The following is a 122,638-nucleotide window of genomic DNA, read 5'->3' on the forward strand; positions in this document are numbered from 1 at the left end:
GTGCTATGGTGTGTGTGATCTGTGGCACTGGCGGGTTTGTGTGATGATGATGATGATGAGTCTGATGAGTTTACCAGTTAGTGTGTATTAAGTCAGATATACAGTAGGTTTATCAGACTCATGTGTACTAGTGTACACTGCAGCGCAGTTCTGTCAATATTATGAGCGTGACATGCAAACAGGACGGGGCTGCTTTTAAAAGGCAATACACAAACGTCTACGACACGGCACAGGGTTACAGATTGAAGCCTTCTTTAGTTGTATTGTTTTCTCTCTTTGTCTTTGCCTTTCTTTCCTCTTCATCCTCCCCCTCTCTGCTCCAGGAAACGGGGACACAGTAAACTTCCAGCTTATGTTTGTCTCACTTCCAGGTGGAAGTAGGCTCAGTGTTTGTAGCCCATGCGTATAAGATGCTGGGAAAATGGACTTAGTGACCCAGTCCCCCCCCGTACCCCCCTCCCCCTTCTCCCTTTGAGTTCACACCTCCTCACTTGAGTCCTACACCACCAACATGTCATAAATCTATTACACGCACGCACGCTCCGCGCACACACACGCGAGCACGCGCACCCCCACACACACACAATGGGAGGCCGCACTGTTGCGCTGCTGACTCACACACACCTGCCCCAAGACGTGACGCAAGTCAGAAACGAACACCAGAAGGTTTCATTAGATGCCCTTTCAGAAAAGCATAAACGAGTGCATTCTCTGGATCAGTGGATACCAGTATAGTGACGTGACTGTGTGATTCTGAATCATGGCGAGGGGGGGGGGGGGGGGGGGGTGATATGGTTGATTGGGGGAGAACACACAAGAGCACATTTCTAGATAAGTGTTTCTCAATCCCCGCCCACGTCAAAGTTAAATTCCAATGCTCATATCTCTACCTCTACCATATACCACACCTACTAGGGTAAAACACAAGTATTATACAGTATGTGGCTATAGTCAAAGTTTAAATAAACAATTTGCCCAAACGTTATAGGGTGTGCTGAAGATTGAGTGAAATTATATTGACACCACACAGTCAAATACCCAGTACTAAATGTAACTTCTGTAACTCTGAGGGTCTACAAATATAACCAAATGAACAGTTAAATGAACACATGAGGATTGTAATGTGCATTATAAATTTGTGAGCCAACGGCGGAGCCGCGGAACAGAGATTAAAGACATTTAGTGCGATGCAACGCTTCTCATTTTCTTGTTACTCTTCACACCGTGTCCTCTAATGGAAAAAAATGAACCTCAGACAGAACCTCGGTCGTAGTTAAATGTCCTTTCAGATCGCTATAATGGTATTTGATCCAGGTGTCAAATGTAGGCCTAGTGGTCGCTACCACAATAGACTTGTTCCGATACCATTTATTGGAAAAGCTACCTAAAAGTCTGGCATCTTTAGGCCCAGTGTTGTTTTTGGCAGCAAATTTCCATGTTAGTTTTAGTCATATAGTCTTAATTTAGTTTTAGTCACATTTTAGTCACCTGGAATGTTTTAGTGTTAGTCTAGATTTAGTCTACTAAATATCATACGATTACATCTAGTTGATTTAGTCGACTAAAATCTATTTTGGCAGGCCTTGATGCCCGTAATGAGTGTTTTTACATGCTATTTTCAGCATGCAACCAAGTGTAAAATGACTTGTACTGGATCTCTTGTCCACTAGTCCCTTCCTAACATTTTAGTCTAGTGTTTATTTGTCGACGAAATTGTCAGTAAATTTAGTCTTAGTTTTAATCACCGTAGCTTAGTTTTCATTTAGTTTCCATTTAGTTTCTGTCAGTGAAAAAAGGTAGTCGACGATCAGTTTTTTTTAACGGAAACACATTTCACTGAGGAAGAGGAAGTGAGCAAGTCATTGCAAAATAAGTAAACAAAGTGTAGGTGTTTTCACTGTTTTTTTATTAAAAACATCTTCAACAATAGACAGCAACTGTATGGGGGGGGGGGGGTGGTAGGGGTTAGCATCCTTGAAAATACAAAATATTTACATTATAAACTTGACTATGAGGGTGAAGACGAGTCATGAGCCAGCAGACTGTTTGTTCCTCACTCTCTCAGACACCTTGGGATACACATCTTTACACACATGCACCGCACACACACGCACACGCACACACACACACACACACACACACACAGTTAGCTGGAGTGTAAACTGGAAGACTCCGACTCCGTGGTGGTGGACGCGCCGGCCCGTCTCCTGGTGGGCAGAACCTTCAGGCTGGAGGCGCGACTCAGCGCCAGCGCTCGGCGGGCCGAGGTCTTAAAGCCCGCCCCCAGGAAGGCGTACAGCAGCGGGTTCAGGCAGCAGTGGGCGTAGGCCATGGGCTCCGTCACGGCCAGCCACACCTCCAGCACCGACTCCAGGCCGCAGTGCCGGGGCAGCACCTCCAGGCGCATCAGGGCGTCCACGGAGATGCCCGCTCCGTAGGGGAGCCAGCACAGGAAGAAGCAGAGGACCAGGGCCACGGTGGTCCGGACGGCCCGGCGCTTCTGCCTCTGGCCGCCCAGCGGGCCCCGCGTCAGCCTGGAGACGATGACGCAGTAGCACACCAGCATGACCAGCCCGGGGATCACCAGGCCCACCAGCACCAGCTGGAGATGGAACACCGCCACCCAGACGGGCCCGTTGGTCTCCGGGTAGAGGCGCTGGCACACGGTCGTCCCCTCCCCCGCCGTCTGGGTCCGGGCGAAGAGCAGGTCGGGTACCGCCAGCAGCCCGGCCGGCAGCCAGGCGCCTGGAGGGAGGGGCAGAGAAAAGAGACGTGAGATATGGTACAGAGTTCAATAACACATTGCTGAAAGGATGCATCAAAGAACTGACCAGTAGCTGCCTCAGAGAGACACACACACACACACACACACACACACACACAGAGGCCGACACTCACCCACATAGACCAGCTTGTGGGCCAGGAGCTGCCTCAGGGCGCTGGTCTTGGTTCCGGTGGCTCGGACCACGGCCAGGTACCGGTCCAGGCTGATGAAGGCCAGGATGAGCACGCTGCAGTACAGGTTGACCGTGTAGAGGACGTGCACGCACACGCACGCCACCGAGCCGAAGCTCCAGTCGGCCAGCGCCGCGTCCACGGCCCAGAACGGCAGCGCCAGCACAAACAGGAGGTCGGCGGCCGAGAGGTGCAGGCGGTACCGGTCGGTGAGGCTGCATTTGGACCTGTGCGCACACACAGAAGCAAAGATTTGAGTTAAAATGTTTGCTTTAAATATATATTAAAAGATTTTTGCAATTAAAAAATAAATACATAGCAGATCTACAAGCTCATATCGTGGCATGAAGTGATGCACTATGACCTTGTAGATCTGCTATTTTTGAATAGCCAAAGAATTCTAAAATGACGGTCTGATGCTTTCCCGGTTTTAAACTTTAAAAACATGCCGTCACAATTTGATAATTGTTTGATAATACCTATAATGTCATTATAGGTAAGAATTCTCCAAAGTTTTATATATAAATAGCTAAATAGTTGATCTATATATCTGAAAATAACAGATTTTCAAAATAAATACCCAACTCGCTTGAAATATTTTGGATAAGGGATCCGACGAACTTCAATTATTGCATTATGAAGACTTCTGTCATGGTGGGGGGGGGGGGGGGGGGGGGGGCAGTGGGCTCAGGGGTAGAGTGGCCGCCTGGGAACCGTGAGGCTCCTGGTTCGATCCCGGGCTCCCCCAGAGTCAGTGTCAAAGTGTCCTTAATTGAGCTGAAGAATCCGAACCCCTAATTGCTCCCGATGTGCAGGTTGGTGTGCCTTGCATGGTTTCCACCGCCATCGGTGTGTAAACAGGTGAATGTAATGCACAATCTCTGTAAAGCGCTTTGGATAAAAGCACCATATAAATGCACCATTTACCATGTCTCTCTCTGTACCGTCCTGGTAAATGGTGCATCTATATAGCGCCTTTATCCAAGGCGCTTTACATAGATTGTGCATTACATACACCGATTGCGGCGGAAGCCATGCAAGGCATACCAACCAGCACATCGGGAGCAATTTGGGGTTCAGTGTCTTGCCCATGAAGGACACTTCGACATGTAGACAGGAGGAGGAGCCGGGATTCGAACCGCCGACCCACGGATCATTGCATGGACGACCTGCTCTACCTCCTGAGCCACAGTCAGTCGCCACATAATAATCATCTTGTCCAACTCGCCATCAGTGGCCTGTATGATACCATCCATTTCTCAACCTCACACACTAGGACTAGGTATAGGTTTACTTGTGGGAAAAAGAAAGTATAACAAATCCAGAAAACGACAGAACGGATGGAGTCAATCAAACAAGCAGCAGATATCATCCTGACCTGCGCTGGCAGCCCAGCACCATGACCACCAGGCCGTTGCCCGTGATGCCCAGGGTGAAGATGAGGGCGTAGACCACGGGCAGGAACACCTGCTGCAGGTCCCGGGTCACCAGCTGCTCCGTCTCACACGGCTCGTCCAGGTCCAGGTACCCCGAGCCGGAGCCCGAGCCCGTGTCGTTGAACTCCTCCTCGAAATAGTAGTGCTGGAGAGAGAGAGAGAGAGAGAGAGAGAGAGAGTGAGACAAACATGATGGGGGGCAGATGTACTGTAAGTGAAGGTATAGCAAGTAGGCTGTATATAGTGTTGATTTCGTCGACTAAAACTAAGACAAAAAATGTTCTAAATGGAAACTAAATGAAAACTAAGCTAGTATGATGACTAAAACTAGGACTAAATATACTGACAATTTCGTCAACAAATAAAAACTAGACTAAAATTAGGATTAAAGTTAGGATTAAGGGACTAGTGGACAAGAGTTCCACTATAAGTCATTTTACACTTGGTTGCATCCTGAAAATAGCCAAAATACATTTTAGTCGACTAAACCAACTGTCGACTAAAACTAGACTAAAACATTCCCAGGTGACTAAAATGTGACTGAAACTAAATGAAAACTATTGAAGAGACTATGACTAAAACTAAAATAAAAAAACAACACTGGTAGGCTATGCATGAGGCCACGGAGCCCCATTTGATACGATATTAGTTTTTTTACTCCAATCCAGTTTAACTGACAGAGTGTACAAATTGGACCAGCAATCCATTTGCACACCTGTTTCAGGGTCCATTTGGTTTCCAAATCCTCCCCATAGCTACATCGGTCATGTAGCTATGGGGGACCCCTGGGGGTCCCCGAACCCCACACTGAGAACCAGTGTGGTCGTTGACGGACAGAGAGGAAAGGGACATCACATCACAATGGGGTCCCGAGCACAATCGTGTGAATTGGCTCGGTTCAAATAAAGGATATGTTGATATGTCGGTCAGATAACTATAGCCTATAGTTACACAATAAAATACATTTTAAATAATATACTTGTATACACTATATTATTTAATAACATAATATGCATACAGAAATAAGTTTTAAAAATATTATGTAATGAAAATAAAACATCTAAACACTATCTATCTATCCCTCCATCTATCTATCTATCTATCTCTCCATCTCTCCATCTCTCCATCTATCTATCTATCTATCTATCTATCTTTGTGCTGCCATGCACCGTTTGTTAGTAACTGTTAAAATCTCTTGCACACCAATATCAGAATAACAACAATAATGTCATTATATGCATGAAGCTCTTACCTCATAATAGGACATGATGGAGAGGTTCCCTGGTGCGGTAAATACAATATATCCCCCAGCTGAGGATTGAAATGAAAGATCTATCCGGCGGGGTCTTATAGACTCGGACACGCTCCTCCCCTGAACACTCAACACATCTGTGATCCTGCTGAAACCTTTTTCCTGTTTTCGAGGTGTCAGGTGCTGGTAGTGCTTCTATCGCAGGATACTGAGCTCTGTGTACGTGCGTGCGCGTGTGTGCGTGCGTTTCTTGTGTGTGTGTGTGCGCGCGAGCGCGCATTGCTTGTATTGTGTTAGTGGCTCCAGGTTTGTGAGAATGAGGATGTATCGGCAGAGAGAAACAGGGCTGATGAGAATGAAAAAAAAACAAACAATGGTTGTTTACTGTAGGGCCCCCTAGCATACGGTGGTGCTACAGTATATGAAAAGCAAAAAAGCAGATGATGTTTTGCATGTCAATATGTTGTGTTGCAGCAGCAGTGCATGGCTCTCTGTGAAGCAACAGTATTACTATTATTAGTATTAATATAGTATAGTATGTATACTATATACTGCCACATGCAGCAATGCGGCATTGGACGACTCTCAGTGGAGTGCGAGAACACTTATCCCTCTCGTGTTATCATCCTCCAACGTGACGACGTGTGCTAGCATGTATGTATGTGAGAGAGAGAGAGAGAGAGACAGAGAGAGAGAGACAGAGAGGGGGACCGAGGGAGAGAGAGAGACAGAGAGAGAGAGGGAGACAGTGTGTGATATTCTGCAAGTGAATGTGAGGTGATGGTTATCTCTTCGCTCTAAACTCTCTGTTCTGGTAAATAGCAGCCATGGCGGCTAGTCGTCTCCCATCAGTGCTTTCACTAGTGTACATGAACCGTCATGTGAGCGCGGCTCGGTGTTCTTGTGACGTTGCCGTCATCAATCAGCAATCAACAATCTCCCTCTTTCTCTCAGATCTGTGAGCTCTGTACTGCATGGCCGCTTCACACCTCAAAACAACCTGTTCATGCTACTAACACTGCCCTGTATTCACAGTCCCAAAACAACCTGTTCATGCTACCAACACTGCCCTGTATTCACAGTCCCAAAACAACCTGTTCATGCTACCAACACTGCCCTGTATTCACAGTCCCAAAACAACCTGTTCATGCTACTAACACTGCCCTGTATTCACAGTCCCAAAACAACCTGTTCATGCTACTAACACTGCCCTGTATTCACAGTCCCAAAACAACCTGTTCATGCTACCAACACTGCCCTGTATTCACAGTCCCAAAACAACCTGTTCATGCTACCAACACTGCCCTGTATTCACAGTCCCAAAACAACCTGTTCATGCTACCAACACTGCCCTGTATTCACAGTCCCAAAACAACCTGTTCATGCTACGAACACTGCCCTGTATTCACACCCCAAAACAACCTGTTCATGCTACTAACACTGCCCTGTATTCACAGTCCCAAAACAACCTGTTCATGCTACCAACACTGCCCTGTATTCACAGTCCCAAAACAACCTGTTCATGCTACTAACACTGCCCTGTATTCACAGTCCCAAAACAACCTGTTCATGCTACCAACACTGCCCTGTATTCACAGTCCTAAAACAACCTGTTCATGCTACTAACACTGCCCTGTATTCACAGTCCCAAAACAACCTGTTCATGCTACTAACACTGCCCTGTATTCACAGTCCCAAAACAACCTGTTCATGCTACCAACACTGCCCTGTATTCACAGTCCCAAAACAACCTGTTCATGCTACCAACACTGCCCTGTATTCACAGTCCCAAAACAACCTGTTCATGCTACCAACACTGCCCTGTATTCACAGTCCCAAAACAACCTGTTCATGCTACCAACACTGCCCTGTATTCACAGTCCCAAAACAACCTGTTCATGCTACCAACACTGCCCTGTATTCAGTCCCAAAACAACCTGTTCATGCTACTAACACTGCCCTGTATTCACAGTCCCAAAACAACCTGTTCATGCTACTAACACTGCCCTGTATTCACAGTCCCAAAACAACCTGTTCATGCTACTAACACTGCCCTGTATTCACAGTCCCAAAACAACCTGTTCATGCTACTAACACTGCCCTGTATTCACAGTCCCAAAACAACCTGTTCATGCTACCAACACTGCCCTGTATTCACAGTCCCAAAACAACCTGTTCATGCTACCAACACTGCCCTGTATTCACAGTCCCAAAACAACCTGTTCATGCTACCAACACTGCCCTGTATTCACAGTCCCAAAACAACCTGTTCATGCTACCAACACTGCCCTGTATTCACAGTCCCAAAACAACCTGTTCATTCTACGAACACTGCCCATACTGCTGTTTAGTCCTGACCCCTGTTCGAGTCACTGCACTGTACTCTCAATGTGCTTGTCTAGAGAGAGTTGGGGGGATGGAGGAGTCAGGAGTGGATGAGCAAGCTGACTGTATCTGTACATGTCTGTATTGTCTATTTGTGTAACGGCACATTACCAAATGTAACGAGTTAACAAAAAAATACGATAAAAAACTCTGGGAAATGCCCAGGTTAACAAACTGTAAGGTAAAAATGTCCCATACTGTTCATGGGTGGGCCGTTCATAATACAATTCAGGTAAGGGCCGTATAAAATTCGTCCCAGGGCCGCATTTGGCCACACTTTGGACCACCCTGCAGAGTTAAATCAATCATCGCCTTTGAGCATTTGCAAACCTGCTGGATTTTAAACCTGCCACCGATAGTGAGACATGTGTGGTGATGTGTGGTGATTTTAAACCTGGCAACGATAGTAGTGAGAGATGTGTGGTGATGCTGTGAAAGTTGAGTGAAAATAGCTGAAAATAGCTATTTTCAGCAAGTGCAAAATCAGTCATTAAATCTACCGCTAAAAACACTGCTGCTCAACCACCCATTCCTCTGACCAATGCCTCAACCACCCATTCCTCCAACAATACACTAATCCAATTGGCAAACACCCCCCCCCCCCCCCCCCCCCCAAACCTCCTGTAATTCAATATTCAAGACTCAACCGTTTATTTTTCGTCCTTCCTTGACTATTTCCATTGTTGTATTGTTAAGCAGTCCTACATTGCCAACACATTCGTAGACACATCATCTCTTAGCTGCTTCCAAGAGATTCCTGCAGTCTTGGCTACACAGAAGTGTATATTTGTACGTATCTAAATGTTATGATGAATTGAAAATGGTGGACCCACTTTAAACAAGAGTAATGCTTTATGGTGTCGTCCACAGTTAACAGTTTTTGTATTGAGTTGTGCCTGAAATGTACTGTAATTCTGCAAACTGTTAATATTTATTAACAGTGGGTGACGGAATCTATCTATCTATCTATCTATCTATCAATCAATCATTCTTGGCTTGTCGTTGCTGCCGCACCCAGTATGAAACACAGGTGATGGGCCGGGTACTGGGTAATCAAAGGCACGGCACCCACTTATCTTCCAGACATGATCCACCCCCATACCCCTTCACTTAGAACAGCTAACAGCTCTCTCTCTCTCTCTCTCTGACTCACACACACACACACACACACACACACACACACACACACACACACACACACACACACACACGCACACACACAAGAATGAATAAATACAACACCACAAAATGTCAGATACATCATCACAGTCAGATACAGAATAACTATATACTGTGTTCTGCCTGCATGTCAGATACAGTAGACATCTGCTATGTTTGAACAGTCGACGTTTAAAATATGGATAAAGTTAGTTTCAAACGGGCAGCGAGGTCTATAACTGTCACTTCTAATAAATAATAGTCTAATAATAATAATAATAATAATAATAATAATATTAATAATAATACCACCTAGGATTTCAGATTCTCGTTTTATAAAATATAAATAAAGATATGAACTGGAATGCCTGCATGTACTGCATGTGCCCGCTGTCAGTGGAGTACAACTGTACAACGCGCACGCACGCGCACACACACACACACACACACACACACACACACACACACACACACACACACACACACACACACACACACACACACACACACACACACACACACACACAGGGACAACTGTTAATATTTGAACACTGGCAGTATATCTATCAAAGGAGATAAGTTTAGCTAAAAACAAACACATCAGCTTTTCCACTGCTGCTCTTGTGATCACACACACACACACACACACACACACACACAAAGTTGCACTGTACTGGTGGGTTCTTGTTCCATCTAACTGCTATACATATTGCTCCACCCCTTACACATTATGCTTATCTGACACTTTTTTAAATTTTTATTACCATTTTTAAACATTTTTAAAATAGTTCAAATAGCTGATCTGCAAGCTCGCAATGTGTCGATGTAGATTGGCTGGTTGAACCATTTTGAAATGTTTTAAAGAAAATGGCAAATACGTTTAGGAATAAGGGGTGGAGCAAGACAGGGCCCAGTATCTCTGTGCCAACAATAGCAGATCTACACCAGCTCACAACGTGTCACGTTGCAAGGCGTTGTGAGCTTGTAGATCGGCTATTTTGGAAAACGTTCCTCCATAATAGGGAAGCTCATGGGGTTCAAGTGGTTAAAAGTCATATAAAAGGTTTTTTTTTAATTATTAGTTATTTACAGGGTGATAAATACAAATATAATAACAGGATATTTACAGGTTTGATCTAGTAGCAGCAGGTGATTGGATCAGAAGCATTCATTTCTCAACATTGTCAAATAATTAATAATTATATATTGTCTGCCGTGGTAAAGTAGGCTGGTCAAAATAGCTGATCTACAAGCTCACAAGGTGCCACCCACTTCATATATCATGACTACTGTGAGTTTGTAGATCGGCTTGAAGATTGATTACTGTGATCTTGTAGATCAGCAAGTTTGACTACTGTGAGTTTGTAGATCGGCTATTTATATTATATTCCAAAGACTCTGGACATGACAAACCAGTGATGATTTAAGCCATGTTATCTGCTATGGTGTTGATCCACTGACAGTGGAAACGTAACAGCTCGATTTGGCACCTGCCCACAGAGCCAAAACTACTAGTAACTGGTGTGCAGGTCTACAGGTAAACGCGTGCACGCACACGCACACACACACACAAGCGAGAGAGAGAGAGAGAGAGAGAGAAAGAGGCTGGTCCCTGGGAAGATTAAAGATTGCAGGAACAGAAAACAGTTGCGGTTTATAAGAATATCTATTTTTGTATGAATACTTTCCAGTACCTGAACATGTCGCACTCAGACTCAGTGCCCTCACGTCACTGCAGAAAAACAACAGCTGATTACTTAAAACGTGTTCACACAGACACTTATTTCAGAGCCAGGGCGTCCTTTTCCACGCGTCTAATCACGAAGCACATGTTGGCCTTCTCAGACCGTCCTTGACTTTATTTCAGTGTCCAGCTTGTAGATTAACTTTCCACTGCGGGCACAGTGACGTGTCCAACGCTATAGTCTACGAGGGTATGAGAGTATAAAAGACCAGTGCTCAACACAGTGTCTTCAGTATCTCCACTCTGCATCCAGGATGAAGACTGCCGGAGCTTTGCTGGTTCTGCTGTTCACGTGTCTCTCTGAGGTCCGAGCTCGGGGAGACTCAGGGGGGTCGGCCAGTGAGAGAGGCAACGGCGGCGCAGCACCAGCCACCCTCGTACAACCCGACCTCTGGACCGAACTGGAGAAGTTGAGAAGCATGGTGCTGAACCTGGGAGCCACTATGGTGGACGTGAGAGCCGAGACCAGAGAGGGCCTCAGCAACGTGGAGGGAGAGGTGAACAAGCAGAGGGCCATGGTGTACAACCTGGGAACCAGCGTGGTGGAACAGAGACAGAGCCTCAGCAACGTGGAGGGAGAGGTCAAGGAGCAGAGGGACTCCGTCAGTGATCTTCGGGTGGAGCTGGGCATCACCAAGCACGAGATGGACCGGATGGCCAAGGAGAATGCAGGTCAGGATGTTTAATAAAATGTGATCTACAAGCTCGTAGCGCGGCACTCTGTGCCGCTCTATGAGCCACGCTATGAGCTTGTAGATCTGCTATAATGGAGCTTGAAGAATGTGTGAACATAAGGATCAGCTGATGTGTGTGTTTTCAAACAGTTTCGCTGTGTTTTTAATCTCTTCAGAAATGGCTGCCAAACTGAGCGCCGGTGAGAAAGAGCGGGAAGACCTTCAGGACAGGCTGAGCAGCAGTGAGACTGAAGTCCAGGTCCTAGAGACCAGGCTGAGCAGCAGTGAGACCGAAGTCCAGGTCCTAGAGACCAGGCTGAGCAGCAGTGAGACTGAAGTCCAGGTCCTAGAGACCAGGCTGAGCAGCAGTGAGACTGAAGTCCAGGTCCTAGAGACCAGACTGGGTACCACTGATGACCAGGTCCAGGTCCTAGAGACCAGACTGAGCAGCAGTGAGACTGAAGTCCAGGTCCTAGAGACCAGGCTGAGCAGCAGCGAGACTGAAGTCCAGGTCCTAGAGACCAGGCTGAGCAGCAGTGAGACCGAAGTCCAGGTTCTAGAGACCAGGCTGAGCAGCAGTGAGACCAGTGTGGAGGCCTTGAAGAAGGAAAGTGAAGGTAATTAGAACACCATGATGTTCAGTGGATGCAAGCAGAGGACAGTGATGAAAAAAATGACTTACTTTAATGTTAATACATTTTAATCAGGGCCTTTCTCGGCCCCACCCTTCTCCCATTGTTTATATTGTGTTTCATGCTCCAAAAATGGAGCATGAAAAAGTTGTGAAGGCACTGGCTGTGTTTAAAACTAATATGTAAATCATTTTGTTGTAATTCTCTGCTCTTCAGAAATGGCTGCCAAACTGAGTGCCGGAGAGAAAGAGCTGAAAGACCTTCAGGCAAGACTGAGCAGCAGTGAGACCGAAGTCCAGGTTCTAGAAACCAGACTGAATACCACTGATGACCAGGTCCAGGTTCTAGAGACCAGACTGGGTACCACTGATGACCAGGTCCAGGTTCTAGAGACCAGACTGGGTACCACTGATGACCAGGTCCAGGTTCTAGAGACCAGACTGAATACCACTGATGACCAGGTCCAGGTTCTAGAGACCAGATTGTGTACCACCGATGACCAGGTCCAGGTTCTAGAGACCAGACTGGGTACCACCGATGACCAGGTCCAGGTTCTAGAGACCAGACTGAATACCACTGATGACCAGGTCCAGGTTCTAGAGACCAGACTGGGTACCACCGATGACCAGGTCCAGGTTCTAGAGACCAGACTGGGTACCACTGATGACCAGGCCCAGGTTCTAGAGACCAGACTGGGTACCACCGATGACCAGGTCCAGGTTCTAGAGACCAGACTGAATACCACTGATGACCAGGTCCAGGTTCTAGAGACCAGACTGAATACCACTGATGACCAGGTCCAGGTTCTAGAGACCAGACTGGGTACCACCGATGACCAGGTCCAGGTTCTAGAGACCAGTCTGGGTACCACCGATGACCAGGTCCAGGTTCTAGAGACCAGACTGGGTACCACCGATGACCAGGTCCAGGTTCTAGAGACCAGACTGAATACCACCGATGACCAGGTCCAGGTTCTAGAGACCAGACTGGGTACCACTGATGACCAGGCCCAGGTTCTAGAGACCAGACTGAATACCACTGATGTCCAGGTCCAGGTTCTAGAGACCAGACTGAATACCACTGATGTCCAGGTCCAGGTTCTAGAGACCAGACTGAGCAGCAGTGAGACCAGTGTGGAGGCCTTGAAGAAGGAAAGTGAAGGTAATTAAGAACACCATGATGTTTAGTGAATGCAGGTCAGGAGAGGACAGTGTTGAAACAATGACTTAATTAAGTGTTCATTAATTTTAATTACTTTATTTGATGCTTGGAGAATAGTTAGTTGTAATGTTATTGATTGCATAGTTGATCTACTCAAATGAAACTACAGGTGGATTCATGTATTCATTTAGTATTTAATATTTATGGTGATTTCAGCCCAGCTTGCTCAGCTGTCCACCGTAGAGAACAGGCTCAACGACACTGACAACAAGGTGCAGGAACTGTGGAGTAAGTATGTTTATTACGGGACTTTGATATAGGGCTGATTAGTTTATTGCTTTTATAATATTATAAACACGTATATAATGTTCCTGTGTTGACAGACAAGCCACAGATTGCTTTCTCTGTTGGTTTGGGTGGATCAATTGGACCAGTTAGTTCTACCACCACTCTGGTCTATAAGACGGTCTTCACTAACATCGGCAACTCCTACAATCCATCCACAGGTAGGTGTGATTAAGGCTTGTTAATTAACTTTATTAATCTATTGCATAATTAGCTCTCACCAACCAATTACATAATGTTACTGTCGGATGGAAACCTTGTATGTCCAAAAACTGTTACTTTTCAGGAAATGGGGAAAGAAAAGCTGTTTTCCAATTAGATCCATTAGATCATTAGATCCAATGTAGTTATTATTTAGTGACAAGCTGTTAATTATTTATAAAACCCCTCATTATAGGCAAACAAGAAAAACAAAAAATAGCCAGTCTAAAACACGTGATGTGACATATTGTGAGCTTGTAGATCGGCTATTTTGTTACTTTTGTTACTACAATATCTGACATGGTTTTCACTTATTTTACTTTTTACAGGTTTTTTACAATGTAAATTTTTCACCAAGTGACCATGATTTTCGTGTGTGTGTGTGTGTGTGTGTGTGTGTGTGTGTGTGTGTGTGTGTGTGTGTGTGTGTGTGTGTGTGTGTGCACGCGTGCATGTGCACTGTGCATGTGCACTGTGCATGCATGTCTGTTCTCTACATATAGGAATATTCACATGTCCTGTTAAAGGTGCTTATCACTTCAGGTTCACTGCAGCTCAGCTCAGTTCATCATATTATGTAAAAATCTTTCTTGTAAAAAATGGTCAGCTACTCATCAATGGCCAGGGATACAACAATCATGGAAGGATGGAATCCATTTCTAATGGAATAATCCTAGAGCTGGAGGAGGGAGACACCGTTTACATGAGACTACCTTCTGGGGAAAGGCTCTATGACTCCGTAGGCAACCACAACACATGGAGTGGTGTTCTGGTCTATTCTATGTAACACTGATACTGGTACCATCACTTTATAGAGTGTATATGTAACAGTGATACTGGTACCATTACTTTATAGAGTGTACATGTAACAGTGATATACTGGTACTATATAATCGGTGAATAAACACATATTCAAAAGCTCATATTGTCTGTTTATTGTATGTTTACTACTATTATTATTATGTTTAAGACTATAATAATGAACCGATAATTTAGGCCTGAGGCCGATTCTAAAAACGCCTCCTAAAATCTGAGGACCTCGTAGGGCAGTGATGATTTCATCGACTAAAACCAAGACGAAAAATGTTCGTCGACTACCCTTTTGTCACTGACAAAAAACTAAATGGAAACTGAATGAAAACTAAGCTATATGATGACTAAAACTATAAGACTATAACACTGACAATTTCGTCAGCAAATACAAACTAGACTAAAATGTCAGGAAGGGACTAGTGGAAAAGAGATCCAGTAAAAGTCATTTTACACTTGGTGAAAACAGCAGATCTGCAAGCTCACAACGCGCCGCGCCAGATCTGGTATAGATCTGCTACACCGGGTGTACACCGCATTGATAAATGAGGGCATATGCCTATTTGCTCAGACACAATGACGTAACATTCTCCATTCATTGTCAACGGGAATGTAACGTTTGTGGACGGTAACCAAAAGCTGGATGTAGGAGGGGGCTAGCGCCTCTCAAAAAACAAAACTAAAAAAGACAGACAGACAGACAGCAAAGTTCCTAGAAGCACATTGGCGTCGGACGTTGCTTAATCAGGAAATATCCCCAAAGATGTGTTTTCCCCATACAGTATGTCTGGCAAAGCCATATATGGTCATTACGTTCTAACCTCATATATGATGTCACAACCAGGTGGTCAAACTGGGTTACTTATGCTGTAAAATTGGATTTGCACCCCCCAGCGTCCGGTAATAACTCAATTCTCAGTGATTAGTTCAATCCACCTCTCTGTTTCATCTCTGCCTAACGTGAGTTTAACGGTGAAACCATGAGGACGAATCCCCTGCTACCGCTCTGGGACCGCAGGGTCCCGTCCTCGTCTCCGGGCGCCTCGCTACCGCTCTGGTCTCCTCCGGGTGCCAAGCCCTTACTCTGCCATCTCAGAACCATGCCACGGTTCTTCTCCAAGAGGTACGTCCTCCCCCTCCTCTGTGCCTTCATCACCCTGAGCCTTGTGGTCTTCTTCCTGTTGGGCAGCTTCAAGCACCATCGCTTGGACATGGGCCTGGACGAGACGTTCATCCCCTTCATGGGTGGCCCCTTGTCCACCGATGGATACGGGGCACGCCACAAACACGGAGACGAGGAGATGTCGCGGGACGGGACACGTGCACACCATGAGCTTGCACTGCGGAAAGCCAGAGGGAAGCCCGAGGTGGCAGGGGTCGATGACGGAGAGCTCCCGGAACAGGACATCAAGGACAAACGGGACAAGATCAGAGAGATGATGAAGCATGCGTGGGACAGCTACAGGCAGCACAGCTTTGGTCACAATGAACTGAAGCCCCTGTCAAAGAAAGAACATTCCTCCAGCGTCTTTGGTCATTCCCAGCTCGGTGCGACCATAGTGGACTCTCTAGACACCCTGTACATCATGGGCCTTCACAAGGAGTTCAAGGATGGACAGGAGTGGATTGAACAGAACCTGGACTTTGACGTCGACGCCAAGGTCTCTGTGTTTGAGGCCAACATCCGTTTCATAGGAGGACTGCTGTCTGCTTACTACCTCTCTGGACAGGAGATATTCAAACTAAAGGCGGTGCAATTGGCTGATAGGTTGCTTCCTGCCTTCAACACGCCTACAGGCATTCCCTGGTCCATGGTCAACCTAAGAAGTGGTGAGGGTGGTACGCACTGGTCATCAAACAGCGTTTTGGCCGAGTTCGGGACCCTCCACGTCGAGTTTGTTCACCTCACAAACCTAACTGGGAACCCTGTCTACTATCAGAAAGTGATGCACATCCGTAAGCTGCTAGCCAAGATGAACCGCCCCAACGGACTGTATCCAAATTACCTCAATCCTCACACAGGCAGCTGGGGACTGCAGCACTCATCGGCGGGATGTCTCGGGGACAGCTTCTACGAGTACCTGCTGAAGGCATGGCTCGTGTCTGACAAGACCGACACGGAGGCACGCGAGACCTACGATGACGCCGTCGAGGCTATAGAACGTCATCTGATCCGTAGGTCCGACGGCGGTCTGACATTCATCGGGGAGTGGAGGAATGGCTACCTATGGAGGAAAATGGGCCACCTGACCTGCTTTGCCGGCGGCATGTTTGCACTCGGAGCCAACGGCTCGCCAGACGGCAAGGCGGAACACTACCTCCGGCTGGGAGCCGAGATTGCGCGCACCTGCCACGAGTCCTACGACAGGACGGCGTCGAAGCTGGGTCCCGAGGCCTTCGGGTTCGACGGCGGTCTGGAGGCGGCGCCCGTGGACAGACATTACGAGCTGCGTCCGGAGGCCGTCGAGACCTACTGGTACATGTGGAGGCTCACCCACGACCCCAAGTACCGTCGGTGGGGCTGGGAGGCGGCACAGGCCATAGAGAAGCACTGCCGGGTGAGCGGGGGTTTCTCCGGCGTGGCGGACGTCACGGCGCTCCGTCCCGCCCACGACGACGTGCAGCAGAGCTTCTTTCTGTCCGAGACGCTCAAGTATCTGTACCTGTTGTTCTCCAGCGACGACCTGATGCCGCTGGAGAGCTGGGTGTTCAACACGGAGGCTCACCCTCTGCCCGTCCTCCGCCATGGCATGCAGTCAGCCGGCCGGCCCATCGCCGCTCACTGACCTGCACACACACACACACACACACACACACACAGACGGACCGGGAGACCTGGGAGTGGGACCTCCTCCTTCCTTAGACCACATCAAGGAAACAAAGGGAATCTGGTCCGCTCAACTGTCCAGACTACACTGGACGAGTGTAGTCTACTAGTCTGTAGTCGGATTTTGTGCATTTATAGTACGATAACAGAGATTCAACTGGATACTGCAAACACTAGATCAAATATTGCAATGACACGTGGGCTATATGTTTTATTTATTATTTATTTATTTATTATATAATATATATTTTTTGTGTTCTTGATGCTTTCTTTGCTTTTATTTTAACTTGGATGATTTTTTTGTTAAATAAATATATTTGAGCCTCTCTCCCTCAAGAGGCCTTGCCTTTTGCCAGGCCATAGTTGATTTTAGTTTAATTCAACCTTTATATTAAAATAATCACACCCGTGTGAAGCGAGGGGCGCTCTTATCATCGTACATCATCATGACGTAAAATAGACACTAAGCCGATTTGCTCAGACATACGAGGTCAAATTCTCCATTCATTTTCAATGGGAATTTAAAATTGGTCTTGCATAAAGAAAAACAAAGGCAGGTGAAGTATAACGTGTGACCCATCAGGCACATCATGTCTCTTATAAACTTATACCACCATCATGTCATCTTATAAACTCACACCACCATCATGTCATCTTATAAACTCACACCACGCTACCACCATCATGTCATCTTATAAACTCACACCACGCTACCACCATCATGTCATCTTATAAACTTATACCACCATCATGTCATCTTATAAACTTATACCACCATCATGTCATCTTATAAACTTATACCACCATCATGTCATCTTATAAACTTATACCACCATCATGTCATCTTATAAACTTATACCACCATCATGTCATCTTATAAACTTATACCACCATCATGTCATCTTATAAACTTATACCACCATCATGTCATCTTATAAACTTATACCACCATCATGTCATCTTATAAACTTATACCACCATCATGTCATCTTATAAACTTATACCACCATCATGTCATCTTATAAACTTATACCACCATCATGTCATCTTATAAACTTATACCACCATCATGTCATCTTATAAACTTATACCACCATCATGTCATCTTATAAACTTATACCACCATCATGTCATCTGATAAACTTACACCACCATCATGTCATCTTATAAACTTATACCACCATCATGTCATCTTATAAACTTATACCACCATCATGTCATCTTATAAACTTATACCACCATCATGTCATCTGATAAACTTACACCACGCTACCACCATCATGTCACCTTCCCATCTCAGCCTACAGTATATGGAGTCTTGCCATATCCTCTGACTGCATCATTGTCATTTAAGTCTGCATTTGCACGGACTGAAAAACATACAGGAGAAATAGCTATCTTTCTGCATAAACTGTAACCCAACCTTGTATCTTTTCTCTGAATAGAATGATTCTATTTATAGTGACTCATAGGAATAGACTATGTGACAACCAGGTATAGTCTGGTGACCACCGGAGAGACGGGTGACTCAAGTAGACGGCACCCGGATGAGCAGTATGGGTTAGCGCCACAGCCTGTGTCCTCCGTGAGGAGGAAGCCCAACAAACCTTGGTGAGGCCTTTAGGAGGGGCCATTATAATCCACCACTCCTGAATGGAGTGCCTGGTGCTTTTTAGTTATAATCATTTTTACGATTATTAAAACACACACACACACACACACACACACACACACACACACACACCATGCCCGAGTCTATATTTCTATATTTTCTGTGTGTCTTTGGGTGATCTCTATTTCCAAGGTAGAGATGAAACCCATCAAAACCCCTGCATGCTCACTTGACTATTTCCATAGCTCTATTGTTCAGGTGAAGTAAAAAAACTAAAAACTGTATGTAAATAAACGCCCAGGATCTGATGGTCTATCAGCTGTATATGAAGGCACACTTGTCATTTCAATCAAGGGATTAATAAAGGTAGTTTAAGTAAATCATTTTACTATGGAGTGATTGCATAAAAATGTTAGATTTCACATCGATGAATACAGATTATAAGATACTGGCCAAATTAGTAATGAGTAGCTACAGCCTTTATGATAAAAGGCAGTGTTTGTTATGTGGGATAATCTTTGTATATTTAGAGACCCAACGTCAGGCAATGAGGATTTTTACATCATAGGACTTGACCCAAAGAAATGCATTAGATTTATCGCGATTACCTTTGGATGCTGATGAAAGGAGTTGGCATTCCATATAGTTTTATTAATATGGTAAAATCTTTGCATGCAATATTTAAATCTTGTTCCGCAGCAAAAAGAATGCCAGCCTCAATGCAGTAGATCTGGATCCAAAGTTATAAAATAAAATACTGTTAAAAATATAGCCAATTGAATCCAGGAGCAATTTGGGTTGCAGATGAAATTTCCTGCAATAAAGAAATGGTAGAAGTCGGAATGGCATTTCGAAACTACCAACTATTATGTAGTGATTTTATTTAAAAAAAACAATATATTAAATAAAATTTGATTGGAGCACATTATCTAGTAAAATATCTGTGATAAATGAAGTAGTAAATGGGGGCATGACTCAGTATGAAATGCGTGTCAAAACAAAGCTTTTCTTATCTCCCAATAGACATGTTTTGAGATGGTGCAACAGAATTACCACACCTAAATGTCCTGTAATTGAAACCATCCTAAAACTCTTTGAATGAGATATATCTAGAAAAGTATGAGCCAGCATGGAAGGAATTGGCTTCGATGTTGAAATAATAAAATCATGCAGGGCTAGTATATTCAAAGAGAGAATTGAGAAAGAAAACATGATTTATTTTGGTGGATTGTGTGTTGTTTTGGCAACACTCTGGAAAACAAGGTCAAGTTCAAACAATCCCTGGTAATGTTTTAACCAGACAAGCCTTAACCCATGCATACCTGATGAGGATTCTACAAAATGTCTTCTAAATCCGGACAGTTTTCTGAAAAACCCATGTTTATATGTCAGTCATTCTCAAACATTTTCCTGTCAAGGACCTCCAAAAATATATGTAATTGGCTGCAGACCGCCCCCATCTGAAAATATGTTGTTCCAGGGACCGCACCAGTTAAAAACATTCGCTCTGAAATTATATATATATATATATATATATATATATATTCATTTTTTTTTAATTAAATAAAGAAATATCTATCGGTCTGTTTCTGTACAGTAATTATTTTAATCTTTTTGTAAATTAATAATAGAATATGTATCCTGATGCATTTTGTTCTGTAAGAATAAATAAATCATTGTTCAGCACAGCAGTCTTGGTGGCAAAAACTTTGCAGCTTCCAGGAACTTTACCATCAATAATGTAATGTGGCGCCACCTGGTGGCTGTGTAGGTAGACAAAACAAGATTTTACACAGAATTAAAAGGAAACTACAAATCGTTTATATTACTCCAAAGATAGATTGCACAAGATTTTCTTGGGACGTACCAACCCGACCACCCCCCCCCCCCCCCATTTCTCAGTATTAATGCTTTGATATTGTGAACCATATGAGGTGATATGAGACACAAGATGAATGTTGTACACTGAAGGTTTTTATTGAAAAAAATATATATATATATTTAAAATAAGTGACCACCATCTCACAAGCAATCCAGGCGTTCAATCGTACTTCTCTTGCTCAACGCCTTATGGAATAACTCTTTGAAACGGTCCCCGGCCGTCGCCTTAATGCGCCTCCGTTTGGGCGGGGACCTTGCCACCGGGACCGGTCCAGCATAGGTTACAGAAGCGGGGAAAACCTCAAAGCAAAGGTATTCACCACTAGTAGAACTTTCCGTCCCGCTGCACTCGGGTTGGCTACCGATGCCCATCGGATCGAGGCATGGCTGCTTGGCGAGGGTCCCGTCTTTGGCGGACTGCCTTCTCCTTTCTGTGCTACTCCCCCTGTGAGTAGTAGGGCTGGCACCATTACAAATTCAAGTTGCCGATTAATTATCACACAAATAACTGCGATTAACGGTTTAATTGTTTGTTTGTTTGCATTGAACAATGGAACGTTACAATTTAAGGCTTCATAATCCTAAAGAGAAGACACACCAGGCTCAATTTTCAGCAGGTGCAGCACACGTTTGGAGGAGGAGGGAGACTTGTTCAAGGGGTTTTAATTGAATGCTTTTAGCTATTGAAAAACAGATCTACAAGCTCATAGCGCGGCATTGAGTGCCACGCTACGAGCTTGTAGATCTGCCGTTTCTGGAAAAATCGTGAAAATGTTGCACAAATCTTTTAATAGATATTCTTTCAGAGCGAATGTTTTTAACTCAAATCTTTGCTTCTGGGAGGAGGGGGGGGTCCCTGGAACAACATATTTCCAGATGGGGGTCGGAGGCGAAATACATAGGATTTTTGGGGTCCTTGGCATGAAATAGTTTGAGAACCACTGACATAGAAACATAGGTTTTTCAGAAAACTGTCAGGATTTAGAAGACATTTTGTAGAATAGTAATCAGGTCCAAGTAACGTTTCGGTCTTGCGTCCTTCAGGCCTGAAACGTTGCCTTGACTCTTAACCCATTCTGACCTGAGATCAGATTCATACGAGGTTTCCACTGGACACACACTGGTCTGATTAAGCCATTCTGACCTGAGATCAGAGTCTAAAAATGTCAGTCGTTCTTCGATTTTTCAAAAATAGCAGACCTACAAGCTCGTAGCGCGCCACTCGGTGGCGCGCTATGAGCTTGTAGATCTGCTATTTTTAAATAGCTAAAGCATAACATAGTGCTAAAGCACATAGTGCTAAAGCATAACACCAAAATGGGTTCCCGCCCCGGAATGGGTTAACCCATTGATGCCTGAGGCCGAATCTGGGAACGCCTTCTAGGGCCTGACCTAAGGTTTCAGAGAACCTTCAAACCTTCAAACACATTCATTTTTTATATTTTCTTTTAAAAAAAAAGTACAGCGGAAATAGTTGACCTACAAGTTTAAATTACAACACATCACAAAGTGACGTGTTGCAGAAATGTGGCATTTCTGCAATCTTTTGAAAAATGCATGTTTTTCAACATGGAAATGATTGACGATTATGCAAAAAAAGAAAATTGTGATTATCTCAAACGATTAGACGTGACAGGCTTACCTGTGAGGGCCGGGATCACCTCGAAAGCTGGCATCGCTGTGAAGGCCGCTGTCATCTACGCGTGGCTGCTTGGTGAGGTCTTGGGCAGCACCGGACTTCTTTTTCTTGCCCTTCTTTGCGGTCCTACTTCCCGTGGTGTGGACGGGGTCACCGTGAAGGTCACGGTCATCTACATGTGGCTGCTTGGCGAGGTCACCTCGAAAGCTGGCATCGCTGTGAAGGCCGCTGTCATCTACGCGTGGCTGCTTGGTAAGGTCTTGGGCAGCGCCGGACTTCTTTTTCTTGCCCTTCTTTGCGGTCCTACTTCCCGTGGTGTGGACGGGGTCACCGTGAAGGTCACGGTCATCTACATGTGGCTGCTTGGCGAGGTCACCTCGAAAGCTGGCATCGCTGTGAAGGCCGCTGTCATCTACACGTGGCTGCTTGGTGAGGTCTTGGGCAGCGCCAGACTTATTTTTCTTGCCCTTCTTTGCGGTCCTACTCCCCGTGGTGTGGACGGGGTCACAGTGAAAGCTGGGGTCGCTGTGAACGCTTGCGTCGCTGTGAAGGCCGCTGTCATCTACGCGTGGCTGCTTGGCGAGGTCTTGGGCAGCGCCAGACTTATTGCCCTTCTTTGCGGTCCTACTCCCCGTGGTGTGGACGGGGTCGCTGTGAACGCTTGCGTCGCTGTGAAGGCCGCTGTCACCTACGCGTGGCTTGGAGGAGCTCCTGTCTTTGGCAGACTGTTTTTTTCCTGCTCTTCCTTGTGGTCCCACTCCGGCTTTGAGGCACGGGGTCACTGCAAAAGCTGGTGTCACTGTGAAGGCCACTGTCCACTAAGCATGGTTGCTTGGCGAGGGTCCCGTCTTGGGCAGACCCAGACTGCGTTCTCCTGCTCTTCCATCCGGTCCGACTCGCCCCCCTGTGAGGGACGGGATCACCGTGAAGGCTGGTGTCGCTGTGAAGGCCGCTGTCAACTACCCGTGGTTTGTCGGAGCTCCCGTCTCTGGCGACGTGCTTTCTCCTGCTCTTCCTTTCTGTACCACTCCTCCTCCCGTGAGGGACGGGATCACCGTGAAGGCTGGTGCCGCTGTCATCTACGCGTGGTTGCTTGGTGAGGCTCCAGTCGTTGGCGGACTGCTTTCTCCTGCCCTTTCTCACAGTCTTCCTTGCCCTTTCGACCACCCTACACCGCTTAAGGTTTCTAGAATGAAAGAGTGACAGTTGGTACTAGTATTGCAGTTCCGTTCCAAGAATACTATTTTTGCTTTATCCATTGCACCCACGTTTGTGATATTAATGAATATCCCCTACAACATAATGTTTATATTTATTTTCAATCTAATGTATGGCATGCAAAAGAAAAAGAAAAGGGAAACGCACATTAAAAAAATAAACACTTGCACCCACATTCGTCAGTGTGCCAATGACAAACTAGCTGCTATTTCGCACTGAAAGACAGACTGAAACGGAGAAATCAAGTGTACGTTCGGTAAGGTTACCTCTGTAGGAAAATGTGTGACCTGGGGCAATGTGACGTGGAAGCGGTTCTTTGGTCTCCCTCGTCAGTCGGCCGTTCGAATCTCTCACGGACACGCTCTAGGACGTGGTGGTCCCAAGGAGTCCTGCAAAGAATGAACAAAGATGTTGCTGATGAAGCAGGAATCTACCAACAGTAAAACAAATTCCATCCAAACGCACGCCTTAGTGCACATTTACAATTTCATGCCGTGTCCTCGTCGTCTCGTGCTGCGCCGTTTCTGCATGACCCACTGGTCGCATGTCAACGAAGTAGGATCTGGTGAACAAATCAAAACCCAATTCATTAACACCATGTCAAAATAGCTTTTGCCAGAAACTAAACTTGTACTGTAGAACTGACAATGTTTTTTTCCAGCATGCTATTATATGCTAACATAATACAGGACTAAACAGTGCTCACCAAAATCTAAGAGTTTGTTTTTGAGTGGCCTTTTCTTCTTGGCCGTTTGGTACAACTTTCGGCACGCAGCACACATGCCCAGATTTCCTAGCAGTGGACCCTTCTGCATCATATGTGGGAAGGAAGGGCCAGCCACTGTGCTGTCATTATCAAATGACTGTTCAGAGGGACACCGCAGCTTTGACCACTCAGTCGATTCTTGGTCGGCCACTTGTAGCAGCTCTTCTCCAGCGTCACCCACCACCACCACCACCACAGCTGTTGTTGCTTCTTCATCGATGGCGTCAAGCATGGTGGTGGTCCCCTTGTCTGGGACGCGTTCGCCCCTTCTCTGCACGTCACGTCTCACGCACATTGCAGTGTCTTTATTGCGGTTCTTCTGTTTGGAGGCGTGTGTGGAAGGCATGTGGCGTTTTTCCCACTCCGCACAATACTCTAGTGTCACCTTTTGAGAGAGAGAGAGCACATTGTACACACTGAGTGTGGGATGCTGGAAACAGGAATTTTCCTGTTGAAAAGTGCAAACATCAACAAGGCTCTTCTAAACAAGTCAAAAGTCTTGCACATCACATTTAATGGGTTTTTAAACTGATCACCTGAAAAATCACTTACACTACATATATGTGTATTATTATTATTTTCATTGCGAATATTACACAGAACAAAACAAAATGCAGTCAGACATCAAGCAGTGTGGAGGATTGTGTGTTCCATTCACTTGTTAGAACCGAAAAATAAAGTCATCTTATTTCAGTGGCCGAGCTTTCCAGATAGTGCCAGCACCTTGGCTTGAATGACTCGTTCGTACCCACTTGCCCTGTGCTACGAAACCTCATGTATAGATTTATGTGCAGGTTAACAGACTCTGAGAACAGCATCATTGCTAATTTCTTATTTATAGTTGGTTTACTTTTGTGTTTTATGTGCTCCGCCCTATGGACCCCCCCTGTGAGTGTCTTGAATAAAGTTTGAATTGGAAAAATATATACCGGTAGTTTCGGAGGCGGTGTGTAAATGCGATTGACACAACAACGTCCCAAATGTTCCACTGGATCATCAGAATCTAACTCCCCACCGATGCTGCAGTCACTGAAGAGAGTACAGACCCCCGTGTCTTTTCACTGTTACTGCGGAAATAGCCCTGGTCCAATGCTTACAGCGAGAGACACTCGCTGTAAGCATTGGACCAGGGCTACTGCGAAAACAAACAGACCTCCAACATGAGAATGAGTGAAGAACACCAACCAACCAGTGTTGTTTTCACTGACAATTTACAAAAACTAAATGGAAACTACATGAAAACTAAGCAATGATGAGTCTAAAACTAAATACACTGACGGACAAATAAAAACTAGACTAAAATGTTAGGCCGATCTACAAGCTCACGACGTGTTGTGGGCTTGTAGATGGGCTATTTTCAGAAAGTGAAAAAAAAAACAGTCATTACGACGGCATCAAGGCCCACCAAAATACATTTAGTCGACTAAAACTAGACTCGCATTAAAACATTCCATGTGACTAAAGTGTGACTGAAAATAAATGAAAACTATTCAAGAAAGAGACTAAAACTCAAATCTGCTGCCAAAAACAACACTGCAACCAACCTTGCAGTCGCAGAAGTCTTCAGCTGTGTGCGATGTCCAGTCAGTGTCATGTAATGCTATCAACACCTGCCTGCGGCCGGTCACCGAGGCTGTGGCATGCATGGATCGACTACCTGTGGATTTGAGTGTATATTAATGCAACTTTTTCTGATAATCAAGTTGTCGATTGATTGACTGATCATGTGGGGAAGAAGGGCCTTCCTATCCCTCCCTTTATTACTCTATGCTTCCTACCTAATCGATCAAGTTCAGGGCTGACAGACAACCCCCCTATATCCAATTTACAATCAGTGTTAATTAACTGCATCTCCCACACACACAACAGCTTCCCCACACACACACACACACACACACACACACACACAGGCGCACACACACGCACACACACACACACACACACACACACACACACACACCGTGACACACGCACGCACACACACACAGTATATTTTTGCTCATAGATATCTATACAAGGGAGAAATGGTCCTTATAACCAAGTCAAGAAAATTATTTATTCATTTATTTTATAATTTATTTTAATCTACTTGCTTTATTTTAAAGCAAGTACCTTGGGGAGAATTACAGTGTTTGAAAGCTATCATCCAAGAAGCTAGGTCTTGCATTTCAGGCAATCATGATGGATATAAAACCAACGTATTTTTTTATCAGCAATACCTTTTTTAAATGTTCATTATATTGAAGTCTAGGTTGTTAAAGTGCCACTTCACCGCTTTCAACCTATCTTCATATAATTGGTCCGACTCGTCCTCACTAATGTTCATGATAAAATACCACAATTTGGGAGGGCCGTGGGCCGTTCAGTTCGTTGGGTATCGTTAGGCAGACTTTTTTTAAACAAGATTAAAAAAGAAATATATATATATATATATATATATATATATATATATATTCTTTTTATATATCGATTTTTATTATCGTGAAAACGATGGCTTCCATTTTCGCAACTTTTCAGGAATAGAAAGCCTGCTGTTTCTATTAGCTTGGATTCCCCATTGATGATGTCACTGGTTTCTGAACTGCCCACAGCCCTCCTATGAGACACAGACTTAGTAGCAAAAAAAGGATCTTAACATGATTATTAGTGAGGACTTATTATGAAGATAGGTAGAAAAGTGGTCCTTTAAATCGACCCTCAGCATAGCTGCGAACAATGTTTTTTCCTCTCAATATACAGTATTCTGTCTTGTTGATTTTTTTTCCAAACATCTCTGTCCCTTATCATTAAACAAATAAGAGATAAGTATTTCTCTCCACAGGGATCCAAAAGAATGCCTATAATATAGGCCTTTATATTATAGTACATTTCATGAAATCAGTTCAGTCTCTCCCTCTATCCATAATATGTCCACTGGATTGGACAAACAAATGCCAAATGTATAATTTAGGCATAGTTCACAGGATTGGAAACAAGTGCCTCCGTGGTACAGCAGCTCCACAGACGAACCATATAAATGTACAAGCTGTATGCTATGTAGTGTCTGTGTCTATGTGCAGTAGCATCTGTCTGAACAACATGTGGTCAAGCAATAGGAGATTATCTAAGTACTATTACAAGAAACCAACATACATCTGCATAGAATAACTAGCATCTATTTTGGTCACAAAGCGACAAAAGGTGAATCATGGAGTGAGGAGTAGGCGACCGGTGGCTATATGGTAGAGTCCGATCTGAAGTCAACTTTTTTATTAATATTTTAATTTATTATTTTATCCCACGATTTTGTCCTGGCCGCTATACTCTCCCTCTGACAACCTCAGTTACTTATTGGAGGACTTTGACCACAGCTAGGGCTTTGTGAGTGAACTTAGTGCATACAACTGTATCTACTGTACACATCCTGAATCTCAAAGGTAATCGGAGCAAAGGTTAAATGCAGAGACATTCTTTCTCAGCAGAGAAAGGGCAGAGAATGCAGAAGGAATGACATGACAGCAGGCAAGTAGTGAAAAAAGCTCTCCAGCACATGGAACTGACTTGAAAAGGGAACGAATAACCACAGAAGAGAGAGAGATAGACGGTAATACAAGTAGACGGGCCAGAATGTGGAAAGCATTTTTACAAGTGTGTTTCCTGCTGAGCACAGTCAAGGAGCTGAACGGGGAAAATAAGAGCCAGTCCGCTGTGCAAAACAACGGTTTTGAGGGCAACGTTGTAGACACGCCCACCACTCCAGAACCCTCCAGTAAGTTCTTGGGCCGTCTGTTGGTGGTTCCTATGGACGGGAGTCACTGGATGGACTTAAAAGCCGTTGCCCAGGAGATGGGTCGTCGTGGACACAGCGTAACCGTGGTGATGCCCGAGGTGTCGCTGCGGCTGGGTCCCGGTGAACACTACACCACCTTGACGTACCCTGTCCCGTATGGGCAGGCGGAGGTCGATGCCCTCTTCGGTGGGATTATTGAAACAATGACCAAATCTTTCGTGGAGAAGATAGGTCATATCAGACACATGATGAACTTCATCTACACCACTGGAGAAAGCGTGCTGCTTAACACAAGTCTCATCTCACATCTGTCCCAGCAGGTGAGTGGGTACAGCAGGCTGTGTGTTGGTCTACTATACAGTATGTAATGTATGGTTGGCACATGCTTTAGACCAGGGCAGAGTAATCTAGTAAGAGAGTGGCGACACGCTTTGATCTCGCCGCAAAGCGGGGTGCTTATGGGCTATAGTTCCAAACATTGGAACTATCCCATTGAGACAAAGCGGGGTGCCTTATGGGCTATAGTTCCAAACATTGGAACTATCCCATTGAGACAAAGCGGGGTGCTATGGGCTATAGTTCCAAACATTGGAACTATCCCATTGAGACAAAGCGGGGTGCCTTATGGGCTATAGTTCCAAACATTGGAACTATCCCATTGAGACAAAGCGGGGTGCTATGGGCTATAGTTCCAAACATTGGAACTATCCCATTGAGACAAAGCGGGGTGCTATGGGCTATAGTTCCAAACATTGGAACTATCCCATTGAGACAAAGCGGGGTGCTATGGGCTATAGTTCCAAACATTGGAACTATCCCATTGAGTTAGAATGAGCACTTCAACGCTAGTGTCGCCACTCTCTTACTAGATTACTCTGGACCAGGGGTGAGCACACTTTTTAGACTTGAGAAATACTTTTAAAATGACCGACTCAATAAGATCTACCAACCTTTAAAAAATATAATAAAAATAAATATGGAAATAGAGGGGAACATAGAATTGGCGTTTTGTTTTTTATAAAGATTAAAATGTTATAACTTATAATGCTACTGATGTTTGCGCGCAACACTATAGAAGCCATGAAGTCAGTGATCTGACAGGCCCTTCTTGATGTCAATCAATCAAGTACAGATGTCAAAGATACTTTCATATTTATTTTGTGTTATTTCTCTTAGGGCATGTCATGTGGTCTGCACAGCCTTTGTCATCTGCCTTTTTCTTTTGGGCAGACTTGGGGCTCCATTTTCGTCACTGCTAAAGCCCTTATACCTAAACTTCATGTTTTGCTAAACATTTTTGAATAGTTAAAATGGCCAGTCTGCAAGCTCACAACGTGTCAATGTATATTATTGGCTAGTTGAACTATTCAAAAATGTTTTTCAAGTTTAGGGATAAGGGGTTTAGCGGTGAGAAAAATAGAGACCTTGGTCTACAACACACTACAGTCATGTATGGTTTGGCACGTGCTTTAGACCCCTGTAGTGTGCCACAGCGAGGTGAATTTACTGTCACAGAACAGTGATTGTCTCCTAAATGTTTGCTTCCAATGAACATTATTAGATGTCAACTATCAACATCAGTGTATGAAACTACCTTGGAACTGTTCCTGACATATAGCCCCAAACACCACCACCCCTTTAGTCCAGTAATAATATTTGACCTCAAACTAATTGCAAAAAACCAAAAAAAAACTCAGCTGATTTTGTATCTTCAATATATCCTGAATAACAGCAAATAAGTTGTCTGGAATTATCTGAGGGGAAAGTTTTGAAAATGTATATATATATACATCCTATATAAGGCAAATATTTTCTAGGTTTCCTTTTGCTTTTCATGATGCTGAATCCATTCCAAGCATTAGTTTTGCATAAAAACACTCATTGGGCTAAATTTGGCCATAGCCACTTTGATGCTGTATGGATTTCCTGTACTACTTATCTGCAGGACTTTGATGCTGTTCTAACGAGCCCTATGCTGCCAACAGGTGCTCTGCTAGCCAGAAAGTTTGGTGAGTGCTTCTGTGGTGACACACGATTGAGTTGGTTTACCTGTACTTCAACCGTCTCTCCCTAAGAATTTACTTTCCATAATCAACTACTTTAGGTCTGCCCACCATCAATTTGGCGAGAGGGGTTCCGTGTAGCCTGGATATGAAAGCTGCAGCCTGCCCCGCCCCTCCCTCATATGTCCCTCGGTTCTTCAGTCGGCTCACAGATAAAATGAACTTCAAGGAGAGAGTTATCAACACTCTGGTGAGTAGCCTATACTTTACACTACCAGTAAGATGCTCTGAGGGCTGTACAGTGTACAGTGTCTTGAGTGTACATTGTTTGATGAGGTCAGATCAACATATGGACTGTCAGAACAGGTCAGCTCCATATATGAAGATCTAAGGGTTTGAGGTCAGATGTGATGAGTTGCTGGCCGGCTGATAATCCAGTCTTCTCCATGTATGGTTATCCAGGGTGATCTTCATATATGGAGATGGCCATATATGGTGGCGTGATGTCACGAGGCGTGACCATATATGGAGACGTGGGGTGACTGACGGACGGACAGGAGATGCAGGCTTTCATAGTAAATGCGACCTACAGTCGCAATAACCTTTCAATTTAAATTGAAAGGTGGCCAGGCCACATCCGTTTTAAAACATAAACCTTAAAAAAGAGTGTGAGGTTGACCGTTGCAACGGATTGTTTTTCGCAGTTTTTTCCACCGAAAAACGCACCAGTGCAAGAACTAAACACAGCACGGTTGTGTGTCCTTAAAGCCTGATGAAAAGTCAACTGTCAAAATGAACTAAAATACAGGGAATTAAAAAGGTTTCTGGGGGGGACCCCCAAATAGTTTTATAATGATCTGTAAATGTGATTCTTCCAAATAGAGAAATGTATGATTTTTAAACAGAAATGTATGATTTTGGTCCCACAGATTGCTTTAATGGAGCCATTGATGTGTCGAATGATGCACTGGCAGTTTGACCACTTAGCTGTTGAGTTCCTGGGAGAAGATATTAGTTCTGCTGAGGTCATGAAAGACGCTGCTATCTGGCTGATGAGGTAACATTTATGCTCTGTCTGCAGGAGTCTAGACTCAGTCTAGAACATGGTTGGTCTGTGATGAGCTCCGTCATAGTCTATGACATCAGTTGTCTATGAGTCGGGACCCATTTGTGGGTCGCAGACAATCTTTTTTGGGTCCCTTCATTTTTTGTTTCCTACTTTTTGTTTTTGAGGGGTGCTATCGCTAGCCCCTCTATGTCCAGCTTTGAGCAAACATTGAAGACAAAAGTGTGTAAACACAAACATTGAAAAGTGAGGACGTGAATTGTGATTGGCCAGAATGAGATGATGTATGATGATAAGAGCGCCCCTCACTTCACACGGGTGTGAATTATAATTAACAGTTCTTAACATTTAAGAAAAACATTCCCTAAACTGCTAGTTTTCATTAATTAATACCAAATTAAATTACATTTTTTTTGAAGTAATTTCTTAAAAACAAAAAATACAAATCTAAGAAAATTCCATAAATTAGAAAACAAATGTTTAAGAAGTAGTGAAAATAGGCGATCTACGGGGGAATGTATAGTTTATCTTTTGGGTCACGGGCTAAAACGTTTGAAAGTAAACGTAAACGACTGACTGTCATAGGCTTTCTTTTTGGTGTCCACTGCATACAGGACTGACTTCACACTGGACAACCCACGGCCTCTCATGCCCAACATGGTGCTGGTGGGAGGGATGAACTGTGACCTGAGGAACCCTCTACCTGAGGTGAGGACCTATGTTTGTGTCTCACAAAGGGAGATTAAAACCCATTTAGACCTGAGGACGATTCTACAAATGCCTTCTAAATCCTGACAGTTTTCTGAAAAACCTCATGTTTCTGTGTCAGTCGTTCTCAAACATTTTCATGTCAAGGACCCACAAGATTATATGTTGTTAAAAATTGTTAAAACATGGGCATGTTTTCACGATTTTTCAAAATCTATACAAGCTCGTAGCACGGCACTCGGTGCCACGCTACGAGCTTGCTGATCTGCTATTTTCCAATTGCTAAAGTGTAACATAACAGAAGCAAATAGAGAGAGAGTTGAAGAGTAAGGACAAAGTGAGTGAATGATTAGAGACAGTAGAGAAATGTTACTGTCCACCTCCTCCTACTGGATGTGTTTGGTGGTGCAGGACCTGCAGCCTTGGGTGTCGGGGGCTGATGGCTTCGTGGTGTTCACCCTGGGGTCCATGGTGTCATCTGTGCCGGAGGACATAGCTGCTATCTTTCTGGACGCCTTCAGACAAATTCCACAGAAGGTAGAGACACTTCTTTACATTGTATAAACATAGAAAAGTAACGGGAAAGCCCAAGAGATTATTCCAATGTATCAGGCATTATTGTAATTGTCCTCTGTATATATTACAGGTTATATGGCGATACACTGGCCCAGTTCCTGACAACGTCCCAGAAAATGTCAAGATGATGAAATGGGTGCCACAGAATGACCTACTAGGTACTGTGACACCACTGTCACTCTTGATAGTACCGTCAAATGCAAAACTCCCAGACTTCAACCTGACTAAAGTAATGAGCGTAGCTACAGTAGCTGCCATGCAGAACAACAGTACTTAATAATCCACAATATTTATTTCATGACAATGATGTTTCATCTAGTAGTCTGTCGGTTCATATGTGGTGTTTACTATACTGTTCATTGTGTGTGTGTGTGTGTGTGTGTGTGTGTGTGTGTGTGTGTGTGTGTGCGTGCGTTAGCACACCCTGGAGTACGGGCTTTCATCACTCACGCTGGCTCACATGGTCTCTATGAGGGAGTGTGTCATGCCGTTCCCATGGTGATGTTGCCGGTCACCGGAGAACAGCCAGACAACGCTCAGCGGCTGGCGAGCAGGGGAGTGGGCGTGGTTTTAGACTTTCATACCATCTCTGCGGAAAAACTCCTTCAAGGACTAAGTGACGTCATCAACGGCACCAGGTGAGGGATCTAAAGGTCCCTGAAGAAAAACAAAAACACTGTTACCCCCATGGTTGAGAAAATGCTATGTAAAGAACCATCTAAAATCATGCGAGACATGGCCAAAACCTTGAGAACCCCTGCCTGGAAATGGGGAGAGAGAGATGGGGAGTACGTGACACACAGCAAAGGTCGTCGGGATCAGGAGTCGAACCCGCGACACGCTGTCAGGCTGGATTAGCAGCCTAGGTGCCCCGCATTTGACCACCAAGATTTGGTGGTCAAATGCGGAAGTAGACGGTTCTTCCGGGTGCTTCAAAACGCCACTGAGCAACTTCCACTGACATGAATAGAGTATATATCCTTCTTTATACTCTATGACATTTAGTCCAGGATGTAAGTGAGCCCAGTGTCCATGACATCAGAGGGCTCACTGAAAATAGGAGATCTACAAGTTCTACAAGCGTCGCATCGTGACGCAGTACTGTGTGACCTTGTAGATCTGCTATTTAGAAATTAATCTTGAACTAAATATTTTCAAATGTGGGTCCGCAGGCAAATACATATATATTCACATGGGGGTGTCCTCCTTGACATGAAAGAGTTTTTGAACCAGTAAACCTAAACCCATGCATTCATGTGCCCTTCTACAGGTACAAGGAAAACATAATGAAGCTCTCGGCCCTCCATAAGGACCGTCCGATGAACCCCTCGGAGCTGTCCGTGTTCTGGACAGAGTACGTGATGCGGCACAAAGGAGCGGATCACCTCCGACCCGCGGCCCACCATCTCAACTGGTTCCAGTATCACAGCCTGGACGTCATCACAGTACTGAGTGTCGTGGCGGTAGTGGTTCTCATGGTGACCGTGTCCTGCATGAGACGGTGCCTTAGTAGTAGTGGTAGCCTCTTCAGGAAAAGGAAACGAGATTAGTCTTCAGGGCAGGATGAGAGAAACTATAGCTTCTATAGTACTCAAAGGACCATAGTGTAATTTTGACTCCTCGCCATTAGAAAAGGATAGGAGCTCGACTGGCCTTCGGTCGACCTCTAGCGCCACGAGAGAAAACAGTGTAACGCAGAAACCTGTGGCCTGTAGAATGATGTTACCATACAGTACCTACTGGTGCATCAAGCACCGTCATCAAGCAGTGACACGCTTGATGACGTTGCATAGAGTGGGCCAAATGGGGGCTGAAATTAGGCTGAATAATGTCTTTTGTATTAACTGTACAATATGATTGAGGGTGGGATAATAAGCCTAGATTATAGACAGAAGTGATGAAGAGTGCAGGTGTGTAGGTAGCCCGTGATGAGCTGACGCACACAACGACGTTGCTGATTCACCAAGTTAAGGCAGAAAATTGGTTTTCTTTACAAAAATAAAGGTAACTTCCCAATGATCTGTAGGAAAAGGGTTGTTGACGCTGTTTTTATGTCAATTCTGGACTATGCCGGTGATATGCTGCCCTTACCACTCTTCTACACCTAGATACAGTTTATCACTCAGCATTTAGGTTTATGCTCTCTGAGGAGAAACAGGCACTGATAGAGTAGGTTGGTCTTCCCTCTCTGAGAGCAGAACCAGGCACTGGCACCAGTTTATTTTTAAAGCCATTGATGGGAAGCTACCACCACCCTTCATCACGTTGCTGTTAAACTGGAGAAGAAATACTCGTCAGACCCGTTCAAGTGAATGGCTTACACTAGAGGTCCCATCTGTGCAGTCTGAACTGGGAAAATAGCTGCTTTCTACTTCGATGCCCCTACTACATGGAACACTCTACAGCAAACACTGAAAATTGGTACCCCAATATCATATGGTCCATTTAATAACCTGCTTCTGAACCTCCCTACCTCAATATGTAACTGTTTTTAACTCGTGTTTTGTTTCACTGTCTGTAAATTATGTCTCTATGCCTTATGTGAAGATTTGATTTGTGTTTTATATCCGTCTTAAATTGTTTTATATATGTGATCTCGTCAGCATTGCAAATGAGGGAGAACCTCAATGCTCTGTTCGAGAATAAATAAAGGTTTCAATCAATCAATGTTGAATCTGTGTTAAAACTGTTCCCCAACGTGTGAGTGATCCCACGTGATCAGTCCCGTAATGCCAGGCTATGTAATCACCCTATGGAAGCGCTCTCTCTCTCTCTCTCTCGACTAAAATGTATTTTGGCTGGCCTTGATACCGTCGTAATGGCTGATTTTGACACTTGCTGAAAATAGCCGATCTACAAGCACACAACGCATCGCAGTGCGACGCGTTGTGATCGCTTGTAGATCGGCTATTTTCAGCATGCAACCAAGTGTAAAAGCTCCACAGACTTCGAACCATATAAATGTAAAAGCTGTGTGCTATGTAGTGTAGCATCTGTCTGAACAACATGCTATCTAAATATCGTTTTAGCATCTAAGTACCATACATTGACCAACATACATCTGCATAGAATAACTAGCATCCATTTTGGTCACAAAGCGACAAAAGGTGAGCATGGAGTGAGGAGTAGGCAACCGGTGGCTATGGTAGAGTCACCTTTTTTATATAATTATTTTATCCCACGATTTTGTCCTGGCCGCTACTCTCCCTCTGACAACCTCAGTCACTTATTGGAGGACTTTGACCACAGCTAGGGCTTTGTGAGTGAACTTAGTGCATACATGTATACCTACTGTACACAGACATGTACGTGTACAGAGTACTTCCTCCTGAATCTCAAAGGTAATCGGAGCAAAGGATAATTGCAGAGACATTCTTTCTCAGGGAATGCAGAAGGAATGACATGACAGCAGGCAAGTAGTGAGAAAAGCTCTCCAGCACATGGAACTGACTTGAAAAGAGAACGAATAACCACAGAAGAGAGAGAGAGACGGTAATACAAGTAGACGGGCCAGAATGTGGAAAGCATTTTTACAAGTGTGTTTCCTGCTGAGCACAGTCAAGGAGCTGAACGGGGAAAATAAGAGCCAGTCCGCTGTGCAAAACAACGGTTTTGAGGGCAACACGCCCACCACTCCAGAACCCTCCAGTAAGTTCTTGGGCCGTCTGTTGGTGATTGCTGTGGACGGGAGTCACTGGGTGGACTTAAAAGCCGTTGCCCAGGAACTGGGTCGTCGTGGACACAGCGTAACCGTGGTGATGCCAGAGGTGTCGCTGCGGCTGGGTCCCGGTGAACACTACACCACCTTGACGTACCCTGTCCCGTATGGGCAGGCGGAGCTCCATGCCCTTTTCGATGGGATTATTGAAACAATGACCAAATCTTTCGTGGAGAAGATAGGTCATATCAGACAGATGATGAGCTTCATCCAGACCAATGCAGGAAGCCTGCTGCTTAACACAAGTCTCATCTCACATCTGTCCCAGCAGGTGAGTGGGTACAGGCCTGTACTGTATACTGTAGGTCTACTACAGTCATTTATTTATGGTTGGCACATGCCTTAGAGTCGACCCCTAGCTGGCCTGTAGTGTGCCGTAGCGAGGTGGTGACTGTCACTGAGGCAAAATGTTTGCTTCCACTGAACATTATTACATGATGATGACAACTATCAACATCAGTGTATGAAACTACCTTGGAACTGTTCCTGACATAATAGCCCCAAACACCACCACCCCTTCTCATTCTGCAGGACTTCGACGCTGTTCTAACGAGCCCTATATTGCCAACAGGGGCTCTGATAGCCCGAAAGCTTGGTGAGTGCTTCTGTGGCGAGATGGTTTACCTCACCTGTACTTCAAATTGTACTTCAATTTACTTTCCATAATCAACTATTTTAGGTCTGCCCACCATCAATTTGGCGAGAGGGGTTCCGTGTAACCTGGATATGAAGGCTGCAGCCTGCCCCGCCCCTCCCTCATATGTCCCTCGGTTCTTCAGTCGGCTCACAGATAAAATGAACTTCAAGGAGAGAGTTATCAACACTCTGGTGGGTGTACTTTAACCCTACGTACATGATAACCTACATGCACATTCACACACTCAATTTAAATTCCATGAAAGGTGGCCAGGCCACATATCAGCTTTTAAACATAAACCTTAAAAACAGCACAGCCCGACACACTATTTTAGGATTGTGGGGTTGACAACGGATTATTTCACCGCCGTTTCATCGCCGTTTTTCAGAAAAACTGGGGGAGGACACCCAAACAGTTTTTCATTATGATCTGTAAATGTGATTCTTCCAAATACGATTAATACGATATGATTTTGGTCCCACAGATTGCTTTAATGGAGCCATTGATGTGTCGATTGATGCACTGGCAGTTTGACCACTTAGCTGTTGAGTTCCTGGGAGAAGATATTAGTTCTGCTGAGGTCATGAAAGACGCTGCTATCTGGCTGATGAGGTAACATGTATGCTCTGTCTGCAGGAGTCTAGACGTCTAGAACATGCTTGGTCTGTGTGTGTCTTGTCTGACCGAAACGGTCAGCGCCAAATGTCTTGTGCATACTTGATAGGCCACAGAAGTACCTCCACAAATGTTATTTCACATTGGTTTTATACTTTGAAATACATATTATTAAACAATTACAAACGGATACAATTTACTGAGGAAGCCAATCCGTCTCTCAGATCAGGTTAAAACCTCGAGTCATAAAGTATACGTCACACGACTGATGTCATAGAGTCTATTTGTGGGTCGCAGAGAATCTTTTTTGGGTCCCTTCATTTTTTGTTTCCTACATTTTGTTTTTGAGGGGCGCTAGTATGTCCGGCTTTGAGCATTTGTGTAAACACAAACTTTGAAAAGTGAGGACGCGAATTGTGATTGATTGGCCAGAATGAGATGACATATTATGATAAGGGCTCCCCTCACTTCACACGGGTGTGAATTCTAATTTCAAGCATTAAGAAAAACATTTCCTAAAATGCTAAAGTTTTCATTAATTAATACCAAATTAAATGATTTAAAAAAAGTAATTTCTTGAATAAATAAAAGACATCTAAGAAATTCCATAAATTCTAAAACAAATGTTTAAGATGTAGTGAAAATAGGTGATCTACGGGGGAATGTATAGTTTCTCTTTTGGGTCACGGGCTAAAACGTCTGACGTCATAGGCTTTTTTTTGTGATCCACTGCATACAGGACTGACTTCACACTGGACAACCCACGGCCTCTCATGCCCAACATGGTGCTGGTGGGAGGGATGAACTGTGACCTGAGGAACCCTCTACCTGAGGTGAGGACCTATGTTTGTGTCTCACAAAGGGAGATTAAAACCCATTTAGACCTGAGGACGATTCTACAAATGCCTTCTAAATCCTGACAGTTTTCTGAAAAACCTCATGTTTCTGTGTCAGTTGTTCTCAAACATTTTCATGTCAAGGACCCACAAGATTATATGTTGTTAAAAATTGTTAAAAAATTTGCATGTTTTCACGATTTTTCAAAATCTATACAAGCTCGTAGCACGGCACTCGGTGCCACGCTACGAGCTTGCTGATCTGCTATTTTCCAATTGCTAAAGTGTAACATAATGCCTAAAACACCAAAAGGGGTTCCCGCCCTGAAGCAAATAGAGAGAGAGTTGAAGAGTAAGGTCAGGACAAAGTGAGTGAATGATTAGAGACAGACAGACAGTAGAGAAATGTTACTGTCCACTTCCTCCTCCTACTGGATGTGTTTGGTGGTGCAGGACCTGCAGCCTTGGGTGTCGGGGGCTGATGGCTTCGTGGTGTTCACCCTGGGGTCCATGGTGTCATCTGTGCCGGAGGACATGGCTGCTATCTTTCTGGACGCCTTCAGACAAATTCCACAGAAGGTAGAGACACTTCTTTACATTGTATAAACATAGAAAAGACGTCATGGTGTAACGGGTAAAAAGCCCAAGAGATAATTCCAATGTATCAGGCATTATTGTAATTGTCCTCTGTATACTGTATATTACAGGTTATATGGCGATACACTGGCCCAGTTCCTGACAACGTCCCAGAAAATGTCAAGATGATGAAATGGGTGCCACAGAATGACCTACTAGGTACTGTGACACCACTGTCACTCTTGATAGTACAGTCAAATGCAAAACTCCCAGACTTCAACCTGACTAAAGTAAAGAGCATAGCTACAGTAGCTGCCATGCAGAGCAACAGTACTTAATAATCCACAATATTTATTTCATGACAATGATGTTTCATCTAGTAGTCTGTCGGTTCATATGTGGTGTTTACTATACTGTTCATTGTGTGTGTGTGTGTGTGTGTGTGTGTGTGTGTGTGTGTGTGTGTGCGTTAGCACACCCTGGAGTACGGGCTTTCATCACTCACGCTGGCTCACATGGTCTCTATGAGGGAGTGTGTCATGCCGTTCCCATGGTGATGTTGCCGGTCACCGGAGAACAGCCAGACAACGCTCAGCGGCTGGCGAGCAGGGGAGTGGGCGTGGTTTTAGACTTTCATACCATCTCTGCGGAAAAACTCCTCCGAGGACTAAGTGACGTCATCAACAGCACCAGGTGAGGGATCTAAAGGTCCCTGAAGAAAAACAAAAACACTGTTAGCCCCATGGTTGAGAAAATGCTATGTAAAGAACCATCTAAAATCATGCGAGACATGGCCAAAACCTTGAGAACCCCTGCCTGGAAATGGGGAGAGAGAGATGGGGAGTACGTGACACACAGCAAAGGTCGTCGGGATCAGGAGTCGAACCCGCGACACGCTGTCAGGCTGGAATAGCAGCCAGTAGGTGCCCCGCATTTGACCACCAAGATTTGGTGGTCAAATGCGGAAGTAGACGGTTCTTCCGGGTGCTTCAAAACGCCACTGAGCAACTTCCACTGACATGAATAGAGTATATATCCTTCTTTATACTCTATGGCTGTCTTACTGAGACAACATTTAGTCCAGGATGTAAGTGAGCCCAGTGTCCATGACATCAGAGGGCTCACTGAAAATAGGAGATCTACAAGTTCTACAAGCGTCGCATCGTGACACAGTACTGTGTGACCTTGTAGATCTGCTATTTAGAAATTCATCTTGAACTAAATATTTTCAAATGTGGGTCCGCAGGCAAATACACATACATTCCCATGGGGGTGTCCTCCTTGACATGAAAGAGTTTTTGAACCAGTAAACCTAAACCCATGCATTCATGTGCCTTTCTTCTACAGGTACAAGGAAAACATAATGAAGCTCTCGGCCCTCCATAAGGACCGTCCGATGAACCCCTCTGAGCTGTCCGTGTTCTGGACAGAGTACGTGATGCGGCACAAAGGAGCGGATCACCTCCGACCCGCGGCCCACCATCTCAACTGGTTCCAGTATCACAGCCTGGACGTCGTCACAGTACTGAGTGTCGTGGCGGTAGTGGTTCTCATGGTGACCGTGTCCTGCATGAGACGGTGCCTTAGTAGTAGTATTAGCCTCTTCAGGAAAAGGAAACGAGATTAGTCTTCGGGGCAGGATGAGAGAAACTATACCTTCTCTACTACTCAAAGGACCATACTAGTGTAATTTAGACTCCTCGCCATTAGACTCTCTGGCGCCACGACAGAAAACAGCCCGTGATGAGCTGACGCACACATCGACGTTGCTGATTCTGGCAGTGGGATCTGGAGTGCATACTTTTGTAGATCTCAGTACATTTTATTCACTGCTATTCATGTTGAATCCATGTTAAAACCGTTCCCCAACATGTGAGTGATCCCACGTGATAGCCAGGCTATGTCATCACACATTGGAAGCAACACACCTTCTCTCTCGCCTTCTTTCAGACCTCAAATCAACCACTCTTACGCCAGGGCTCCACTGGGCGCGTTTGGGCGCGTTGCGTCTCCGACGTGTGCGTCAAAAAACGCACCGGTTCAATTTTAATGGTGACGCACGCACGCGGCACGCACGCGCAACGCGGGCAGTGGAGCCACCCTTCATTGATTAAAAAGGGAACATTCTGTGACGGTGAAGCTGACGCGACGCAGACGCGCCCAGTGGAGCCCTGGCGTTAGAGAATAAGTTGTATTTTTGTGACAAGTTGTGACAAGATATCAACGTCAAAATGACGTACATTCCAGACGGAAAAATAAACAAAACCCGTAGGTACATGATGGGTGTTTATATAATGACGAAGTTGCATGGCAGGATTTAAACTAAAGGAATGCAGTGTCACAACCAGTTTGATAATCCATCCAGACAGTCAGCCGCAATTCAAGTGAGAGGAAGAGAGAGGTGTTTTGGTGCTGCTTTTGTAAATGATTCTTTTACTCCCTTTAAAAAAGTATACAAAGCAGCCCAGAAACACCACTTGCCGTCAACACACAGCCATTCAAGAGAGAGCCCCAAGTCAAGAGTACCAACTACCAACCTCCATGCAGGCAATGCCACAGCCACCTCATTCTCTTTGTTCAAAACATCTGCCGTTCTAGTCTACTCCATGCATTAAAGGAGAATTCCATGCTAGAAGGTTTTCTTACCTTTCTTTGTAGTTGTTACGTCCCCACCAAAGAGGTCCAGGTGTTATTTTGTGCAAAAGCTCCTTATTGGCCATTTCCCCTACCATAAGCCCTCAATGAATTGCATTTAATTGAATGGGGGCTATGGGGTGTTGTGCTAATTCGCTTATTTCCATCGCTCAAACTTTATATTTTTTTGTATATATCCTCTCTTCATAATGTAAATAATATCCCAAGCGGCACACTTTACTACTTATTTCGATGGAAATAAGCGAATTAGCACAACACCCCATAGCCCCCATTCAATTCAATGCAATTCATTCAGGGCTTATGGTAGGGGAAATAGCCAATAAGGAGCCTTTGCACAAAATAACACCTGGACCTCTTTGGTGGGGACGTAACAACTACAAAGAAAGGTAAGAAAGCCTTTTAGCATGGAATTCTCCTTTAAGCATGAGTGGCTGCCATGGGTCCAAAGTTGGTCCACCTGTGGCCCCCAAATCACACATTTTGGCCCCGTTTACACTGGCAGACAAATTTAGCCTGAATCAGATCTGTGCCACATCCAGATTGAAATCCGATTGGTTTAAATGAGTTTAACATGTCACATGACTCATTTAAACAAATCAGATTCCAATCTGGATGTGGGGCTCAGATCTGATTCAGGCTGGATTTGTACTGCCAGTGTAAATGGGGCCAAAGTACACCAGTGTGACCTTCCCTGTCATTAATACCAATTGCACCTTAAACTAACACTAATAAATGTGTCAATTCGGATGAAAACTGTCGTTGCATTATTTGTTATATTTGGAAAACTACTATACATGTTATCTGATGTCTTGGCCCATTGTGTGCAGTTGCCTGTAGTTTTGCAACTGTAGGTGGCAGAGTCTTGCTTCAACTGTGTGCATCAGTCAGAGCAGGAAAGGCATACATGTCATGTCATCTCGTCTCATGTCCAGTTCCTCTAGTTCCAGCCTAAAAATAGGTGACACAAAGTGAGACGTGGAATGAGGAGTGCTAGTAGAGGTGAGGTGGCGAGTTTTCACCTCCCAGGTCACTTATTGGAAGACTCTGAACACAGAACGTCCGACAATAAAAGGGGGCAATGCGCAAGGAATTATGCGACAAAGAAGTTGTGACAAAGCTCTCCAGCACTTGGCACTGACCTGAAAGAGAGGCACAGACCAGAGAGAGACAGCGATACCAATAGAGGAAGCAGAATGTGGAAAGCAGTCGTACGAGTGTGTTTCCTGCTGAGCGTGGCCATGGAGCTGACGGGAGTCGAAGGGGGAAAGAAAGGCCCGTCTGCTTTGAAAAACAACAGCTCTGCGGACAAACCTGGCAACCAGCCCATCACTCCGGCATCCGCCAGGCCTTACGTGGGTAATCTGTTGGTGATTCCTATGGACGGGAGTCACTGGGTGGACCTGAAAGCCGTGTGCCAGGAAATGGGTCGTCGGGGACACAAGGTCACCGTGTTGATACCGGCGGTGTCGCTGCGGCTGGGCCCCGGCGAACACTACACCTCCGTGGTGTACCCCGTCCCTTACGGGCAGGCGGAGGTCGACGCCCTTTTGGGGGGAAACGCGGAGGCCATGAACAAACCTTTCATGGAGAAGATGGAACGTATTACACACATGTCCCAGGTCATCCACGAGACGGCAAAAAGCCTGCTGTTTAACACAACGCTCATGACACATTTAGCAGAGCAGGTGAGTGAGAAGGCCTACTGTATGTAGGTGTACAGAGTCATGCGTGAATGGAACAATACGTTCAGACCAGTGGTTTACAACCAGTGGTCCGAGGACCACCAGTGGTCCTTGAGGGGGTTCCAGGTGGTCCAGCTACATGATGGAGAGTTGGTAACCAAATGCACCCTCATTAGATCCTTAGCTCTCGAGAATAAATTAACTCAAGCGTTAAATTATTGTTAACTCAAGAGTTAAATTATTGTTCTAAAACGGGTAGTCCCAATACTTCATTCTGATTGGCTGGTTACCGTCACGTGACCGGTGTAAATTTCACCGATAACCCACTCCTTCAATCACTTTGTATCAAACTGCAGCCTTGTAGCTGAACTGGGGAAGGGGAGCGCTTCATTGCCTTACAAACACATGCCGTGCGGGCGTCTAAGCACCGCCCGGCTCATATGACTGTGAATGTGTGGCTCCAGGCAGCCCCGTAAATACATCAAGCGCTATTCTCCCGTCACATATAGCTACTTGCGGAGCAAAACAAGGAAGTGTTGTGGCTCTGGCTTGCTCGCTCTGGTGGCGCAAAGCGTAGATACTTTTGTGAATGTAATAGTTTTATTAGGTTAATATTGCTATAATGTTTGTAACCGTTTTAGAAAAGCAATAAGCCACTCGAGGCCCCAGCTTACCGGGTATTTTACACTGGCTGCGGGGTAGAAGCCCCTCGGCTGCGCCTCGGGACTGCCTACGCCCCCAGCCAGTGTAAAATACCCGGTAACCTGAGACCTCTCGTGGCTTATTGCTTAATTAAACAAGTGTTTGTTCAAACCATGTGACTTCCATTGTAAAAGCATTGAGGCGGCCATGAAACACAGAGTTTGATATGTGTCCTGTCAAATGCACCCCATCACACACACACACACACACACACACACACACACACACACACACACAACCATCTCCTCCTCCTTCTACAGGGCTTTGATGCTGTTCTAACGAACCCTATGCTGCCAACAGGTACTCTGATAGCCAGGAAGTTGGGTGAGTTTTTCTTCTGTGGGGACACACACACTTGAGATGGTTTAGCCGTGTACCTCAACCCTTTCTCGCTAACAATTTATTTTCCACAATGCATTACTTTAGGTCTGCCCACCATCAATCTACTGAGAGGGATGCCGTGTGGCATGGAGATGAAGTCCTCGGCCAGCCCCTCTCCTCCCTCGTACGTTCCTCGCTTCTATACCGGATTCACAGATAAAATGAACTTCAAGCAGAGATTTCTCAACACTTTGGTGAGCATACTTCACTCGGAAACATGCGAGTGTATGAAAGCATTGCACACAATGACCTACGTTGGGCATTCAAGTGCACGCTCAAACCATTCAGATTTCAGGAAAGGTGACCTAGCTGGCCACAACATCTTTTAGATTTAACATATTTTAGATTTAGAGTTAGGCCTCATCAAGGATTCATTTAGATTAGAGGCATAGGTCGTTTCTCATTTTGTTGGGTACACTCTGACTCTGGTGTAACAGATTGTTTTTGAAAACAACATGTGTTGTACTTTGTTGTACATTGTGAGAGTTACACGCCATTGACCAACGTGATGCTATTTGTCATCAGCGAATTGATGCTTTTGCTTTTCACCATCGTTAGTAAACTGCATACCGTAAAGCTCAAGAGCTGAGCGTGTCACTTTACTAGAACTAGGTGACATTCTGTTGATGGTCGTACCGTCATACCATTATACTCCATGCCCAGTCACTTGGATCAATCACTCTTCCCAAGTTAACATTCACTAAGTTTAACTAAATGTTAACTAAAAGAAGAACGCATTAAACGATTTAAACTAAAAGAATCATGAACAGAACAAAGATTACCCACCCAGGACGGGTCACCTGGTCATCCGGCTGGTCATCAGGTCACCTGGCCATCCGGCTGGTCATCGGGTCACCTGGCCATCCGGCTGGTCATCGGGTCACCTGGTCATCCGGCTGGTCATCAGGTCACCTGGCCATCCGGCTGGTCATCAGGTCACCTGGCCATCCAGCTGGTCATCAGGTCACCTGGCCATCCGGCTGGTCATCAGGTCACCTGGTCATCAGGTCACCTGGTCATCCGGCTGGTCATCAGGTCACCTGGTCATCAGGTCACCTGGTCATCCGGCTGGTCATCAGGTCACCTGGTCATCCGGCTGGTCATCAGGTCACCTGGTCATCCGGCTGGTCATCAGGTCACCTGGCCATCCGGCTGGTCATCAGGTCACCTGGTCATCAGGTCACCTGGTCATCCGGCTGGTCATCAGGTCACCTGGTCATCAGGTCACCTGGTCATCCGGCTGGTCATCAGGTCACCTGGTCATCCGGCTGGTCATCAGGTCACCTGGTCATCAGGTCACCTGGTCATCCGGCTGGTCATCAGGTCACCTGGTCATCCGGCTGGTCATCAGGTCACCTGGTCATCCAGCTGGTCATCAGGTCACCTGGTCATCCGGCTGGTCATCAGGTCACCTGGTCATCAGGTCACCTGGTCATCCGGCTGGTCATCAGGTCACCTGGTCATCCGGCTGGTCATCAGGTCACCTGGTCATCAGGTCACCTGGTCATCCAGCTGGTCATCAGGTCACCTGGTCATCCGGCTGGTCATCAGGTCACCTGGTCATCAGGTCACCTGGTCATCCAGCTGGTCATCAGGTCACCTGGTCATCCGGCTGGTCATCAGGTCACCTGGTCATCAGGTCACCTGGTCATCCGGCTGGTCATCAGGTCACCTGGTCATCAGGTCACCTGGTCATCCGGCTGGTCATCAGGTCACCTGGCCATCCAGCTGGTCATCGGCCTCTATAGAGCGTCGCAGTCCCGCCCCCTATACCAGGGCCCAGGAAATGATTCTCCGTTCATTTTCCTCATAGACATTTCAGAAAGTATTTATTTAAAGACGTTTACGCTGCGGACAAAGCCAACACTTCGTCGTGACAATCAGGTCACCTGGTCATCAGGTCACCTGGTCATCCGGCTGGTCATCAGGTCACCTGGTCATCCGGCTGGTCATCAGGTCACCTGGTCATCCGGCTGGTCATCAGGTCACCTGGCCATCCAGCTGGTCATCAGGTCACCTGGCCATCCGGCTGGTCATCAGGTCACCTGGTCATCAGGTCACCTGGTCATCCAGCTGGTCATCGGCCTCTATAGAGCGTCGCAGTCCCGCCCCCTATACCAGGGCCCAGGAAATGATTCTCCGTTCATTTTCCTCATAGACATTTCAGAAAGTATTTATTTAAAGACGTTTACGCTGCGGACAAAGCCAACACTTCGTCGTGACAAATCATGACAACAAACACAATTTTTCGGGCCAAACAAAGAATTAGAAAGTAGAAAAGAAACGGCAGGTTACAACACTTCTTTTGTTGTTTTTCTTCTATGTAATTATTTGTTTTGTCCAAAATATTGTGTGCGTTGTCATGATTTGTCACGACTCGAGTTGGCTTCGTACGACGCTTAAAAGGTCTTTAAAGAAATACTTTCTGAAATGTCTATGAGGAAAATGAACGGAGAACCATTTCCTGGGCCATGGTAGGGGGCTTCTGTAGAAAAGGAGAGGTCAGAGAGGGAATAGGTTGAGGAATAGGGTGGGGTGGAGGGGAGGGAGGGGTGACGAAAGTGAGAACAGAGGGTTAGATAGGTCTTTATAGATGGGTGGAGGTGACTGGTGACCTGGTTGGAGGTGGCTTGATAAGAGGTGGAGGTGGATAGGAGGTGTGGTCCTGATCCTGAACTTCAGCTATATGACCTCCATTTTAACAATTAAATGTAATCCTATCTGACAGCTTAAAAAAGAAAAAAATATCAAATATTTGTATACAGATTATTTGCTGTGATACCAGTGATTTTAATGTAAATTCATGTTTTTGGTCCAACAGATGAGCTTCCTGGAGCCTTTGTTGTGTAAAGCGATGTACTGGAACTTTGACCATTTAGCCACTGAGTTCCTGGGAGAACAAATTACTATAGCTGACCTTCTGAGAGACTCTGCTATCTGGCTCATTAGGTAACGTGTTTAATAATAGTGATAATGGATACAGATTATTCTCTCTCTCTCTCTCTCTCTCACGCACACACAAACACACATGAAATATGTTTGTGTGATCCACTGCATACAGGACTGACTTCACACTGGACCACCCACGGCCTCTCATGCCCAACGTGGTGCTGGTGGGAGGGATGAACTGTGACCTGAGGAACCCTCTACCTGAGGTGAGGACCTATGTTTGTGTGTCTTACTGTCTTCTCACACATGAAAAATGGAAGATATACGGTAGAATATAAATACACTGAAAGAGGGGACAACAAATATAGAAAGACGGTTGACGACGTGGAAGTGAATGATTAACCCATTCTGACCTGAGATCAGATTCATACGAGGTTTCCACTGGACACACACTGGTCTGATGAACCCATTCTGACCTGAGATCAGATTCTAAAAATGTCAGTCGTTCTTCGATTTTTCAAAAATAGCAGACCTACAAGCTCGTAGCGCGCCACTCGGTGGCGCGCTATGAGCTTGTACATCTGCTATTTTTCAATAGCTAAAGCATAACATGATGCCAACACCGAAATGGGTTCCCGGTCAGAATGGGTTAGAGAGAGACGCTATACCGTCCGTCCACCTACTGTATTGTGTTTGGTTGTGCAGGACCTGGAGACGTGGGTCTCGTCAGGAGACGAAGGTTTTTTGGTGTTCACCCTCGGCGCCATGGTGGCGTCTCTGCCACAAGAGATAACTAAGGTCTTCCTGGAAGCCTTCCGAAAGATCCCACAGAAGGTAGTGACACTTGCAGTGTAAATAGTGTAACTTGTGTAACTAGGAGTGACCAAGACATTATTCCAATATGTCAAGACGGTGTTTTATATTAACCTCCTGTAATCCTCTGTATATTACAGGTCGTATGGCGATGGGTTGGTCCGGTTCCTGACAACGTCCCGGAAAATGTCAAGATGATGAAATGGGTGCCACAGAATGACCTACTAGGTACTGTGACACGCCACTGCAACTCTGGAAGAATGTAATAATATTAATGAGCATAGCTGCCATGGTTACGCACCGCCATTCCGAACCACCGCAGAGCAAACAGTGCTTATATCTGAGTATTGGGGTGGCAGTGGCTCAGGAGGTATAGAGCAGCCGCATGGGAACCGTGAGGTTCCCAGTTCGATCCCTGTGGGCTCCCCCAGAGTTAGTGTCGAAGTGTGTGTGTGTGTGTGTGTGTGTGTGTGTGTGTGTGTGTGTGTGTGTGTGTGTGAATGGGTGAACGTAATGCACAATCTTATGTAAAGCGCCTTGGATAAAGGTACTATATAAATGCACCATTTACCATTGAATGATCTATTATATAGTTACTAGTAGTCTGTTCATATGATATTGAATGTGTGTGTGTGTGTGTGTGTGTGTGTGTGTGTGTGTGTGTGTGTGTGTGTGCGTGTGCGTGTGCATTTGTTAGCACACCCCGGAGTACGGGCTTTCATCACTCACGCCGGCTCACATGGTCTCTACGAGGGAGTGTGTCACGCCGTTCCCATGATGATGTTGCCGATCAGCGCAGAACAGCCCGACAACGCCCAGCGGATGGCGAGCAGGGGAGTGGGCGTGGTGTTGGACATACAGACCGTCACTGTGGAAAAGCTCCTCAAGGGTCTGAGTGATATCATGCACAACACCAGGTGAGGGGGCATAGGTCAGGTCACTGACAAGAATATATGTCTTATTGCACGGTGATTGTTGAGCAAATGTAAAATCACGAAACCTTGAAAAGTGGAACAATAGTGTACCACACACACAGTCACACACGTATGTATTTACTATACTACTGAGGACATCAACATTTTAGGACGGCACTTGAAAATAGCTGAACAATAGCCAGAAAATTGCAGATCTACAAGCTTACGTGTCACAGCGTGTGACATTGCTGAATAGAGTAGAACATAGGGAAAACTTCCAACCTAAACCCCTAAACCTAACCTCTAAAATGTACCAGTCATTTAGAGTCTAAATGACTAGTCAGGATTAGTCATTTAGAGTCTAAATGACTAATCCCTAGTTAGTTAGTTAGTTGCTGCGAGAGTGAGGTCTAGCCAACACCAACTCGGGATTCCTGGATCGCTGCCCTCCACAATTTCATATCCAACATCAGGTTCTTGAGCTCTTCAGTGTTGTCAGCCAAGCTGTCGCGCCGCAGCGCATCTACATATAGGTGGTACGCTTCTTTCCCCTCCTGGCTTTGCCCTGTGGTTGGCTCCCATAGGGTCAATTTACTTGCCTCAAGTTCTGGGTGCCTGACGCAGTGCCCTGCCAGCCTCATCCTCTCTCTGACTTTGCCCGTGGTAGGTCCCCATAATCCCCAACTATTTGTCAAAGTATCTCTAAAACTTTAAACCATAACACGTTTTTCTTGTGAGGGCGACCCGGAAAACGGTTCTCACAAACAATGTCTAATAGTGAACAGAACAATAGTGTAAAAAGAATAACACAACTTTTACTGAAATGAGTGAAACTCACCAAAACCTTTTGCATTTGCAGGTACAAGAAGAACATAGACACGCTCTCCTCCCTCCATAAGGACCGTCCCATAGCCTCCTTCGACCTGTCTTTGTACTGGATAGAGTTTGTGATGCGGCACAAAGGAGCAGATCATCTCAGAACGGCGGCCCATACACTCAACTGGTTCCAGTACCACAGCCTGGACGTCATGGCGGTACTGAGTGTCATGGCGATGGTCGGCCTCACGGTGTCACTGACGTGCATGAGGTGGTGCCTGGGCAGACTCTTAAGGAAAAGGAAGAAGGATTAAGACTCTTAACCCATTTAGGCCTGATGTTGAATTTAAATAATGTCTTCTAAATTCTGAATTTGTTCCTGTATCAGTGGTGCTCAATATTTCATGTCAAGGACCCCAAAAATTATATGTAATTGCATGGCCATCGACCCCCATCTGAAAATATGTTATTCCAGGAACCCCCCAGAAGCAAAGATTTTAGTTAAAAACGTTTTTTCCCCCGCTATGAGCTTGTAGATCTTCTATTTTTCAATAGCTAAAGTGTAACATAATGCTGTGTCCGCCTATGTGACGTTAATGAGCACGAGTATGTGCCAGTAGGGGCGCCAGAAACAGAGATGCACTGTTGATAGAGAGAGAGAGAGAGAGAGAGAGAGAGAGAGAGAGAGAGAGAGAGAGAGAGAAGGGGGGAGTTGCACCACTCAGTGCAACGATTTGGAAAAAACATTCTATATGAAAATATACCGCGTTGTGACTTTAAAAATAGTGTATTGCACATACACTATTTTGAAAGTCACAATGAGGTAGATTTTATATCCATCAATTCAAATGGATGGACAAAAACGCTCTGTAATTTTTATTGAAAAAAAATGTTTAAATTAGACTTTATACCTTATCATTGTGTTACTGGACCTTATCGTTGTTATAATTCGCTAATAGTTGCTTATAATTGGTTGTCTATTTCTAATCATTTCAATGCACTTCTAAGCAACAACCAAAATCAGCTGAATGCCATAAATGTTTGTGATGAAACAATTTGTACAATCAAGCCATCTCTCAATTTGAGCTAAATTAACAGAATAATAAAAAGGTACCTATTGAAACTCATTTCAAAGTGAATTCTTTCTGTTAACCCATAGACACAAGAGCATAACCCTGTTGGGTGCGTAGTGTGTCTGGATTTTCTTTGGTTAGGTGACCACCGAACTACAACATGACGTCACAAGCCGCGGTGAAGAGCAAACCACCGCTCCAGCCCTTCTGCTTCTGCTCAACCTCCGGATGCGGTGGTCACCTCACCTCCGGAGCGGTGGTCACCTCACCACCGGAGCGGAGCGGTGGTCAGCTCACCACCGGAGCGGTGGTCAGCTCACCACCGGAGCGGTGGTCAGCTCACCACCGGAGCGGTGGTCAGCTCACCACCGGAGCGGTGGTCAGCTCAACACCGGAGCGGTGGTCACCTCATCACCGAAAATCCAGACTATGAATAGGCCTTAATCCGACACTCATATACTAACCCTACCCCCTTACCACGGGTGAGTCTTAGGGCAGATTCACAGAGACCATTTGATTAAAAATGTTCCCGAATACGATTGCCTGGTTGCCGCTGGCAATGATTCACATTGGCCTTGATTCTTCCGCACCCAAGTACACTTCATTCAACTGTATTCAATGCTTTCACATCGCATCGATCCGTATCCGAGTACACTTCAATCGGTCCGGACACTACCTCCACGTGGCCCCGGGAACAGTTGGGTGATCCGCTCCCGGGAACAGTACGCAGCATTCACAGTTTCACACTACCAAATCTGCCAAGTGGTCCCGAGTGCGCAACCGGGACCATAGTGTGAATCTGGATGTCGGACTAACCCTCCCGACCCTGTTCATCCTGCTTAGGCACAGTACAAGAAAGAAACAACCAACATGGAATGACATTCAAAAAAAGACTTTTAATTTAGAGAATACAGAATATACAGAATTAGTTTGGAATCTGGCATGGTGTGGTCTGCGGTCAGTGGTCGCTCTTCTTGGGTGGGAACAGGGCGTACTCCACAGCCAGGGCCACCGTGAAGGCAGCGAAGCCCCACTTGAAGCCTTTGAACAACACGTCTGAGAAGGTCACTGCGCGCGCAAAGCCACCCATGTATCTCCATGCCTCGTTACTGCAGACAGAGAGAGAGAGAGAGAGAGAGTACAAGAAGAGTGACAGGAGGAAACAAGAGACAAGAGTAGGGATGTTAATTGTTAATCATCATCGATTAATCGATCGTTTAGAAATTCTTCAATTAAACAAAACAGTTAAAAAGTTTTCTGTGAATGTTATGCTGTTTGTGTCCGGGTAGCTCAGTCAGTAGAGCTCTCACCATTGGACCACAAGGTCATGTGTTCGATCCCGGGCACCGCCTACTCAGCGAATGAGTAGCACGGCTTGGGTGCGGCAAGTCGTGCGGGAAGTACTGGGAGCTGATGGTAGGTGTGGAAATACTGGGAGCTGATGGTAGGTGTGGAAGTACTGGGAGCTGATGGTAGGTGTGGAAATACTGGGAGCTGATGGTAGGTGTGGAAGTACTGGGAGCTGATGGTAGGTGTGGAAGTACTGGGAGCTGATTGTAGGTGTGGAAGAACTGGGAGCTGATGGTAGGTGTGGAAATACTGGGAGCTGATGGTGGGTGTGGAAGTACTGGGAGCTGATGGTAGGTGTGGCGCTCAGGAGAAGGAGAAGTAGTCTGCACACTGTTTCGTAGCTCCCACAGGAATTTTATTAAATTAGGATGACAACGTTTCGACCCTTTGTGTGGGCCTTTTTTCATTTTATTCCTCATACAAAGATGCCATTGCCTGGTGCCCTGTAGCTCAAATAAACATTTGATTAAGGAATATAATATAACTTTTGTATTCTTTCTGTATATCAGCAAAATGTTGATTTTTATGTTAGACAGTGAGGGATTCTCAATTAAAAAAACAAAACACTGCTTATCAACTAACCGGTTCGATAATCGATACGGTAGTCAATTATAATTACTGAATTAACCGATCATTCCCATCCCTACATAAGAGGATGCATGTTGAAAATAAATCAATGTTTTCTCTGTCATGTTGGTCACTCCTCAGTTCTGAAGCAACTCATGTCAGGGAGACCCACAATGCATAATGTGTGATAGATTTATAGACTGGGTTATTATCATAAGCATAGATGAAGCATGGATGGAATGTCACCGCAATGTTTAATTGTACATTCTCACTGAAGATATTTTCATGTCTTCACAATGAGTCTGTCATGACGTGCTATATACATTTCTTTGTATTTGTATACATAGCAGCCACTCAGGATGTGTGACAGTGGCTACGTTTACATGGACAGTTTACATGGACTTTTCATTCAGAATAAAAGTTAAATCCTATTAAAGGTTGTCATGTAAACACCTATAAAAATTTAATTGGAATAAAAATGGCCAATCTGATTTAAACTTACTCTGATGTAACTGACCGGTTTATTCCATTTTAAAATCCTATTGAAACAATTGTGGACTCATGTAAACACTCATTCGGATTTGTGTAATTGGTATGGCTATATTATGCTCTTGTTTTGTGATTAATTATAAGAAACTAGAAACTTTCACATCTCTGAGAGCAACCTCTTATAGGCTACAGGATACATCAAATATAGCATAAAAGTGTTTTATTATTATTATTATTTTGTTTTACCTGAAATGTAGTGGAGTAGAAGTAAAAGTATTGGAAATTGGAAATACTCAAGTAAAGTAGAAATACCTCAAATCTTTACTTTAGTAGAGTACTAAAGTAAATGTACTTATTTACTTTCCACCACTGGACGTAAACATATCCAATCAGAAGCCTTCCCAGCCCCAAACCTGATGTGGAATGAAATAATGGGATTTAAAAGTATTGTCCATGTAAACACTCATTCGGAATGACCATTTCCCATGTAAACACGCAGCAAAAAACTTACTTCTGAATTAATTAATTCTGAAGTTTTCATTCTGAATGAAAAAGCCCTCATGTAACCGCAGCCATTGTTTCATTTCAAAAGGGGCTTCTTAAACTACCTTCTGGCCTTGACAGCCCATTCATCCAAACAGAAAAGTCCTGTCTGATTGCATTAAACAATGTTAAACTCACCAACATTGCAGCTGTACGCAAAGCTTGAATTATCCTCTATCTGCAAAGTTTTTGTTTCATAAAAATCCACCATAGAAACGTTATGAGCTACTTTCTGTCAAGAAATGCCCTGCATTTGATTATTTTTCTAAGTGTCAGAGTTTGGAAGTGCTTGTTTTCAATAACACAACATTTTGCTGCCTCCTGCATTATTTGACATTTAGAAACAGGTGGTACGCAGGACGGTTGAGTGATTTCCAACACTGCTCAATGTTTTGCCACTCAGTCTAGATGAGGGGGGTGTGTCCTGATGGGAAAATCATGCATGTTCATACTCTCTATTGGGGAACCTGGGTGGTAGGGCAACAAATCATCTCAAATCTGAACCTACTACATTAGGGCAAGTGACATTTATTGGTTAAAAAGGTTAAATCACTATAGTAAATAGCCAATCAGGAGAAAGTAGCCATTAATCAGCTAAAATGTGTTCCAGTTCCAATTTTGTCTGCCCATTTGTTTGTGTCATCACTTACAATTCCACTTGTTTAATCTGTATCCTTCCGCCGCGGTCTGAAAACACACCTATTCAGACTCCATCTTAGCCCATAGCACTTGCCGTAGTACTTGCACTAGCCTCGACCTCCTACAGGCGTATGCACTTTGCGTAGACAATAGACATAGATAGCACTCTATAGTGTATAGAGCGCAGCAGTCCCGCCCCCTCTCAGAAAAGCGAGTGGCCCAGGAAATGAAACCCCAATGCATTCTTTCATCGGCACTTCGAATATAATTTATTTAAAGACGGTTACGCCGCGGACAAAGCCAATTCGGATCATGACAAATCATGACAATGAACACAATGTTTTGGGACGATCAAATAATTTATAAGACGAAAAACAAAACAAATAGTGTTGTCTCCTGCCTTTATTTTCTTCTTTCTAATGATTTGATCGTCCCAAAACATTGTGTTCATTGTCATGATTTGTCATGATCCGAATTGGCTTTGTCCGCGGCGTAACCGTCTTTAAATAAATTATATTCGAAGTGCCGATGGAAAAATGCATTGGGGTTTCATTTCCTGGGCCACTCGCTTTTCTGAAAGGGGGCGGGACTGCTGCGCTCTATAGTCTGTATACACAATCACATATAGTTTCCTTAGATATATATTCCACTGTTAAGTTCTTAAGCTTACGTATGATACGTCTCAATATTTGCCATTGACAATGAAAGGAGAAATAAGGTCAAATGTCCGCCAAATATGACGTAAATTTGTGGCAACACAAAGCACCCCTCCCTTCACACGGGTGTGATTTTATATAATACGACGATAACGGCCCAGCAGTAATATATATATATATATATATCAGACACATACTGACCGTGCCCATGGGTCTTTAAGGCCCCTGGCCTTCAGCCTCTGCTGTGTGAACTCCATTGGCGTTCCCTCCACCTTCCACTGCCTCCAGTCTGGCAGCGGCACCTTGTCGTGTCCGTGGTCACCTCCCATACTGTTAACAGATGGACGTAGGCTTAAACACACATAAAAGTACAGTACAGTAGTTACATGTGACGTGTCGTGTACACTATAGTTTGTGTGAAAGTGGGTGTCAGGTGATTTTTGTTTTGAAAAGGGAAAGCTTTGATATTCCAATACTATTCTTATCGTGTTTGTTCAGTAAGATTATTAAAAGGGCTGGAGAGATGGCCTCTCAAATTGGTATCGGGAGCTGAAAATGTGTTTTATTTTTAGCCTGAGACGGGGAAAGATCCCGTTACAGAACAAACACTGAAAGGGCAATATACTGTACTATTGATTGATTGAATGCTTCAACAGTTTGCAAAATAGTACAGAGGTACAATAATACTACAATGTTAAAAGGATAACACAAAAAGTGCAAAAAATCATATAAATGAGTACTAATCAAAAAGAAAAATGTGGACAGTAAAAAATAGCTGTTGGGTGAAATATGTGAAAGGTGATAGCGGCTTGGATTGTTTTAGTTTTACAGGGGCTGCAGTTCCGAATTGCAGCAAAACATGTAACTTAAGTGCTCTTTTAGGTCCTGTATATTTAATTCACTATACATACATACCAACGTAAGGTATTGTGTAAATTGTTGTCAGCAAATAAAGATGACTCCATAAAGCATGATTGTCTCGTAACATGCCAATGAATCGTTTACTTGCGTTGGTGCTATACTGTTGTTTGCAGTACGTTAGCTTGTCAGCTAACACTTTCAATCAGTATTGATTTATCATTCACTATAATAGTTCGAACGTGGAAAACAAAACAGTGACAGAAGCGACATACAACTATAAATGATGAGGCTGACTACCAGCGCAGAAATATTTACTACATATTGAGAAAACACTGTAACATTACCTAAATTATGTGTTGTTGTGACCTCTGTAGCAGCAGCAAAGTAGCAAGACAAGCCGTTTTACGACGATGGAGGTTGCTCTACGGCAAGCCCGGCTACTTCTTCTTCGTCTTCTTTCCGGTTTTTTGGCGGTTGGCAAACCTTTCAAAGGTGCATTACCGCCACCAGCTGGACTGTGCAAACCAATAGAAATGAACCAAAACTCCTACATTCTATTCACCAAGTGGGCATTTCTTATAGTACTTAATAATATAATGGTAGCTGCTTTTCCTAGAAGACCTGACAATGTAAAATCTTGATGTTTAACCTTTTTCAACAGTTGATATAACTGATTCCTCTCACTACTGTACTTCCTACAATGCTCTATTGTTTCTTCAAGCCTGGCTACGGCAAACAAACTGGGAAAAATCGGAACTCGGAACGAACGACAGGGCCGGCGCTCACAGTCACAGCACACACAGCAGTGCTTCTCAAACCAATTTAATTTCAAGGATCCCTAGGATCTGAGTGTTGTATATATGATTAGTTACCCCATATATTATAGCTCTATGATGATTACAATCTCAGTTCCAAATCTGTAAGTTCCCATTTCGGGTTTCGGCCCCCTCAACATAGGAACCTTGAACCACTGTTCACTGACATTACACTTGACTCTACTCAAGGTTTCCCATTCAACAGTTAAAATAGAGAAGTCACCATATGTTTAGATTTTACAGTACTTTTATTATGAACTCATAAGGCAACGTATAGTTATTGTCAAAACAAAACAAAAATCATTGGATACTCACTCCAAAACGGTGAACACTCAAATGTGCATGTAATTCGTACACAATTATAGAAGCACTTGTTAGTTATCATCCAAAAATATTCACATATTCAAATTGTTCTTAATTAATTATATACAATTATGTACAGGAGTAATATCCATTCACAAGCAGGCCAGCATGATGGCGATCATCACAGTAGTTAGAGTTTGCTTTTAGGGTTCAGCAGTTCCCTCATTGTGTCCAAATTCTCTCCTTCTGGTGCCTCGGGCCAAGCACTGTGGTCTGGATGGACACAAACACAATAGTTTAATATTGGTGCAGGATCAAACCAAAGCTTCAGTGGAAGGAACAAATATTTATAGCTGAAATCCATAACTTTTCTTTAGTGAATAAAACAGAATAATATAACTAATACAACTTCAGTGGTTGAAGTTGGTCACCCTGGTCTTCTATTGAGAAATATATCCTCTGTCAAAACACGCTTTTTGTCTTAGCTTCAGCACTTGGCCAGGGGACCCCCGGTTTGAATCTCAGGTAGGACATGGTGGATTGCAGGTTTAACAACAAAAGGCAATGCTATGCCTCTACAAAATGCTACTTTAATTAGGATAATTAATTAATTAGGATTTAAGGAAGGTGTACAAAGTCTGTGTGTGTTGACATTATGAAAAAAAGCAAAGGCTTGCAAGTCACTTTTGTAATGCTCCAAGTATTTATTCACAATCACAGCAGGCAGGACATACAACATTTCGACCGGCATTGGTCTTTTTTTGCTGTGATTGTGAATAAATACTTGGAGCATTACAAAAGTGAGTTGCGAGCCTTTGCTTTTCGTCATGATATCTGTTAGTTTAACAGTTTGGCTCAGCACCAAGATCGGAGGATGTGCACTGTTCTATTTTATTCTGTGTGTTGATATTATGAACACACTGTACCTGGTATCTCCCACACGGAGTGGTAAAGACTTTGTCCAGCATCAACCCTAATCGTGGCCCCAGAGATGTAGGACGCAGCAGGAGAGAGCAGGAAACACACTGCCGGGGAGATCTGAAAACATGCACATGCGTGTGTACACAAACACACAAAAACAAAAACAAGAATGAAGCATACCCGGCCCTGTGTGACAGTGTAAATACCGGGACAATGCCATTTCTTTAACTTTTTTCTTAATACAGTTGCCATACATTATGCAGTCAGAGAAAATAAAATCACATTATTTCCAATTGGAATATGTTCCAATTTTTTTTTAAAGGGCTGTTTTCCTGTTAACGTAACTCTTGTTTGGACCATTGTTAATCAGTGGCCTTGTGTTTCTATTATTCAAGTACAGTACTTAAACTAAGTGTTATCGTACGAGGTATTGTGGAATGTGTCTGGAAAGCTACAAACCTCCTCTGGTACCCCAAGTCTCTTCGCAGGGCTGAAAGGGACAGCCATCTTGAAAAGTGTTGGTCCATATTCTTTGTAGTTCTCCATTGCCGTCTTAGAAATGATGGTTCCCTGTATCCGGACAAATGCGGAGGGTTACAAATGCATTACAATCTGCGGATTAACTGCAATATAGTCATTATGGCCTATTTTACACTTTGTTGTACGACAACAGTGTCACAATTTAAAAAAGCCAATCTACAAGCTCACATGTGTCGCATTGCATGAGCTTGTAGATTTTTCTTTTACAAAACTTAAAATAGCGACACCAGGTTTTAAGTGGTTATGGTGCACGGTTTTGCAATGCATATATTGCCCCAGGCAGATTAAAGGCTCATACATAGTCTGGATTTTCGGTGGTTAGGTGACCACCGAACTACAACATGACGTCACGAGCCACGGTGAAGAGTAAAACCACCGCCACCGCTCCAGCCCTTCTCACTGTTTTTACTCACCACCGCTCAACATTATTTCAGCGCCGGTGGTCAGCTCACCACCGGAGCGGTGGTCACCTCACCACCGAAAATCCAGACTATGAATAGGCCTTAAATCTGACCCCTCTCAATTGTGGGAAGAATCCATGGCCGAAGTGGTGACGAGCCAACCAGATTAGTCTGGAACCAGGCTATAACCAACCACAACCAGGGCCAAGTATTCAAATATGGTGGCGGGACATTGCAAAAAAACAAAACAAAAAAATGAATACTGAGGTCTGAGGGACGAGACTAATATCCACGCAGTGATATTAGTACTACTACGCGAGGCTATCACTGGACGTACCGGTGCAATGGCGTTGACACGGACGCCTTTGGATGCCCACTCGATTGCCAGAGTCTTGGTCAGATTATCGACTGCAGCCCTTGCTGCTCCTGTATGGCTGTCGTGGGCAAATTAAGAGACACAATGTTAGAGAATGTTAAAGTGTGTGTGTGATTTTGTTTATTCATACGTTATGGTTAATGTGTATGTTGATCCTTACGCCATGCCAGGGAAGCCTTTCCACATGTCAGCGATGATATTGACGATGACTCCCCCATGCTCCTTCATCCATGCTGTGTACACTGTACAGACATAAATAATGATAAATGCACTGAGTGACCATAAACACACACCTCTGATAGTCCACGGTGAAAGCACTCGTTCTATCTAATCCGTACCTTCCTTGCAGCAGTGGAAGGTTCCAGTCAGGTTGGTGTCAATAACAGCCTTCCAGCCTTTGGAGGACATGTGCTCTGCGGGGCTGCTGAACTGACCACCCCCGTTGTTCACCAGGAAATCTATTCGACCATAGCGTTTCAACACGGCTGACACAAGTGTCTTCACCTGCCGACAAAAGAAGACCAGAGTTACAGAGTTCATTGTTTGTTTTAGCTTTTTTACTCAATACTAATGGTTTGTTTGTGTGTGTAGTGTTGGGGCATACCTCGTCCTCGTTGCGGATGTTGCATGTTATGGGAGTCACAGAAGCGTGGCTGGAGGGAGCGATCTTCTCGTTCAGCTCCTGAGCTGCTGACTCCAGCCTCTCCATCTTTCTACTGGAGATGACAACATTGCAGCCTACATGGAAATATTGATGTGGGATTTTTGGAGAATTAAAACAACAAAAAAACAACAGTATATGATAAATACTTTCAGTGTGCCAGATGAAAAGAAAGAAAAACTTTGGATGGTTTAACTTTAGTCACTCTGCGGTGCCGTGGCAAGACCATTATAGATGTATTATCAATTTGAAACTGGCCCCTGTAACATAGTTAAAGTCCCCCCCCCCCCCACTCTATTTTGTTTCTAACTGTACATTTGATTTGTATTTTTAATTTGCATGCACAGATATATAAATATATATTGTATATTTATTTAAATGGAGGACCCTGATGTAAACAAGTATTTTTGTATTGACCTGTACCTTCCTGCCCTTGGACTGTACTGTACCCATTCTGCAATCTGTATACAGTTTTCAATCAATCAAGTCAATCAAAAATACATCCATTCAATACATTGAATGTACATCCAATAAATTGATCCAAAGAGATAGCTCAGATGGTTCAATGGCTCCACAGCTCACATGGTTCTGATTTGACAATCGTATATCAAATGTTGTACATTATTGAGCTTGAAATATCAACAAACTGGGGTAAAGTTCATCTGCAGACTGCAGTCGCCTTCTAGTCTTTCACTGTGTAAGCTTACATCGCTGTCATTTCTGTCCTAAACGAATACTGCTTACCCAGCTCCACCAACTCCGTTGCGATCGCTTTACCAATACCAGTCCCTCCACCCGTTACAATTGCAACTTTGTGATTAAACAGACCGGACCTAAAAACACTGGCCGCCGCCATATTTACAGTTTACTGTCAGTGACGTACGGTCGGTTAGTAGAGGAGATAGTACTAGGTATGCTTGCGCCATCTAGTGGACTTAATACAGACGCATTTTATAGACATCAGTATTGTTTCTGTACTGCACTTCTCCAGTATACTTCGGGTGACCAGATCCAAACTGCTCATTTGAGGGACAGAAGTATCGCTTGTGTGGGACAAGTGGGATGGGGGGACGGGGTTGAGTTGCTATTAAATGCCTTGATGTCATATTCGACCATAGGCCTATTGGCTATCCTGTATAAACTCCTTTGGTGTCTCACATTTTGTATTTGTATGCTATTTTAACAGGCTTAAAACACATCTTGCAGGAAGAGACAATGAGAGAGCTTTACAACAGAAGGCCAACTATTAGGGCATTTGAACACTGATGCAATATTGCCTGTCACGTCAGTCACAATGTGGGACTAACTATTAGGGCATTTGAACACTGATGCAATATTGCCTGTCAGTCACAATGTGGGACAAGGTCTCAATTTGTGGAACGCCTGAAAAGTCTTGGAAATGAGGGACTGTCCCACGCAAAGAGGGACATCTGGTCACCCTAGTATTACTACGACCTTCAATCGGATCTATGATAATTTCCTTTGTATACTTTCATTGGTTTATATTCAGTTTAAAAGCTCATTCATCCTAAACATAATTTGCTGTATAAAACATTTACATAGTTAAATGGTACTTTTAACATCCCGTCCAATCGATTTGAACTACTTTTCTATCCAATAAGTTCATTGCTTGTTTTGTTTGTCAAGCACCATGCAAGTCATGCCATAAGCACGTAGTGCTTATATACTTCTAGTATTCTAGCATTTTACCTTCCAGGGTTGCCAGGGAATTATGTACTGTTGTACATAATAGGTCTGCGGTGCTGGGCAGTACTGGCTCAGGCTCAGAAGATAGTCTGGGAATTTAGTCCAATTATTAAATGGCAATGTTGGACAAAATTGCTTTATTTTGTTTCTCAACTGATTGAGGACATTAGGTCTACTAGCCAGGGGAAAGATCTACCAATCTGCTCACTGCAAATACTCTACATTTGCCTTAATCCAAGATGCCACCATCGACAACCTATTATAAGGCAATATTTACATAAAAATCATTATGCTTTAAGTAGCAAGCGACATGTCAAACTAGGCGTTTTCATGATTCTGAATCGATTCCAAGCATTAGTTTTGCACAAAAACCACCCCTTGGGCTATAAACGGGGACATTTGGGTAAGTGGCTATGGTTCATTTCCCAATACTCTACTGAAACTTTGTAAATTCCTGGTTCCATCCTTGGCTCCTCCTGACTTGGTTGGAGTCAACATGTCCTTGAGCAAGTCACTTACATGGTTGCCTCTGGCATAGTTGTGTGAATGTAGGAAGAATGTACATTGTAAAGAATCTTGTGCCATATAATTGCAGACAATTTACTTTCAAGTTTGAACCCCAAAGGTTTTAGCCTGGACAAGACGTTCGTTTCATCATGAACACTGCATAACAAATTGCTGTACAGACACAGGACTCAGCTCAAGACAGCTTTATTCAGGGACATTGTTGCATTGTCCCATTTACTTTGACCTTAACCCATTCTGGCCGGGAACCCATTTCGGTGTCGGCATCATGTCGTGCTTTAGCTATTGAAAAACAGCAGTTGTTTTTGAAAAATCGAAGAACGACTGACATTTTTAGAATCTGATCTCGGGTCAGAATGGGTTAATCAGACCAGTGTGTGTCCAGTGGAAACCTCGTATGAATCTGATCTCAGGTCAGAATGGGTTAAACCAAAAGGCTTTTAGAACAGCAGCCGAGCAGAGTAGGATCCCTCCGAGATGCGTCTCATTATGAACACTGTATAACAGAAGACAAACACAGGACTCCGCTCCAGACTGCTTTATTTAGATGTTGAACTTGCACTGTCCAGTATAAAACGGAATAAAACTCAATAAAAGTCCCCGTTTACTGGTCCTTCAACTCCCTCAGTCTCCTGATGGCCGACTTGACTGTGACAGCAGAAGTTGTGCTGAAAATGAGAAATATAATACATTTAGGCACAATAAACTGTGCCCGACACTACGATTTAAGTTGACTCAAGTTAAAACATTCTATAAAGAAAAGGGAAAGTATAATTCCACTGACCATAATATGAAATATTCCAATTACATTTTACAGATCAGGAAATATATGACAAGGGCAGGCTAAATGTGATTTAAGTCTTCCAATAGACTTTAAACCGAATCAGAATAAAAAGATTACAAAGTTCAAACTGGCCTATTCAGAATTGCCATGAAGTTAGCTGCAAATATGGCAAGGCAGCCTCTTCAAGATTTATTGAGATACATTCATATATCAATCACCAAACCTGAGCCATTACCTATACAAAACAGAAACCCCCAAGAGCTCAACACAAGAATCACTGTACCATGTCAAGGCATTAAACCCCTTTTGACTTTGGAATACGAGCGAGTACGAAAGCGGTGTCCCAAAAACAGATTCAAATGCAGTTCCAATTGCAGTCACTTCTCCAAAGCAGTTGACAGTACAAACAACTACAATTTACAGTGGTGTGAAATATTTGCTAGTCTACATTAAATGTGGCCTCACTCAGAACACAATTTGTTCCAAGTACTATGAGTCATTTGTCCAAAAGAATACCACATGACATTACACTACCGATTCCCCCCCCCCGTGGGATAATAATCTACTTACTTGTATGTCCAAGCACCTCCAGCCACTGTCTTCATGCAGGATCCGCAGTGCCAGATGCCCACAGCGCGCCTCTTCATCTTGGTCTGTGTACACAAGACACAATATTTAAGCATTTAGAAGCATCTTTTATGCAGAGCGACTTAAAGTGCAAGATCAGATGTGGCATAAACAAAAGTAATGTAATGGTCAAGTAAGTACAGTAGCATGGAAAGATAAATTAAAAGTAGAATAACAGCCACGGGTAGATCTTAAACCCAGTCTTGTCTCAACATGCCATCTCAATATGTGCACAGCAGCTATAATTAAAGTAAGCAATATACATCTGCACAGTGCATAGTATAGCATCTATCAAAAAACACAGATCGGAAACCATCTTTCCCAAAGATTATTCTTGGCATAAATGTATATCTGAGAAGTCCTGCTCCTACATCATCTGCATGTTGACAGAACTTTACGGTGCTCACCTTGCCACAGAATGAGCAGGTATATTTTGAGTGCTGGCTGATCTCAATTTTCTTGACCATTTTCCTCAGCGACGCGCCATAACGCGTGCCGTATTTACCAACGATCCCCACCTTCTTGGTACGTTTGGCCTGAGAATAGAATACAAGAACAATGCATTAATATGATTGCCTCAATGTAAATATAAAAAGGGACAGGGTCATTCAGGTGGTTCCGGGGCTGGTACGTAACATTACGTTAGGAAATAATAGCCAACTAATGGAACCAATCAATGTTAAGTGCAAGTTGATATGGCTCTATTCTTACAGTTGGAGTTTTATAGTGTACATCGGATCCCAGTGATAAACAAAAAAACCCCGCATCAAATCGGGGTCTGTGGACACGACCAATGCTTCTGAAACTTTTGGTTTGGGAGATTAGAGTTTAAGAAATCACTGGCCCATTTTATCCACAATGACAGCACCTGGTGCAGACAGTCAAGGCAAGCACCGGTCCGGTGTGTCAAGTCTGTAGCCTCGGTTCATGTCTGTACACAGTACACACACAACCATTTGCTACAACCACGACATGTGACGGCTATCAAACAGCATTTTATGTTTCACTTTACACCGAGAAAAGCATACGAGGCTGCCGTGCCGTGCCGGGTGCCTGTCGGCAGCGGGCTGCCTAATGCTAGCCGAGTGGCGGTGCACTGTAGGCGGCCATTGCGGTCCTGCTACATAGACATGAAAACATCACCGTTTATCCTTCCAGAATTACACATCTATTTTCAATACCGTGCATTTTAAATAAACGGATACACTCCCGAGACTTGAGTGATGTGAATATGGCTTATATTGTACGTTAATGTGATAGATTGACACGGATTTGTAACGGGACATATTTAGCTCACCATCGTAACAGTGGAGACGTAGGTCCAAAGAGGAAGAGGCTAGCGCGCAGGCGCGGTTTATTCATCTCGCTCGCAATGCTTTATGGGGCTTGTAGTTTGCTGTATTAATGCGGCTTATCCGAAACAAAACGGATTCACGTACGTATTTATTTTTGGTAATATTATTTTGTCATTACAAAAGCCCAGGAGGCGTTTTGTGAATGTCATATTTGGGCTACGAAGAATTATAATATTGAAATCATCAAAAAACAACAACACATTTTTGGAAAGTGTCAAAACTCCAACTGGTTACTACGGACGCTACGGGAAGACTATGCGCATGCGTACTGTAGATATCAACAACATCTTTCTCACTCTCAGGGCAAGGCATTGAATGATGAAGGCAGCGTTTGTTGTTGGATGTAAATCCAATCCAAGCTAAACAACTGTAATGCAGGCGAACTTATTACTACAACACCTTTATTTACGGTGTACTGAAAGATAGTTTCCTTCTGTAAAAGAAAAGACAAAACGACAAACAGCATGAAGTTGACACGTAAACTGGTGCTTGCTAAGGCTAAGGCCTCTGACTTGTACAGTGTGAAGAAATTAAACTGCTGGTAGGTGCTGTACTGCTTGGGACCACACGTTTGTTTGTTTGTTTGTATAGACATCTCTGTTTATCTAACAGCTTCTTAATTATCTTCTCTTTCCTTCTCTTCAATTTGTTTTTTGCAGGGGCTGCAGCCTGAGTGATGTGAGTTACTGACAGCACAGTCAGATGCTGAAAGTCTTTAATTCCCAGGATTTATCCTATAGTAAATGATTAACTGTTTCTCATACTCTAATTCCAGATTTCAATCTTCTCTCAAATACCCCACATTGAGGTGCTGACACTCAGGTTAGTGGCACCCAAATGTATACATACATTCACACTTGAAAGAGCATGATTGAGATAATTGTATGTATGCACAATATTGATCATTCCTAAGTCATCATCAATTCTAGTACCACTCTGCATGTGAGCCACGGACCACCATTTGATGACATTTAGCCTCTCATTAGGAGAGATAACAGGCAAAATAACATAATAAACATTTATAAAATGTAAATTAACTTAAGCAATGCAGATGTTTAACAATAATTTAATAAGTGTCCATTTGGTTACCAACTCTCCATCATTTAGCTGGGGACCACCTGGAACCCCCTCAAAGACCACTGGTGGTCCCTGGACCACTGGTTGAAAACCACTGGTCTAGTATTTTCTTTCTCCAGGCATCAACCTGGCTTTCACTCCCTCTTCTCTGTGTGTACTAGTGTCAATAGCATCTCATCCCTCTCCCCTCTCGCTGGCTGCCTCTCCCTGCGTGAGCTCTACCTGAGACGGAATATGATCCCCAGCCTGTCTGAGCTGTCGCATCTCCGCTCCCTGACGTGCCTGAAAGTGCTCTGGTTGGCCGAGAACCCCTGTTGCGGAACCGACCCGAACCAATACCGACTCACTGTCTTGCGCTGCCTTCCCCGCCTACAAAAGCTGGACAACCAAGGCGAGTCTGTAGTGTTTAGAGATGTACCGATACACTTTTTTCTCTCCCTTCCCGATATCGATTCCGAATCCCAATTCCCATAACTTGAGTATCGGTCAAAATACAGAGTACCGATCCGATACCAGTGTGTAATTTAAATTGATCTAGGACAGTGCCTCTCAAAGTGCGGTACAAGGACCCTCAGGGTTCCTTGAGGGGGTTCCAAATAGACATTTACAGGTCTGTAACTCTCAGAGTTATGGGGGTCCTTTGAGAACCACTGATCTAGGAATAAATAAAAAAATCCATTAATTGAATAATTCCATTAAAAGTGCAGCTACAAGTCGGAAGAAGTGCCTTACACCCACCATAACAGGTTTCTTTGTAATAGAAAGCTCAGATAAAATCCCCCACACAAAAACCTGCCAAAAAAAACTTTGGTGGAAAATCATAAGGGCTGGGACATTGATTGATGTGATGAGAGTGGAATAACGCTCATACAGGACTGGATCAGTAATCGACAACCCATTTGTGTTCATTCTCATAGTCGTGACAGAGGATGAACTGTCTCTAGCGCTTGTGGAGGGGGAAGAGATTACTACACCTCCTGCCACGGTCCAGAACCAGAATTCAACCACTGGAATGACCGATGCAGAGACGGAGAACGACCCGCTCAACTATAACATGGAGGAAACCAAGTAAGACCCTGCTTACATGGCTGCCAGCAACACTCATAAATGTATCCACTCTGCTGGGAACACATAAAGCGTGGGTGGATGATGGGAGATTAACATTTATTTTCCTGTTTGTGTAGTAAAATCAGGGAACAGTTGGGGATGAAGCCTCTTCCCAGGGACAAGTTTCCATCACTCACCTCACCATCACCCAGAGAGACCAAAACCGCTATTAAAAAGGTCAGTGCTTAGCTTCCACCTCGGTACCCTTGTTGTGGTTAGAGTGAGAGCTCTCTGAGAATGGGAGGTATGGGTTCAATCCCTGGCCGAGTCGTATCAAGGGTTGGAGTTGGGGGTAAGTCCCTGAGACATATCAGCGTTATGTCCCAAGGGATGTACTTTGAAATCAAGCTGCCTCTCACTAATCAAACAGAAGATAGACTCCTGAGACCTGTGGCCATATGGCTCGGGAACTGTTCTTTGACGTTCCCAACTTGTGTTATTTACATGATTAGGGCTAGAGCCCAAGAAATGTAGGAACATAATGATAGACACAGCGCCACAATCGGTGACATTTTCATTACAATTTAGGCACTGTTCATGTGTGTATTTATGGTACAGATATGGGTTCCTTGTTTACACTTGGATCTAGTAGGAAACTTACACTGACCGGAAAAATCCTATTGAGAAGACGGAGGGTGTTTTTGTATCATACGATTCATATCTGTAAGAAAAGCTCATTATATTATTGATTTTGTAAGCTGTGTCAAACATCACAGAACTATTAACTGTACTCTTGGAGGTAAATGTGTCCATGTCTGTTAAATAGAAAACATTTTATTTTCCAGACACACACGCTTGATGCGATACTGCTACTGCTGACGGATTTGGACGAAGAAGAGCTCCAGATCGTACACACGGCAACCCATAACAAACTGAGCTACTACACGCTCACTGCCGAAACACTGACACACTCCCTGCATACAGAGAAAGCTGCCGACATAGAACACTGAGATGTTCCACAGCATCCCATAAAACCATTCTCTTGGGTCAACGCTGTACCCCTCCTCCTCCTCCTCCTCAGGAAGTCAGTTGGAAAGTGGAAAAGTAAATGGGTTTAAGATATCCCTGTCCCTCTCGTAACTCGATCATGCATGCTTGCTAATGAAGTTACGCCCTCTGCAATTTCTTATCCACTTGTTATTTTTGTTTGGAACAGTAGCGGTCGTTTCCTTGCTTGGCCTGCATTTCTTTAGCTGCATGCCTACCTGCCTTTTCTGAACTGAATGTATTTTGGGGTGCCTGGTAGCAGCCGTTAGTGCACTGACCGACCAGTCAGGCAGAAAACTTGTATATCTAAAACCATAACTTTTAACCCATTCTGACCTGAGATCAGATTCGTACGAGGTTTCCACTGGACACACGCTGGTCTGATTAACCCATTCCGACCTGAGATCAGATTCTAAAAATGTCAGTCGCTCTTCGATTTTTCAAAAATAGCAGACCTACAAGCTCGTGAGCTTGTAGATCATGAGCTTGTAGATCTGCTATTTTTCAATAGCTAAAGCATAACATGATGCCGACACCAAAATGGGTCCCGTTCAGAATGGGTTAAAGAACTGTCCCAGTTGTTACATTGTAGTCATTTAGTCAAGTTGTCATTAATACTTTTCATTGGTTAAATAAAACTGGTGTCCCTATTTTGGGCATGGCATCAAAAAGCAAGATCTAGTGAGCATGGCTGTTTAATCTACTTTTGCACAACTCTATGCAATTTAACGAGATTGGAGATATACTTTAAATTTGTATTGATCCCATGAGGGAAATCCTGCCACCATTGCAAGAGGCAGAGATCTGCATGCATCTATTCTAAATACATACTGGATTCAGAGGGTGAAATAAGGCTGGCAATTCAATACTGTGGTTTACACCAACATTTATCGGATTAAATATACCGATAAATAAAAGATGAGTCATGAGAACCCTTGTTTCAATCAAACTCCTGTCATGTCTAGCCTCTAAAATGCCAAAAATGAATCTTAACAATCTGTTTGCTACTGTACTTGTAAATAGAATATTTATAAATAAAGAGAAAATGCAAAGTAAATAGTTGGTACTCCAGTTTATTTTAAATACAGACCTAACTGTCATACAGTACAACAATGTGAGTGACAGTGCTATGTTATATTATAATAATACTAAATATTTATCTCATGATGATTCTCACAACGTTGGATGGAAACCATCATTTTCCCCGACGTGGTGTCTGTCCATGGAGGATTCTCTTCGATGTTGGCTGCAGGCAGGGCTGGAACAGGGACAAGCATCGGGCAACAGTCTCTACAGACGGTCTTTTCTCACTCCACTTCCTTCTCCAGGAAATCCATCAGTGTCCCTGTTTCAACGGCCACCAGCAGGTACTCCACTCCGTCGGCACCCTGGGGAGCCATGGGGAAATAAATTAGTAAGTCGCAGCAAGCATCACACAAAGACGTGTGTTGTGACACATAATCAGGGTTGGAAAACTATTTGTGTTTATCAGTTTAACAACAATGTACTTTGTTGTACAAGGGATAGTGAAAATGTCTGCTCTACAAGCTCCCAATGGAAATGCATAATATGAGCTTGTAGACTGTACATTTTGACGATCTTTGCATACAGAAATTGAGTAATGAAGGAGGGGTGAGTCAACCTTGCGTGTCCGGATGAGTTTGTGGTCTCTGAACTCTGTCAGCTGGGTCCTCAGCGTGAGGTCAGAGTTCACCAAGAACGCCTCTCGACATCGTTGATAGAAATCTTGGAATGACAATCCTACGAGAGAAACAAAATACAATAAAATCACATGTGATTTCTGATAATAATGTCATGCTGTATCACTGTTGTACTTCCATCACATCTTTGGTACCCGTGTATGAAGGGTTGTCTTTGTTTTCCAACTGAAATTCCACCAGCAGCTGGAAAATCCCCCTGTGAAGAGGCAGAAGATGTGGCCATCATGGAAAACCTCAAATAACATTTTGCACAATTCCTTTCAGCTCCAAGGTGTGTGTGTGTGTGTGTTAGTTACCTGGCATTGGATGTTAAACTACGGAGAACGTGTGTGAGCGAGGACAAAGCCAGAGCCCCAGTCTGTTGCACCAGGAGAGAGTTCTCGTATGAAGTCTCCTCCACATAACGCTGGAACGTCACACACTCCCACCACAGCCAGTTGAACTGGCTCAGTTTACACTGGTCCCACACTGGGAAACCAACAAGAAAAAAGCTGACGTGAATCATCATTTTATGACGCAACTCTTATCTAAAATAGTATAGTGGACTCACTGGTAACTGGTAAAACAACTGAAGTAAATTTGTGCAAGACATTATGACCGGCTTAACGAAGAAGCTGGTTTACGGCCCTGAACTTTTAGAAGAAGGCCGATACAGATACACACCTCAAAGGTTGGTGACGGGTACGACAAAAAGTGCAAAATGTTCAGAAGGGGATCCGATGAAATTAATTAAATTAAAAAGAAAGCGGTTCCGCACACTGTACTATGTACTCTAACTTGCAAAGAATGTTTCTCTTTTATTAAGTCAACGTTTCGGTCGTTAGACCTTCATCAAGACATGTCATTGTCTGTTGTGATGACGGTCCAGACAGTGTGCGGGACTCTGCTTTCTTTGATTTCATCATCAGAGATTCCCTTCTGAAGCGCCCTGAACTGACAAACACCAAAAGGGGTTCCTGCCCAAAATGTTGGGCGGGAACCCCTTTTGGTGTTTGTGAATTATGCTATGCTTTAGCTATTGAAAAATAGCAGATCTACAAGCTCATAGCACGCCACAGAGTGGCGCGCTACAAGCTTGTAGATCTGCTATTTTTTGAAAAATCGAAGAACCACTGACATAGAAACACAGCTTTTTCAGAAAACTGTCAGGATGTAGAAGACATTTTTAAAATCTGATCTCATGTCAAAATAGCAGTTCAAAACATACCCAAAGGGGCGTTAATATGGTCAATGGAGGCCACCAGGTGCATGTTGGGAATAGAGGCCAGCTGTCCCAGAGCACTCTGGGTCTTCTCTCCTCTGAGCATCGATCCGTCGATGTTGTGGATAATTAGGTACACGTGGAGATCTGGTGCTGAGGGGGAAAACACACACAGACTGCTAGAAGCAGCACGCCATAGAACCCCCAACATAATGTGTGGTACATACGGACGGTATGATTTCATCTCATATTATTCACACATACACAAACAGCACATGCACCGTAGAAACACTCACTGTCTTTGAGAGTTTGGCTGATGTGTTGGATCTGATCTGAGGGGGTTCGGAAAGTCCCTTGGTGTTCTAGAACCTCAGACGTTAGAGTATTTAAGATCTGCAGCGAGAGCATACAAGGAGGCAATAAGAACAACCATAACATGATAATATACATATTATTACCATCTTTTTCATTTCATTTCTAGCAGTGGTGATGATTATTATAAGTCATTTCTGTTGCGTTTCAACAAAAGTCCCGATTATGGTATTCATGTGATTGTATTCCTACAATATCCTTAAGATAAGATTACTTTGACAAAAGAACACAATTATAATAGTTCGGCCTCTTCATGCCCGTATTTTCACAGACAACCTGTTTTTATTAGTGTACTGTATGCTCTACTACCCACTTGAACCCTAGCCATAGCATTCCTATTCTGGGAGAAATGGTCAAAATCCCTTGACTCCTTCAAAACCGCTCTCAAAGGGCACCTACGGACAGCTGCAATTCGAAACTGGCCCCTGTAAAATCTGAATCCCCCCCCCCCTTTTCCCCCTCACTGTATACGTTTCTTTTCCCTTTATGATGAATTCCTGTTCTGTTCTTTAACTATATAAAAGTATCTATTTGTACGTCTCTAAATGTTTTGATTGAATTGAACAAAGTGGACCCTGTTGTAAACAAGTGTAATGCTTAATTGGGTCGTCCACTCACAGTTAACAGTCTTTGTATTGAGTTTGTGCTTGAAATTTACTGTAATTCTGCAAACTGTTAATAAATATTTCAATCAATCAATGGTCAGCGAAAACTGCTGATCTACAAGTTGAGATTACAGAACGGCTATTGTTGACAAAAAGATTTGGTGTAGAGGGGGGGAAAAAAAGAGCAGACAAAGTACAGAGCCAACAGAGTCAGTCACTTAACCAAGACAAGTGTAGAGGGGTTTATTCTTGGATACTGACTGATTTGAGGGTGATGGAAGGGAAGAATCCGTTCACCACCATGTGGACTTCATGGGACAGCTGAGACAAACGGAAGTCCTCCAGGAGAGCCTTCTTACTGCCCAGACCATAGACCACCACACTGAACCCTAACCTGAGGGAGGATGAGAGAAGAGCCTTGTTACTGTCCAGACCATAGACCACAACACTGAACCCTAACCTGAGGGAGGGTGAGAGAAGAGCCTTGTTACTGTCCAGACCATAGACCACCACACTGAACCCTAACCTGAGGGAGGATGAGAGAAGAGCCTTGTTACTGTCCAGACCATAGACCACCACACTGAACCCTAACCTGAGGGAGGGTGAGAGAAGAGCCTTGTTACTGACCATAGACCACCACACTGAACCCTAACCTGAGGGAGGATGAGAGAAGAGCCTTGTTACTGTCCAGACACCACGATACTGAACCCTAACCTGAGGGAGGATGAGAGAAGAGCCTTGTTACTGTCCAGACCATAGACCACCACACTGAACCCTAACCTGAGGGAGGGTGAGAGAAGAGCCTTGTTACTGTCCAGACCATAGACCACCACACTGAACCCTAACCTGAGGGAGGATGAGAGAAGAGCCTTGTTACTGCCCAGACCATAGACCACCACACTGAACCCTAACCTGAGGGAGGGTGAGAGAAGAGCCTTGTTACTGTCCAGACCATAGACTACAACACTGAACCCTAACCCGAGGGAGGATGAGAGAAGAGCCTTCTTACTACTACAACACTGAAACCTAACTCGAGGGAGGATGAGAGAAGAGCCTTCTTACTGCCCAGACCATAGACCACAACACTGAACCCTAACCTGAGGGAGGATGAGAGAAGAGCCTTGTTACTGTCCAGACCATAGACCACCACACTGAACCCTAACCTGAGGGAGGATGAGAGAAGAGCCTTCTTACTACTACAACACTGAAACCTAACTCGAGGGAGGATGAGAGAAGAGCCTGCTTACTGCCCAGACACCACAACACTGAACCCAACCCGAGGACAGACCATACACCACAACACTGAAACCTAACCGGAGGACACGGACACACACACCTTACTGCCCAGACCATACAGGCATACAGTGAACTGATATTGCAAGTGGGGCCCCCAAATAAGTTTTACATAAAACAGTTTGCATGTTCTCCCCGTGTCCCCTAGGTACCCTCACAATAACATGCAGTAATCCTGGTCTCTAAACTGCCTCCCCCTGGCCAGCTGGGGCGCCTGATGGAGGGGAAAGGAACTGGTTGGAATAACGTGTTCCTTCCACGCACTACATTACGTCCAACCAGGGAAACTCCCCCCTGTCAGGTGTAAAGGAGCAACTTGGACACTCATGCATGAAGGAAGTATGAGTTCAAGTCCGTTGCTCTCCCCAGTTTGGCGGAGGGTGTGTAGAGCCCAGGATCATATTAGATAATTGACACAGGGGTGAAAAATGGGTTACAAAATCGGGATAAAAATAACAGCCTCACCATGTAAACATAGGAGGAAGGAGGAGGGAGAAAAGCACTTACTGTAACTGCAGCATCCATTTGCTAAAGTGCTTCAGGTGCTTTTTATGGAGCTGCTGGATTTCTGGTGCGTAACATGAGGGTTTGCCTTCTAAAACCCGGAATAACGTCTCCTGAACACACACACACACACACACACACACACACACACACACACACACACACACACATTTCAATAACATGACCCTTTCCCACCCAGTTGTATATGCATGCACACTGCACAGTAACTGTAGGCACATTGACTGACCCGGTCCAGTTTAGGAGTGTGTAAGCGCTCGAGGGTTCGGTCTGACGTCAAGACCTTGGAACTGCCGTGGGCTTCAAAGTACTCTTCAACCAAGCTGGACTAGAAGGGACAGAACAAAGTACTCTTCAACCAAGCTGGACTAGAAGGGACAGAACACAGATCAGCTATTTTTGATTCATCAATTTGAGGAGAGTGAAGCGCACCAAATGCACTCTTTCTAAAGGGTTAAGTGGTACGGAATTTGCAGCTCAACAAAAGCCAATTCATCGTTTGAAACTTCTCTCTGCGATACAATTATTGTGATTATTTTAAATCACGATAAAGGTTATCTCCCCCCCACACTGCCACACACACACAGCTACCTGGGTGGGGGCTTCTGGGACTGGGACACTCTTGCTCTTCTTAGCGGGGGTCTTGTACAGGGCTGCAGAGGACTGGGATTTACTGGGTGTTTTGAGTTGCTTTATGTTTTCCTTGTCCTTTACTTCCTTCCCTCCCTTCTCCTTCTCTTTCTCTTTCTCCTTCTCCCTCTCCTCCTCTTCCTCGTCGTCCTCGCCTGAATCTGATGGCGACAGTTCACTGTCGCTGTCCGACCCCAGGCTGGGTGCTGCAAACATCAAGCAGATAATAGCATATACAATTCAGTCATACATACAGTACTGTATAGGCCTATTCATCATAATCGCAAAACAAATTATTCCTACGCTGCAATCAATGCATGGGGATTTGACTTGGCAGCTCAGTGGAGGTACACAGCACACATAGTAAGTTCAGACACAGTGTACAATTGCACTTTTATGTGGAAGAGTCGACTCGGTCAACAACATTGTCGGGAAAGTGGTACAAAATGGTTCAAGACCGTATAGAATGTGTGCCACAAACAGAGATGTGAAGTGTCACAATGTGACATTAACCTGAACTATGGATGTCCCCGACTAAGGATGTTTATAGTCTAATCTGATCTCATGACGACGTTGTAACTTACCCGTTATCCTCTTCCTGAGTCTGTGGGGTGTTGTGGAGACAAACTGCACCTTCTTGCCCTGTCAGGTAAATAGAGAGCAGACGTTACACTGAGAACATGCAGTAGACTACAGCACAGCTGACAGGCAAAGTCACTGATTGACTGATAGAATAAATAAATGAATGACACTTGGTCTGACCTTCTGTGGTGTCCTGCTTTCACTTGACTGCTCTAGAGAGGGAGAGAGAGAGAGGGGGAGAGTGAAATGCATATGGTTGGAAGTAGACATACAATACAATGTGATTGTTGTTGGTGGAAATCAGGGTCGATCATGTCCTTTTCAAACGATTGGAATCGGATCCGGAGCAGGAAAAAAAACATGACCGGGACATCCCCTAGTATCAATATTATATCCATATCATGATATTAGACTGGATATTGTCTGTGATTTGGGATATTGTACTATTGTGATATGGCATAAGTGTTCTATAAAAATATAAATAAAAATGTGTATTGGCTGCCTGATACTCGGAATCGGATCGGGAGCAAAAACAAAGCGTGATTTAGGGTGGGAACCCTATTTGGTGTTTTAAGCATTCTGTTATGCTTTAGCCATTTAAAAATAACAGATCTACAAGCTCATAGTGCGGCACTACAAGCTTGTAGATCTGGTATTTTAGATCTGCTATCGTGAAAATGTGTGTAATTTGGAATATATATTATTTCACAGCGAACGTTTTCATCTCAAATCTTTGCTTCTGGGGGGTTCCTGGAACAACATATTTTTAGATGGGGGTCGGAGGCCAATTACGTAAATCTTTTTGGGGTCCTTGACATGAAAATGTCTGAGAACGACAGACATAGAAACATAGGTTTTTTCATAAAACTGTCAGGATTTAGAAGAATCGAATTTTGTAGAATCGTCCTCAGGTGTAAATGCGTTAAATACAATAGATACCAAAATAAAGTAAGACAATGCGTGTCTGGACTCACTGCGGCCCAGACGGACAGGAGTGGAGGGTTCTGGTTCAGAACTCGTACTGAAGGTCACACTTTTCCCAGGGGTCCGTGCCAACTCATTTGCTATATAAGCAAGAAGATGAAAAAAAAAGCATGTTACCATGACAATACCAAAACAAAAAAAGCAAGCCAATACCAGATAAAGTGTTAAACAATGAGCAGCTCTGACAGACAAAGCGTAGAGTTTTGCGGGGAACGGCGTGGTGGTTCTCACCCGTCGTTGACATGGCGTGGGAGCGCTTGATCTTCTGGAAGGTGAAGACGGAGGCTCCTGCCACTCCCCCAGACACGCTCCAAGCATCATCACCTTCTACAGGGCCAGGAATAGAAGCATTATCCCTGGTATAGCAGTGGTTCCACTCCCAGGCCGTGAGGGAGTTCCAGGGGGTCCGCAGATAAATGATAGTTTGGAACCAAATGGACCCCTTATGAGTCTGTAACTCTGAGAGTGTACAAATGGATCCATTTGTACACTCTCAGAGTTACCTTAACATTGATTTTACTTGTCAGGTGAAAAGAAGAAGCTTGGACTCCTCATGCATAGAAGGAAGCATGCGGTCAGTCCGCTGCCCCCCCAGGTTGGCAGAGGAAGTGTAGCGCCCAGGATTACATTAGATAATTGACACTGGGTGAAAAATTGGGTTGCAAAATCGTGGGATAAAAATAAAAAACACATTGATTTCACAATATGAATTGGGGGTCCCCGAGATAGAAATGACATTAAGTGGGGGTCCGTAGACTAATGCATGTCAAACTGGGGGTCCTTTAAATTCTCTGCTAGAGCCGTAAAAAACTTCTCTTATGGGGGGTCCCTGGTAAATCTTTTCAAATGGGGGTCCGCGGGCTAATTAGTGTCAATTCATTTGGGGGTCCTTGACATTCCAATATTGGCCTATAACTGTATCACACAGACAACTTCTCTTCATTCACTACAGTGAATCAATGATTATTTTTGACAGAATTGTTTAATTGAATAAAAAGTAATTTAGTTTTAGTCATATTTTAGTCATCTGAAATGTTTAGTTACTTTTAGATGTCGACTAAATACCATAAGATTTTAGTCAACTCAATCCACAGTTGATTTAGTAGTGGGCCTTGATGGCATCACAATGCCTGATTTTACACTTTGTTGCATGCTGAAAATAGCCGATCTACAATTACGGTATCTTATTTTTTACACACATGTCACACACACACTTGAATAAATAACATTTCCAATAACCTTCTGTGTTGTCTGTTCCCAATGCCTGGACATAGTTCTGTTCGCTGAGCACTTCAGCCTCATCTTCGTCCTCCTCCTCTCTGGCTTTTCGGCCGGCAGGGAGCTTTATCTTTAACTTCACGATCTTCTGAATGGAGTCACTGCTGCCACGGTGACGCCCACCTTCATGGAAACACACAAAATAGGACAGACAGACAGGCATTAAGATGGAGAAGAAGAAAAAAAAGTGGGGCAAATTATGACCCCGGTCGCCCAGGCGGTGGCGTAACCGTCTGGGCACCCGACTGGTAATCCAGTCGCAGTGTGCCGAGGGTTCGACTCCCGAGCCTGACACGGCCTTTACTGCATGTCTTCCCCCATCTCTCTCCCGTTTCATGTCAGCCTACTGTCTGTCTCTTCAAAAAAACAATAGAAAGGCGAAGCCGCAAAAGAATATCTTAAAAAAAAAAGAATTATGACCCCGGTCCTTGAGTTGGGGAGGTTCCAACTACATATTGATTCATTGAAACATGGTTACAGTTTGTCGACTTGGTACAGTTCAAGGAAGTGTCTGGTGCAACGCAGAGGTCCTGGTCGTACTCCTGGTGAGACGTAGGAAGTGCCCGGCCAGGAGTCAACCCACAGTGCCTAGTCCCTCCACGCGCCGGATGGCACGCCCAGTACCGGCAGAGTAGTTCTGGAGCAGCGGATGATTGTGTGTCCCTGGTTTTTTTCCCTAAGGGACTGACCGAGGGTAGCTACTGGGACGTAAGTCTGGACTTGATCACCCCGGCTGGGTCACCCGAGTGAGGGGTATGATGTTGGAAGACCCGAAACCCAGAGGACCTTGGGATACATCACTGAGGATACGTCCCAGTTGCATCCTAGCGATGTTTTTTAGTTCAAGGAAAGTACAGGTCAACTATACAAAATCTGCTATTAAGTGGATAAAACCAGAAAAAGCACTAAGACTTGTTTATATAAGGGTCCACAATTTTCAATTCATCAAAACATTTAAAGACATGTACAGAGATGTACTCAGTAATTTGTCGTATTCACGGTTAGAAAAAAGGGATGACGTATATATAGAGATAGGAACAAAATGGACTATTATAGCTTAATGGGTTGCATTACAACTCAAAAAGTGTAGCCTACACACTTACTGGGTTCAATTAAAGTTCGAGAATCACTGCTGAATTAGCCCTGAAACTGTCATAATATAAGTATGTCATGTGAACCATGGCTACTGCCGAATATGTAGATTTATTTTTCAGCAGCATCGATCGATCGAGTGACATTGATGATTGAATAACAACACTATTCGTCATCATACCTCCATCCTGTTTGTCTACGATGTGTTCAAAAACGTCCGCATCACCCACGAACTTCACCTCCAAAACACTCATAGCTGAAACAGGACAAAGAATAACGTTACCATCTCCATCAACCTTTATGCCATTATTATGGAGTATGGACACGTTACCAAACAGAATATCTATAAATGCATGCACGCCGACACAGAGAGTACAATACTTAACAAATTACTGCATTAAACGTGAGGAAAAGTTACAGAACACCAGCTATATACAACGACTTACTTAATGTTCCTTATATCGACAGAAGGACGTTAACAAAACGAATTAAAAACTGGAAAACAAACTATTGACATATGTGACAGATTCCGCGCCATCCCCTGAAGTTTTTAAACCACGTGACAAGTCATAGGTTACATTTAAGCCAATGAAAACATCGCATTGGGTAAAACGTCATTTCCCAAGATGCATGTCGTGTGGTTCAGTACTCAAAGGGGTCCGACAATTTCTTATCCAGTCAGCCAAAAAGTTCCGACTTATTTTCAAAGAACTTGCCATGTTTTATTACTTTCACAATTAAGCCAATAATGAGTATTCAGACATGAGTGCATATTTTTGAAGAGTCTTTTATTACTAATATATATACTTGGTTAATTAATAAATATAATGAATACATGCAAAACTTCTGTCAAATTGCCTGAATTTACATCAAGTCAACGTATAGTATAAAACTGTATTTCTATTGCTGGTGATACAGTGTTGGTAGTGGCATCTTTATTGTGAACCTACTGTTTGTGCCATGATGGATTCATTGTAGGTTGGGTTCAGGGTTAAACAGAGAAAACCTTCCATGTCCCAGCTACTGTATGAGTATGCCCTAAATCACTCATCAGTTACATATCCTTCCATTAAAATGTCTTAAAAAAGACAAGCTGTTTTAAACAGTGGTTTTCAACCCTTTTCATATCAAGGCCCATCATTTATTTGCCATTTGAGCCACCTATACGGATCGCCATTTGATGACAATTCTCAGACCCAAAACTCAGAATATTTTGCTGTCATTGGATACGATTTTGTCCACAATTCCATGCTGTAGCCTATTGATGTTGGTAGCCTACCATAGGAGAGATAACAGGCTGTATTGATATTGGTACCATAGGAGAGATAACAGGCAAATGTTGATCAAAATAACAATTATGAATTTACATTAGGCTATGTAATTGTGTAGACTTCTTGTAAATTAAGTAATGCAGATGTTTAACAATAATGTAACTCTTGAGTGTGTAAAATGAAACAAAATCGACCCGTAAGGGTCCATTCGGTTAGATTTTACACTCTCAAGAGTTAAAGATCAATAAGGGTTCATTTGGTTTCCATCACTTAGCTGGGGACCACCTGGAAACCCCTCAAGGACCACCGGTGGTCCACGGACCACCGGTGGTCTAAAATAAACCATCGCCATTGTTTGGGCCAAGGATGAAGAGAGAAGCTACAATAGGCTGGCAGAAGAGGAAGATAAACTGATGGTTCTTTAACTCTCTGTCGTTTCACTTGATCTATTGACCACAACATCACAATGACAATTGTGATGACAACAAGTCGAGGTGTGTGTGTGTGTGTGTGTGTGTGTGTGTGTGTGTGTGTAAAGGAGAGTAAAGAGTGAGAGGTGTGACTGACTGACTGACGTCACTCACTCACTCACACACTCACACACACACACACACACACACACACACACAGTGTAAGTAAGTGAAGACGAAGACTCTCTTATTGATTTTATAATAAGTGTAATCAAAAAAAGTGTAATTTCTGTTGACGACATATAGCAACGCATGGAGGAACATGTGGATCTTGTCAGAGGGTTACGTTTCCACAATCACGCGTTCCGTCCGTCCCATCCTTCACCAACCACGCGTGGGCGTCCACTTCCCCATCAAACGTCCCATCCTTCACCAACCACGTGTGGGCGTCCACTCCCCCATCAAACGTCCCATCCTTCACCAACCACGCGTGGGCGTCCACTTCCCCATTGAAAGTCCCGAGCAGTGGATGTGGTACACTGGATGCATCATCGCCGTAGCACACGACTGCAGAGACCAACAGAGACAGTTACAGTCTCAGCTTTATTATTATTAGTGTGGTTGCCCAACAGGGCAACCAGACTCTTGTAATTGTAACACTTTATTATTCCACTAGTCTTTATTTTGACGCACTACTCCTCCCTCAGTTTCGACTGTACGCACTTGAGCCATATGTCAAATTGACCGGAAAAATCGGGAATCGATGGCGTGTACTTTGCTAAGAGAAATGTTGTATAGTTTAATTGATATGATTTTTTAATTTAATTTTAATAATTAAGTTTAATTTTTTCCTCTGAGACTGTAAGCACTATAGTTACAAAACTTGGAGGAATATTTCCTAATTATCACTCAAATTAATTAAAAATATATTTTTTTAGGTCAGCCTCATGGTGGCGCTATAACAGCCCACTTTACCTTTTGGCTCATAACTCTTGAACCGTATGTCATAAAATAAAAATTATTTTTTCCCTGGATTCCTTGGGTCATGACGCATCTCCCCATATAGGCCACGCCCATTTCCGCCATGATGGATTTTCCGCCATTTTGAATTTTGTCCAAAACACACTTTTTGCTTTTCCTCCTACAGATTTTGTCCAAATCTCACAAAAATCTGTACACGTGATCTATGGACCCATCCGATTAAAACCCCAACTGCAGATTTTCGGTAGTGCGTATCGTTCGGCCGTAATCGTCTTCCGAAGTCAGTAGGAGGGGCCTATATCACGAAAAATGCCATAAATCACGAACGGAATGTCCAATCCATCCAAAATTTGAATCACATGTCCGGGGTGGTTCGTTCAACCGAGTTCCAAAAGCAATTCCATTTTCATCCATAGGGGGCGCCGCAAACGCGATAAATGTAACCGTTTGTCGGAAAACCAGAATTTCGGGGGTTAAATCCCCTCCGAATTACTTACACACGATCTAAGGTGTGACTTGAAACTGTAACAGGCTGGCAATATCAGTGGGAGGGGTATATATATGTAAGCCACTGCGGCAACCACACTCTGCAATTTTTTTAAATTGCGACCTCTACGAGGTTGTCTAGTTATTATATTGTTATTAACAGAGACAGTTACAGTCTCATCTTTATTATTATTATATTGTTATTAACAGAGACAGTTACAGTCAGGGACTGAAGAAGCAGTGGGCGTGGTTTTATGGCTCCACTGAAAAATCGTCGTTTCCCATAGAGATTTACAGAAATAATATTCAATCAATTATTTTAAGCCTAGAATCAAGCCGTCCAGGATCCTGGTGAGACATAAGGCTAAAAAGGCGATACAGAGGATGATCAGTGTCATTTGATATTGAAAGTGCTAGCCGTGTGACGACGGCCTAATTGTTCATTTAAGAAAGTGGTCCCCAAAGTGGGGTCCTTGAGGGAGTTCCAGGGGGTCCCCAGCTAAGTTATAGCTGAACTGGTTCCATTTGTATACTCTCAGAGTTAAATTAACTTTGATTTTACAATTTGGGTTCCAGAGATAGAAATTCCATTAAATGGGGGTCCGTAGACTAATATGCATGTCAAACTGGGGGTCCTTCAAATTAAACGGGTTGAGAATCACTGCTAGAGCCTTAAAAATCTTCTCTCATGAGGGTTCCTGGCATATGTTTTCAAATGGGGGTCTGCTGGCTAATTAGTGTCAATTTGGGGGTCCTTGACGTGAAAAGGTTTGGGAACCACTGCTGTAGGGAGTCCATTGATCTTGTTGGAAGCAATACGGGTAATACTGAAAAGTTTGTTTCTGTTAGACATGGACAGTATGAATCACCAGGATCCTGGATGGATTCATTCTAGGCTTAAAAGGGCGCTAGCCCCTCCTATGGGGTGCTAACCCCTCCTATGCAGAGCTTTCCGGGTTTGTGAAACACAAACATGAAGTAAAATAAAAGTGAAGAAGGAAAAGTGAGGATGCAAATTGTGATTGGCCAGAATGAGATGATGTATAATGATGGTATGATGATAAGAGCGCCCCTCACATCACACGGGTGTGATATCTTATAAATCTATATGGAAAAAATTAACCGGAGATTTTTCAGTGGAACCAGAAAGCCGTGCAGAACAGAACAGAACCCAGAACAGAACAGTGATTACAGTACTAACATGGTAGGGGATCAGCCGGAGCAGAGAACCCAGAACAGAACAGAACAGAACAGAACAGAACAGAACAGAACAGAACAGAACAGAACACTAACATGGTAGGGGATCAGCCGGAGCAGAGTACCCAGAGGGTATTTGCTGTAATCCAGTGTGCCTGAGATGGGCTCCACTCTTCCATGCTCCTGAGTCATGGAGAGTAACCTGCGGGAGGAAATGTAAGCCTGATTTACAATATATACACGCCACTGTTCAAGTGTACAATTTGTCATATCATGTTGCGATGCAATGTGGTGTGGGCTTGTAGATTGGCTACATTCAGCATATGAATTAAGGATTACATTTATGCCAGCTGCTTATCATCTTTTTGTGTTTTTTTTTTTTTTACAAACAATGCTTTCTTAACGTGTACTCGTTTTTATGCTTTTATCAGAAGTTAAAACTTTGACAATTATTTTATCAATGTGCCTTGTTTTGCTTGGGCAATGTTTGTTATTTTCTTTCTTTAATTAAGCGGCATATCAATAAAATTATTACAATCCTATCTTTTTCATTTGATAGCTTATTCAGAAATTAGAGTGAGGGGAGTCATTCAAGGCCTGGAGGGAGTTTGGTTCTTGCGACCTACAAAATGCCTAAATCTGGATAGTGCCGTAGCTGGTACAGGTATACGCATGATTATACATTCTGTAATCAATAAGGATTAATGTGGATTTATTGACATTACTTGAGGTCCGGGTGTCCTTCAATCATGGCATATCCTGTGGGAAGTTTTCCAGCTCCATCCAAACTAAGATGGAGGTAAAGACAGGACAAGAAAAAATTATGATCATACAAACAACAGGAACATTTCAATCAAGGGTACACAACGGTACCCTTGATTTCCGCCAGATGGGGGCGGTATTGATTCACAAGTTCACAACACAACACAGCTTGGGGATCTTCCAATCACCTGCCAAGTAGCTTGAAAAAAGTTGAAGTTGGTTGTGAAACAAATGTGAAGCAAGCGTCTTCCATCTGGCGGAGTCAGGTTAACACAACGGTAGTACACTTTAAATGCATCAATGGATGATTGGAGGTCTCTAACAACACATTTGTACAGTACACTCTCTCAGGCCTCATTCACACATATCAAACACTGACCAAACAAATGGTTTGGTCGTTTTTTTTGTTTTTTTCTTAGCCACCATGATGCTTTTCCAATGGGAGTCACATGGTTTGACCAAACATTTTTGTTTGGTCAAACCAGCAATCAGCAATCAAACACAAATGTTTGGTCAAACCATGTGACTCCCATTGGAAAAGCATTGTGGTTGCCTAAAAAAAAACAAAAAAAATGACAAAACATTTGCTTGATGGTGTTTGTGAATGAGGCCTCAGAGTTAAATTTACACTCAGGATGCACAAGAATAGAAAACTGTCAGGATTTAGAAGATTTTGTTTTAAATTTCAACGTCAGACCAAAAATGGGATTATAATAAAACAGTGGTGGTACCTGAGTCCAGTCCAGCCACAGTCAATGAGCAGCTGGTTCCTGTGTGGACAGTGGCCAATGACCCGGGTCAGAACACGCACAGCCACATCGGCCAGACTGCACGAGCCGATCACCGACTGCTGCACATCTGATGACACGCGCAAAATGACGCAAATGTGACTGTGTTGCATCTTGTTTCAATATGAACACTGATGTCGCACTCACACACACACACGCACGCACGCACGCACACACACCATAGAAGGCGTAGTTCCCAGGATGCACCTCACTGAGTTGGGCCATGTCTTTGATTGGGTGGCTACAGGAGGGAGTGGAGCCAATACTTGACTTACAGTTGATGCCAAGAGCCTTCAATCTGGAACAGAACACAAAATGAATAAATCAATTCAAATAAAATGTGTTGCAATAACACACATCCAGACTTTCCATGGATATCAGATTCTGTTTTTTTTTTCTCCTCATGGCTCATGGTTGACTCATGTTGAAATATACATTTCAACATAAATTTCTATTATGGATGAAATTGATATTTCAACATACTGTATTTCCACCAATAGATGCTTTAGTGCTAGGTTGCAAGACATTTAATAATTAATAACACAGTAACATTTCAAAGTACTGTGTAATACTTTCATTAGCCCATTCTGGGCGGGAACCCCTTTTGGTGTTTTAAACAAATTATGTTATAATTTAGCTATTGAAAATTAGCAGATCTACAAGCTCATAGCGTGCGCGCTACGAGCTTGTAGGTCTGCTATTTTTTTTAAATCGCGAAAATATTTATTTCAGAAAACAGGAGAATTTAGAATAATTCTTTTTTTAATTTGAGGTCAGGCCTTGGATTGTGTAAGAGCCATGAATTGGAAATGATGTTTGGTCTATAAAATGAGTGGGCTGTCACTGATGATTGACGGGCATATGGGCGGACCTGATTCACTTAATACCTCACCTAGTTCACCTGTTTCACACACAGTGAGAGAGAGGGGGTGTGTGGGAAGCCGCACTTTTGTTGACCGCTTTATTTGCTTTATTTTTTTACTTTACTTACTTTGGATTGCTGTACCCAATTTGCTTTATGTTGGAGCACCGTTTAAGTTATGCTTTACTTTAATAAAAACACCTTAAAAGTATTGTTTTGGACCCAGCAAAATCCTTTTGTTTGCGGAGCGCGTCTGACACCCGGCCCATCCCATCGCCTCTCAGCGACTTATACATCAATCTCACGTAGTCGCTCAACAGATTGGTTCAAGTTCTGTTCAAGTCAATGTACAGTATGCGCATGTTTTTGTGTGCCTTACTTCTCCATGAACTGCAGAACCAGCGTGGTGGTCTCCTGGGCAACCTGCTGTATTTGCTCCACACCTCTACAGTGGTAAGTGTTCCCACAGTGGGCGTACACGCCCGTGAGCTCCACTCCCTCGGCCTCAGAGACGGCTTTAGCCAACGTCAGCGCCCCTGGTTCTGAGTGCAACACACCCGCTGTAGGACACAACAAAACACAGAAGCACCTCAGTGGATGGCAGTGGTGGACACTATAGTAACCAAATACACTTACTTTAGGCTCACGACGAGTTGCTGTGTGGTCTGTCATGGATCGGCAGTTTTTAAGTTAGTGTTGAGTATCAACCCGGTTGATTTGATTAATTTATTTGTTATTACTGCGGTTATTTAAATTTTTATTTGAACATGCAGTGCAAAAAGTTTCGGTTATGAATATTGTTTTGTTTCTTGATTATCAGTTAATAGTTTGCACTTCATCCTACGCCTTTTCAAACATTGTTGTTGCTAGGCTTGTTTTGTTTTGTATTATTCTTTTAACCCATTCTGACCTGAGATCAGATTCATACGAGGTTTCCACGGGACACACACTGGTCTGATTAACCCATTCTGACCTGAGATCAGATTCTAAAAATGTCAGTCGTTCTTCGAATCTTTCAAAAATAGCAGACCTACAAGCTCGTAGCGCGCCACTCGGTGGCGCGCTATGAGCTTGTAGATCTGCTATTTTTCAATAGCTAAAGCATAACATGATGCCAACACCAAAATGGGTGCCCGGTCAGAATGGGTTAATTAATGTTCGAAATACACCCACTCATTCATTCAGTGCTGTACCTAAGTCATTTCCTTGAGTATATGAACGTTTGACTACTCTAGTCTTTTTTAAAGCAAGAAGTCAACTACAAGAACTCCTGTACTTTAAGTCAACTACAATAACTCCTGTACTTTAAGTCAACTACAATAACTCCTGTACTTTAAGTCAACTACAAGAACTCCTGTACTTTAAGTCAACTGCAAGAACTCCTGTACTTTAAGTCAACTACAAGAACTCCTGTACTTTAAGTCAACTACAACTACAAGTACTTTAAGTCAACTACACATGATGTGAAAGAGAAACCTTCACTTAGTAGTGGAGTAACATTTGACCAGGAGCATCTATACTTTTGACTCAAGCACTTTGAGATAGAACACTTTATTTATCCATCACTGGTGAGTGATGGATGGGATCTGCACTCCCGTTATACACCATTGTATCTATAGAATATCAAAAATTACCTCAGCCTGCCATAAACGATGTTTCAAGTCAATATAAGTCATGTCACAAAGGCAGATACCGGTATCATCTATGACTCAAAGTGTCTGTACACAGACAGTACACAGATGGAACCAAATGAACCCCAACGGGTCCATTTGGTTCCATGTGTGTACTGACCACCAGTGGTTCTCAAAAGTATCTGGAGTCTGTGGCTTCCTTTAGGGGGGGGTCTAAATTGACCCATACAAGTCTGTAACTCTGTGTGTTCTGAAGCCTTTTGAGCTTCAATGACAACAGGCAAAACCAGTGACAACTGCTGGCAAATTCCATGGCCTATGTCATATATGGGATTTGTGGACTCTTATCTCACAGTCCATTGGCAAATCAGAGCTTTTGTTTGAGCCAGAAAGCCCCAGACCACAGAAAATCTACTGAATGTTAAAGTTCAGGTTTCTTGGGTGGAATTGAGCTCAGAAAACCTAAATAATTTGCAATTGAAATGTAAAAGTTTGAGAAACACTGATCTATAAGTGTTCTGGTCATCATTCCAGGTCACCTACCTCGTCCGTTATCACAGTCCAGTTTGAGCCACACGAGCCACTTGTGTCCGTTTCTCAGCGGCCTCTTCTTGAGCTGCTCTAGAGCATCGAAGTGGTCCAGCAACACCTGAAACAGACTCAACTTCTCGGACAGGACGGCACAGCGTTCCACCTACACACACACACACATGCCGTGTACATGCATGTTGGGCGTGTGGAATTGTGCATGCACACACACACACACACACACACACACACACACACACACACACACACGTCATAATAAATGTGTAACCCATTCAGGATGGGTTTGAAACTTTTGAATATATGGTAGGCCTATATGTGAAGTTTTTCCAAAAGAAACTTAGGTCAGGATTTAGAAGGCATTTTTCTAATCGGCCTCAGTCCTAGGAGGCAGTAAAGTACCGTTACTTGTCAAAACCTCACCTTATCGAAGGGAACAGAGTACGCATAGAGAATGTCATCGAATCCATTCTCAGCGTAGAACGATGCTTCAGCCACCGTGGAAACTACAATACACCTCCGTGAGCCACCCGTCATTATATCAGCACACTGACTACACACACACACACACACACACACACACACACACACACACACACACACACACACACACACACACACACACACACACACACACACACACACACACACACACACACACACACACACACACACACACACTTTAGTATCAGTATCTAATGCACATTTTGAGTCATAGATGAATACCTATGCTTTCTTTTACTGTACTGTACAAACAAGGTTTTGTGGGTTTTCATGTGCGGTCTGAGCTGCACTCCCAGGCTCCGACAGCGCTCCAGCATCCTCCGTGCATTTCTGCGGACAATGTCCACATCCACCACCAGGGCAGGGGTACAGAGGGCTGTCATCTTAGAGTCTAAGGCTGTTATGGGGTCTCCTTCCATTGTGATGATGGTGCTGCTGGCCTGGCCTGCAGTGACAAAACCTACAAAAGAATCCCCCCCTACCCCCAATTAAATTATTGCACATGACTGGTCTGGTCTTCTCAGCTCAGAAAGTGGATCACAGCTATAGTGGAAAAACTGACAAAGTATCCAAAATATGTGCAAAGTAGATGTTTACTCACTGCTGTGGAGGCAACGCCTAGGTTTATCAGTAGTAGTAGTAGTAGTAGTACTAGTAACAGCACAGTAGTTTAGCAGTGCTGCCTGCTTGCTCTTCTGCCACAGACCTTTGAACTGGCTAAAGTTCGACCACCATGACCACCAGTTCACAATAATGGTTTATTCTGCAGCCAATGTATTTTCTACGGTGTCCTTGTTGGGTCAAACACAAACAGTTTCCCTATCATGTTGTTTTCCTCCGAGATGGAAAGCCTGGTGAGTGGTGAGTGACACAAGGTTATAAACTTATATCTGTGACTGTGAGAACCCATTGTTGGCTAAACAAATAAGGGATGAGCGAGGTGGTAGATTCTGAAATAATAACCGCTGCGTTATTGACAGGCTGACGAAGTTGATATTAATATAGTTGTGATTAGATTGCCCACTAGAGGGCAGTGGAATGATGGAATCCTAATTCTAGCTACCTACTGCAGTGTTTCCCAAGTGGGGTCCGGGGACCCCTAGGGGTCCTTGAGGCAGTTCCAGGGGTTCCCCAGCTAAATGATAGTTTGGAACCAAATGGGCCCTTATTTGTCTGTAACTCTGAGAGTTAAATTAACATTGATTTTACAATACAAATTGGGGTCTCAGAGAAATGCCATTAAATGTGGGTCCGTAGACTATTAAATGCATATCAAATAGGGGGTTCCTTGAAATTAAACAGGTTGTAAATCACTGCTAGAGACGTACAAATCTTCTCTTATGGGGGTCCCTGCATTCATAGCTTTTCTAATGGGGGTCCGCGAGCTAATTAGTGTCAATCTGGGGGTCCTTGACATGACAAAGTTGGGGAACCACTGAGCTACTCTACACTGACTGTGCTTCGCCGGGAATCGCCATCGCCACTCACTGTAGTGTTCAGAGAGACCATATTATTTCCTGATCATCTGATATTTGTGCACAAGTAAGTTGTTATAGCCCCTTCCCAAATGCAAAAAAAGGTAAGAACATATTCAATATAATATACACCAACCTTGCAGAGAAAAGTTCCTTGTTATGAAAACATAATACCAGTGTCAATAAAATAATTCTGGGGGCACGGTGGCACAGTTGGTAGTGCTGTCGCCTCACAGCTAGAAGGTCCTGGGTTCGATTCCCGCTCGGGGCGCTGTGGGTGCTGGCGGCGTGTTTCCTCCTCCGCGTCATCAGTGCCCATACCCGAAGGCGGGGTTGGCGATAGGGCCTTTCTGTGTGGAGTTTGCATGTTCTCCCAGTGTCCCCTAGGGCAGTGATACTCAACCTCAGGACCATTATGACTGGCCCACCAATGAAAAAAAAAAAAAAAAGAAATCTGGAAAATGAAATAAAAATAAATAAATCTGAATGAAGTTATCTTTAATTACATTATTATAAGTAATACTATTAGAGTTGTACTATTACTCGAACGAAAATAAAAGCTTGGGGGGGGGGGGGAAATTGCTCTTCACTTATAGCTATCTATTTTCAGGTAGATTGTTTTATTTTACTCAGTCAGCCATATCACTACTCATTTTCTGTCTGGTTTAGTGAATTTATGCAAGAACCAAAAAATAAATAAAAATAAATCTAAATCTCACTGTATGGCTATAATTAATGAAGAGATTGAGGGGTGAAACAATCTTTATGGGTAGAGTTTATTATTGTCTACTGATTAAAATACATAGATTTAGTGTAAGAACTGAACCTAGACATAGTGAAGAAGAACACGTTGTTACTCAAGTCAGGTTCACACAAAATAAAATAGATGTTCGGGTTCATCACTTTGGCTTTATTGAACTTCATGTTTACAAATTGATTTCCTGTGTGTGTGCTGTGTGTGTGTGTGTGTGTGTGTGTGTGTGTGTGTGTGTGTGTGTGTGTGTGTGTGTGTGTGTGTGTGTGTGCTTGCATGCGTGCGTGCTTTGCACAGAGATTTTTGAGTGGTTAATGTAGGGGCATATGTGTGTGTGTGTGTGTGTGTGTGTGTAATGCATGTCTTTCTCTGGAAAATCCCCCAACAAACAATTGAAACCAAAAACCAAAAACAAAGCTAGTATTAGGCCTACCAAGTCTGATGTTCCCATGGACAAACTACAGCACAAAGTACTGGTACCTGTTGTAAAAATGTTTTGTTCTGGCTTGGTTTAAATCTTTCTACATTAGCACCTTTATTGTAAATACTGATTGTGACAGACACAGAATGCACACATCTGTGCACAAAAGAAAAAAAGAAAATGTAACAAAAACAAAATAAGGCCTACAGTTGAGACTCCTACACATTCAATATCAGTACACTCACGAGTGTCTTTGGTTGGAAGCATTTATCATAGATCTTTTGAACAAATAGGCTACAACCTTCTTAAAAAAAGTGGGGGGGAAAAAATCAACATTCCACGGTTTTGTGTATCTTGCTTCTCCCGGCCCTATATTTTGTGTAAAGCTAATTGGCTCTATGCACACACGCTATTTTGGAAACGACTTGGGCCCCTTCCCTATACTTCACTTCACAGGTTGTTACCGATGATACCCATGAAGGCTCAGTTCCATTCATGGTCAAACAGAGTCAGTCAGTGTTAACCCATTCTGACCTGAGATCAGATTCATACGAGGTTTCCACTGGACACACACTGGTCTGATTAATCCATTCTGACCTGAGATCAGATTCTAGAAAAATGTCAGTCGTTCTTCGATTTTTCAAAAATAGCAGACCTACAAGCTCGTATCGCGCCACTCGGTGGCGCGATATGAGCTTGTAGATCTGCTATTTTTCAATAGCTAAAGCATAACATGATGCTGACACCAAAACGGGTTCCCGGTCAGAATGGGTTAATGATACTAATGAAGGCTCTGTTCCATTCTGGTCAAACACCAGAACTCGGGTCAGTCAAACACCAAACTCTGCTACACCAGTGGGTCTCAAAGTGTCGGGTCTAAAAAATGGAACAGAGCCTTAATTAGTATCATCGCTAAAAACCTGTGAAGGAAGTAAGGAAGGGTGCAGTACTTAGTTTAGACACTATTTGGTTTAGACATTGTCATTGGTTAGACCAGTCATTAGTCCTATACAACTACAACCTATCTCAAACCCTCACCCTAAACCTAACCTCCCACGGGGCAGCACACCTAAACCTAACCTTAACCCATGTCTAACCAATGACTAGTCTCTAAACTAAGTATGCACCCCGTAAGGAGGAAGGGGCCCCAGAAGTTGTAGGAAGTGTGCATAAAGCCCATTGAAGTTTCATCCATGACAACAGGATGTGAACCCCTCTGGTGGTCGCTGGGGGTAACTGTAGTAAATTCCCCTTTGGTGTCACTATGTTTTGATGTGCGCACATCTACAGTAGGACATAAAACATGTCCGTCTTTAAGGCCTGATTTATACTTTGTCGCACGACCGCGTGGTGCATATAGGCTACTTTTAGCCGGCCAGCACGGCAGTCGTGTGACGAAGTATAAATTAGCCATTAAACAGTTTTAGGGATTCTAAATCTATGGCGGCGTGTGAAAACGTAACCGTCCCTCACTAGTCACTAGCATATCCAGCGGATGAAGCGCTCAAAGAACGAGGGCTTGTTCAGCAAGGTGTAGTCGTTTCCTCTGAAGATGGCCGACGTGTCCCCGAGCGCCACCTTGTGCAGCACGTCCGCGTCCACGTCGCTGCCCATGGCGATCACCGTGGGCACGCCCTCCGCCCGCCGCATGGCGGACACGCCCTCCTCCAGGCTCTCGCTGGACGTGATGCCGTCGGTGATGAACACAAACGACAGCTCGGCGTTGCGGCGGGCCAATCGGCTACCCTGTAACCACAACAACAGAGACACGTTCGTTTGGGTGATTTCACTGACTTGGATTCGTTCCATATCCCCCCTTATCCTAACTTTAATCATAATCGATATGCCTATTCTTACCCATACCCTGCATTAAAAATATAATTAGGGACACTATAGTTGAGAATTGCAATGCCGTGTTCAAATTGGCTATAATCACTTCTGATGTGCACAACGACTCGTGTCAAAGAAGTGTCCTTCAAGAAGTTGCTGTAATGCATAGCAGCTCAGTAAGGATCAAGTCACGCTAAATGACAAGACAAGTGATACAACATATCACGTAGCTATACGTGAAATCTGTCAATCAATTATAATACACCATAACTATATTTACTATCTCTGAGAAGTTTGTATTACAGTATAACAGTAGTGTTTTTACTGTGTGTGTGTGTGTGTGTGTGTGTGTGTGTGTGTGTGTGTGTGTGTGTGTGTGTGTGTGTGCGTGCGTGCACTGTGTGCGTACCTGCGACATCACCAGGTTGTTGACGGCGTGGATGATGGCGCTGCCCAGGGAGGAGGAGGAGTCCATGTACGTCATGTGCCCGAGGGAGTCGGAGATCAGCGTCAGGTTGTGCGAGAGCGGGAACTCCACCTTCTGCTCCGACGGGCTGCCGTACTGCACCAGGGCGATGCGGGCGTTCCTGTCGTCCGACTGGCCGGTGGCCAGCGTGAGGCGGTGGGACACCTGGTCGATGAACTCCTTGGCGCGGCGGTGGTTCTCCAGGCCCATCCTCTCTGAGCCGTCCAGCATGAAGACCACGTCCACGGGACGCTCCACGCAGGCGCCCACGGCGGGCTCTGGAACCCACGGGGACACGGCCGCAAGACACACACACACACACACACACACACACACACACACACACACACACACACACACACACACACACACGTAAACATCCTCGTGAGCACAGCAGCATTGTAAATCATACAGGGCAGTCAAAAAGAAAGAAAGAAAGGTACTATGTTTACCCTGCAGGGTAACTGGACTAAGCTCAAGAACTTGTTTACAGCCAGGCCCAGCTCATAGACCATTTCATGGTAGGGGTTCAATGCCTTGTTCAAGGGCACTACAGCGGTGGTAATTTTAACGTGCCGGTCCGGGAATATACGAACTAGCGACATTTCCGATATCAAGACCGCTCCGCAAACCGTTCGGCCACCGCTGCCCCTGACAGCGAGCTGCAGCTTGTACACACATCCACGTCTAATCAGGTCAGAAAGAGAGACAGAGAGAAAACCCACCAAATAAACCTGACTTTCGGACTAGTTTAATTATTTGTGTATAATAATGAGGATTGTGTAAACAATGACAGCCTTGGTCCTTTAAAGGGGGTGTAAGTGATCTGTTTTTGAGTAGTGCAACCACCACTCCTATAGACAGCTATGTGTGTGTGGCTGTGTCCCTGGGTCCTTGTGTCCGAGCACGCAAATAGCGTTTGTTCACCACCGTCACTGTTGCACAGCCTAACACAGACACAGACACACAAGGCCAGGGAGGTGGGCTTGTACAGTACAGTACAGTACAGTACAGTACAGTACAGTACAGTACAGTACAGTACAGTACAGTACAGTACAGTACAGTACAGTACAGTACAGTACAGTACAGTGCAGTAGTTGATGTACAAATAGTCTGTAGTGATTGCTATGAGAACATAGTTATTTAACATGTATTTTAACAAAAATATAACGCTTTTATTATCTTGAGATGACACTTTATTATCTTGAGATGAAAAACATTTGATGGACTTCAAAAGAAAACTACTTCACATTGGCAAGTTGCAGTCACAAGAGTACAGTAAGAGTTTCACTGGAAGTCCACTCTCTGGCACTTACTTCCATGTCATGTTACACTAGCCTAGCTCCATGTATAACAACATCACATGAAACTCAAAAATCTTATAAAAGTCAGCATTTTTGAAATAGTGATTTTAGCGTATACAAATGTTCCATTTGTCAGTGCCAGTTACGCTGACCAACTCGTAAACAGCATACAGTAACATTCATAAAACTAAAAATATTCACCACAAAAAAAAGGCCAAAATCTTTCTCATGGCAAAATGAGTCATTCACAGAATAAAGGAAGTGATGATTGCGGCGGTAACCATGGATATGTGCACAATAATGGTGAGAGTGAATCAGTTAGTGGTTCACAGTGGAAGTATGGAGACACAGAACACAGAGCTCAGTGAATGGCTCTATATAGGACTTAAAGGCCAAAAGGCTGAATGACATCAACTTTCCATTCAAATGGAAAACCTTCGTCCCCGCAGGGCAGAGGGGACGATTATTCATCATATTTTTGGTTCAGTAACAGCCGCAGTTTTCTGGGAGACATTTCAGCTTGTTCGGCTGATTCATGAGTCATCGCAAGATCTCGTTGCGTGCCGTAAAGATCACACCTACATGCTCACAACGTGTTGCCGATGTGGCGTGTTGTGAGCTTGTAGGTCAGATATTTTCGGTGTGAGGCGCATTCGTGCAATGGAGCATAACTGAGGCAGTAGAAGTAGGCTACTTATGTCTAAGCTTTGGCTCGCAATCTAAGTACATGTAAAGCAATTTCTTATTTTATTTTTTTCATATAATGCTATCCTATTGCAGCAACCCAGCTAAACTATGCGCTCAGCAATAACAAAGTGCTCAGTTTTTAATTAATTTAATCAATTCTACGTCCAGCAGTATAAGCTTATTAGCGGTTGGCACCCCTTATAGAATCTAATCTGACACTTTTCCACGGCATGGTATCGGCTTGCTTGACACAACTCGACTCTAAGTCTAATCGCCTTTTTTGGTTGACCATTGGGCAAAAGTAGGTGGTACTAAAGGCTCATTCATAGTCTGGATTTTTAGGTGAGATAACGTTGAGCGGTGGTGAGTAAAAACAGAGAAGGGCTGGGGCGGTGGCTTGCTCTTCACCGCAGCTCGTGATGTCATGTTGTAGTTCCGTGGTCACCTATAACCACCTAAAATCCAGACTATGTATGAGCCTTAACAGGTGAGGTGAGGTGAGGTGAAAACACTGCGCCAGGACAATGCAAGTGGGAAATTAATCAATATTGAGCCAGAAACAGTTTTTGTGGGACTGTACCGGTAAACTAGAGATTCAATTCAAATCTTTATTAGCGAACTCAGGTCCATAGAAATACATAAATACTTTGTTTAGTACTATACGCATTTAGTTGGACATCGCTATGACAACCAGGTACATGGGGGGGAGGGGGGTCTTTGCTGGGGAAAATGAAGTAAAGCGGGTCGAGTGGACTCGAGTCAAGTTGAGCCGGTAATATGAAGTGGAAAAGTGCCATAACGGTCGAGGTAACGCGCATAGCTTATTATAGTTAGCACTAGCAGAGTCCCATGGCCTTCGCGGGGTCGCCCATAATGTCCCCATAGACGTGTTTGAAGGAGTCGATGAACAGCATGGTCCATTGCTGCCTGTCGTCCCCCTGGGCGTGCTTGGCTCTCTGGGCTGTGTACGCCATGGTCGCCACGCCGACGCCGTACTGCTGCTCGCTCAGACCGTTCAGCAGGAGGGCCACGCCCTCCACAGAGGTGGGGACGTTTGAGGGGCTGCCTTCCTCGGCCAATGGCTTCCAGGGGGGAGGGGCGGCTGCGTGCGTGTCGCCTCCCCCTCCTGCAATGAGTGGGTGGAATAAAGGAGGAGTACGTCACGTGACACCGCGTCTGTGTGCTCGGATCCGTGGGCTCGCGCTGCGCTCCTCGTGTAAACAAGACGTTAAAATGCAATCACTCTCTTGACGCAAGGATGGCGCGTGCGAAAGACGAGCACAAATGGTGACAATTTCACAGGATCGCGCCCGCTTGTTGTTACAGCAGATTTCCCGTGCCCACCCATAGACATAGAAAGGTATAAAAGCCTCCTTTGGCTCTGACGCGTTTGCTCCCAAGTTGTGGGTAAGTTTCCGCGTTGGTGCCAAGGAAAGGAAAGGGACGTGAGTTACGCGACTGGAGGCCGGGGAACGCCGCACTTGGCCCGTGCGATACACGTCGCTCCAATGAATTGCAGCGGTGAATGCAGGGGGGCAGTCAGACAGATATTTTGTGAAGCCACTAAGGAAATGAAAGTTCATATAATGGCCTGTTGTGGCGCTGTCATTGGACCCAGAAAAACCCATAGCCAAGTCACCTAGACTGTATAACCTTAATAAACATGGTCATGAATACTTTCTTCTTCCAGTCACTAGTTTAAAGTCTCATTTCTAATGTCATAATATTCTTTTTGGAAAATTATGGTCCCATTAATTTAAAAAATAAAGTTGCGTATGTTCTGAGGGGCGTGGCTACCGTTACAGTCTATGATAGGGATTCCCCTCCCACTCGAGTCAAAATAAAAACCAATGGAGAAGAAGGGGGGAAGTCCCGCCTCGTTGTCTGGGCCAGCCAATGGCCAGCTGGACCAAAACGGATCTAGAAAGATGGCGACTTCCATTGCAAGGACTGACGGGCTTCATTTTACGTTCATGTTAAGACCCGGGGAACGCTTTGTCCATATTCTTTACAGTCTATGGGTGAATGAGACGTCTACCTTTCTATGTCTATGTGCCCACCTACCTGAATGCTCCTCTATTCTTTTTGACACCTTGAACACCGGTTACCATAGGGGGCGGTAGGTGGCCAGTGCCAGTGAAATGTGCGACATGAGCAGATCTCCTGTGCTCTTGTTGTTATTTGTTGTTTGAACCAGAAGTGTTAATCACCCATGTTCTGCTAAGGGTCACACAGCTATACTAGCAAGCCATCCATTGTTTTGTTTTTGGCTAAGCTACGAACATCGTACTTTAAAATGAATGACTAGGCTCGGTCAGTCGCTTCCCGTGTGAAAAGGTCTCACAAACATGACGCATTAAAACATTCATACAAATAATGGCTGAAGGTTTTCCTCCGTGTCGCATTGAATGTGTGGACACTAGTTGGGACTTATATGTCAGAGTGAATCAAACACATGAATGGGAAAACACACATGAATATGAGTATCATGCCTGTACTGGGAAATGGACCTCAGCAGAAGCCAAACCACAATACGATCCATAATGGCCGGGTTAGGGCCGGGCTAACCCTGAATGAGTGCAGATCGCCCACGTCTGATTTCTGTCACAGGACTGTTGAAAGGTCACCTCATGTAATGCATGCAGTGCTTCAGAATCTTACCTGATTTACAAGGGAGGTCGGGGCACACGATGACGGGATCTGAAGCAGGAGACAGAGAGGAGACAGAGAGGAGACAGGAGGAGACAGAGAGGACAGAGAGGAGACAGAGAGGAGACAGGAGGAGACAGAGAGGAGACAGGAGGAGACAGAGAGGAGACAGAGAGGAGACAGAGAGGAGACAGAGAGGAGACAGGAGGAGACAGAGAGGAGACAGCAGGAGACAGAGAGGAGACATGAGGAGACAGAGAGGACAGAGAGGAGACAGGAGGAGACAGAGAGGAGACAGGAGGAGACAGAGAGGAGACAGGAGGAGACAGAGAGGAGACAGGAGGAGACAGAGAGGAGACAGAGAGGAGAGACACAATGACTGTTTGTCCTCATTAGCCTCGGAAACTCAGATATTTTTATTTCCAAGGAGGAAAAAAAAAAAGTCTGGGTCCGAGTCCACTTCAATACAGCATACTGTACATACAGTAGCGCAAACGTCGATCACTCTCTGCTGATTTCTGATCGTCTGCACCTTTGTAAAATTGACGCACACACATACAGTATGTGACGTACACACACACACACACACACACACACACACACTCTCCTCTCTCTCTCTCTCTGTCGCTCTAATTAATTAGTCTCATGTCGCGCAGCTGCGTCTAGATTCTCCCGGCGGATCCTGCCGGGAGCTGCCCGAAAGCATAGGCTTGTCCTCAGACAAAATGCACAGCGGTACAAAATGTTATCTTTCATGTGCTTTCAGGTTATTCATATTTAGTTTAGTACAACATCCTAGCGTCTTAGAATTTCAGCATGTCTTCACAGGTATATACATTTCCAAAATCTTTCAAAAATGCTGTTTCAGTTTATTTTTTCAAAAATGTACATAATTACAAAAATTGCACATGTGCTTGTGTTTGTGTGAGGCGCATGTCCATGTAAAAGCGTGTGAGCCTGTAGATCTGCTATTTTAGTATCATCTGACATGGGAATTCAGTGATTGAATGTGTGCGTGCGTGCGTGCGTGCCCTATGGCGTGTCACGTGTGCGCTGTGCGCTGTGCGTGCGTGTGTACCTGGGCAGAGCACGGTCTCGATCTTGTCGATGAACTCCTCGGCCACCAGGTCAGCGAAGCGCTTCATGCCCAGCACGCGGCCCTCCTTATTACAGGCGATGCTCTTCAGACTCTCGTTCTCCTCGATCTGGTCAAACATGTCTCCGATGCCGATGGCGCTCACGTCCACACTGGGGTCACTGCAACGTGCAAAACGCACAAAAAAAAACAAATAACGTCCGTTAAAATGATGCCGACTTTCAGTGTTGGAAAAAAGGACTAAAAATGTTTTACTAAAGTAAAAAGTGCCTAATATTGCAATGCAGAAATACTCTGTTACCAGTGAAAGTCTGGTATTCAAAATGTACTTGAGTGAAAGTACAAACGTTTTGATATGAAAATTTTACTTAAAGTACCAAAAGTAGAAAGTACACTTTATAAAGAATGTCCTGTTTAAAGATGGAGTACCACGATTTTGAAGAACTTTTTCCAAAAAGTGTACAGTATTTGAAATCAAGCATTTATGTGGACATGCCCACCAGTTCATTAAGTATGCCTGGTTTGCCTGGTGGGTGGTGATAGTGATACAGGTGGAGGGGTTAGGGGAGGGGATGATAGTGTGATGACACTATATTACTGTTTATTTCATTGGCCCGTTTGACTGTCAAGGGTTCAGCCTCCAGGAAGAAACCCTAAATACAAAGTCATTGCACATAAAAACGACTCCAGGGTGTCTAATGAAGTGCTGTCACCTCATAGACACATGAAAAACTGGAAAAAATAAAAAAAATTGTGGCACTCAATTGTGGCACTACATTTCAAATGTATATTAGAAATCTTTTGAAAATAGCCGATCTACAAGCTCCCTGGAACAACATATTTTCAGATGGGGGTCGGCGGCCAAATACAGATAATTCTAGGGCTCCTTGACATGAAGTAGTTTGAGTACGACTGACATATAGAAACATGGGCTTTTCAGAAAACTGTCAGGATTTAGAAGACATTAGTAGAATATGTTCTCAGGCCTTTAATGTGTTTTTTAACCCGTGCGTCTAGTGGTCCCGTCCCACGTACGTACCTGCAGAGGTAGGTGAGCAGCTTGTCGTCGTCCCTGGGGTCGAAGCGTCCGTCCGTGATGACCACCACGGTGACGTTGGCGTTGGCTCGGCGGCTGTCCCTGATCAGGTTGTCGTAGGCGTACTTCAGCGCGGACGGCGTCCACGTTCCGCCGGCGATCCACTCCAGACGCTTCACGGCGTCCTAGACGAGAAAAGCACGGGTGAATTATATGATGCTGTGGAAATTATGGCTTAACCCATTTTGGGGCGGGAACCCCTTTTGGTGTTAGCATTATGTTATGCTTTAGATATTGAAAAATAGCAGATCTACAAGCTCATAGCGCGCCACCGAGTGGCGCGCTACGAGCTTGTAGGTCTGCTATTTTTGAAAAATCGAAGAACGACTGACATAGAAACATAGCTTTTTCAGAAAACTGTCAGGATGTAGAAGACATATTTCTTTTACATATTGTGTGATTTAGGGTTTATAGAAAACGGAACAATAGGGGTGCCCGCTGGCCAAGCGGTCCAGGCGCATCATGCCAGCGTGTCGCGTGTTCGAGTCCCGTTCATGAGGACCTTAATTTTCTGCATGTCTCTCCCCTTCTCTCTCTCTCCCTCTTTCCTGTCTATCTTCACTTGATACTATCAATAAAGGCAGAAAAGCCAAAAACAAATCAAAACAATATACCGGTATCAAATATTATGTTACGGTATGTTATTAGAACCTCTGTGATTTGACTGGACAATTTGATAAAGCGATCATAACCCTGCCAGGGGGTTGTGACACTGCCTCCTAGTGGTGGTGGTGGGTGGTACAGGAAAACAAAAAGGACCCATCTCTAAAACTACAAAGGCATTTGCCAAACTAAACAAAAGAAAATCACAATCGACGTGAGTGAGCTTGTAGATCTGTATTTTCAGCAAGCGTGCAACAACACCGGCACTTGACAAAGTATAGGAGTAAATGGGGCTTTTACCTTGAAAGCAGTCAGTGAGTCGATCTTGGAGTCGTTGAGACGGATGGCCTGGAAGGTTCCGCTGTGACTGTATTGGACAACACCCACCCTCGTACCTGCATGGAGAACCAGCAGCATTCTGTTAACGTTGGCTCAGCCCGGCAGCCACACTGGAACAGCTCTGTCATGTTGTTTTGGTTTGCAATGGGTGGTGTTTTCTTTATGTTTTTTATTTTTATTTTTAGCCCACGATTTTGCAACCTATTTTTTCACCAAGTGTCATCTAATGTAATCCTGGGTGCTACACTTCCTTCCTTCTTCTTCTTGCCTGTTTTACTTGTTCACATAATGTTACGTTAATTAGATTCACACCGTTTGCTTGACCACAAATGTAGAATGTTATTTAGATGATTTTACATGGAGCACTTAATTGTTTTCTTCGCACTCTATTTAATGTGACCATTTACCCAATGACCCTTGTTTCCTCGGGTTTATGTCATTTACTCTGATCTTGCACTTCGTAAGTAATGTGAATAGAAGGTTAATTTGAATGATGTCATTGTGTTACCTCATTGTGAATAAAAGTCTGAGAACCCATCATCAAAAAATAAAGGAAAAACAATTCCTTTGAATTGGACAGACTCAGCAGTCTGTCTGAATTGGACAGAGTCAGCAGTCTGTCTGACTCGAGAGACTAAGGGCCGATTCATACTCCTATTTTACCGCTGTAGTGCCGAAATGATTTCGGCTCGTCAGAAATTTTCAGTAGCACCGAAGAGACGACTTTGGGACAGTACCCCCCCCTCCCCCAACCTCAAATGACGTCACATTGTAGTAGACTTTTATTCGGCTCTAAAATAGGAGTATGAATCGCGCCTAACAAGGAGGTAACACAATGAGGATTCAGATTTTAAGGTTCAGTACTATCTCCATGTGCAGTAGGCCTACATACGATAATGCAGCTCTGTAACTAAATCGTCGTGTGCACTAACTGTAACGCCTAAAAAGGATGAGAAAACATAATCTGCCCACTGGAATCAAAGCTCCCTTCTTCTTCGTCATGCCTACCGGACTCAGAGTTGGGGTCCTTGGCCATAGAGCCCAGCCTGTTGATGGTGCTGATGACAAAGTTCTTCTCCAGGGTGAAGTTAGTGAGACCCACTGACTCCGAGCTGTCGATGACAAACACGATGTCCAGGGCTCCGCACTTCTTCTCGCAGTCTGGGCAACGCGGACACAAACACAGAACACAGATGTCAGGGCGTGCAGCCGAGCGCGGCATCTGTTAGGATCATCATGTAAACACACCGAGTAAACTCACCACAGCAGCCGCACGTCTCCCTGATGTAGTTCATGACATCGCACTCCTATACAAATAACAAGGCACCGTATTATTTGTTGTTACATTCTTGAAATGTCAATAACAATAAAGTATTTACATATAGTACTGTACATATTTATATAAAAAAGGCGTATGTATACTCTGTGTTTATACTATATGTATATATTTTAATCAGCATACTCAGCATAAAGACAAAAGTGCTCTTACGGTGAGGCCGGGATCTCCCTCAGGGCCAGGGTCTCCCTGTAGAGTAGACAAACAGATGACACAACAACACCTCCTGTTTTTGTGGCGTTCAAGACAAAGTTTACAATGTCTGCTTTTCTGATCAGTCAGCAGACCAACATGTGGAATACCCTCCCTGACACCATCCCTCGGCCACCTTCCGAACAGGCCTGGAAATCCATCTTTCAGGAGACCACCAGGGGAAGTAAACGGAACTCACGTTTTCCCATAGAAAGGAGATGGCATTCACTGCTGTCATTTCTTTTTAATACATCTTTTCCCCTTTTCCCGCTTTGTACATAATAGTTTTATATTTGTTGATGATATTGTATTTTGGTGTTATTTGTACGCTATGTGTTGATGAATTGAATAAGTAGGACCACAATGGAAAATAGGAGTTTACATTTCTGTCTAATTAGGTATCCAATCATTGAATCAATCAAATACCTCACAGGCCTGTGTACAAATAAAGAGCATTAGTGTTTAGTCTGGTGTGAATAATTGTTATTACAGTCTGTCTGCACCGTATAGGGCAGGCAGTGCGTGTGTGCGTGTCAGTGGGCAGTGTTGTGTTTGTGCCAGTATATGCATCCTGTGTTTACAGCAGTATACTGTATTTTCCTGCGTGTTTGACTGTTACAAATAATGACTCACAGTGATGTGAATAGGTTTTCAATGTAATGAGTTCCAGGATGGAGGGATGGTCTTTTAGATGAGTCCCAGGGATGGTCTTTTAGAATGAGTCCCAGGGATGGTCTTTTAGATGAGTCCCAGGGACATTTTATGAGTCCCACTTCAGCGACGTTACGAGTCATATTTTGACATTTTTTACAAATTGCAGCATTTAACTCCCATTTAATTTTATATGGGTATAATGTGGCTATATTCATGTAGAAAACAGAAGAAGAAATGATTATTATAACTAAAGCTAGCAAAAATAAACTAGAATAAAAAACAGTACAGTAGTACAGTAGTGCATCCCGTGGATGCAGAGGTCGTTGTTTTATTAACTATATGGGATGCAAAATGCACTCTGTTTTAATCTCTGGACTCACATCTCGTCCGCCCTCTCCTCTCGGACCTCTATGACCAGGCTCTCCTCCAGGTCCTGGCTCACCCTGTAAAACAAATCACAAACGTATCACACAAACATACGTACTGTACATACATACTCCTTTCCTAGTATGTTTTGTATCTTTACTGCTGTACTGTACCATAGACAACAGAATGTCTCCCACGGGATCAATAAATGTCTATCTAAATGATCTATCTACAGCCCCCCATGTGGTGAGTTTCAACGCAAAGCCTTACTGTATATGGAGAAAGTGCTGTGTTCTGAAATAGGCATAAATACTAGATTTTGAACACACTGCCAGAGCATTGAGTGCACTTCTCCTGCCTGCCTGTGTGATGTATGTCTGTTGCTGGGTGCAGCTGCCTGCTTTGATCCACCATCGGACCACTGGGGCTCTTGCTGGGTGTGAATTAGTCACACACTCCACTTGAAAGGAGTAAATATTAACGTTTGAAACTAGCAGTTGCAGATAAACACAGCTAGACAGTACATAAGCAATCTATCCCCAGTACTGTGGGAGCAGAGACAGGTGGCTCAGGCCTGCTGCTCAGGAGGTTAAAGGTTAAAGTCCTACAATTTGTTCTCTGCATTTGACCCATCTCTATTGGAGCGGTGAGCCGCAGGCGTGCCGTCCTCGCCGGGAATCATTTGTAGTTGATCTGACCCCCCAATCCCAACCCTTGATGCTGAGTGCCAAGCAGGGAGACATCGGGTCCCATTTTTTACAGTCTTTGGTATGACTCGGGCCGGGGATTGAACCCCGACCTCCCAGCTTCAGGGCGGACAGTCTAACCACAAGGCCACTCAGAAGTAGATTGGCTCTAGTTGCATATTTGTAAACAGCCTGTTCATTTTAGGCAATAATATAGAGGTCATAAATTATTGTTTCTCTTTATTGTTATGTCCCAAACCGCCCCCTAAGGTCTTCCACTGCTGGCCTGCTCGCTTTGCCAAAAAAAATGGCAACTAAAAAATACGGGGAAGCAGCTTTTTGCTTCTACGGGCCGTCGGCATGGAACAAGCTCCCACTGTACCTTCGTCAGGCAGCCTCTGTAGACATTTTTAAAGCTCAGCTCAAGACCCACTTTTACAACATTGCTTTTAATTGATCTTTTATTTTTTATTTTTGTTATTCATGTCCTCACTGTATTGCATTACTGCTTGTTTTTAATGTTGTTGCCTTGCTTTTCTTTTATCCTCCATTTCTCTGTAAAGCACTTTGAGCTGCATTTCATGTCATGAAAGGTGCTATACAAATAAAGTTTTATTATTATTTATTATTAATCTCAATAAAAGTCACATCTATACAGCTGCTAGTAAATGACTAATTCCATATGGTCTGATATTTCACCACAGATACACACATTGACAGTAACGCATGCAGTGACAGGCTGTCACCCATCGGCATAACCTTGGACATGTACAACGTTTTTAATTTAGCAGTTTAGCGGAATTTAGACAAACTACTGTATGGTGCTGAAACGTGTGTGAAACGTGAAAATGGGTTGGGGGTGTCCATCATCGCCAATTTAGTTAAACAGCACGTTTTCTTGTTGCAAAGCAAGGCACACAGGGCCCTATGTTCTGAGTTCTGACCTGTGCTATCCCTTGGCACTACCCGCTATCCGTTAATTACGCATTACAGCCGCACTACCCACAATACATTATGCATATACATTATGTGTGTGTTGTGGTGATATCCCTAAAAAATTTATCTTGCCCACACACATTTGGGAAAGCACTTAGCGAATTATTCTAGAACCACCTGCTATGGCAAATCCATTTGGTAGAGCGTGCCTGCAGTGGACATGTTTGGAGTCTTGGCCGATTTAAATGGACATGTTTGGAGTCTTGGCCGATTTAAATGGACATGTTTGGAGTCTTGGCCGATTTAAATGGACATGTTTGGAGTCTTTGCCGATGTAAATGGACATGTTTGGAGTCTTTGCCGGCGCACGACATTTAGAGGTTCCCGGTGGAAGAAAGCCATGGCACGAATCCAGTCCAACCCAGTGGTACCTGGAAAGAATCCAGTCCAACCCAGTGGTACCTGGAAAGAATCCAGTCCAACCCAGTGGTACCTGGAAAGAATCCAGTCCAACCCAGTGGTACCTGGAAAGCGGTCTTTAAACAAATGATGATGATGCCTAATAAGATTGGTAGGGTCTTATTGGGGCCACTTACAACCTAGTGTGAGTGGTTAAGGTCTTATTAGGGCCTCTTACTCCCTAGTGTGAGTGGTTATGGTCTCATTAGGGCTACCTAATCCCTAGTTTGAGTGGTTAGGGTCTTATTAGGGCCTCTTACTCCCTAGTGTGAGTGGTTAAGGTCTTATCAGGGCCACTTACACCCTAGTGTGAGTGGTTAGGGTCTTATTAGGGCCACTTACTCCCTAGTGTGAGTGGTTAGGGTCTTATCAGGGCCTCTTACTCCCTAGTGTGAGTGGTTAGGGTCTTATCAGGGCCACTTACACCCTAGTGTGAGTGGTTAGGGTCTTATTAGGGCCACTTACTCCCTAGTGTGAGTGGTTCGGTCGACAGCAGAGGTCACGGCCAAAGCACATCATTTGGTTGGCGGAATAAGTATTCTCACTTTTCAGCATAAAACGACCATTACTCACAGGGTCTCCATCAGTTCCTTTGAGTCCTGGCATGCCCTTGTGCCCACAGTCTCCTCTGCCACCTCTGGGTCCTGCATTACCTTTGTCTCCTCTCTCACCCTATACAACACAACACAGCACAAGACAAGTCGGTTAGCCAAGAATGCTCCTACAGAAACTGCTTTAGAAGAGAGGAAGAGTGAGGGAGAGAGAGAGAGAGATCTATGAAGCACAATACACAATACTACTGGCAATGGTACGGGAGGTAGAATCAGAGGGTCCTCTGTCTCTCTCCACAGTCCCTGGCTCCTCTTGGTTTAGTGTAGAAGTGTCCTTGAACAAGACACTGACTTACCCCCTAATTGCTCTCGATTAGCAGGTTGATACCTTGCATGGGTGTGTTTAATTAATATCAAATATCTAAATTCTGAATCAAGCAACTTAAAAACTGTCTGGGGTGTTCACATAAGTCTGAGTGGACGAGGACATGACCAAAAGTATATTTCACATATCCCTTTAATTTGTGATAATGAAGGAGGTTTGTGATATTTAACTGTGTTATATAACTTTTTAATTTTGAAAATCTCTCCCAATTTACAGTAGTTGTTATGCCAATTACTTTTCATATAGTTTCTGTCACCGCTAAGCCCTACTCTTTGGTTTTGGGGAGGTTGTAGACAACCACATGTCTCCTGGCATCATGTGATTGTAGACAACCACATGATGCCACCAATCCGCCTCTATTCACCTGACCTGTGAGGCGCTTCGCCAGGAGGGCATACAATGTGCGTAGGAACATGCTACCCCTCCCAGTTCCGCTCACCGCTGAAAAGGCACCCGAAAAACAACCTGTGGGAGTCACAAGTACAGTGACAGAGATGGCCCTCCCCACCCAGTGTAGTGACAGTGCAGTGACAGAGATGGCCCTCCCCACCCAGTGTAGTGACAGTGCAGTGACAGAGATGGCCCTCCCCACCCAGTGTAGTGACAGTGCAGTGACAGAGATGGCCTCCCCAGTCCCCACCCGGCTTCCCAAATACCAATTACCAACATGGACATGTGTGTGTTTGCTGGAGTTCCACCGTGGAAGATTAGATGGAGAAAATGCATTTGGCATTGCTAATGAAAACCTTGGTGTTTATATTACCGATGGTCCTCTTGTGCCAGGATAGCTGAAGCCAGGTCTTCCTTGATCTCCCTGAATCACAGAGAGAGATAAACGGTCAAAACAAACACTTCACCGCACGGCGCACACCGAGTCATAAGAGTGAGAGACGAGCACACGTCGACTAACGTACCTTTGGTCCAGCCTGTCCAGGGTCTCCTCGTGGCCCAGCATCCCCGCCGTCACCTCGGGTTCCCTAAGATGAAGTCCAGCGTTATCTCATATGTTTTGTTAATGACATCAAATAGATAAGACTATTTCAACAACGTTTTGACCGGGTCAGGACGAGAGCCGAGTCCTGGAAATGTTTCCATTGTGCCGCAAAGAATGTCCAGTATAGAGGCCAATCAAAAAGGAACCAGGTGAATATTATTTTGACCTACGTTTTTCCCTGATTCTCCTGGAGATCCCGGAGGTCCCCTGGGCCCTGGCAGACCGTAGTCACCCTGCACGGCAAAGACAGGTCGTTTAGCGAAGGACATGTTGTATATGGGAGTGGTCCTGACTGAGGAGGACATGTTGTATGGGAGTGGTCTTCACTGAGGACCCTAAGAGTTTAGCGTCCGAGGCCTCCTTACCTTGGTTCCCTTGTTGCCTACTTCACCTGGAAGTCCTCTCAATCCCTCTGGCCCCATTTCTCCCTGAAACACAAAGACGACATGGAGACAGCCGTTATCGTGAGTGCATGCACGGTGTGTGTACTACTGTAAACCCATGCAGTACATCACAGACTGAACGAAAACCAATCCCATCCATCCCCTGAGCCCTCCTACAGTCACAAGTGGAAACTGGGTCCGAGATTAATATAAACAAATGAATCAATTTAATTGCGATGGGTTGCATTGTAAACACGTAAACACCAGGACATACGTTGACTCCCTTGGTTCCATCTGGTCCTTGAGCGCCCTTTGGCCCAAAGTCTCCTCGTCTCCCCTAAAAGAAACAATCACAACTTTAGCACATAATAGCGTATACCGTAACCTCTGTAAACTGCATTTAGTAGGTGGGTGAAATCTGCTCTTACTAGTTCTCCTTTGACTCCAGGGCCTCCAGCGGTACCCTATAAGGAAAGACAACACACAGGTATAAGCATCACACCACCTGCGCCCTAACCTTCATTTCCATAAAGTATCTTTGGGTGTTTTTGTGTTAACAAAGTAAGGCTTACTGGTTTTCCTTTCTGTCCAGGGAAGCCGGGCGAGCCAGAAGCTCCTCTCTCACTCTGTGGAAGAGACAAGAGACACCTGAGTTTAACCTCTGCACTTTGACCTCTGACTTTTAACCCTTTGTCCTCGCATCGGGTATAGCGTTATACAATGTTCTCCCCGGCTGAGAGGAACGATACAAGGATAACTGTGTTCAGCATTCTGGGGCTGGAAAGGTTACACATGTGACTTCCTGGTTTTACCTTCGGCCCCGCATCTCCAACCGGGCCGAGTGGACCTGACCGCCCTGCGCGACCGGGATCCCCCTGGACACACGCACACACACACACACACACACACACACACACACACACACACACACACAGTTAGACATCACAGTTAGACATCAAAGTTGAGTGACAATAAAGGTTCATGCGGGGGTGCGATGCATGGATGTTTGCGATTCTCGTACCTTCTCGCCATCAGAGCCGGCGAGACCACTCCCTCCGACATCTCCAGGGTGACCGTCAGGACCCTGTAACACGTCACACAGGCCTTCGTAAATAATACCATAGACAGTGTGACCTCATATATACAGTATTATTATGGCCATGATGTCAATATGTGTCAGACCATACAGTACATACCCTGTCGCCTGGGTCACCTTTGCACCCCGGGGCGCCAATCCGTCCGATTTTACCCTGAGATGAGGACGAGGAGAGGAAGGGGAGGGATGGGGTTGGGAGGGAGGGAGATTTTAAACACCAGTGAGTTACAGTACTTATACGTCCCGAGATGACGTGTATGATTATTAAAATGAACTCCAAACTCTATAACTAGGGTAGTCTACTTCCTGACTTTAGAAGAATGACTGACATAGAAACATAGCTTTTTCAGAAAACTGTCAGGATGTAGAAGACATTTTTTTAATCTGATCTCAGGTCAGAATGGATTATACACCTCTGTCAATCCCAGCGTAAAAGGTTCTTACCTTCTGCCCGTCTGTTCCGTTGCGCCCTCCGAGGCCGCCCACACCCTGGTTATAGGAGAAGGACATGGACCAATCAGAATTCACACTGACTGATGATGGCTCTCTATACAGACAGAGTATTCGTCGTATTTAGTCATTCGTGATTGGAGGAATTCTTACCTTCTTCCCCTCGTGTCCGATCTCTCCCTGTGGGCAGACACAAGGTCAAAGGTTATGTTACCGTTATCAATGTTCCACAATCAATCAATCGTTGATCAAATGATGATGAGAAAGCTACAACGTAATGAGACAGACAATTATTTACTCAAAAGAAAGATGGAAGTCGCTTAGCTTACCTTCTCACCCTTAAAACCTGGCTCTCCCTATGCAAAGGAACACATGAGAAGCACAATAGTATTATTACGGGTCAGTACTGTAATAAAACGAATCAATGAACGAGGAGATGATTAATGAGTGGGTTTTTACTTTGACACCAGGCTGACCGATAGGACCCTCGATACCGGGGTCTCCTGGGCGACCTCTCTCTCCTTTCAGACCTGGATCACCGTTGTCTCCTTTAGATCCCTGCGCAGAATCAGAACCAGCAGTTAGCAGCATGTCGATCAGCAACAGAGGAAGGTGAGGCTTCGTGTGCACATGTTTACTTTGGTGTGTATATCTGTGTGTGTCTGTGTGTACTGCTATAGCATGACTTGACTTTGTGTGTGTGTGTGTGTGTGTGTGTGTGTGTGTGTGTGTGTGTGTGTGTGTGTGTGTGTGTGTGTGTGTGTGTGTGTGTTTGTGTGTTTTGTGTGTTACAGTTTTTCACAATCACTTGAGGTATTTTTTTCAAGACCTTCAAACCAATTTTTTTTAATTTTTAAAATCGGTGATCGGTATTGGTCCCAAAACACCTGATGGGAGCATCTCTACTTTGAATGCAGGAGCTACCTCTGTGTCTCATTAGTTGTTGCTGTACATGTAGCATTGTTTTAATAAAAACGTGGTTTTCAGAAACATTAGGTTATAGAAGACGTTTTTAGAGTCCTCAGGTCTAAATGGGTTAAAAGACATTTAATTAAATGCCTCTAACTATCAATGAATACAACAGTTCAATACGATAACTGTATAACATTACTCCTATATTGTACGGTTTTATGGAAACTGATTCCACATTTAGATCATAAGAAGTACTTAAGGCAGACAATTTCTCTGCCTTTTAACACAAATGACAAACCGTTACTGATGATTGGTTTGGTCAAACCAATCATCAGTAACCATCATCACAATCATCCCTTAATATGAAAGGGATTGTGTCCTCTTGCAACAACATGGTAACAACATGAAGCAGGCAGGCAGCCAGCCCAATATCAGGCAGCCAGCTGTAGACTCAGTCAATGAGAAAGTGTTAAGTTATCAAAATGTAGTACGCATAAATATCAATTGTCAAAATGACAATATATCAGCATGACACATTCATTAGACTTGGGGAATGGAGAGAGATTATAGAGATGAGCGTGTGACGAAAATATGTTATGAATTACTATTCTTGACACCAAATTAATTTTATTGTATTTATTTGAAATAACTAATTATATATACCATTTTCTGTGTGACGAACCCAACAGCGGTGGTGACTGAATGTGTTCTTTGTTTCCCCTACAGAATTGAGATGAGACCAAATACCGGTGGTAGGAACTAGGGATGGAGTACTCAGGGCTTAACGAGGCTGTGGTCCATATGTTTTGGGCCAGAAATGACATCTGCTGTTTGATCGAAATACAGCAGCACGTAATTGAACGTGTTGATGTTGCTTGGCAATGTTGAAGCCATAACATAAGTCTTCCAATCGTAATAAACAGTATCTTGGATTCTGTCAAGGCTCCGGCCGGGTCTCTACAAGAGATTGACTTGGCGCTAACTTTTTCTTTTCTGTTGTAAAGGAATGCAGATAGACTGAAACAACAGTGGGTTGAGAATTCTGTTCAGTTTCAAGGTTCCTGCTGTGAATGATTCAAGTTTGATATTCTGTTGTGTACATTGACGGCAGGCCCTGGATTTGCCATTGCAGAAGATTCTTTCCACAATGTGAATAGAAACATCCACTGTGATGTGGATGTGAAGTTACGGAATGGTCCGATCAGTGTTGATTTCGTCGACTAAAACTAAACGAACAATGTTCGTCGACTACCTTTTTTCACTGACTGACATAAACTAAATGGAAACTAAATGAAAACTAAGTCATGATGACTAAAACTAAGACTCAATATAATCGACAATTTCATCAATAAATAAAAACTAGACTAGAATGTTAGGAAGGGACTGACAAGAGATGCAGTATTTAAGTCATTTTACACTTGGATGCATGCTGAAAATAGCAGATCAACAAGCTTGTGAGCTTGTTGTGAGATTGTAGATCGGCTATTTTCAGCAAAGCGTAAATTAAGTCATTACAACGGCATCGAGGCCAGCCAAAATACATGTTATTTTACTAAATCAACCATAGATTTAGTCCAACACTAAAACATTCCAGGGGACTAAAATGTGACTAAAACTAAAATCAAATTTTGCTGCCAAAAACAACACTGGGTCCAAACCACAAGAGAGGCTTGATGCTCTGAGGGCTCACAAACATTGGAACATTGGCTACATCTTGATCACATGGCTCCAGCCATAATGTGTGTGAGTTTTGGACAAAAGTGGAGTGTGTGCAGTGTTTCACACTACACCGAATTGTTCATGATTTGTGGCATTTTGTGCAAAAAGGGCCCCTCCTGCTAGCATGGAAAGCCAATAGTTGCCTATCAGAATGGAATCTAAAAACATGGGACAGATACATACACTATTGAGATAATGTGTAGTGATTTGCATGTAGTTTTGGACAAAATCTCAGTAGTAGCAAAAAAATAAAATACAAAATGGCGCACGCACAATGCAGTTTTATTACAAGTGCTGACCATTTTGAATGTTCTATCCAAGGTTTTGAACATTTTGAACAAAGGCTGAAGTGGTGGTGAAAAATGGAATGCACACCGCATGTGTGTGTGTGAGTGTGAGTGTGAGTGTGAGTGTGTGTGTGTGTGTGTGTGTGTGTGTGTGTGTGTGTGTGTGTGTGTGTGTGTGTGTGTGTGTGTGCATGCGACTCACTTTCTGTCCCCTGTGGCCTTTCGGACCATCAGGCCCTAATGTCTCCAAGCAGGACACCTTGTAACACTGTAGAAGAAATAATAATAACATTACATGACCAAAATATGCATGACGAAATATAGAAAGTAAACATGATGAAAACAAGAACAGATGATGTTCCATCTTACCTCTGTGTAAGCCATATGTTGCTGTCCGAAGAAAAGAAAAGAAAAGAAAAAATGTCAGATACAGAAAAAGTTATAAACAAAAGAGAGTCTACTCTATATTAATAGGCAGCATGTCACTATTAATCAGAGTTGGGGTCCGTTACTCTTAAAAGTAAGGCACTACATATTACATATTACTTTTGAAAAAAGTAATGCCTTACTTTACTTTATTACTCCCTGGAGAAAGTAACTAGTTACACTACTCGTTACATTACTTTTGCGTTACTCCATAACATTGCCTGTCACATTGTCACATAATTTACCACTTAACAAATCTTTATAATCCTAATAAGGAGGACATACACAAGATATGTCTTTATGCTCTTTACCAGGTTGTGGAGGAATAAAACAAAATTTGCCTTTCCAAAACGGTGGTTCTCTTGACCTTGTAAAACTTTTTCTATGCAAACTTCTAATCAATTATTCAATCAATCAAATCAAATATATTCAAATAAAAATAATGAGACTGAGAGAAATCAGTAGCCTATATGTTCACAGTGCTTTAGGATCCCTTTCTTTATGATGTGGAGTTCCCTGCTCCATTGCTCATTAAATGTAGTTTTAACATATTTAGTTTATTCATCTTTGCATTAACTAACTAGTACACATTCTACAACAAACAAACCGACCCTCCCACTGGCAGTGTTACCAGGTTTTGGAAGAGAAACAAGCAGTCATGTCTATGAAAACAAGCTCAAAATAGGCTATTATAAAACAAGCCCAAAGTCGCTTATAATAAGCGGACATGGCAACACCCCAGCGTCTGCTCTGTCTCTTTGACAGTGGGATACTGGCTCTCTGTGTGGAGCGGAGGAGTGCTGCTGCGGAGATTTTAATACCGAGACGACGTAAATGACAGTTATGAGCTTATGACACAAGCACTGTAGGATATATTACAAAAAAAAACGGAGGTTGAGGTGGGAGGAGGACAGGTGGGTCTAAAACCGGACGTCTGGCCACCCACGACAGTAACGAAAAGTGCTGTGCTGCTGCTCATCTGACACCGGTTTGACATGTTCTAGTCCGCGACTCCGCTAGTGCGTTGCCAGCGCACCATTACTGTTCATGTTCAACTCATCTCCGTTGTGTGCATTATTCTCCAAGTCCAAAGCAACACTGCTGAAAGCAGCCACATGACGCAATTAAGTAACGAGTAACTCAAGCGCTGCAGCGACCAGTAACTGTAGTGTGATTATCAAATTTGGAGGAGTAGTGTCGTTATATTACTCGTTACCGACCAAAGTAGTGTCGTTACAGTAACGAGATTTTCCGTTACTCGTTACACCCAACTCTGCTATTAATAGCATGTCACTATTAATAACTATTAACTAATTCGGCACCGTAATGGCCTTTTGACGCCTCCCGGTCCAAACGCACTCTGCGCCGAGCAGTGTTGATTTCGTCTACTAAAATTAAAACGAAAAATGTTCGTCGGATTGGACAGTCTGGCAATTATGGCAAATGCCAGAAGGCCTGGGCAGTCATGGGGCCGGGGCTGAGCCAAAACAAAAATAAAAAGTAATACAAAAAATACATAGTAGCGTCTTTGGGCCGTTGAAGACCACAAATGCCAGGGCCGGTTTTCTGTGCCAGTCCGTGGCTGCGCATTCTTCTTTTTGGCTCCAGACGAGCTTGATTTGCAGCTCATTTCTCTAAATGATATGATTCCCAGTTACAAAATGTAATGTTTTGGGTGAATGAAATCGAAGCACACAAGCAAAGAGTCTCGTCATGTTAATTAATAGACTGGGCAGCGGGCCCAGTACCTTTTTCAGACACCAGATGGGGGTGTCAGCGGTTAATGAGTTTTAATAGGCGACAATATCTTTTTATATATTTTTTAAACAAAATAGCCACACAACGCCACAAAGCCATGTTTTTATTTCATTTTTTTTTTCTTTTTCTTTTCATTATTTAGCTAGTTTTAGTTCCCCATAATGGCCATGGGTGACTGCCTGTGTGTTACCATGGTCTGGATGATGCGGTCGATGGTGTCCTTGTGGATGACGGCTCTGCCCGAGCTCAGGTCCACGGCCATGAACTCGCTCCTGTAGACCATGGCGGGCGAGTTGGCGATCTCCCTCAGGCCCGTCTCGTCAACGTTCCTGGACGCCGCCACCACGAACATCCTGATGCCCTCGTCGCGCGCCCTCTCCGCCGCCACCTTGATGCCCCCGCACGGGTTGCCCGTCACGTGGCCGTCGGTGATGACCACGGCGAATCGCAGCGCTTGGGGGTCGTGGGGAATGCGGTGCATCTCCTGGGTCATGTTGGTGATGGCGCAGTCGATGTAGGTACCCTTGCCCAGGTAGCGGATTCCCCTAACGCCCTGGGAATATTTAAAATGATGATGTTTTAGTATCCTATTGTGCTGAATATTGTGCTAAATTCCAATGGAAATATACTCGTATTTTAATCGAGGACTATAAGGCTGTGAGTAGTACTAGGCACTGCATGTACTGTACTGTGTGTAATTGTCTGCAAGGACAATACACTACTGCACATCATCATCACATCACAACACAAGGCAGAAACATACAGTACTAGAACTCTAACTCAATAAGTCACATATGGTGCAATTTCGTGGTCAACAGTCACGGTGAAGTTATTGATTAACAATCAAAACTTGAAGAATTCAATAACAACAATCAAAACTAGAAGAATTCATCGTAGTTTGAGAAATAATTCCATTTGAAGGATTTGTGTACGTAAGGAACCACGTGGCTCAACTATTATATACACGCCTCTAGGTTGCAAAAGGTTGCATTCCACTGCAACCAGAAATGTAAAGCCAAGGGATGTGAGCAAAGTATGTTTAAATCAGTGGTTCCCCCATTAATTAATATGTATTTAGCAGCGGACCCTCATCTGAAAATATTTTGTGCTGGGAGTGTGTGTGTGTGTGTGTGTGTGTGTGTGTGTGTGTGTGCCTCTGTCAGTCACGGTAGTCACCTGAATGAAGGCATCCTTGGCTCCTAGGCGGGCGAACACTTGCTGTTTCTGGGAGAAGTGCAGACCACCTATGGACCAACGGATATTAACCAAACCTTTGTAGTCAGCATCTTCTAGGCCCTGTGCAAACTGCACTGTGAAGTCCTACAACATAACAAGCACACACATACATACATAATTAATAAATGGGTCAGCTGACAGTATTGTAGCGCTGTCTCACATTAATTGACGTTAATCTCAATAATAAACACTGTTCTGTGCTGAGTTCAGTTAAATAAACCGCTGATGGGCGGTGATCCACCTGAACTGAAGCCACACCCACAGCTGTAGTTGTATGATAAAGGGGGAGGGGTTAGGGGAGGGGCTGATAGTGTGATGTCACTATATTACTGTTTTTTTTCATTGGCACGTTTGACTGTCAAGGTTTCAGCCTCCAGGAAGAAACCCTAAATACAAAGGGAAGACATCATTGCACATAACAACCGCACCGAGGGGTCTAATGAAGTACTGTCACATCTTTAAATGAGGTACCTTGATGCTCTCCACCAGCGCTCCAGGGGGTGACTCTTGGAGAGCGATGGTCTCTGACGTATCGATGGTGAAGTAAATATCTATGGGACACTCATGCTTTTCTGGAAGGGAGACAGGCAAGCACGCGCGCACACGCACACGCGCCCACACACACACACACACACACACACACACACACACACACACACACACACACACACACACACACACACACACACACACATCAATGCAACACTGCAAGAGATTCACACTGATAATCCACTTAAATGAAATTAAATGAATGAAATGCTCAGTGTCTTATTGCTGATAAACTGCAGACCATGGGTCCTTATGAACCGATTCAGGACGGGAACGTTGTTATACTTTAGCTATTGAAAAATAGCAGATATACAAGCTCATAGCGAGCTTGTTGATCTGCTATTTTTGAAAAATCGTGAAAATGTGGCACAAATCTTTGAATATATATTATTCTTTTTATTATATCAGAGCGAACGTTTTTAACTAAAATCTTTGCTTCTGGGGGGTCCCTGGAACAACATATTTTCAGATGGGGGTCGGCCGGCAATTACATAATATGATTTTTGGGGTCCTTGACATGAAATAGTTTGAAAACATTTCATGTCACTTTTTTAAACGTGTTTTTTCAGGAAAAAAACATGATTTAGAAGACATTTGTAGAATCTGGTCTCAGGTCTAAAATGGATTAATTAGACAGAATCCCCTAATGAGAGGGACATGAAACATGCTGCTGTGTCCACTCACTGGCACAGTCGGTGGCCTGGCCGTGCGTCAGGGTTCCAAACAGGAGGCACAGCGCGGCGACCTCGAACCCCAGCATCTTCCTCTTCTCCTGCCTGAGTGACACATAGGGGTAAAACAGCACACTCTTCTGTCAGGAGGGAGGCATTACATCACATTACATCCATCTATCCACCTGTTGCTTCATTTACCATTTCAGCTTTTCTCAAAAATAGGACAGGATACACTGCAAATTAAAGTAGGCTACGAACCCGTTTTCAAACTAACTTCATATAATTAATTGGTTCTCACTAATACTCACTTTCAAAATGACCAGCTCAAGAAGATATACCCACCAGAAAAAAATATGATCCCATTGCTGAAATGTGTTAAAAAATATGCTCCCATTGCTGAAATGTATTTAAAAGTGTCACTTTATCTTACAGCAAGACGCTTGGAATGGGGAAATAGAGGGAAAATGGAATTGGTATAGGGTGTTTTTTGTATATAACTTTGTAATGCTACATCACAACAAATTCCAAAATGTTTTTTTATATTTAAATTAAATATATGTTTAGGACCATGCCATGCTGTGATCTACCTGCACAGCTTTTGTGATCTACTGGTAGATCACGATCTACCTTTTGGGCACCCCTGAATTCTACTTGGTCTGTGTCTCATTGGAGGGCTGTGAACACTCCAGTGACATCAACATTAAGCTTCATTCATTCATTCATTCATTCATTCATTCATTCATTCATTCATTCATTCATTCATTCATTCATTCATGTCTTCCATATAGCATGCTTTAACTTGAGGAATAGAAAGCCTGCAATTTCTATTAGTTGGGATTCCCCATCGATGATGTCACACTCACACCCACTGATAGGAACATTTCGGAATTATTCACAGCCCTCCTCTGAGACACACAGTGAGTAGACAGGTTTCTGAACTGTCCACAGCCCTCCTCTGAGACACAGAGTGAGTAGACGGGTTTCGGAACTGTCCACAGCCCTCCTCTGAGACACAGAGTGAGTAGACAGGTTTCTGAACTGTCCACAGCCCTCCTCTGAGACACACAGTGAGTAGACAGGTTTCTGAACTGTCCACAGCCCTCCTCTGAGACACAGTGAGTAGACAGGTTTCTGAACTGTCCACAGCCCTCCTCTGAGACACACAGTGAGTAGACAGTTTTCTGAACTGTCCACAGCCCTCCTCTGAGACACACAGTGAGTAGACAGGTTTCTGAACTGTCCACAGCCCTCCTCTGAGACACAGAGTGAGTAGACAACATTGTTACCATATTATAATGAGCATTATGTATCTAATGTCATCTCACCATCATGTCTGATAGTTGACTGGCAAAGCAATGCACAAGAAATGGCAAAAAAAAGAACACATGTGCGCCTACTGGCTCTGATCTGGTAAGTTCATAAATTCACCTCTTCAGTATGAGTCATGTCTAGCTGAGTTGGACGTCCACACCTGGCATCAGTTTGGGCTAAACTAAGCAGTACAACCAAAGGCCATTTTGTCAAGTGGGAGCAAACGAGCAAACATTACATAACAGAGTTATGTAATGCATAAGAAAGCATCAAAACTCTTTTTCTTTTTTTACAGTCTTGTAGTAGCTAAATTAACACTGAGGATTTCACTGTGAATTAAGCCTTTTCTTACTATATGCTGCAAAGATGGGCACAAAGAAATAGTCTATAGGACTACATCACTCAAACACATTTGTTGAAGACCATTTTCAAAACTATCACACAATAAAACAAAAGCAGATGAGACCCACACTATGGCATATATGTAGGCCTAGAGATTATGAGAACAGTTCCACTGCTGAACCGTAATGTTAGTTTGCGATGTCAAGGCCAAAGCCAATTGGCTGAAAGCACACTTTTCCAATCAAGATGGAAAAGTCATGTAGGCGTAGCGTAGGGATACATGACCAAGCTAAAGTCATGTAGGCGTAGGGATACACGATACATGACCAAGCTAATGTTGAGGTCATTTCAATTAGTCTATACTTTTGAGATGTGTTTCAACCCACTTCAAAGGGCCTCAGCATGCTGTTGTTCTCTGATGTCTGATGTGGTGGTGCACGGGCTGCGACTGGCTTTTATCCTACTGACTGCACTTCCCACACAGACAATGTTCTTCATCTACCTGCCAAATGGAACCAAATGGACCGGCTAACGGGTCCATTTGGTTCCATTTGTACACTCTCATTAACATTGATTTTACAATTATGAATTTGGGGTCCCAGAGATTAGAAATGCCATTAAATGGGGGTCCGTAGACTATAATGCATGTCAAACTGGGGGTCCTTTAAATTAAATGGGTTGAGAATCACTGCTAGAGCCGTAGAAATCTTCTCTTATGGGGGTCCTTGGGATGTATTTTCAAATGGGGGTCCGCGGGTCTAATGAGTATCATTTTGGGGGTCCTTGAAATGAAGACGTTTTGGAACCACTGGCCTAATCTATCCTGTCATTTCATTGGTAGGCCAGGCCATCTCCTAATCTATCCTGTCATATCATTGGTAGGCCAGGCCATGTCCTAATCTATCCTGTCATATCATTGGTAGGCCAGGCCATGTCCTAATCTATCCTGTCATTTCATTGGTAGACCAGGCCATCTCCTAATCTATCCTGTCATATCATTGGTAGGCCAGGCCATCTCCTAATCTATCCTGTCATATCATTGGTAGGCCAGGCGGCGGCCATCTCCTAATCTATCCTGTCATATCATTGGTAGGCCAGGCCATCTCCTAATCTATCCTGTCATATCATTGGTAGAACAGGCCATCTCCTAATCTATCCCGTCATATCATTGGTAGGCCAGTCCATCTCCTAATCTATCCTGTCATATCATTGGTAGGCCAGGCCATCTCCTAATCTATCCTGTCATATCATTGGTAGACCAGGCCATCTCCTAATCTATCCTGTCATATCATTGGTAGGCCAGGCCATCTCCTAATCTATCCTGTCATATCATTGGTAGGCCAGGCCATCTCCTAATCTATCCTGTCATATCATTGGTAGAACAGGCCATCTCCTAATCTATCCTGTCATATCATTGGTAGGCCAGGCCATCTCCTAATCTATCCTGTCATATCATTGGTAGGCCGGGCCATCTCCTAATCTATCCTGTCATGTCATTGGTAGGGCCAGACCATGTCTTATTGGACAACGAGATACGGCCCAGACAGATGTCTGGCCACCAGCCAACAATCTCCCAGTAGTGGTGGAATAAAGCACTCAAATGTTTTACCGGTATACTTAAGTAAAACTTGAGCTACATCGATACAAACTACTCCATTACAAAGTAAAAGTCGGGGATTCTACTTGAGTAAAAGTACAAAAGTATTGGCATCACAATGTACTTAAAGTATCAAAAGTAAAATTTATTTTGTATTATACTTATTGTGCACAATGTCCCATTTCAGATTTTCAAATGTATAAAAAAATCTTTTGAAAATAGTAGATCTACAAGTAGCTCACAATGCGTTGCATCGGCTATTTTCAAATGGTCGAAATAGTAACTTTTCAAAGAAATGTATAGTGTACTAGTAAAAGTACAATAGTTGCCTCTGAGATGTAGTGGAGTAGAAGTAATGGTACTGGAAATTGGAAATACTATGTAATGTACAACTACCTCCAAATTGTACTTAAGTACAGTACATAAGTAAATGTAGGCGGCTACTTTATAATAATCCACTGCAATCTTTAGCACTTTACTATGCTTCCCTCTAGTGGACAGCCCGCGCAATGGCTCATTAGGTTGCGGAGGTACCGAATTCAGTCACTCACACTCATCAACCCGACAGACAGACAGCTGAGCGAGGACAGAATACTAAAAACTCAAAACGGAAATTTTCAGGAGTTCTCCTCATGCTTAAAAATATATTGCGTAAAATTCATGTCACTAGCAGGTTGCATGCATAATTTCGGACATAATAAGCCACTAACAACTGAACAACACTGGACTATCAAAGGCTGTTACTTGTACCTCAAGTGTTATTCCAATTTTATGTGGAAATTCACACTGCAGTGAAAAGTGAAGTCAGACTATAGCGTGCGCGCCTGGCTGGAGAGCGCGAGACACGCGCGCATGCATGGGGCACAGATGAGAAGAACTATGCTGCTGCTGTGCGTAAAAAGTGTTGCTTGTCTTACCCGAACTCTTTTTGAGGACTTCAGAACAGTCTGTCGAGTTACTATAGTCCGTGGATCTTCTTCACTGCCTCATCTCCGAGGGAACGGGCGAGAAATGAAAAACGGGGCTGGCTGGAAAAGGGAATTAAAAAGTCCTGGATGCTTCTAATTCCCGCAGAAGAACAGTCGGTTCGCTCCGCTTCTCCTCTCCCGTTCCGTCCCGTTCCAGCCCTGCTGCGAAGAACCTGCGCGCGAGATCCCTCCTCTCCTCCTCCATGCACGCGCGCCCCGGCGCCTCGCCTCGCCTGCCGTGTCTGGCCTGTCCGCTAGGAGGCGCCGTGGATCCGTAGGACGATGTGCGCGTCCGTGTGCGCGTGCATGAGAGGGGAGGAGGGGGGGCGAGAGAGAGAGGAGAGAGAGAAAGAGATTTAGTGAATTTTGTGAGTTTGATATTTGTATCAGGCTTTACTAGATTCCATTAGAAAGCCTTTGACCGGCCTGGCCTCTCTCTCCCCCTTTCCTGTCAAACTACTGTAAATATATCAATAAAAAAAGGCAAAAAGCCACAAAATATATTTAAAAAAAAAGCCTTTGACCTTTGACCTGGGTTGACCACGCAAAAAAGGGGTGAAATCCCCCAAAAGCAGGAGAAATGCTGACGCAGCAGTCGTGCAAATAAAAGGAGTCTCCTGCTAAATGCAGGAGGTATAAGGTAGCTCTGGTCCATAGCTCTAATGCGTTTCATTTAGAGCTATATGTTACTCTCAACTTCCGCCGCTCGCATGAATGCAGACCAGCCTCTCCCCTCTTTAGCGTAATTAAAAAGAACGGTTTTACTACTCACCAAAACAAAGGCGGGTTGTGTCATTAGAAGGCCTACTTTCCTTAGTGGACGCACTCTGAGCCCCCCACCACACAAACTGTACTTTTTGGCCAGAAAGGAGGTGTCTTTGAGTACTTAGAAAAGCGCTATATAAGCGCAATTAGAGTGGATGCAGCTACAGCATCCGCTCTTAAATCCTATAGACTCTGTTTATCACTCGATTAGATTTATTACGGGTGATAGCTATGGTACTCACCATTGTATCTCATCTCATCTCATCTTTCAAGGTACCAAAAGTTAACTCTGAACTTTGGTAGATCTGCCTTTAGCTTCTGTGGCCCAAATACATGGAATGACATGCAGTACCAGTAAGACGCGCAAACGCGGGAAGCGAACGCAGCTCGTACATATTTGGGGTTTTTTAAGATTTTTTTTGTTTAAAGTTTTATGTGGACCTGGCCCCTTTTGTGCCCATATATGGAGCTGAGTGATTTGTTTGTGATTGATGCAACACACTCCATATTTGGACGTATAGCTGCTTTGGGGACTCCTTATATGGTTATGCGGGACAGACACACACACAGACAGACAGACACACAGACAGACATGATCTGCTAGGTCTCATAGTAAGTGCTCACTGCTTTCGCAATACTGAAAGTAAAAGAAAGTAATACTGAAAGTAAAAGAAAGTAGAAAGTAGTACTGAAAAATGGAAGTACTCAAGTAAAAAATGTAAAAAAATGTAGCTACTCAAAGTAAGTAGGCC

General features: G+C 44.0%; 11 protein-coding genes across 14 annotated transcripts; 4 read left to right on the forward strand and 7 right to left on the reverse strand.

The window, feature by feature from the left end:
* Positions 1-1,896: 1,896 nt before the first annotated feature.
* Positions 1,897-5,697, reverse strand: LOC308324887 (C-X-C chemokine receptor type 4-like). Its single transcript, XM_080777231.1, has 4 exons — positions 5,644-5,697; positions 4,334-4,536; positions 2,899-3,182; positions 1,897-2,745 (listed from the first exon to the last, which is right to left on the reverse strand). Exons 1-4 carry the CDS (start codon positions 5,656-5,658, stop codon positions 2,147-2,149), a joined length of 1,101 nt encoding a protein of 366 aa, XP_080633357.1. The 5' UTR covers positions 5,659-5,697; the 3' UTR covers positions 1,897-2,146.
* Positions 5,698-15,733: 10,036 nt separating this feature from the next.
* Positions 15,734-17,539, forward strand: LOC308326279 (mannosyl-oligosaccharide 1,2-alpha-mannosidase IA-like; the record flags this gene model as incomplete). Its single annotated transcript, XM_080779086.1, has 1 exon — positions 15,734-17,539. The coding sequence occupies one exon, from the start codon at positions 15,734-15,736 to the stop codon at positions 17,537-17,539; it is 1,806 nt and encodes a 601-aa protein (XP_080635212.1).
* A 10,763-nt stretch (positions 17,540-28,302) lies between these two features.
* On the forward strand, positions 28,303-34,368 carry LOC308326280 (UDP-glucuronosyltransferase 1A1-like; the record flags this gene model as incomplete). The annotated part of the gene is made up of 9 exons (XM_080779087.1): positions 28,303-28,785; positions 30,411-30,474; positions 30,570-30,718; positions 31,398-31,525; positions 32,149-32,242; positions 32,654-32,779; positions 32,889-32,976; positions 33,237-33,456; positions 34,089-34,368. The coding sequence occupies 9 exons, from the start codon at positions 28,303-28,305 to the stop codon at positions 34,366-34,368; spliced, it is 1,632 nt and encodes a 543-aa protein (XP_080635213.1).
* A 2,280-nt stretch (positions 34,369-36,648) lies between these two features.
* Positions 36,649-50,662, forward strand: LOC308326281 (UDP-glucuronosyltransferase 1A1-like). Its single transcript, XM_080779088.1, has 18 exons — positions 36,649-36,807; positions 37,068-37,131; positions 37,216-37,364; positions 37,658-37,785; positions 38,528-38,621; positions 39,078-39,203; positions 39,332-39,419; positions 39,674-39,893; positions 40,548-40,778; positions 42,973-43,540; positions 44,500-44,563; positions 44,666-44,814; positions 47,442-47,569; positions 47,682-47,775; positions 48,215-48,343; positions 48,463-48,550; positions 49,020-49,239; positions 50,096-50,662. Exons 1-18 carry the CDS (start codon positions 36,691-36,693, stop codon positions 50,364-50,366), a joined length of 2,928 nt encoding a protein of 975 aa, XP_080635214.1. The 5' UTR covers positions 36,649-36,690; the 3' UTR covers positions 50,367-50,662.
* A 1,339-nt stretch (positions 50,663-52,001) lies between these two features.
* LOC308324900 (NADH dehydrogenase [ubiquinone] 1 beta subcomplex subunit 3-like) lies at positions 52,002-56,699 on the reverse strand. The gene is made up of 3 exons (XM_080777245.1): positions 56,575-56,699; positions 55,571-55,699; positions 52,002-52,234 (listed from the first exon to the last, which is right to left on the reverse strand). Exons 2-3 carry the CDS (start codon positions 55,696-55,698, stop codon positions 52,084-52,086), a joined length of 279 nt encoding a protein of 92 aa, XP_080633371.1. The 5' UTR covers position 55,699; positions 56,575-56,699; the 3' UTR covers positions 52,002-52,083.
* A 586-nt stretch (positions 56,700-57,285) lies between these two features.
* On the reverse strand, positions 57,286-61,110 carry pecr (peroxisomal trans-2-enoyl-CoA reductase). Its single transcript, XM_080777237.1, has 8 exons — positions 60,992-61,110; positions 60,191-60,324; positions 59,925-60,090; positions 59,747-59,828; positions 59,548-59,644; positions 58,729-58,839; positions 58,275-58,386; positions 57,286-57,621 (listed from the first exon to the last, which is right to left on the reverse strand). Exons 1-8 carry the CDS (start codon positions 61,101-61,103, stop codon positions 57,539-57,541), a joined length of 897 nt encoding a protein of 298 aa, XP_080633363.1. The 5' UTR covers positions 61,104-61,110; the 3' UTR covers positions 57,286-57,538.
* Positions 61,111-63,002: 1,892 nt separating this feature from the next.
* On the reverse strand, positions 63,003-65,216 carry LOC308324899 (large ribosomal subunit protein eL43-like). The gene is made up of 4 exons (XM_080777244.1): positions 65,188-65,216; positions 64,298-64,426; positions 63,834-63,916; positions 63,003-63,147 (listed from the first exon to the last, which is right to left on the reverse strand). The coding sequence occupies exons 1-4, from the start codon at positions 65,188-65,190 to the stop codon at positions 63,084-63,086; spliced, it is 279 nt and encodes a 92-aa protein (XP_080633370.1). The 5' UTR covers positions 65,191-65,216; the 3' UTR covers positions 63,003-63,083.
* A 327-nt stretch (positions 65,217-65,543) lies between these two features.
* Positions 65,544-68,965, forward strand: cfap410 (cilia and flagella associated protein 410). The gene is made up of 7 exons (XM_080777249.1): positions 65,544-65,786; positions 65,905-65,923; positions 66,021-66,067; positions 66,484-66,713; positions 67,240-67,390; positions 67,507-67,606; positions 68,215-68,965. The coding sequence occupies exons 1-7, from the start codon at positions 65,710-65,712 to the stop codon at positions 68,377-68,379; spliced, it is 789 nt and encodes a 262-aa protein (XP_080633375.1). The 5' UTR covers positions 65,544-65,709; the 3' UTR covers positions 68,380-68,965.
* Positions 68,966-69,667: 702 nt separating this feature from the next.
* On the reverse strand, positions 69,668-79,240 carry orc2 (origin recognition complex, subunit 2). Its single transcript, XM_080777212.1, has 17 exons — positions 79,143-79,240; positions 78,878-78,952; positions 77,566-77,727; positions 76,558-76,653; positions 76,317-76,406; positions 75,523-75,554; positions 75,345-75,402; positions 74,722-74,966; positions 74,360-74,458; positions 74,116-74,225; positions 72,577-72,709; positions 71,635-71,731; positions 71,345-71,491; positions 70,434-70,605; positions 70,272-70,333; positions 70,059-70,177; positions 69,668-69,804 (listed from the first exon to the last, which is right to left on the reverse strand). The coding sequence occupies exons 2-17, from the start codon at positions 78,948-78,950 to the stop codon at positions 69,724-69,726; spliced, it is 1,776 nt and encodes a 591-aa protein (XP_080633338.1). The 5' UTR covers positions 78,951-78,952; positions 79,143-79,240; the 3' UTR covers positions 69,668-69,723.
* Positions 79,241-80,624: 1,384 nt separating this feature from the next.
* LOC308324886 (D-serine dehydratase) lies at positions 80,625-88,835 on the reverse strand. The gene is made up of 10 exons (XM_080777230.1): positions 88,736-88,835; positions 88,387-88,612; positions 88,054-88,183; positions 87,628-87,778; positions 85,833-86,013; positions 84,771-84,889; positions 84,535-84,661; positions 83,767-83,829; positions 83,138-83,243; positions 80,625-80,944 (listed from the first exon to the last, which is right to left on the reverse strand). The coding sequence occupies exons 2-10, from the start codon at positions 88,551-88,553 to the stop codon at positions 80,855-80,857; spliced, it is 1,134 nt and encodes a 377-aa protein (XP_080633356.1). The 5' UTR covers positions 88,554-88,612; positions 88,736-88,835; the 3' UTR covers positions 80,625-80,854.
* Positions 88,836-90,498: 1,663 nt separating this feature from the next.
* LOC308324862 (collagen alpha-2(VI) chain-like) lies at positions 90,499-121,308 on the reverse strand. 4 transcript variants are annotated; one of them, XR_013964972.1, is made up of 33 exons: positions 121,071-121,307; positions 116,914-117,005; positions 116,152-116,252; positions 115,621-115,764; positions 114,635-114,997; positions 112,630-112,650; positions 112,463-112,528; positions 109,802-109,900; positions 109,672-109,698; positions 109,496-109,522; positions 109,337-109,381; positions 108,993-109,046; positions 108,818-108,880; positions 108,609-108,671; positions 108,369-108,422; positions 108,225-108,260; positions 108,071-108,133; positions 107,779-107,841; positions 107,584-107,646; positions 107,334-107,396; positions 107,183-107,233; positions 106,057-106,155; positions 103,417-103,479; positions 102,344-102,379; positions 102,116-102,161; positions 101,863-102,015; positions 100,816-100,910; positions 99,856-100,037; positions 98,799-98,977; positions 97,733-97,771; positions 93,024-93,358; positions 91,567-92,530; positions 90,499-91,313 (listed from the first exon to the last, which is right to left on the reverse strand). XR_013964972.1 is itself a non-coding variant. In XM_080777186.1 (32 exons), the coding sequence occupies exons 2-32, from the start codon at positions 116,987-116,989 to the stop codon at positions 92,264-92,266; spliced, it is 3,036 nt and encodes a 1,011-aa protein (XP_080633312.1). In that variant the 5' UTR covers positions 116,990-117,005; positions 121,071-121,307; the 3' UTR covers positions 90,499-92,263. The 4 variants fall into 4 exon arrangements, 2 of the variants coding, with proteins under 2 accessions (XP_080633312.1, XP_080633313.1); XR_013964973.1 differs by having other exon boundaries at positions 90,499-91,446; positions 91,518-92,530; XM_080777186.1 differs by having other exon boundaries at positions 90,499-92,530.
* Between the last annotated feature and the right edge of the window lie 1,330 nt (positions 121,309-122,638).

Source organism: Protomyctophum bolini (assembly GCF_963924005.1).
Source record: "Protomyctophum bolini genome assembly, chromosome: 12".
Classification (NCBI taxonomy): domain Eukaryota; kingdom Metazoa; phylum Chordata; class Actinopteri; order Myctophiformes; family Myctophidae; genus Protomyctophum; species Protomyctophum bolini.

Excerpts from the sequence above, each read along its gene's own strand:
- LOC308324887 (XM_080777231.1), bottom strand. Across the intron at positions 3,183-4,333 it reads GTGCTGGGCTGCCAGCGCAG|GTCCAAATGCAGCCTCACCG; the intron begins GTCAGGATGATA and ends GTGTGCGCACAG. Across the intron at positions 2,746-2,898 it reads CCACAAGCTGGTCTATGTGG|GCGCCTGGCTGCCGGCCGGG; the intron begins GTGAGTGTCGGC and ends CCCTCCCTCCAG.
- LOC308326281 (XM_080779088.1), top strand. The coding sequence starts at position 36,691 with ATGACCAAATCTTTCGTGGAGAAGATAGGTCATATCAGACAGATGATG. Across the intron at positions 37,132-37,215 it reads TCTGATAGCCCGAAAGCTTG|GTCTGCCCACCATCAATTTG; the intron begins GTGAGTGCTTCT and ends CAACTATTTTAG. Across the intron at positions 48,344-48,462 it reads TCCGAAAGATCCCACAGAAG|GTCGTATGGCGATGGGTTGG; the intron begins GTAGTGACACTT and ends TGTATATTACAG.
- LOC308324900 (XM_080777245.1), bottom strand. The coding sequence starts at position 55,698 with ATGGGAGGTGACCACGGACACGACAAGGTGCCGCTGCCAGACTGGAGG. Across the intron at positions 52,235-55,570 it reads CTTAAAGACCCATGGGCACG|TAACGAGGCATGGAGATACA; the intron begins GTCAGTATGTGT and ends CTCTGTCTGCAG.
- pecr (XM_080777237.1), bottom strand. The coding sequence starts at position 61,103 with ATGGCGGCGGCCAGTGTTTTTAGGTCCGGTCTGTTTAATCACAAAGTT. Across the intron at positions 60,325-60,991 it reads AACGGAGTTGGTGGAGCTGG|GCTGCAATGTTGTCATCTCC; the intron begins GTAAGCAGTATT and ends ATTTCCATGTAG. Across the intron at positions 59,829-59,924 it reads CTTCCACTGCTGCAAGGAAG|TGTACACAGCATGGATGAAG; the intron begins GTACGGATTAGA and ends ATGTCTGTACAG.
- LOC308324899 (XM_080777244.1), bottom strand. Across the intron at positions 63,917-64,297 it reads CCTGCTCATTCTGTGGCAAG|ACCAAGATGAAGAGGCGCGC; the intron begins GTGAGCACCGTA and ends TTGTGTACACAG. Across the intron at positions 63,148-63,833 it reads GGAGGTGCTTGGACATACAA|CACAACTTCTGCTGTCACAG; the intron begins GTAAGTAGATTA and ends TCTCATTTTCAG.
- cfap410 (XM_080777249.1), top strand. The coding sequence starts at position 65,710 with ATGAAGTTGACACGTAAACTGGTGCTTGCTAAGGCTAAGGCCTCTGAC. Across the intron at positions 66,068-66,483 it reads ATTGAGGTGCTGACACTCAG|TGTCAATAGCATCTCATCCC; the intron begins GTTAGTGGCACC and ends TGTGTGTACTAG. Across the intron at positions 66,714-67,239 it reads ACAAAAGCTGGACAACCAAG|TCGTGACAGAGGATGAACTG; the intron begins GCGAGTCTGTAG and ends TCATTCTCATAG.
- orc2 (XM_080777212.1), bottom strand. The coding sequence starts at position 78,950 with ATGAGTGTTTTGGAGGTGAAGTTCGTGGGTGATGCGGACGTTTTTGAA. Across the intron at positions 77,728-78,877 it reads CGTAGACAAACAGGATGGAG|GTGGGCGTCACCGTGGCAGC; the intron begins GTATGATGACGA and ends GTTTCCATGAAG. Across the intron at positions 71,492-71,634 it reads CAGCCAAACTCTCAAAGACA|CACCAGATCTCCACGTGTAC; the intron begins GTGAGTGTTTCT and ends TTTCCCCCTCAG.
- LOC308324886 (XM_080777230.1), bottom strand. The coding sequence starts at position 88,553 with ATGGAAGGAGACCCCATAACAGCCTTAGACTCTAAGATGACAGCCCTC. Across the intron at positions 84,890-85,832 it reads GTTCTGCAGTTCATGGAGAA|ATTGAAGGCTCTTGGCATCA; the intron begins GTAAGGCACACA and ends GTTCTGTTCCAG. Across the intron at positions 84,662-84,770 it reads TGGGAACTACGCCTTCTATG|ATGTGCAGCAGTCGGTGATC; the intron begins GTGTGTGTGCGT and ends GCGTGTCATCAG.
- LOC308324862 (XM_080777186.1), bottom strand. The coding sequence starts at position 116,989 with ATGCTGGGGTTCGAGGTCGCCGCGCTGTGCCTCCTGTTTGGAACCCTG. Across the intron at positions 114,998-115,620 it reads CCAAGGATGCCTTCATTCAG|GGCGTTAGGGGAATCCGCTA; the intron begins GTGACTACCGTG and ends AAATATTCCCAG. Across the intron at positions 92,531-93,023 it reads ACAACCTGGTGATGTCGCAG|GGTAGCCGATTGGCCCGCCG; the intron begins GTACGCACACAG and ends TTGTGGTTACAG.